This window comes from Lissotriton helveticus, chromosome 10 (assembly GCF_964261635.1).
Source record: "Lissotriton helveticus chromosome 10, aLisHel1.1, whole genome shotgun sequence".
In the NCBI taxonomy this organism is placed as follows: Eukaryota; Metazoa; Chordata; class Amphibia; order Caudata; family Salamandridae; genus Lissotriton; species Lissotriton helveticus.
This window is the reverse complement of record NC_136071.1, coordinates 1,021,391,130-1,021,535,308: the sequence shown is the minus strand read 5'-3', so window position 1 is coordinate 1,021,535,308 and position 144,179 is coordinate 1,021,391,130.

Below are 144,179 nucleotides of genomic sequence, written 5' to 3'. Positions count from 1 at the left end.
TTGTTTGTTTTACTTTTACCCTCAAACTATCAACCTATTTTCCATACAAGTTAATGGGCTTCTCTCTTGGATGTACCCAAACATTAGTGTGGATGAGTGTGCACACTGCACGTGTCCTCTCTAGTGAGCACACAGCTTTATCTAATGGTGTCAGCCAGCGAGGCACCCACCTATTGCCTCTGAGGAGTCATAATGTACCCCTCAGAAGCACGTGGGAGTGTGGATGCAAGATGCGGCCTACATCCAAAGTCACCACAGCGACTCCCCAACGGCTCACAGAACTAAAATCAAAAACAGTTTTAGAAACGTATTTCGCTGCTCCGTGTTTCAGTGACCTCTGTGCACATATCACCTCAGAGTCACCCTCCCTATGTATGCAGTGGGGCCCACAACACTACACAGGGGCTTGGGCACGTGGCAGAACGTTTCACAACACCCGATCTAGATTACAAAAAACGGCATTCACACGGTACATGCACGCAGACTTTTTACACGCACGCACACACCCGAATGAAATTGAGCATTGCTACACCAGCCACATATTCACGTATTGTGCTCGAAATGCTATGTATCTCAATTGAAACTTCTCACTGCCCTTATTTTAAACGCTTAATTATGTGGATGGATTCTAGGAAAGTTGGCTGTCCCTCGAAAGAAGTTGAAGCTTAAAAAAACTGAAATGCACAATGCGAATTTTGCTATTTTCTTGAATCCGGAGAGAAACTAATTACATTTTATACGTGAAAAACAATCCGCAGAGTGAACGATACCACGATGGAATAATGAAACTCAAAGTGATAAAAACAACACATTTGAGACGCGGGGTAAAAAACAATAGTTTCAAATGTCCTGAAAAGAACACAGGCCGTGCAACGAAAATGACAATTCGTGGGGAATGTGCCTCGCGGTGCATTTGAACTCGCGCGCCAAGCGCCGTCTCCCAAAAGCAGCCGGACTCATTCATTGCTGCCTGCAGTTGCCTCAAGTTGTGGTCGCCGTTGAACATGTTTACTTAATACCGATCTGCCCTGCCCGCTTGTTGTTGGTACACGCGGCCTGGAGAGGATGCTCTCGGGTGTGCGCGCTCAAGAGCTGGACGGGGGCCACAGCTCACCTGCCATCACAACAAACAGGAGCAACAACCAAAGCAGTGTGACTTAAAAAAAAACACCCGGGCGAGCGGTCCGCGGCGGCTGGCTGTGAGCGGATCTGTCAGCGGCCGGCGGGGACGCAGATCGTTATCCGGCGGGACGGGGTGAGCCGCGTCCCTCCTCCGTGCGCCTTGAGCGGGACGCCTGGGGCGTGCGGTGTGACGTGTCCCGTCCTCCAGGAACGCACCTTTGACACAGGGAGGAGAAATGCCACAGCACCGGGTGCGCTGCAGGGCCGAGGCTTAGAAGCGGCTCGGTGATTAACGACGCCAAGTTTGGTATTTCCCAGCTCATCTTTTCAACAACCGACTGACATTTTATCAGCCTCTTTTCCAAAAGGTCATTCTCTTGTTGGAAATACCAACCGATCAGTAAGAAATGGCTTATTATCGAGCAAGGTTAAGGCGCAATGTTTTGGACACTGGGCTGTTGATTTACATTTTAGAAAAGAAATAACAGTTATTGGCTCATTAAAAGTCCAAAACTCACACATATACCAGCAGATTGGTCGGCTAGGGCTCATCTCTAACGGGTGAGCTGGATTTACCATCAGTGTTTATTTCCCTTCAATGGTAATTTGTAGTCTGTTTTGGTAGTTTAGGCGTATCGGCTGATCATTTCAGCTTTCGTTTGATCTGACCTAAACTCAAATATTCTACATTGTTTCAGCAGTATTGGCACTTACGGAACTCGTATTTGAAAGCGCGCAGTCTGTGTTCGGTTTCACAATATGTTTGTTGTTAACTGCACACCCTACGTAAATAGGAGGCCAGCGGAGGATCCACATGCAGAAGTATGGTTAGGTTTGAATTCTGAATGAATTTGGAAATTTCTAAAAATGTTTATCTGGTACTAATCCTCGTGCTCATCTTCAAAGGAAAAACTTCCCGCCGAAATTTGACCAATATTTTTGAGCACTGAGAGGACGTAATTGCAACACAACCATAGTGAGCGGCACATTTTTACATCCCACCCCCCAAATTTTGACGTGAGTTCGGTTATGGATTTGCTATAAAAGCCTGAAATGCTCATGTCTTTCCCACGAGCTCCCCTTAGCGGACATACATAGCAATGCAACTTCGCACAGATTTTTTTTATATGTAGCCAAGCATTTGTTCACAAAGTTTCTATAAAGGGGGGTTTAGGGCGTAATCCAACCAGGGAGCGTTATTTATCAGGTATAGAAACCTGCCATGTTTCATACTGAAACTTATATATCACACACTGAAAAATATGAACCACACGGAGAAAAACGTTATGTCAAGCATCAGAAGAACACCCAGAAATGCAGTCAAGCAAATAGCCTTGGCACTTCAGAGCTTATGAGTCATGCTACAAATATGTCGAGTTGCTGGAAGGCAGCCACGTATTCCCATGCTTTGTATAATTTTCCAGAACGTTGTTTCCTCTCCCCGTTATATAATAGCGGCTAATTCTTAGAAATAATTGGAAGGACAGGGAATTTTCTACCTGGGTGGTAAGAGGTGGCACATTCACGTTTTTACACTTTTTTTGTGTTACTAGTAGCAAACCTGGATTTAGACAGACACTTTCACCATTGAACTGCTTTTATAACTACTATAATGTTCTGACGTGAAGGAAAAGAGTGAGACCCTGTCAACAATATTAACTAATAAATTAAAAGTGTTGAGGCACAGGATTGGGTTATGTGATTCTCACTATATGGAGACCCTATGCCAATAAAGAAAACCTTCATATGACACAATTCAAAGTCAAAACCGTAAACAGTTATGAACATTTAAGAATCATTACAAGAGGCAAAACATAGCTAGTTAATAAAATTCAAAGTAGCATAAAAATGCATCAAGTAATTCCAACTGCAAGATGTAGCGACATATGGTTGACCTCCAAAGCAAGTAAATTTCAAGAACCAAAATATAGTTCAACGTTGGAATAGCATAAACTTGCTCAGTTCAAAAGTCAAGTTAAGTCTAAATACAAACTGCTCAGTTCGTAAGGCAAGAAAAGTCTAAGTATAAATAAACCAGATAGACTGACATGGAGTCTGAAGAGTTAAAAAGGTGAGAAAAATCTGGCACTTCTCCCGAAAAGGGTACATTTGATAGGTTTCAGACAGGGAATTGCACACTGCCAACGTAGTGACATCTGACATCGTAGGGTTGCACTAATAATTTTCATTCACATAAGTCAAAGGTAATGGTAGTATTTAAAGTACTGCTTAAGTCACGGCTGCTGTGAGGACTTGCTAGCGCCTTTTCTAATCCCTAATTGCCGTTGCTGCAGGAGCAGCCTTCCTGAGCCACACCAGCTGGAGACCCTGTGAGAGGAGACGCGAGGCCGCAGCGGAGACGAGAGGCGCGGCCCGGGGACTGCGAGGGACAGCGTCAGTAACATCAGCTGTTCCCTCTTCCCGCGTGAGCCGCGCCCCCTCCCAGTGCCCCGCCCCCTACAGGCTGTTTAAAAGCTCTCGCGGCCCCCGCTCCACGGGTGCCGCTTGCCAGAGAGACTTTGCTGCTGTGAGGACTTGCTAGCGCCTTTTCTAATCCCCAATTGCCGTTGCTGCAGGAGCAGCCTTCCTGAGCCATACCAGCTGGAGACCCTGTGAGAGGAGACGCGAGGCCGCAGCGGAGACGAGAGGCGCGGCCCGGGGACTGCGAGGGACAGCGTCAGTAACATCAGCTGTTCCCTCTTCCCGCGTGAGCCGCGCCCCCTCCCAGTGCCCCGCCCCCTACAGGCTGTTTAAAAGCTCTCGCGGCCCCCGCTCCACGGGTGCCGCTTGCCAGAGAGACTTTGCTGCTGTGAGGACTTGCTAGCGCCTTTTCTAATCCCCAATTGCCGTTGCTGCAGGAGCAGCCTTCCTGAGCCATACCAGCTGGAGACCCTGTGAGAGGAGACGCGAGGCCGCAGCGGAGACGAGAGGCGCGGCCCGGGGACTGCGAGGGACAGCGTCAGTAACATCAGCTGTTCCCTCTTCCCGCGTGAGCCGCGCCCCCTCCCAGTGCCCCGCCCCTTCCCCACACCCCACTTACTTATACAGGGCCTACCACGCGCATCGCGGGACGCGCGCGGGCGAAGCCCGGGCCAAGGGCGGGCCCGTTGTTGCCCGTTAGTGCCCGATAGAGACCGGACCGGGCCATCCCTCTTTCATAGACGACCCAGCAACAAACAAACAAGCATGCCAGCAAAAACTAGAGGTGCTTCCAAACCCAAATCTAAACATGCACAGGAGGTAGCACAAGTAACTGGCCCTATCGACCTTTTTATATCACGGGTCAACGAAACAATAAATCAAAGCATAGCTTTAATGGAAAAGAGAGTCTCAATGGATCTTATGACCGCAAACGCCAAGCGCTCATCACTTGGTGCTATAGCGAACGCTGTATCCCCAATTAACCTGACCTCCCAAAACAGTTCACTTCCAGTGCCTCTCCCAGTCACAGATCTTAACACCGTCCCTTCAGTAGTCGACCTGTCAGTCACGCACTCTGAGTCGGATCCCTCAATAACATCAGAAGACTTGGAAGCAACCCCCGACCTAGCTGGATGCCAAACCCACGGAGATACCCAAACAACTGACAACCCGCCCCAGCATGGCGAGAGGGTAAGGGCAACATTGGAGACTCGACTATCACTCAGTGAAAAAACACAAAGCTCACTTATGACCCATTCAAACTCCCCATGCTCCAATAGCATACTGCACATTCCTGACTCCATTCTTCCACATAAGGCAATTTCCAATAATAACACATCCGAGCAATGTAAGACCTGCAGAATCACATCACAAGTGCTCACTACCACCAAAGATTTACTCTACCAATACCTAAAGCCTATCCAGTTGAGCATCAGAAATCTTGAAGCTCAACTGACAATAATATCGGCCACTCTTCTAGATACAAACACTAGGATAGACGTAAAAGGCCAGCGAAACACCTCACACCCACCAAAAAAGCAAAACCAAATACACATACAGAAAACACTCAATCTTTCAAACGCAACATTCGCAGCACAGAAGAATCTAAATCCACCGTCTACCATACCCAAACCAAAAGCAAACACGCCTCATCCCCAGCAGGAGAAACCACTACAACAAAAAGCACAGCAGGCAACTACCAAAGGCAAGATCACGACACACACCCCATGCTCAGCACAAAACCCAGATTCCAGTAGAATCCCCATAGAGAAACCCGATTCCCAGCCCACGAATCCATTACTTCCCCAAAAAACATCCAAGAACACATCGGAAATCACCCCGAAAAAACTCCCCACAGTTAGACGCCCAGCCCATTTGCCCCCTGAAGCTACTCCCTACACAATAGTTTTAACAGGAGTACCCGAGTTAGCAGAAGACACCCCAGAAACTGCATGGTCACTTAAAAATAAGGCCATGCAGTGGCTCAGCATAAATAGACCTCTCGAACCACACCTATCAGGAGGGATTACGTCAGCACGTAGGGTAGCCTGGATAGGCAAAACCAAGAAAACAATACGCGGTGACTGCATCATTGTAACATGCAAAGATCCCGCAACGGTAGACTACATCTGTGCCTGGCCACAACTCGAGAAAAAAGGGGGAATAGACGCCCACCGCCTTTCTCTTTTTTACCCCCCAGCGAAACAACATCATATCCTACCACCCTGGGAATGGCACCATCATCCCAAAGACCCACGAAACCAGGACCCATGGCGTCAAACACCATGGAGTCGGAGGGACTACCCATGTGAGTACCTAGACAGGGGGGGGCCAAGAGAAAGATACGTCGATGGCCAAGCTCAATATTGGCAGGATAGACCCTACCCAGCATATGAAGGTTGGCAGGGCTTCCCGACCCAAAATCGATACGAGTGCCTTGATATGGTCGATTGACCATCTATGGTCGATCTTAGCCAACACACAGTTGCCGTCTTATATCACCCAGTCTCTGACAAACACCCGACAGCCCCATCAAAACTGCCTGACACATCAGAGGCACCAACGATCCAACTAAACAACCCTTCGACCCACACCTCCCCCAAAAAACCGGACATGAGCGAAAGATCATCCACTGACCAAGTTTTAGCCGCTGAAACCCCTACCAACCACAAAACAGTACCCGCCACCTCGACAGACAACGAGGCCATGAACATAGGCATAGCTTTCTGGAACGTCGCAGGTCTAACCGGAAAAATAACATGCCCTCAATGGCTGGAAATAGCAGGAAGCCACCAAATCTTGTGTCTACAAGAGACTTGGCGTACATCCCCCCTCCACCTAGCGGGATATAAGACATTTTTTACCAAAGCAACGCCTAGCACAATGGGAAGACCAAAAGGCGGACTCATGATCTATTTCTCCAACACCATAGCAGTCACGGTAAAACTAACGAAAGAAACACCTACCTTTCAAATCATCCAAATTACCCACCAGACTACCGCATCGAGGAATATATACATACTCATAAATTATTATAATAACGCAGGTACTCTGGACTGTTGTACAAATCTAGACGAAATGGTGGCTTACATATCTATACTACAAAGCGCGAACCAAAGCGCGACAATAAAATACATCTGGGGAGGCGACTTCAATCACCCATTATGCCCAAACCACAAAATCGGAATTTGTGGCCTACTATCTGAATCCGGCAATCCCATCCCTCACTTCGCACACACTGAAAGCGGAAACAAGTTAAATGAAATCCTATTCACTATGGACCTAGACTTTGTAAATGAACTAGTTGACCCGGCCCAGGAATTTCTACCCACCTTCCATGGGCGAGGCTGTATGTCCACCATTGATTTTATCTTAGCCTCTAATACGTGTAAAAGATCGCTAAAAAACTACAAAGTAGGGTCCAGTCCGATCAGTGATCACTATCCCCTCAGCGTGGAGCTCACAATGGAGAAAGCGGGCCCCTCCGCAACTAAAACCAGTTCTCTTGACCAACAATCAATAACAATAAAGAAGAAGAACGGGTACGCCATCAAATGGGCGAAAGTCGACCCTGAAGTGACCTCGCAAAGGATACTTGAAAAAGCGCACCCCTGGTTAAGGGACTGTTTGTCCGCAGAGGCCTCCCCCGAACTAATCATCACCTCTTTCCATAGTATTCAAGGGGCAATAAGAGACGAGTTACTCAAACACACGGCAAACAAACCCAAACCCCAAACTAAAAGATGGTTTAACTCAGACTGCAGAAAGGCCCTCATGTTCTTAAAAGAAGCCCTCCGGCAGAAACCAAGAGATGCCCAACTAATTTCACTCCGGAGGAAAACATATAACGAAGCTAGGAAAAACCGAAGGCGGCAGATAAAGAGAGACCTTTGGTGCCAACTACATGAAAGCGCACTAAAAAAGGACAGCATCACATTTTGGCAGACCATCAGATCACCTTTTTTAGATAACAACACTGATCCATACCACCTTGACGTAGCAGTAACCGAGAACGACTGGGTTCACCACTTTACAAAAATCTTCGGCTCGCCATCTGACACACCTCAAATAGAACGCGAGGACGAAGCAGAGAAAAATTTTCTTCCCATTGATTTACGCTTCACCATCACTGAGGTCAGAAAGGCAATCAAAGCGTCAAAAACTGGCAAGGCTCCCGGCCCAGACGGGGTACCTATGGACTTGTTTTTACACAATAGTGACTATTGGTCGCTAGTAATAACCCGGGTAATGACTGCAGTCGCTGAAATCGGTCTCCTTCCATCATGGTCATCATCCACCCTCTTGCCAATATTCAAAAAAGGGGACCGCAACGACCCCGCGTGCTACCGGCCGATCTCCCTTCTGGATTCCACGGGCAAAATTGCAGGCCGACTACTCCTGGACCGATTACAATCTTGGGCCCAGGTAAATAACATCTTCACAGACCTGCAATATGGCTTCCAGAAGGGGCTCGGATCGGTGGAGCAGGCCCTAAACCTGACCCTCCTGGCCGGAAAATATGCTCACGCAAAAGAAGGAAAAATCTACCTGGTCTACGTAGACCTGAGCACGGCTTTTGACTGCGTTCAGCACGCAAAGCTGTGGGAAATTATGTCCAATCTTGGAGTAGACCCACCGATACTGGCTTTCCTTAGGGGTCTATATACCAACGCAGAAGGCCGAGTGCGTTATGGCATCGGCGGCGAACTGTCACGTCCCTTTAAAATCACACGAGGAGTAAGGCAAGGGTGTGTACTGGCTCCCTTCTTATTCAATCTATACACCAACGGGATCGAAAAAGCTATGTTGGCAGGGAGCCAGGACCTCCCACAGATAGCACGCCGCCCTATACCCATCCTTCTTTACGCCGACGACTCGGTCATCCTGGCCCGTACAGCTAATCAACTCCAACGACAGTTGAACAAATATGTGACGTTTATGGACTCTCTGGGTCTAAAAGTAAATACAAAGAAAACATTTACAATGACCATAGGACCCAAACACGGAGCTTCAAAATCCATGCACATAAATAATACCAAGCTGGAAAAAACAACAGTATACCCCTATTTGGGTATACTCGTGGATGATTCAATGACCTGGCGTAAAGCCATTGAAGCCAGAAACCTCAACTTCCGTCGAGCAACATCAGCACTTTGCGCCTTTTCCAGGAAACTTGGCAAACCAGCTCCTTCCGAACTGCTAACGCTATACTACGCAAAGTGCCACAGCGTGGCTAGTTACGGAGCAGGCATCTGGGGATACGGAAGCATTAACCAACTACAGGTAACGGAGAACGCCTTTATTAAGTACGTTCTGGCCCTTCCCCACAGCTCTCCGATTTTAGCATCACATCGAGAGCTAGGGATGGAATTTGTGACAGACACCATACGCTGCCAGCCTCTCATTCTATGGCATCGCATATGGTGCAACCCAGAAAGCCATATAACACGCTCCCTCATCGCCGATTGCCTTAGCCTAGCTCACTGGAGGAAAATTCCCTGGCTCAACTACATTTTTAAATTTTTTCAAGATCTAGATCGGGAGCAATATTTTCTTGATCCACCTTCAATAGAAGACATTTCAAAGAAACAGCTTAAAGAACTATGTATGGGCCACTTAAGAGAACTCCGCAATCAGGCTGAGATTGTAAAAACACAAAACGGAAAAATCTGCCTATTGCAACCAGAGAAACTGATACAGCCCTACCTGACGTTCTTTCTTTCAAACTACGAAAAGTTTCTATTGACAAGACTCCGGTTCGATCTTTTCTTCCGCTTGGTCTCATTTCCGGAACAGAACAACTGGTCTCGGAATCTGTGTTGTTGTCCGTGTGACGGGGCCTCTAAGCAATCAACGGTCCATGTCACACTGTTCTGCAAATATCACAGCGTAGCCAGAAAAAAATGGATTTTTCCCCTTCTTCGTTCAAGCGGTCTTAGAAGCACATATCCAGCGCTTGTTTATCTCCAGTCACCGGTAAACCCGCACGAAGCCAAAATGATATCGACCTTTTTAAAAAAAGTAATGAAAACCCGTCAGAGCATTGTTTTATAAACTATAACATGTGAATTTCAGTATAAAACCGATGATTTTTATAAATTGTACTTTTTATGATTATGCAAATTTTTATAATCGAATAAAAGTTTATGAAATGAAGTACTAATTTCATCCTATCTTCAACTGGATACCTAATTAAATACAAACTCAGTTTTGTTCAGATGCAGGCATTTCGTTCTGAAGAGAGTTCTCAAATGTGGGCATAAACAAAAACAAAAAATATAATTCTAAGAGAATTCTGAAGGGACACTTATGCAAAATGTAAACATCAAAACATTCATGTCTTAAATATTCTTCAAAATGTCGGTTTAATTGGTCCAACAGACAAATATTAAATGTCGATCTTCACTTTCAGTTCATGCCAATTCATGGATGTTCTTCAAACATAAATCAATAGCCTATCAGATCAATCTATCAAGTTCAAGTTTCAAGGCTTTATTCGACAGCATTGTCATAAAAGCATTTTCACCCTACTCTATACATAATAAATACTATTCTAGTTTACAACAATTAAAATACACATTAAACATAGAGTGCTGTCGGAAACATATTTAAAATGTACAACCACTTAAAAATAGAAACCTGATGCAAAAAATGAGTAGAAAATCATCTAGAAATGTTCTGCTAATTTTAAACACAATTCATTTAGATAAAGTGCTGGTGCGTATAATCCATGCCCAGCCCAAGTATTTGGCTAGTGCAATGGCGAGACAAGGGGAGCAATTTGTTCTTAGAATTCTAAGCGCTTCTTGATGTATTCTAGTCCCTAAATTTCTACATGCAGGTTTTAACCATCTTTGCCTTTGAGCCACATAAAGGGGGCAGGCGAACAGAAAATGTGGAATGTCCTCAACAAGATCCTTGCAGTGAGCACAAATGTTAACGTTACCAGGGGACCATTTTAATGTAAATGCATTAAGCGGTAGGCAACCCACCCTGAACTGAAAATACAGCTTTCTGTCCAATGGTTTTGTGATCAAGTCCCAATAATGTTCACAGGTTGGGACTAGTTTATGTTCCAAATACTGGGATGTTAACACCGAGGGCTGATTAGATGACAGAACCGAGCTGAGTATCATGTCCCAGTACATTTTCTTTAACAAATCCTTGGAGGGAAAAGTTGCAGGGTCAGTAATAGTCCATAAGTGGTCAAGATGCAGCTTGTTTAATAGATTCCTGATTTCTTTTAACCACGTAATTTTATGGAACCGATCAGAGTTGACAATATCCATGAGTGCAGCAGCGTAGTGGCCCAGTTCAGGCGTAGTCTTTATGCGCCTCCAAAATAGTAGTGGGCGCAGCCGAGCCTGGTCCTCAATTTTTTTCCTCCCTAAATCATAGAGGAGAGGAATAAATGGGGTACTCTGCGGGACGCCAATCAGCCTGCGTAAAAATGTATTCTCTGCAACTGTCAACCCATTGATGTTAGCGAACCCCCATAGTTCTGCTCCATAAAGACATGCACCAAGAACTTTCATGCTATAAATCTCCAAAACAGGTTGGATAGGTTTTGTCAATGAAGATTTATGTTTCTGAACTATGGCCCCGACAGCTGATGGAACTTTAAAACCGCGTAATCAATATGCGATTTCCACTGCATATTCCCCTGCAGATTAATACCCAAATATGTAAAGGCATCCACCTCTTCTAGAATGGCCCCATTAAAATACATTGCCCCCTTAAACAACTTTGCAGGGTTCATATTCATGAACTTGGTTTTTGCAGTATTTAATTCCAAGCCCCGAGTCCTACAGAAGTCCCCAAAGGCGTTAATTGTCTTTTGTAGCCCACTAGGCGTTCGCGATATCAGCAGGGTATCATCCGCGAACATGAGTACCGGGACCCGCACCCCATCTAGGATAGGGGCATCAGTTGGTGATTTCCTAAGATGGTCCACTACTCCATTGATATAAAGAGAGAATAAGGTGGGGGCCAGGACACATCCCTGTCTCACCCCACGCTCTACGGGGAAAGAATCAGTGACTTCGCCCTGTGTCCCCCATCTAATCTTGGCGTAGTTGCCCTCATGCATACGCACTAGTAATGACAATTGTTCAGGGCTAATTCCAAGTTCGCCTAGCACATTCCATAGTTTTTGCTGCGGAACTAGGTCAAATGCCTGTTTTAAGTCTACAAAAACAGCAAACAATGGACCGTCTTCTAGGGTAACATTTTTCCAATACAGGGTTAGAAAGTGGAAAACCTGATCAATGGAGCTGGTTAGGGGGCGAAATCCAGCTTGGTATGGCGAGAGGACTCCATTGTCATCTATCCAGTCTTGTATTTTATTTTGAATCATTCTACCCATCAATTTTTGCGCTGAATCGATAAGGCTGATGGGTCTGTAATTAGATGGTAAGGCCTTATCTCCTTTTTTGAAGACTGGAATGATCTCTGCGCCTTTCCACGAGGCAGGTATTGCTCCTTGTGCTATAGAATTTGCGAGCCAGGCAAAGTACAGGCACCAATTATCCCGGTCCGATAAAAATACATCGGCCGGTATGCCATCAATGCCCGGTGCCCTCCCTCTTGTCACCCCGTCCAGTGCTACACTACCGGCTGTTCTGCTCTACCGCCGCCGTGGGTAGGGTAGGTTCTGACCCGCCGCAGCCTAGAGCAATCCAGGGGTCTCCCCGCCGCTCAGGCTTTCCCAGGGACAGTCGGTGGTGCCCGACCATCAAAAGGGTTTTAGGGCAAGGACCAACGCAGTAGCACTTGCTGCCTTGATACACAGGTTGTATATGGAAGTTTCTTCGATTTGGGGGATACTTCACATTAATTGATGAGCAACCATAGGTCCTGAAGAATTGCCATAACTGGCGTGAAACATGTCGACCACATCATAGGCGAGGGTTGAACGAAGCCGCATCACCCTTACTGTTGTGCTTCGCTACCCCTCCCTTTACCAATTTTAATTAAGCAGTGAGCCACCCTATTAAAAATGTTCTAATGGACTCTACTGACTTATTTTTAACTTTCACTCACGCTCACAATTGCACTTTTTAGGTCCCTCACACGCATGCACCCATTGGCCAGGAATAAAAGAACTCCACTAAAAGAGTAGCACTACGTGTTACCCGGCAGGCATTGCACCGCCAGCTTGTCGTTGGAGCAGGAGGCCAATGATGACACGATACGGTTACTTGGACGGACGGCTATTGTTGTCCAACCTTCTAATTGTGTGAGGCATCCATATTCCGTTATAAGTATAACAGCGTCAGGGTAACACACTAAATGATTTAATGGCACATTTTACTGTTAATGCAACATTTGAGGCAGAACCTTACCTTGGACGGGTCATCACTTATCCACATAGGAATTTTCTCACGTATTTTCAGAACAATTCTGCTCATTTCTTGGTTGCCTATCCAGAACAAGGTTTCAATAACAATAAGCTTTGTTCCCACCCACGTGAATCTGTCTTGACACAATCTACTCTGCATTGTTTGTTTTTTGTAAATGTTAAAGTCTCTAGAGAAAGCGCTTCCTGAAAACTATTTTGAGATCTGCCCATTTTTGACAGTGCAGACCTGCTTTGTTTTTCCTACAGCATTAATAATCAGTTCTCATCTGTTTTGCTGTACCACATTTTATTCATCAGTCTTTTAAACTTAAGGGCCCTTTACAATGAGGGGTCATTCTCTTTGCTAAGTGTGTCATTGTTTAAATGTATATATCACAATCAGAGCTTTTGTTTCCTCATTCTATAATTGCACTTTTTGTTATCGCTTGATTGCTATTGCTGGTGTACATTGTCAATTCAAATGTGTCTGAACTACTTTTATTCTTAAGTCATTTATTATTTACATGCTTATTCATTTGCAATTGATGTCATGTATTTAACTTGTCTATTGTATATCTATGGTTTTTTTATCAATCAAATAAAGAATATAAGTAATGACATATTCAAGGGCCAGATGTACATCCATTTTGCATGCACAAAATCGGTTGCAAATTGATTTGCGCATGAAAAATAACCATATGCTATGAACGGAATGCACTCACAATATCAAAATTAGCGCTGCGATTGGAATAGCGAGTTGCATAAAAAGCGAACGAAATTAGAGTTACCAAATTAGCAACTCGCAAAATCAAATGTACGGAGCACTCGCAAATTGCAACTATGCGCAAAACGGGTCATTTGTGCATGCAATTTACCACTAACCTGGTACAAGTGGTAACCAGTCCCAAACTTTAAAAACAGGCCCAAAATGCACCAGAAACTCCCCAAAATGGCTGCCCTGTACATGATAGTGAGGAGGATGCGTATACGAGCTGCCCTACAGAGGAGGCGGAGACAGGAGAGGATTTTTAGAGTCAGGCTGCCATTGTTTGAGAAGACTGAGGAAGAGATATATGAACAGTACAAGCTGAGTAGCACAGTCATCCTAGACCTCATAAACACCCTGAAGCCACATTTGGAAAGCAGAAGGTAGTTTAGCAATGCAATCCCAACACAAGTGTTGGTGTTGTGCTCCCTCCACCTATTGGCCATTACTTTTTGCCTTATAATAGACGTTTTATTGCTAACTCTAACGTAATTTTACAAAACAAAACAAAACATTTTTTTTTATATAATGGATGTGTTTTTATCTATTAAATTGTTATGATTTTAATTAACTGAACAATAAAGTTTAAATTTCAAATATTGGCCATTAGTAGCTTTCAAGACGTAATTGCTGTGGCTGGAGGTGTGTCACAGAGTGCGCTTTCGCGTTTCTTCGGCAATTTCCTAGATTCCCTGCTACACCACATACATGAACACATCTATCTGCCAGGGAATAATCAGGAACTTGACAATACCAAAATACAGTTCTATAGAATAGGAAGATTCCCACAGTTCATAGGGTACATAGATGGGACCCATGTGCCCGTATGTCCACCATCACGCATAGAATACATATTCTGCAATAGGAAAAGCACAAATTCATTGAACATCCAAGTTGTCTGTGATACAAACAACATAACCACAGACATTGTTGCCAAATTTTCAGGAAGCACACATGAATCATACATCTTTAGACACAGTGGCGTATACCAGAAATTAGAAAGAGGTGATTTTGATGAAGGATATGTACTAGGTACTGAATCCCCACACCCACAGTGAGATGTATTTGCTCATAAATGTTTGTATGCATGTTGTCTCTAATTCTTACATTCCTTTGCAGGTGACAGTGCGTAAGCCCTGCGTCCCTGGATCCTCACACCCTACCTGTCTCCCTCCTCCGCATATGAAAGGCGATACAACAGGGCACATAGATGCACCAGGACAGTCATTGAGTGCACTTTTAGCATAATAAAATCAAGATTCAGGTGACTACACAAGAGTGGCGGTGCCTTGCAGTACATCCCTGAGAAAGCCTGCAAAATCATGGTAAGCTGTGCAATACTCCACAACATTGCATGCAGGCGTGGCTTGTCCATGGAATTGTCAGATACAGACTCGGATGACGAAGAGCCTGGAACACCAGCCCACCAACCAAGTGAGGGAAGCGCAGCAGCAGAGGGGAGAAGGCGCAGGGACCACATAGCCAAACAGTATTTTTCAAGGTACGTCATAATCATTCACAAATATGCACAAGAAACTAAACAAGAGAGAGTCTAACTGTGTTTTGCAATATGACTTTAATTTAAGGTCAGAGTGACTGAGTTCATGGGACAACGTGTCCATCTCAGATAACTGTTGCTACACATATTACATATGCAAAGTGATTACTTCACCACAACAGAAAGTGAAAAGACATTTACTCGGCGGGGTCTTGAGTCCTAAAATGTCCATGGCCTCGACAAATCTCGCTCCGGTGCCTACTCGATTCACGGGTTCACACTCTGCGACTCTGGGCAATAGCTTGCTTAATCTCCACAACGGCCCCTCGCGGCGGGATGCCTGGCTTTCACCTTGCGGATACCCTGCCGGGGTTATCTCACAGGGGAATACCAGGACGGGTTCCCTAAGCAAGCGCTTAGAAACCGCTCGGTGATTTGCGCTATATAAATTCCTGTACATTTACATTTACATTTAAGTTTGTGCAGCCTCTTCTTGCCATCTTTCTCAGATGTCTGGTTGGCAATCTTGCCGTGCTGTTCTCTCTGTGTATCAGTGTTCAACTGAGCTGCTGCACCTTGCCCTGTGCTTGTAATTCTGGTCAAGAATCTCCACGGACACCACCTCCTGGTTTGTGGTCCTTCAGATCAACTAGGAAGTGTTCTTTTCAAATTATATTCAAACTTGCTATTTGCACATGCAAAATGCAAGCTTTCTACTGCGTATGCTATTTGCGCATGCAAAATGCAAGCTTTCTACTGCGTACGCTAATCGCGCGTGCAAAATGCATGTTTTCTACCACGGAGGCTATCTGTGATCGTTTAGCGTATTGCAATTACGACTCGCAATTTTGCGTTGTGAGACACTTGTGAGTCGCTATTTGCGTGTACATTCAATTTAGTATGTCACAATTTGCGAGTCGCAATTTTGTGCGAATTGCAACTCGCTAAAACCTTCGGTTGTACATCTTACCCCCAAATCTTTTTTGTTTTGATAACAACCTGTTTTTCCCCAACTTTGACTTTCATGATCTGACACCTCACTGTGCAATTCCTTCCACTTGTCAACTGTTTGCAATCTTTGAATTGATATTGAAAAAAGCTGTTTATTTTAATTTTCAATGTTCCAGAATTTTCATTTAATTCTAATGTCCCAGACACAAGAGCACATCACTTTGCACATGTATCTGCAATGTTCTTGCCCTAGTGATCATGTCATCTCCACTCTTGTTTGAGGCACATTTTACAATAGTAATTTTCTTAAGCATTTGCAAGGCAACAAGTAAATCTAGAATTCACTGTTCATTGTTAATGGGAGTTCCAGATGCAGTCACAAAACCCATTATTGGCCATAACTGTTCAAAGTCATGGACCATTCCAGAACGACATTGGCTAACCATGTAGATTGTAACTCTCAATTTGTTGGCCACGCAGCATGCTCTTGTCATTGCTATCAGTGCTGCTGCTTATGCTAAAGTTACGTTACACAAGTATGATGCCTCCACAATACGTGTCACTGTGCAGACTACAAATGCTGCTCAAAGTGTTCCATGATGGTGTCTCTGACAAGAACTATCAATAAATAAAATTAAATCAGCCAACTCGAGAGGTAGATTTGGAATGCATGGGCTTGGGTTTGTGTACAATTCTGTCACATCAATATTATCATCGCCCGATACCCCTTTGACAAAGGCAAGCATGTGTCAGGATTATCTGCTCAATCTTAGTCAAGCGACTATATGTGAGATACTGAGTACGGGCGGTGTGAGTCGGCGTTATCTTTACTGAACGTTGAACAAAATTAGAGTGTGTGCCCCATCTCAATTGCTTCACCCTGAACATATTTTTTATGCAACCAGGCAGAGTGGTGGTTATTGGATCCAGTGTTGCAGAAACATATGCCATGGGCCACTTTGTTGCTGAGTAAAAGCAGAAAGTGTGCACCATTCTCTTTCATGACAGAATAAATAAATATCTTTCTCGTATTTTGGCACTCGAAAAGAAGATCCGCTACACAAACTGTGTCTGAGCTGCAGGAAGGCTTGCATGCATTCTTCATCACCGGTCCCTGGGTCCTCACAGCATTGTGAGTCAACCTCTGCAGAGGTTTTGCAAACCAGGAAAAGTCTGGAATCCAATTAAGCCATAGCCATCCATTACGAAAAACATTCTCCCTTCTCTCTCTGAAATTGTTGAGATTATTCTCAAAACATAGAAATCCATTCTCTGCACACCTTTCTAATGCCCTTTTCAATTTGGTGTCCCAATAAGTGATTTCTTTTTGACACTATTGTAACTTGGTAGTGGGCACTCTATGCCTCTTTTTAGACAAATGATTGAAAAGAACAGTGCTTCCCAAATGTCTGAGAACAACGACCCACTTTTTAGAATGAGAACATTTCTTTACCCACCTGGCTTAAATGGACATGGGGAGGGTGATTTTTTTAAACAGAGTTAGAGCATTGTGGGGTAGTGCATTGTCATTTGCAGACAACACATTTCCCTTTGAAATGGCCACTAAACTTGCATAGACATACAGCTTTACAGATAAAACTTTATTGCACACAAATGATAATGTGTGGAAATCAGGTATCAGTGAATATGTATTATTGGTGGATCACCAAGTAAAGTGTTTTGATTTGTTCTGATCCTATTAAAATCTGTTTCCATCACACGTAAAAATGACTAAACAATTAGATTAATTATTGCTTTCCTTACTACTGATCGTGTACAGTTCATATGCAGGTTTTTACATTTTGTTGTGTGTTATATAAAAATATGTCACCATACAGCCTTTCATTTCACACTCAATGTACCCCAGCAAGATTGTCACATAGTTCACTTTACTTTCCTTTCTCTGCCTGCAAAGTGGGAGGAGTTTTAAGGAGCTGCTGGACCGTACTGTAGGCCTGAGCCAGCGGGCAGCGCTGCCCTACAGACATGTGGCGTTGGCTTTTAGGGCACTGTAGTGAGCTGATTACTAAGTGTACATGCACACAGGCTTGCGCCACTGCATTAAACGCGCACATTACGCTTCTATTATGCGCTCTGTTCCTTTGTATGTTAACCTTTGCAATAACATATTATTATTTAAACTTGTGTATTCTCATGCACTCCAACTCCTCTCTGAACCATGATTACCACTAACAGTTGGTAGATCGTACTTCAAGAAGGAAGGATGCACTCAACTGGTGTTCTCTATTAAGCTTCAAATAAACCTTAATTTACCTCCAGACATTTCCACCATTAGATTTTTTCTCCATTTTGAGAAACTGAACTGGTTATGCCAAAATGGGCGGAGTGGGTGCTCACCCCGTGATGATGCCCTGGGCATTCTGACGCCTTCCATCGTGGTATCAAGGCACCGTCCACAATGTGAGACCTGCTGTGCCACCCTGAGAGGCACCCCAGACTTTGTGCTTGCACTGGGATGTCGTTGGACACACTGGTAGTGGCAGGTGAGCAGTGAAGCCTCGGTACACAGGAGCTGAAATTGAGCACAGAGCTGGGGAAGGGCCTGGGGTACAGCAGCCTGGGTGCACAGGTGCAGGCAACCGATGTTGCCATAGATAATAATGTAATCTCTGGCCTCATTCATATGTTTCATTTTAAGGACTTGCTGGACCTCACTCTTTCTCGTGGACCCCAGCGTCCCAGACACAAGGGTGATGGGAGGTGAACAGTGAGGGCTGGGTGCAGTAGGCCAACACTCTGTCTCCTCTTCCCTCTGTTCATTTGACTCTCCCTCTTTTCCCTGCCAACCACTCCCTCTCTGCCCCATTCTCACTTTCTTCCTTTCATTCTGATGACCTTTCTTTTTCTCTTGGACATGACACACATACTTATGTTTCTTTTTTGTCTTGTAGGTTTTGTACGCTGCTTCCGGAGGAGTCCCACCCACTTATTTCATGTTATACTATTGTTTGTTGTAATGAAGTTGCGTTTCCATTTATTTGTGTTGTTTTAATAAAGGTTATTTTTTTCCAATATTTAAATGAGTGTATACGTCTTCTTTTTCTAACAACACTTGTCTGTAGTTTATTGTAAAAATCGTCTGTTTATAGGCAGTTATAAGGGAAAACATTTGTAATTTTGCGGTGCACCTACCAAAAATAAACCAACAGACTATTACATAAATGAAGCCTGAGTAATTCCACACCTGCAAGGGTTCTGCAAGTGTATCAATTTATAACACCATGAGTACTGCCAATGTGAGTACAGAACCAATAAGGCACTGCCTAGGACCACCGAGGCTTCAGGGACTGGAGAGGCCCACCCTGCATATTTAAATAAAGCCCAGGAAGGTGGCGATCCTATGGCCACGAAGCCCCCAAACAATTAATAAACAATACCTGAGGAGGTGGCGATCCCCTAGGCTGCGTAACGTCTCTATGCCCTCCTGTGCCCAATTTACATGTGAGATTAAGGTCCCCAGTCCTGCAGAGACCCCGCAATATTATAATAGGATTGGCCCCGAAACATTACCCACCAGGGGGCTCATTGAAATGTACGAGTGGGACCCCGCTTCATTTTTTTTTCTCCATTTTTACCATCCGTATCAGCTCTATTAAAGCAATACAAGGTTTTCCTCCTCTCGCTTCAATGAGGCAAACAAGGATTTGCTATCAAAGGGTGGAAGCCATGCACCTGCCCTCTAAGAGCAAACACAAATGTCCCGCAGATGCACACCCCGGGACATTGTATGAGCTGTGCCTAGGAGGTGGCGCTCCCTAGGACCATGATGCATTGGTTACTGCATAACTACAGAATAAGTATAAACGCATACTAACACTACTTGCACAAGTGTAGTACAGCGACCAGAGTGTACTGAAGAGGCAGAGGAAGCTCAAAATTTAAAAATATAAATCCTACCAGAGGTCGGATGACATAGTTCAATGAGCCGATGACCCTGGGATGAGTAAAAATAGCTTCACAAAGACAATGGGTCTTCAGCACAATGCAAGCAAGCTCGAAATATTGGTGAGTGCTGCCTTATTTTTACCTTCTACCGCTCGTCGCCAAATTTATGTACTGAAGAGGCAGACAGCAGTGGATCCAATAAGTAGATTTATTGCAGGAAAACTAGACAGCTTAAACAGCCACCAACAGGAGCAGACAGCAAGGTAACCGTCTTCTCCAGCACAGTGAACAAACTCCCTAAGGTTCCCCTTGTGACAGCCCCACATTCTAACATTACATACTAACATTTTACTATGACATACATTGGAATTCTACACAAAGCACATGACTTTACAGCAATGAGCTCATGGTTTCATCCACAAGTCTTGAGACCGGTAGAGGTGAGTAGTTCGCTTCCCACTCCCTGTATTGTATAAACACAAACTAACACTTCTTCCACAGGTATGCTACAATGCCCAGAGCACATCACTTTACAACAATGGGCTCATGGTATAATCCCCGAGTCTTCAGATCAGTAGGGATGAGTAATTTGCTTCGCACTCCCTGTATAGTATAAACACATACCAACACCACTTACACAGTTATACTACAGCGCCCACAGCCCATCACTTTACAGCAATCAGCTCGGTTTGATCCCCAAGTCTTCACACCGGTATGTTTATGTTTATGTTTATTAAATTTGTATTGCGCACAAATACCCGAGGGTGTCTCGGCGCAGAGGATTTATACAATTAACAGAAAGGAGAAGTAAATTTATTGATCAAAGAGCCACGTTTTCAACTGTTTTTGGAAAATTAACAGGGTTGGACTGGTTTTGATACAGAGAGGGAGGGAGTTCCATAGCCTTGCCGTAGCTACAAGGAAGCGTCTGTCTCCCCAAGCAACAGTTCTGGTGCGAGGAAGAGGAAGAAGAAAGTTAGATGCCGAACGGAGAGACCTGCTGGGGGTGTAAATCCTGAAGGCATTTATAAAAAATTGAGGACCTGAGTTATGAATGGCCTTATATGCAATGCAGAGGGCCTTACATTTTATGTGGCTTCTGACTCTGAGCCAGTGCAGTTGACGTATGGCCGCTGAAACAGATTGGTATTTAGGGATGGAAAGAAGTACCCTAGCCGCCGCATTTTGGACTAATTGCAGTTTATCCACAACCTGCTATTGGGCATTTAGCAGGAGGGCATTGCAATAGTCCAATTTTGAAAATATTAAGGTGGTTATCAATGTCATTCCTGCAGCTGAAGGTAAGAAGGGAAGTAGTTTTTTGATTTTCCTGAGGATGAAGAAAGAGGCTGAGGTCACAGTATTGACATGATGGATAAAAGTTAATTTGGTGTCGAACATGACCCCCAGGTTCCTGACCTTGGCAACCGGTACTGGTGGGGGGCCGAATTCAGTGGGCCACCAGATGTCAGACCATACCGGGGACAGGTTGCCAAAGGTCATCACCTCAGTCTTGTTCGAATTTAGTTTTAGGCAGTTCCCCAACATCCAGGAGCCTATGGCTAATAGAGCCTCCTGAAATCTTGATGCAACTGCCAATCGGGATGTTGCTCAATGAAATCGGACAGTTGGTGGTTCATGAGTGCTTCACAGATTTTTGCTGGGAAGGGAAGACAGGCTATGGGTCTATAGCTGGCTAGTTCTAAAGCATCCAGTGAGTTTTTTTTAGCAGAGGTTTGATTATAGTTTTCTTCCAAATCTTAGGGTACTCACCCGTAAGGAACATAGAATTACAAATCTCGGTGAGAGGGGGTGTGATAAGTTCACTGAGTAGATTAAGTACCGATGGAGGGCACGGGTCAAGCGGGGAACCTGAGGTAATGGTAGCTGTATATTTATTAATTGTCTCAACAAGAACAGGATAAAACAGAGAAAAAGTAGGACCAGTCGCAGGAATAGAAATGAGTTGAGAGTCAGAGCCTTCGGAATGGGCTAATGAGGTAAAGGTGGCATAGATGCTGGTAACTTTGCTGGAAAAATAATCAGCTAGGGAGTTGCAAAAGTCTTGGGATAGCTCAATTGCAGGGACAGAAGGAGGGGTGGATAAAAGATTAACTATTTGAAACAGTTTTCTAGAGGAATTTTGTGCGGACTCTATCTGAGTTAGATAGTACGCCCTTTTATGAGAGATTATGGCACGCTTGTAAATGGCTAAGGCAGCTTTATAACTTTGTTTGTCGTGCAGATTATAGTGTCTTCGCCAATTTCTCTCAAGGTTCCTGCAGTGCTGACTCTGCAGTCTAAGTTCCTCAGAGAACCAACCGGCAGATTTGGTAGAACGGTTTGGAAAAATTACTTTAGTGGGGACCGCCAAATTGAGTGCGTTCCAGAGCCAGTCATGAAATTTGATAGATGCCTGATTAGGGTCAGCGGGAGTCTCAAAAGGGGGAGTAGTAAGTAATTGGGTAGACAGGGAGAGGTCTAAGTTTTTCCAATCACGGATACTCAGCGAAGATTGTGATTTCAATTGTGCTGGATTCGGGCTATGTACTTTGATACTAAAAATGACCGCATAGTGGTCTGACCAAGTCAGAGGTAACACCTTAGTTAGTGAAATAGCCGAGTTATTAGTAAACAACCCGTCCAAGGTGTGGCCGGCTTGATGGGTCGGGACTGTGACTAGTTGGTGTAGTCCTAGTGCTTCTAGATCGGCAATGAGTTGGATGGTATCTCTGTCCACGGGAGATTCAAGGTGGAAATTAAAATCTCCCAGGACTGTGTAGTTTGACGAATCTATGCACGGTTGTACTATCTCGCCAAGATTGGAGAGAAAATGAGTACGAGGGCCTGGTGGTCGGTAAAGAAGACTGCCCCTAAAGACTTGGTTGGTATTAAGTGTGATGGAAAACTTAAGAATCTCACTGCTCGAAGTTGGTAAAGGTTCGGTTTTTAGGTGAAACTTAGCTTTATGGACTATGGCAAGTCCCCCGCCCCTACCTAAGGGTCTGTCAAGTTTGGATACTAGAAAGCCCTTGGGAGTGGCTGAGCAAAAGTCTGGTCCAGAAGCGGCATCACCCCAGGTTTTTGTAACAAACAGAATATCTAGGTCTAAATTGGTAATTAATTCCCGAATTTCTAAGTTGTGCCTAGTTAAAGATCGAGCATTAATGAGGGCAGCTGTGTAGGGGGGCCTTAGTTCTAAACGAGAGGGCTGAGTAGGTGGGCAGAGATCACGAAGTGAAAAGAGACTTGTAGGGAAGGAGTGCTAGAAAGCGTAGATAGTGACACACAAGACGTAGGAGAGCAATGGTGAGGAAAGACACTTACATTTATTTCTTTCAACTGATCAGCAGTGTACTGGATACGAGGGGATCGGTTTGAAAAGGTGTTTCGCACAGGGGGAGTAGCCCTAGGCCCGGTCCCGGCGCGGACGGGCGCGGACGGGCGCAGACGGGCTTGCCTTAAGCGCGCCTTTGGCGCGCTCTCGGCGTGCCCGCTGCGCTTCCGTAGGGGCATGAAGTTTAAATAGGCGAGGAGGCGAGCAGCTAGACTGCTAACCTCTCAGCCCGGGAGTCTGATGTAGCCCTTCCCAGTATGGCGGTCTATCCCTCCACAACAAGCCGAATGATCGGTGGTGGAACGGGGATCGCGCCTCTGGAAGACCTACACTCGTACACATTCAATTTAGTAATCAAATTAAAGTGTAAACATAATTATAGTGCATAAAGGCGTGAGTACTTCGCTTCCCACTTCTGCAATAGTTTAAACACACAGTAGGGGTCAGTAGTTCGCTTCCCACTCCCTGTATAGTATAAACGCCTACAAAAACTACTTGCACACGTATGCTACAAAGACCAGGGCACACTCAGTTTGATCCCTGAGTCTTCACACCGATAGGCGTGAGTTCTTTGCTTCCAACTTCCATTATAGTGTAAATGCACGGTAGGGGTCAGTAGTTCGCTTAACACTCTAAGTATTGTGTAAACGCCTACCAACACTACTTGCATACGTATGCTACGAAGACCAGAGCCCACTCGGTTTGATCCTCGAGTCTTCACACTGATAGGCGTGAGTTCTTCGCTTCCCACTTCCTGTATAGTGTAAACGCACGGTAGGGGTCAGTAGTTCGCTTCCCACTCCCTGTATTGTATAAACACCTACTAACACTACTTCCCCAGACATGATACAAAGACGAGAGCACATCACTTTACAGCAATGAGCTCACGGTTTAGGCTCTTGGTTTCATACCCGAGTGTAGCAGCATCTCATCTCAACACCATGTCACTCTGAGCAACAACGCACTTTTAGACTGGTAGGTGTGACTCTTTTGCTTCACACTCCCCCACAGAGGTTACAGTGCTCCTATCCTCCTCTTTCCTCCTCTTTTTGCCCTTTTTTCCCTTACTCGCTTCAATGGAATCACAAAATGGCGGCCAACACTTCCTAGTTGCAACCGCTCGCACCGTCGCAGCCAATAAGCAGCAAGCTCGTGCTTGTAACGCCCCAACCAATCAGATGGCAGAATTCCCAAATATCGATATCTGTAAATTTCAATATTTCTCCAAAACTACTGGCTGCACAGGTGTGAACAAGCGATGTTGCCATGCGTAATAATGTGATCTCTGACCTCATTCAGTCGCATCTCTGTCTCATTTTAACAACCTGCTGGACCGTACTGTAGGCCTGATCCAGTGGGCAGTGCTGCCCTACAGACACGTGTTGAACGCAGTGCTGCGGGAGGGGTGGAGTGCATCAGCCTGGGTGCGCAGCTGCAAACAAGCGATGTTGCCGTGCGTAATGATGTCATCTCTGACCTCATTCAGTCACATCTCTGTCTCATTTTAAGGACCTGCTGGACCATACTTTAGGCCTGAGCCAGCGGGCAGCGGTGCCCTACAGACACGTGTTGAGCGAAGTGCTGTGGGAGGGGTGCATCAGCCTGTGTGCCCAGGTGGGAATAACCGATGTTGCCGTGCATAATGATGCGATCTGTGACCTCATTCAGTTACATCTCTGTCTCATTTTAAGGACCTGTTGGACCGTACTGTAGGCCTGAGCCAGCAGGCAACGCTGCCCTACAGACATGTGGCGTTGGCTTTTGGGGCACTGTAGTGAGCTGATTACTAAGTGTACATGCACACAGGCTTGCGCCAGTGCATTAAACGCGCACATTATGCTTCTATTATGCGCTCTGTTCCTTTGTATGTTAACCTTTGCAATAACATATTATTATTTAAACTTGTGTATTCTCATGCACTCCAACTTCTCTTTGAACCATGATTACCACTAACAGTGGGTAGATCGTACTTCAAAAAGGAAGGATGCACTCAACTTCTCTATTAATCTTCAAATAAACCTTAATTTACCTCCAGACATTTCCAACATTAGATTTTTTCTCCATTTTGAGAAACTGAACTGGTTATGCCAAAATGGACGGAGTGGGTGTTCACCCCATGATGATGCCCTGGGCATTCTGACGCCTTCCATCTTGGTATCAATGCACCGTCCACAATGTGAGACCTGCTGTGCCACCCTGAGAGGCACCTCAGACTTGGAGCTTGCACTGGGATGTCGTTGGACACACTGGTAGTGGCAGGTGAGCAGTGAAGCCTCGGCACACAGGACTGCAATTGAGCACAGAGCTGGGGAAGGGCCTGGGGTGCAGCAGCCTGGGTGCACAGGTGCAGGCAACTGATGTTGCCGTAGATAATAATGTAATCTCTGGCCTCATTCATATGTTTCATTTTAAGTACTTGCTGGACCTCACTCTTTCTCGTGGACCCCAGCGTCCCAGACACAAGGGTGATGGGAGGTGAACAGCCGACACTCTGTCTCCTCCTTCCTCTGTTTTTTTGACTCTCCCTCTTTTCCCTACCAACCACTTGCTCTCTGTCCCATTCTCACTTTCTTCCTTTCATTCTGACAACCTTTCTTTTTCTCTTGGACATGACACACATACTTATGTTTCTTTTTTGTCTTGTAGGTTTTGTACGCTGCTTCAGGAGGAGTCCCACCCACTTATTTCATGTTATACTATTGTTTGTTGTAATAAAGTTGTGTTTCCATTTATTTGTGTTGTTTTAATAAAGGTTATTTTTTTCCAATATATAAATGAGTGTATACGTCTTCTTTTTCTAACAACACTTGTCTGTAGTTTATTGTAAAAATCGTCTGTTTATAGGAGGTTATAAGGGAAAACATTTGTAATTTTGTGGTGCACCTACCAAAAATAAACCAACAGACTATTACATAAATGAAGCCTGAGTAATTCTACAACTGCAAGGGTTCTATGAATGTATCAATTTATAACACCATGAGTACTGCCAGTGTGTGTACAGAACCAATAAGGCACTGCCTAGGGCCACCGAGGCTTCAGGGACTGGCAAGGCCCACCCTGCATATTTAAATAAAGCCCAGGAAGGTGGCGATCCCATGGCCACAAAGCCCCCAAACAATTAATAAACAATACCTGAGGAGGTGAACAAAAACCAAATGCACACCAATATACAGTACAGAAAAGGATGTCTCAATGGGCATAAGTTAGTACAGGTAACAAAGTTCGGAACAAAAAGGGGAAGCGAAGTAGTGCGGTTCCTCTTTAATTGTATGGATGGCCAGCCGACACGTGTTTCGTCGTCAAGCGGTAACAATGCTTGCACGACTCATCAGGGCTGGGGAAGATACAAAGTACATGATGGAATACGTTGTCCACACAACATGAATTAAAAATGATTTGACACAAATTTGTGATCGTGTCCAGTTTTTTGTGCGCGTGAAAGTGCAGGTGGAGGTCGTGGCAGTAATGAATTCGTTTAAATAAAACAGATTGCGTCGTGAAAGCACACAGTGCCAAACAAAGTGAAGGTAAAAAACGTTACATCGGGCGAAGGAAGTGATTGAGTGCTGGTGCGTGAGAGAGTGCGGGTGCATGGGATACTTGTCGTGGAGTACGTCGGTGGCTGGGTTCACCTTTAATGGCAGAAGACGGATGAAAGTGAGTGTTCTGTGATCATAAAGTGGTAAGTGGTATCAACTGTGGTAGTTTCAGAAACAAATGAGAATTGGTAGTCCTCTGATGGTATTGCGAGAACATGCAGACACGAGACGCGAGTAGGTTCAAAAAGTAAAAAAGTGCACGCGCACATAATCTATTGGGGAAGTGAGACAAAACGGCTAGGCGCTTCCTACCTGTAGCGCGAAGGATTTGGACCATAGGTCTATGGAATGGAAAAATGAAGGAGGAAACAAAAGGGCAAGAAAAAGTATCAGGACCAATTAAAAGTTATGGCATGGAACACTGTACTCACATCTTTAAGTCTCATGGGCGGACATTGTCGCTGACGAGAAGAGTGATTAGGAAACAGAAATAAAAAGACTCACCGCTAAGCCGGTGATACTTCCAACCCGGCCCCTGCTCGAGACCAGGTAAACGCTCGTCGGTGGTTGTGGCTCCAGAATCCAATGGTCATGTATATTGAGCAATGCTGATGGGAAATACAATAATAGTATTGTATTTGTAACACCCCAAAGTTGTGTGCTAATAAAATTATACATTGCCCCACAGGGAAGAGCGGAGCGCGAGTCAGATAACGGGATCACTCCAATGAATGTATCCCAAAGTATAAGTAAAGGGTCTCACCTTAATGTTTAAGGAAACAGTGCTCCAGGCGATTCTGGTGTGTGGATGCCACAAATGAAATAAAATAAAGCCTCTGCTTTCGTGGTGCTGAGGTAACTGAGTCACATAATCCGTAGTGATTGTTGAGGTTCTTGTAATCACACAATATGTGTGTTCTGTAAGGGACGAGAAAAGGAAAGGCGAGCGTGTGTCAGCTCGTTAACTGAAGACCTGATAATGCGGTCTTGTTTTTAGGAGACGTGAGGATCGGACTTGAGTTTTCTTAAGTGGGAGCACGAGGAAAGGTCAAATAACTTACCAGTAGTTGAGGCAAGATGTTGTAGGCAAGACATGCGAGATGAGTACCTTCTCGCAGCGGTTCCGGGTGCGGACACGTGATTCCGACCCGGAAGTGATTTTATAAGGATTCAGAGACGGGGCCCGTATGAGGACAGCTAGAGCGCTACCGCCTCTGGTACGGTCGTTGTGTTTATGGCAGCGTTGGGCACTAAAATGGGAGGTGCGCAGAATAGGCAAAGCGTGTCAATCCGTCCGATGGTAGGGTTGGCATGCGTCAGAACTGACAAGACCGTGTTGCCTTATAACATATGATTTGCGACGGAATTCCAAAAAGCTTGTCAATTCACAATAAATATGTCAATCGACTGAAAAGTCGGCCGACCGTAGATGTCAATAAAAATGACAAAAATAAATATGTAGAAAAATCTCGCGAAATGACATTGAAAAATGTCAGAAAAGAGTGGGATGATTTAAAAACAGTAAACAACAACCATCATGCAAAAAGGTGGTCATGCATCCGATCCACGACGTGTAAAGGTGGTCAGTGATACATTAACATGGACGGAAAAGGAAAAATGATACATCACAATGGTCATCTCACATCAAATGGAACGACATGTACGGGCAAAGAGGTAGTTGATAAACATATCTCATCCCAATTCGCCTGGAAGGGTATGCAGGAAATCCAGATTAAGCATAGAGGTTCATAATAACAAAAATTGTACCTGCAAATTGATAGTATTCCGTATCTGATATGACACGAAATGAGTGACATGGGTAATACAGTATCATTTGTGGCATGAGATTAACATTCCTGTGTTATAATGGTGCATGGAGAAACAATAATGTCACAACCAATAGTAACCCCATGGACACCTCATTGCGAGAGGCCGCCGCAAGGGTAGTAGCGGAGGACAGTACAATGAGGTCTGGTGCAATATTCACTACAGAAATGACAAGATTATAGCATGTAGAGCTATGCAAGCAGGAAATGTATAAAGGGGTTCAGTCCCCTAGAAAGAATTGCATCTCCTGGTCGTAGTTGAGCCCCTGAGACACGGTACGAAGGCGGAGAATCCATGTGGCCTCCAGGCGTCTTAGCTTGAGTTCTCTGTTACCGCCTCGTGCACCAATAGGGACAGTGTCAATCCCATAAAACGAAACTTGTTTGTCCAAAGATTGATCACCACACGCAGCCGCGTGTAGGGCAACTGGATATCTAGGATCCTGTTTATGTAGTGCCCTGATGTGTTCCGCTATCCTCTCTTTCAACGGGCGGATGGTGCTCCCCACGTAGATTTTTTTGCATCTGCATTCAATTATATATACCACATAGCGTGTGGTACAGTTGATGTTAGTCCTGATGATATATGTTTCTCCCTTGGTGTCCTGAAATTCTGTAGTTCTGTGTTTGGCCCACCGGCACATGGAGCAGAACCCACATTTGTAGAAGCCAGTGTTACGTTTGGTCAACCAATTGTCTTCTGTGTTGCTTCTAGAGATTGTGGGACTTAGTCTGTTCCTCAAGGTTCTGCCTCTCCTGTAGGTGATCTGAGGGTGCTCTCCTATGTAGTTTGAGATGTTCTTGTCCTTCTTAAGGATGTTCCAGTGTTTGCTGAAGGTCCTGCGTAGTGCCTGGTGGTGGTTGCTGAAGTCGGTGATCATGCGGATAGTACCAAGGTCGTCTGTCTTCTTGTTGGGTTTTTCTTTCAGAGTGTCTTGTCTTTGGATTCTCATGATCCTAGATGTCGCTTTTTTTAGCAGGTTGTCTGAGTAGCCTCTTCTCTTAAAACGTTCCTGCATGCTTTCCAATGTTTTCTTGAAATCTTGATCGTTACTGCAGTTTCTGCGAGCTCTTAGGAATTCTCCAAAGGGTATGCTGCTGATCTGATGGGATGGGTGAGCGCTGTTGGCGTGCAGAATCGCATTACAGGCAGTGTCCTTCCTAAAGAGTCTGCTGTTCAGTTTATCGTCCAGGATATAAATCTCCAGGTCCAGAAACTCAATCCTATCAAGGCTCGCCACCATGGTGAACCTCATATCCCACGTGTTGTGGTTGAGATGTCTGTAAAAATCCATCAGGTGTTCATGTGTGCCAGACCAAATCAGAAAACAGTCATCTATGTAGCGCCCCCAGTATACTATTGAGTCAACGAAGGTCGCTCCTTTGGTGCCCCAAATAAGATCGTTTTCAAGTGCGCCCATGAATAGATTGGCAAACGAGGGGGAAAATTTCGAGCCCATGGCGACTCCTTTGGTTTGTCTGTACCATGCATTGTTAAACATGAATGAGTTGTTATTCAATATAAGGTCCATCATGGAAATGAGCATGTTGGTATGTTGCCACATGGTGGCTGGACGCTTCTGTAGAATTTTGGTGACGACTTTGAGTCCAAGATCTGGTTTGATGCTGGTGTACAGGGCTACCACATCCATAGTGACCAGAAAATTGCCAGATTGCCATTGAAGATCAGAGAGAATACTCAATATGTGTTTGGTGTCCTGTATAAAGGATGGTAGGTTGCGTACCAGGGGCCCCAGGAACAGGTCGACGTATTCCGCAATTCTTTCTGTGGGGCCCCCAATCCCGGAAATGATGGGACGTCCGGGCGGGAAAGGGTGATTTTTGTGTACCTTAGGAAGGGTGTACAGCCAAGGGTATGAGGGTTTGATCACTTTCATATAAAGATATTCATCCTCATTAATCTGACCACTTTCTTTCCAGGTCATGAGCGATCTATTGATATGTGTCGTGAGTGGTGCGTGGGGTTGTGGTCAAGAAGTAGGTAGCACGTGTTGTCTTGTAACTGGCTAAGGATTTCTTGATCATAATCCTTTTTGTTCATGATAACAACATTCCCTCCCTTGTCCGCTTCCCTTATGATGATCTCATGGTCCTTGATGAGGCTGTTCATAGCTGCTCGTTCTCCTGTAGTGAGGTTGTCTTTGTATCTGAAGGTTCGTTTAGTGTCTTTCAGTTCTAGTTTATCAATGTCCTCCAAGACTCTTTTGTGAAAGTTGTCTATGGAGTTACCTCCCGGTAATGTGGGAATCCATTTAGATTTAGATTTGAGCCCACTGACAATGCTGAAATCTGATTCGATATTAAGTTCCTCTAGTAGGGTATCCATGTCTTGAGGAGTTTGTTCTACATCCGTAAGAGAGAGAAGGAGGTGTGTGGCTTGGATATCATTGATAGTTAAAACATCAGGTTCAAACTCAGTAGGGATATTTGTAGAGTTTTTATTAGACATGATTTTATTTGAAAAATGTTTTTTCAATTTCAGTTTTCTAGTGAACTTAAACAAGTCAATTTTAAGTCTACATACATCAGTATTTGAGAAGGGATTGAAGTTTAGGCCTTTGCTCAGAAGGGAGATCATGTTAGGGGTGAGGATTTTGGATGAAAGATTAATAACCTGTACCTCCCCCTCATGTGTATCGGTTACTGTTGCTGGTTCCCGGATCTGAGTTTCTTCCGGTAATCTTCTACCCCTCCCCTTCCTGCCCCTACGGGTTTTGGTTCTAGTGTACGGATACCCCTTCTTATCCGCTGGATCTCGCATAAAAAAGGATTTGTTTCGCTGTCAGTGCGGTTTGACTCATCTTCACTGATGCTAATAGTGCTCAGCGAAGTACTGCTGGACGAGATAGAGCTGGCATCAGTAAGATTCGCTCCGTCTCTGCTTTTGGGCGTAGGTTTGTTAATCATGTAGTCGTATTTTCTGTCGTATGTGAAAATTCTGCCGTCAGTGTAGTCAGCCTCATCCCTTTTCAACTGTCTGGCTTTGCGGCTTTTTATCTCGTTCTGATGTTTGAGAAGAATCTCGTCTAGTGTTGTGTAATTCTTAACAGTGGATTCAGGACGATTAAGATCTTTGATCTCCTGCTCTAGAATGGCAATCTCGGCTTGAAATTTCGCGACCTTACGGTCAGAGCTCTCAATGAGAATATCCATGAGGATATTGGAGTTGTTAGTCAAAGCGTCTTCCCATTTGCTTAAAAGATCAGGGTCTAGATTATCGTAAGTGGGGAAGATCTGTGCTCTCAAACCTCTCGGTATGCGCTTGAGTCTAACATACTGTTTCAAAGTGATGCCATCCCACCACTTTGAATTTTCTAATTTTTTGAGTTTTTCAAGTCTCACAAATTTGTCCCTCAGACCTTCTTCCTTGGTACTGTTAGGGGCATTGATGGTAGTAGCTCTATGTGTGGACATTCCTTTGGCAAGATTATCAAAAAGCTCTTCGGCAGCTTTGTCGCGATTCATGATGAGGAATAGAGAGTGCTATCCTCAAAGAAGAAACAGTAACAGTACGTTGCGGCTGCCCCCCTGTACAGTTAGATATAGGCTAGGGAAAACTCGGGTTTTTTAGAGGTTCAGGGAAATACTGGGCGCACAGCACACGTTAGTGTAGGAAATGATTGGGTCTGGGTGCAAGTAGGTGAGGGGAAAAGGCCCTAAACCCCTCTAAGGGTGTGCAGAGCACACGCTCAACAATGCATGAACAAAAACCAAATGCACACCAATATACAGTACAGAAAAGGATGTCTCAATGGGCATAAGTTAGTACAGGTAACAAAGTTCGGAACAAAAAGGGGAAGCGAAGTAGTGCGGTTCCTCTTTAATTGTATGGATGGCCAGCCGACACGTGTTTCGTCGTCAAGCGGTAACAATGCTTGCACGACTCATCAGGGCTGGGGAAGATACAAAGTACATGATGGAATACGTTGTCCACACAACATGAATTAAAAATGATTTGACACAAATTTGTGATCGTGTCCAGTTTTTTGTGCGCGTGAAAGTGCAGGTGGAGGTCGTGGCAGTAATGAATTCGTTTAAATAAAACAGATTGCGTTGTGAAAGCACACAGTGCCAAACAAAGTGAAGGTAAAAAACGTTACATCGGGCGAAGGAAGTGATTGAGTGCTGGTGCGTGAGAGAGTGCGGGTGCATGGGATACTTGTCGTGGAGTACGTCGGTGGCTGGGTTCACCTTTAATGGCAGAAGACGGATGAAAGTGAGTGTTCTGTGATCATAAAGTGGTAAGTGGTATCAACTGTGGTAGTTTCAGAAACAAATGAGAATTGGTAGTCCTCTGATGGTATTGCGAGAACATGCAGACACGAGACGCGAGTAGGTTCAAAAAGTAAAAAAGTGCACGCGCACATAATCTATTGGGGAAGTGAGACAAAACGGCTAGGCGCTTCCTACCTGTAGCGCGAAGGATTTGGACCATAGGTCTATGGAATGGAAAAATGAAGGAGGAAACAAAAGGGCAAGAAAAAGTATCAGGACCAATTAAAAGTTATGGCATGGAACACTGTACTCACATCTTTAAGTCTCATGGGCGGACATTGTCGCTGACGAGAAGAGTGATTAGGAAACAGAAATAAAAAGACTCACCGCTAAGCCGGTGATACTTCCAACCCGGCCCCTGCTCGAGACCAGGTAAACGCTCGTCGGTGGTTGTGGCTCCAGAATCCAATCGTCATGTATATTGAGCGATGCTGATGGGAAATACAATAATAGTATTGTATTTGTAACACCCCAAAGTTGTGTGCTAATAAAATTATACATTGCCCCACAGGGAAGAGCGGAGCGCGAGTCAGATAACGGGATCACTCCAATGAATGTATCCCAAAGTATAAGTAAAGGGTCTCACCTTAATGTTTAAGGAAACAGTGCTCCAGGCGATTCTGGTGTGTGGATGCCACAAATGAAATAAAATAAAGCCTCTGCTTTCGTGGTGCTGAGGTAACTGAGTCACATAATCCGTAGTGATTGTTGAGGTTCTTGTAATCACACAATATGTGTGTTCTGTAAGGGACGAGAAAAGGAAAGGCGAGCGTGTGTCAGCTCGTTAACTGAAGACCTGATAATGCGGTCTTGTTTTTAGGAGACGTGAGGATCGGACTTGAGTTTTCTTAAGTGGGAGCACGAGGAAAGGTCAAATAACTTACCAGTAGTTGAGGCAAGATGTTGTAGGCAAGACATGCGAGATGAGTACCTTCTCGCAGCGGTTCCGGGTGCGGACACGTGATTCCGACCCGGAAGTGATTTTATAAGGATTCAGAGACGGGGCCCGTATGAGGACAGCTAGAGCGCTACCGCCTCTGGTACGGTCGTTGTGTTTATGGCAGCGTTGGGCACTAAAATGGGAGGTGCGCAGAATAGGCAAAGCGTGTCAATCCGTCCGATGGTAGGGTTGGCATGCGTCAGAACTGACAAGACCGTGTTGCCTTATAACATATGATTTGCGACGGAATTCCAAAAAGCTTGTCAATTCACAATAAATATGTCAATCGACTGAAAAGTCGGCCGACCGTAGATGTCAATAAAAATGACAAAAATAAATATGTAGAAAAATCTCGCGAAATGACATTGAAAAATGTCAGAAAAGAGTGGGATGATTTAAAAACAGTAAACAACAACCATCATGCAAAAAGGTGGTCATGCATCCGATCCACGACGTGTAAAGGTGGTCAGTGATACATTAACATGGACGGAAAAGGAAAAATGATACATCACAATGGTCATCTCACATCAAATGGAACGACATGTACGGGCAAAGAGGTAGTTGATAAACATATCTCATCCCAATTCGCCTGGAAGGGTATGCAGGAAATCCAGATTAAGCATAGAGGTTCATAATAACAAAAATTGTACCTGCAAATTGATAGTATTCCGTATCTGATATGACACGAAATGAGTGACATGGGTAATACAGTATCATTTGTGGCATGAGATTAACATTCCTGTGTTATAATGGTGCATGGAGAAACAATAATGTCACAACCAATAGTAACCCCATGGACACCTCATTGCGAGAGGCCGCCGCAAGGGTAGTAGCGGAGGACAGTACAATGAGGTCTGGTGCAATATTCACTACAGAAATGACAAGATTATAGCATGTAGAGCTATGCAAGCAGGAAATGTATAAAGGGGTTCAGTCCCCTAGAAAGAATTGCATCTCCTGGTCGTAGTTGAGCCCCTGAGACACGGTACGAAGGCGGAGAATCCATGTGGGCTCCAGGCGTCTTAGCTTGAGTTCTCTGTTACCGCCTCGTGCACCAATAGGGACAGTGTCAATCCCATAAAACGAAACTTGTTTGTCCAAAGATTGATCACCACACGCAGCCGCGTGTAGGGCAACTGGATATCTAGGATCCTGTTTATGTAGTGCCCTGATGTGTTCCGCTATCCTCTCTTTCAACGGGCGGATGGTGCTCCCCACGTAGATTTTTTTGCATCTGCATTCAATTATATATACCACATAGCGTGTGGTACAGTTGATGTTAGTCCTGATGATATATGTTCCTCCCTTGGTGTCCTGAAATTCTGTAGTTCTGTGTTTGGCCCACCGGCACATGGAGCAGAACCCACATTTGTAGAAGCCAGTGTTACGTTTGGTCAACCAATTGTCTTCTGTGTTGCTTCTAGGGATTGTGGGACTTAGTCTGTTCCTCAAGGTTCTGCCTCTCCTGTAGGTGATCTGAGGGTGCTCTCCTATGTAGTTTGAGATGTTCTTGTCCTTCTTAAGGATGTTCCAGTGTTTGCTGAAGGTCCTGCGTAGTGCCTGGTGGTGGTTGCTGAAGTCGGTGATCATGCGGATAGTACCAAGGTCGTCTGTCTTCTTGTTGGGTTTTTCTTTCAGAGTGTCTTGTCTTTGGATTCTCATGATCCTAGATGTCGCTTTTTTTAGCAGGTTGTCTGAGTAGCCTCTTCTCTTAAAACGTTCCTGCATGCTTTCCAATGTTTTCTTGAAATCTTGATCGTTACTGCAGTTTCTGCGAGCTCTTAGGAATTCTCCAAAGGGTATGCTGCTGATCTGATGGGATGGGTGAGCGCTGTTGGCGTGCAGAATCGCATTACAGGCAGTGTCCTTCCTAAAGAGTCTGCTGTTCAGTTTATCGTCCAGGATATAAATCTCCAGGTCCAGAAACTCAATCCTATCAAGGCTCGCCACCATGGTGAACCTCATATCCCACGTGTTGTGGTTGAGATGTCTGTAAAAATCCATCAGGTGTTCATGTGTGCCAGACCAAATCAGAAAACAGTCATCTATGTAGCGCCCCCAGTATACTATTGAGTCAATGAAGGTCGCTCCTTTGGTGCCCCAAATAAGATCGTTTTAAAGTGCGCCCATGAATAGATTGGCAAACGAGGGGGAAAATTTCGAGCCCATGGCGACTCCTTTGGTTTGTCTGTACCATGCATTGTTAAACATGAATGAGTTGTTATTCAATATAAGGTCCATCATGGAAATGAGCATGTTGGTATGTTGCCACATGGTGGCTGGACGGTTGGTGTGCATTTGGTTTTTGTTCATGCATTGTTGAGCGTGTGCTCTGCACACCCTTAGAGGGGTTTAGGGCCTTTTCCCCTCACCTACTTGCACCCAGACCCAATCATTTCCTACACTAACGTGTGCTGTGCGCCCAGTATTTCCCTGAACCTCTAAAAAACCCGAGTTTTCCCTAGCCTATATCTAACTGTACAGGGGGGCAGCCGCAACGTACTGTTACTGTTTCTTCTTTGAGGATAGCACTCTCTATTCCTCATCATGAATCGCGACAAAGCTGCCGAAGAGCTTTTTGATAATCTTGCCAAAGGAATGTCCACACATAGAGCTACTACCATCAATGCCCCTAACAGTACCAAGGAAGAAGGTCTGAGGGACAAATTTGTGAGACTTGAAAAACTCAAAAAATTAGAAAATTCAAAGTGGTGGGATGGCATCACTTTGAAACAGTATGTTAGACTCAAGCGCATACCGAGAGGTTTGAGAGCACAGATCTTCCCCACTTACGATAATCTAGACCCTGATCTTTTAAGCAAATGGGAAGACGCTTTGACTAACAACTCCAATATCCTCATGGATATTCTCATTGAGAGCTCTGACCGTAAGGTCGCGAAATTTCAAGCCGAGATTGCCATTCTAGAGCAGGAGATCAAAGATCTTAATCGTCCTGAATCCACTGTTAAGAATTACACAACACTAGACGAGATTCTTCTCAAACATCAGAACGAGATAAAAAGCCGCAAAGCCAGACAGTTGAAAAGGGATGAGGCTGACTACACTGACGGCAGAATTTTCACATACGACAGAAAATACGACTACATGATTAACAAACCTACGCCCAAAAGCAGAGACGGAGCGAATCTTACTGATGCCAGCTCTATCTCGTCCAGCAGTACTTCGCTGAGCACTATTAGCATCAGTGAAGATGAGTCAAACCGCACTGACAGCGAAACAAATCCTTTTTTATGCGAGATCCAGCGGATAAGAAGGGGTATCCGTACACTAGAACCAAAACCCGTAGGGGCAGGAAGGGGAGGGGTAGAAGATTACCGGAAGAAACTCAGATCCGGGAACCAGCAACAGTAACCGATACACATGAGGGGGAGGTACAGGTTATTAATCTTTCATCCAAAATCCTCACCCCTAACATGATCTCCCTTCTGAGCAAAGGCCTAAACTTCAATCCCTTCTCAAATACTGATGTATGTAGACTTAAAATTGACTTGTTTAAGTTCACTAGAAAACTGAAATTGAAAAAACATTTTTCAAATAAAATCATGTCTAATAAAAACTCTACAAATATCCCTACTGAGTTTGAACCTGATGTTTTAACTATCAATGATATCCAAGCCACACACCTCCTTCTCTCTCTTACGGATGTAGAACAAACTCCTCAAGACATGGATACCCTACTAGAGGAACTTAATATTGAATCAGATTTCAGCATTGTCAGTGGGCTCAAATCTAAATCTAAATGGATTCCCACATTACCGGGAGGTAACTCCATAGACAACTTTCACAAAAGAGTCTTGGAGGACATTGATAAACTAGAACTGAAAGACACTAAACGAACCTTCAGATACAAAGACAACCTCACTACAGGAGAACGAGCAGCTATGAACAGCCTCATCAAGGACCATGAGATCATCATAAGGGAAGCGGACAAGGGAGGGAATGTTGTTATCATGAACAAAAAGGATTATGATCAAGAAATCCTTAGCCAGTTACAAGACAACACGTGCTACCTACTTCTTGACCACAACCCCACCGCACCACTCACGACACATATCAATAGATCGCTCATGACCTGGAAAGAAAGTGGTCTGATTAATGAGGATGAATATCTTTATATGAAAGTGATCAAACCCTCATACCCTTGGCTGTACACCCTTCCTAAGGTACACAAAAATCACCCTTTCCCGCCCGGACGTCCCATCATTTCCGGGATTGGGGGCCCCACAGAAAGAATTGCGGAATACGTCGACCTGTTCCTGGGGCCCCTGGTACGCAACCTACCATCCTTTATACAGGACACCAAACACATATTGAGTATTCTCTCTGATCTTCAATGGCAATCTGGCAATTTTCTGGTCACTATGGATGTGGTAGCCCTGTACACCAGCATCAAACCAGATCTTGGACTCAAAGTCGTCACCAAACTTCTACAGAAGCGTCCAGCCACCATGTGGCAACATACCAACATGCTCATTTCCATGATGGACCTTATATTGAATAACAACTCATTCATGTTTAACAATGCATGGTACAGACAAACCAAAGGAGTCGCCATGGGCTCGAAATTTTCCCCCTCGTTTGCCAATCTATTCATGGGCGCACTTGAAAACGATCTTATTTGGGGCACCAAAGGAGCGACCTTCATTGACTCAATAGTATACTGGGGGCGCTACATAGATGACTGTTTTCTGATTTGGTCTGGCACACATGAACACCTGATGGATTTTTACAGACATCTCAACCACAACACGTGGGATATGAGGTTCACCATGGTGGCGAGCCTTGATAGGATTGAGTTTCTGGACCTGGAGATTTATATCCTGGACGATAAACTGAACAGCAGACTCTTTAGGAAGGACACTGCCTGTAATGCGATTCTGCACGCCAACAGCGCTCACCCATCCCATCAGATCAGCAGCATACCCTTTGGAGAATTCCTAAGAGCTCGCAGAAACTGCAGTAACGATCAAGATTTCAAGAAAACATTGGAAAGCATGCAGGAACGTTTTAAGAGAAGAGGCTACTCAGACAACCTGCTAAAAAAAGCGACATCTAGGATCATGAGAATCCAAAGACAAGACACTCTGAAAGAAAAACCCAACAAGAAGACAGACGACCTTGGTACTATCCGCATGATCACCGACTTCAGCAACCACCACCAGGCACTACGCAGGACCTTCAGCAAACACTGGAACATCCTTAAGAAGGACAAGAACATCTCAAACTACATAGGAGAGCACCCTCAGATCACCTACAGGAGAGGCAGAACCTTGAGGAACAGACTAAGTCCCACAATCCCTAGAAGCAACACAGAAGACAATTGGTTGACCAAACGTAACACTGGCTTCTACAAATGTGGGTTCTGCTCCATGTGCCGGTGGGCCAAACACAGAACTACAGAATTTCAGGACACCAAGGGAGAAACATATATCATCAGGACTAACATCAACTGTACCACACGCTATGTGGTATATATAATTGAATGCAGATGCAAAAAAATCTACGTGGGGAGCACCATCCGCCCGTTGAAAGAGAGGATAGCGGAACACATCAGGGCACTACATAAACAGGATCCTAGATATCCAGTTGCCCTACACGCGGCTGCGTGTGGTGATCAATCTTTGGACAAACAAGTTTCGTTTTATGGGATTGACACTGTCCCTATTGGTGCACGAGGCGGTAACAGAGAACTCAAGCTAAGACGCCTGGAGGCCACATGGATTCTCCGCCTTCGTACCGTGTCTCAGGGGCTCAACTACGACCAGGAGATGCAATTCTTTCTAGGGGACTGAACCCCTTTATACATTTCCTGCTTGCATAGCTCTACATGCTATAATCTTGTCATTTCTGTAGTGAATATTGCACCAGACCTCATTGTACTGTCCTCCGCTACTACCCTTGCGGCGGCCTCTCGCAATGAGGTGTCCATGGGGTTACTATTGGTTGTGACATTATTGTTTCTCCATGCACCATTATAACACAGGAATGTTAATCTCATGCCACAAATGATACTGTATTACCCATGTCACTCATTTCGTGTCATATCAGATACGGAATACTATCAATTTGCAGGTACAATTTTTGTTATTATGAACCTCTATGCTTAATCTGGATTTCCTGCATACCCTTCCAGGCGAATTGGGATGAGATATGTTTATCAACTACCTCTTTGCCCGTACATGTCGTTCCATTTGATGTGAGATGACCATTGTGATGTATCATTTTTCCTTTTCCGTCCATGTTAATGTATCACTGACCACCTTTACACGTCGTGGATCGGATGCATGACCACCTTTTTGCATGATGGTTGTTGTTTACTGTTTTTAAATCATCCCACTCTTTTCTGACATTTTTCAATGTCATTTCGCGAGATTTTTCTACATATTTATTTTTGTCATTTTTATTGACATCTACGGTCGGCCGACTTTTCAGTCGATTGACATATTTATTGTGAATTGACAAGCTTTTTGGAATTCCGTCGCAAATCATATGTTATAAGGCAACACGGTCTTGTCAGTTCTGACGCATGCCAACCCTACCATCGGACGGATTGACACGCTTTGCCTATTCTGCGCACCTCCCATTTTAGTGCCCAACGCTGCCATAAACACAACGACCATACCAGAGGCGGTAGCGCTCTAGCTGTCCTCATACGGGCCCCGTCTCTGAATCCTTATAAAATCACTTCCGGGTCGGAATCACGTGTCCGCACCCGGAACCGCTGCGAGAAGGTACTCATCTCGCATGTCTTGCCTACAACTTCTTGCCTCAACTACTGGTAAGTTATTTGACCTTTCCTCGTGCTCCCACTTAAGAAAACTCAAGTCCGATCCTCACGTCTCCTAAAAACAAGACCGCATTATCAGGTCTTCAGTTAACGAGCTGACACACGCTCGCCTTTCCTTTTCTCGTCCCTTACAGAACACACATATTGTGTGATTACAAGAACCTCAACAATCACTACGGATTATGTGACTCAGTTACCTCAGCACCACGAAAGCAGAGGCTTTATTTTATTTCATTTGTGGCATCCACACACCAGAATCGCCTGGAGCACTGTTTCCTTAAACATTAAGGTGAGACCCTTTACTTATACTTTGGGATACATTCATTGGAGTGATCCCGTTATCTGACTCGCGCTCCGCTCTTCCCTGTGGGGCAATGTATAATTTTATTAGCACACAACTTTGGGGTGTTACAAATACAATACTATTATTGTATTTCCCATCAGCATCGCTCAATATACATGACCATTGGATTCTGGAGCCACAACCACCGACGAGCGTTTACCTGGTCTCGAGCAGGGGCCGGGTTGGAAGTATCACCGGCTTAGCGGTGAGTCTTTTTATTTCTGTTTCCTAATCACTCTTCTCATCAGCGACAATGTCCGCCCATGAGACTTAAAGATGTGAGTACAGTGTTCCATGCCATAACTTTTAATTGGTCCTGATACTTTTTCTTGCCCTTTTGTTTCCTCCTTCATTTTTCCATTCCATAGACCTATGGTCCAAATCCTTCGCGCTACAGGTAGGAAGCGCCTAGCCGTTTTGTCTCACTTCCCCAATAGATTATGTGCGCGTGCACTTTTTTACTTTTTGAACCTACTCGCGTCTCGTGTCTGCATGTTCTCGCAATACCATCAGAGGACTACCAATTCTCATTTGTTTCTGAAACTACCACAGTTGATACCACTTACCACTTTATGATCACAGAACACTCACTTTCATCCGTCTTCTGCCAATAAAGGTGAACCCAGCCACCGACGTACTCCACGACAAGTATCCCATGCACCCGCACTCTCTCACGCACCAGCACTCAATCACTTCCTTCGCCCGATGTAACGTTTTTTACCTTCACTTTGTTTGGCACTGTGTGCTTTCACGACGCAATCTGTTTTATTTAAACGAATTCATTACTGCCACGACCTCCACCTGCACTTTCACGCGCACAAAAAACTGGACACGATCACAAATTTGTGTCAAATCATTTTTAATTCATGTTGTGTGGACAACGTATTCCATCATGTACTTTGTATCTTCCCCAGCCCTGATGAGTCGTGCAAGCATTGTTACCGCTTGACGACGAAACACGTGTCGGCTGGCCATCCATACAATTAAAGAGGAACCGCACTACTTCGCTTCCCCTTTTTGTTCCGAACTTTGTTACCTGTACTAACTTATGCCCATTGAGACATCCTTTTCTGTACTGTATATTGGTGTGCATTTGGTTTTTGTTCATGCATTGTTGAGCGTGTGCTCTGCACACCCTTAGAGGGGTTTAGGGCCTTTTCCCCCTCACCTACTTGCACCCAGACCCAATCATTTCCTACACTAACGTGTGCTGTGCGCCCAGTATTTCCCTGAACCTCAAAAAAACCCGAGTTTTCCCTAGCCTATAAATACCTGAGGAGGTGGCGATCCTCTAGGCTGCGAAACGTCTCTGTGCCCTCCTGCGCCCAATTTACATGTGAGATTAAGGTCCCCAGTCCTGCAGAGACCCCGCAATATAATAATAGGCTTGGCCCCAGAACATTACCCACCAGGGGGCTCATTGAAATGAACGAGTGTGTGGTATAATGTTATTGTTTGGAATGACGCGCGTGTATGCACGCGCGTCATCCACAAACTACGTGTGTGCTGTTGTGATTCAAATGTGTGTATGTCGCGTGTTGTGTTTCGCGTGCTGTGTGTGTGTAGATCTGGTGTCTCGTGTACCTGTTGTGCTTTGAATGAGGGCGGCATGTATAAATGCAAAGACGGACAGTTTACAGTTATTCTAACTGGTACTTTGCTGGAGTTACTTGCCGAATAAAGCTCCTCTTACTTTACCAAAAGGATTCTGCTTTTTCTTCCTCTGGAAGTTACCAAACTTCTTTTGCAACACTGGCGACGATCGGGAACACGTTTCCATGCGTGTTTAAAACGGATTTTCGAGGGAATTACTGGATTTTGTTTACAAATCGTTTTCATTGGTCATTGACATCGGAGATTTCTCTTTTGGCTCTTCCTATTGGATGTTAATTACTCTTTCCATTGGATAATAGCAAAGACAGATTTAAAACGGTCTTTCTTATTGGATGTTGATCGGCAGTATTGCATTTCTGTGGAAACAATTTCAGTTAACCTGACCAAGAATTGTAGATAACTCGAATATATCTACAGTGAGAATATTTACAAGGAGAAAACACTAATAATCTTCAGTGCCACGATACAATGAACAGTAAGTGACTTCTGTGATTTGCACACAAAATTGCGAGTCCCATTTTTCTCTTATTTTAAAGGGGAAAGAAACTGTGAAATAACTCATTTACATTTATTTGTTTATATTAATTTGTTATTAACATCTATACAACTATGACGGGGATTCAACCTCCCCCATCCTTTTTAACCATTAAAGGTGATCCTCCAATTGAATGGGACATTTGGGAACCTATGTTTTTAGCTTATTTTGAGGTTCTAGAAGAAGACGATTGTGGAGCAGAAAGGAAGTTAGCTCTATTGAAGCATTGTCTTGGAGGGATTGCTCTTAAAGAATTCAAAAGTTTACCTCCTTTAAATGATACTTCTAATTTGAATGTATATCAAATTGCAGCTAAACAACTTTCCATTAGATATGGAAAGAAAATTAACATGGTCATGGAAAGATTTAAATTCTACTCTAGGAAACAACAAAAAGATGAGTCTATTGACAACTATGTTTCTGCATTGAGAGCATTAGCGGTTACATGTGACTTTGAACATATTAACTATGATCAAGTACTAAGAGATCAAACTCTCATGTGTACCAACAATAAAAAGATACAACAGAGGTTATCGACAACTTCTGACATGACTTTGAATGCTGCAATTGAGATAGCTAAGTCAATAGAGCACTCTGAGAAATTTGTAGATGAAATTCGATCACAAAACAGCAATAAACCAGATGTGTTAATTCTTAATAAAGAAAATGACAAACTTAAGGACTCAGACAAATATAGGAAGACTATTAATTCAAGGAATGATAACCAGTATAAGAGTGAAAATAGAAATAGATGGCAAAAACCTGATCAGAGAATGAATAGTTGGCAAAGATCGGATCAAAGGATGAATACGTGGCAAAGACCAGACTCAAGAGTGTACAATATATATTGCTTTAGATGTGGTAGTGGTTACCATTTAGGAAACTCGAAGTCATGTCCAGCTTTAGATAAAATATGTTCAGGATGTGAGAAAAAGGGACATTTTTCAAAAGTCTGTAGATCTGCACCAAGGAAAGTCAGTTTAGTTCAAGACCAAGAGCAAGAAGGTTCAAGTGATTGTGAATATGATGTTAATAATATAATGTGCATAACTAAGGAACCTAAAAAAAAAAAAATTCCCTCATGTGATATCGTCATTGATGGAATATCAACTAAAGTATTTGTAGACTCGTGCTCATTGTACACTATTCTACCTGACACTCTATTTAAATCCAATTGGCCTAAGGTTAATCTAATGCAGCCAGATATTACACCTAGTGGCTATACAGGCCATAGACTGCAACTCATTGGTTACTTCATAGCTGAACTTAAATTCAAGAGTCGCTCTACATATGGAAAAGTGTATATTACAAAATCTGGTGATTCACTGTTAGGTTGGCCACACCAAGAACAACTTGGAATGAAACTTGATCCAAATGCCGATCCTCCTGTTTACTCCATTGATTCTGAGCCAAGTAATTCTGTGCCAAGCAAAGGGAAAGAAGATATGCTGATTTCTGAAATTGAAGGAAAATTCCCTAAATTGTTCTGCAATGATTTAGGGAGATATAAAGGATTTGAACATCAGATAAAAGTACATGCAAATGCTTTGCCTGTCCGTCATAAAGTCAGGAATGTTCCTCTTTCATATAGGCAAAAACTAAAAGAAATTCTCAATGATATGTGTGAGAAGAAGATAATAGAACCTATTGAATCATCTCCTTGGGTTTCACCTATTGTGATTTCAATCAAATCGGGGGGAGATCTTCGTGTATGCATAGATTTACGCAGTTTGAACAATGCTATTTGTGTGGATTCACATCCTTTACCTAACCTGCATGAAATGGTTTCCACTTTGGACAATGCTAAAGTATTCTCTTGTTTGGACTTAGCAAGTGCGTATCTTCAGGTGGTCCTACATGAAGACTCAAGAGACTTAACTGCTTTTATTACACCTGAGGGCTTATATAGATTTTGCAGGATGCCTTTTGGGTTAGCGAGTGCAGCTGCGGTATTTCAAAGGTTGATGAAAGAGACTTTAGTTGGTTTAACTGGGGCAATTGCATTTCAAGATGACATTTCAGTTTTTGCGAAAGATGCGGTTGAACACGACAAAAATCTATTTAAAGGGTTAAATGCTCTGTCAGATAAAGGTCTAACACTTCGTGCTTCCAAGTGTAAATTCAAGAGAGAGGAAGTAGAATATCTCGAGCACTGCATTAGTGGAAATGGCATTAGACCTAAAGCTTCACATTTGGAAAACATTAGCAAAGCACCTATTCCTCAAAACAACGAACAGTTGGTGGCTTTTTTAGGACTTGTAGAATTTTATGCTAAATTTATTCAGAACTATGCAAGTATAATTGAACCGTTTAGAATACCTTTGAAGAAAAATGCCAAATTTGAGTGGACAGATTTTATGACGGCAACTTTCAATGCTGTAAAGTCAATGATTGTTAGGCCACCTTGTCTCATACCATTTATGATTGGGAAGAAATGTATTGTGATGGTTGATGCAAGTAATTGTGGATTGGGTACTGTGTTGATTCAAGAGGAATGGGGTAAAGAATGGATTGTAGCATATGCTTCAAGGACGTTAAGAGAGTCGGAACGACATTATTCTGTAATTGAAAGAGAACTTTTAGCATGTGTTTGTGGAGCGGAACATTTTCGACCTTTCTTGTGGGGAACAAAATTTACCATTAAATCAGACCACAAACCTTTGGTGCATATATTATCACCGGGTGGAGGACGTACACTTTCTTCTAGATTAGCGAGGCTATCTTCTAGGTTACAAAATTTTCAATATTCCTTAGAAAATATCCCTGGGAAGTCTAATGTCCATGCTGATTGCATGTCAAGACTTCCATTGGCGTGTAGAGAATCTGATGTGGTTGATAAAAATGAGTGTGAAGTTGCACATGTTTTCAGTGATGTCAATTTAGTGTTTGGAGAAAATTCTGTAGTACAAGAAGAAACATGGAATGAAGAAATGAACAAGGATTCAGAACTTAAAGAAGTGAAAGAATATGTATTGAAGGGTTGGCCTGAAGGAGGAAATGTTACCGAAGGCTTAATGAGCTATCATAAAATTAAAGATGAACTGGCCATAGAAAATGGCATTTTATTAAGAGGTGATAAATTCATACCACCTTTTGGTCTTAGGAAGAAGTTTCTGGATTTAGCTCATGTAGGGCATTTCGGCATATCAAACACTAGAAGGCGATTAAAAAACAATTTTTGGTGGCCTGGTATTGATTATTTTGTAGAACAACAGGTGAAATTATGTGAATTGTGTGCTAAGAGCGATAAAACAGCTAAGGTTTTACCCAGTGTACCACAACCTGTTGAATTACCTGTATCACCTTGGAACAAACTTGGTATTGATATTATTGGACCGTTTGGTGTTTTGCCACAACAGCATTCTTTTGGCATAGTGCTGATAGATTACTTTTCAAAATGGCCAGAAATACAGATGGTCAGGGAGGTTACCAGTGATGCCATTATACAATTTATGGATGACATTTTCTGTAAAGAGGGTATTCCTCAAGAGGTGGTAACGGACAATGGTCCACAATTTGTTAGTAAGCAAATGGAGAGTTATTTTAGTAGGTGCGGTATTTCTCATAGAAGAATAGCAGTATTCCATCCAGAGGCCAACGGTCATATAGAGAGATTCAATAGAGTAGTCAAGGAAGCCATTCAATTAGCTGTCAAAGGTGGTTTATGCTGGAATAAGGCGTTACAGTCCATATTATTGTCTTATAGAACTGCTCCTAATTCTGTTACCTTGTTATCTCCCTTTGAGTTGCTGAGAGGGCGGAAACCCAGTACTAATCTTGTTCCTTGGTGGTTAAAGAACAAGGATAGTGGTCGCATTGATTTTGCAGAAGTTGATTTTGGAGAAATTCGCAAGAAAGTTGATGCTTATAAAGAGAAAATGAAGAATGATTTGTCAAAAATGGGGACAAGAAGTTGTGTTCCCATTCGAGTGGGAGATTTTGTGAGAATAAAAAAAGGAAGTTATGTACATAAGGGATTAGCAAAGTGGTCTGATCCAATTGAGGTAATTGAAGTATTTAAGAATGCTGTAAGAGTACTAGATGGAAGTGTTTGGCATTTTAGTAGACTTTCAAAGTTCAATAATGGCAAGCACTTTTCTGAAGATGACTCATCTAATGTGGTTTTGGATGAAGATGATTCATCCAATGTGTTTTTGGATGTCACTGCAGATAGTTCAGGGTTATCTGAATCAGCAGCTGTTTCTGCCAATTGTGATGCTAATGCACAAGAATTGCTGAGGGGTTCAAGAAGTCGCAGGGCTCCAATATGGTTCAGAGATTTTGTTCTTACATACAAAAAAAGAAAAAAAAGAAAAGGAGAGAGGTGTGTGGTATGATGTTATAGTTTGGAATGACGCACGTCATCCACAAACTACGTGTGTGCTGTTGTGATTCAAATGTGTATATCTCGCGTGTTGTGTTTCGCGTGCTGTGTGTGTGTAGATCTGGTGTCTCGTGTGCGTGTTGTGCTTTGAATGAGGGCGGCATGTATAAATGCAAAGTCGGACAGTTTACAGTTATTCTAACTGGTACTTTGCTGGAGTTACTTGCCGAATAAATCTCCTCTTACTTTACCAAAAGGATTCTGCTCTTTCTTCCTATGGAAGTTACCAAACTTCTTTTGCAACACAGTGGGACCCCGCGTAATTTTTTTTTCTCCATTTTTACCATCCGGGTCAGCTCTATTATAGCAATACGAGGTTTTCCTCCTCTCGCTTCAATGAGGCAAACAAGGATTTGCTATCAAAGGGTGGAAGCCATGCACCCGCCCTCTAAGAGCAAACACAAATGTCCCGCAGATGCACCCCCCGGGACATTGTATGAGCTGTGCCTAGGAGGTGGCGCTCCCTAGGACCATGATGCATTGGTTACTGCATAACTACAGAATAAGTATAAACGCATACTAACACTACTTGCACAAGTGTAGTACAGCGACCAGAGTGTACTGAAGAGGCAGAGGAAGCTCAAAATGTAAAAATATAAATCCTACCAGAGGTCGGATGACATAGTTCAATGAGCGGATGACCCTGGGATGAGTAAAAACAGCTTCACGAAGACAATGGGTCTTCAGCACAACGCAAGCAAGCTCGAAATATTGGTGAGTGCTGCCTTATTTTTACCTTCTACCGCTCGTCGCCAAATTGCGATTCTCCTATTAACATGACCAGAGGATCTGGATTTCATTAAAGATACGGAGGCTAGCATTATGCTCATATCTTTTAATTGCAGACCAAGCAGCCGCATATGTCACAAAGTAAAAGTTCCATACTAGAACATTACAGACCAAACAATAGCAGTAATCACTAGGCAATCAGCCTCTTTTAAATGTGGAGCAAAGGAGGAAGGAAATGTCCAAGGAGCATCCACGAAGTATAACAGATTTTCACAACTTGAATGAAGATAGAGAAACCAAAGAACTTCAATATTTGAACAACAGGAATCAACTTCAAAGATTGTAGAGCAGGAGCAACAAAAGGAACTCATGAGAGGTTATCTGAAAAGAAAAAGGTATAAATGAAACCAGAAATACGAACAATAAAGATAAATCTTGCAGTGGAACATAGGAGCATAGGAGTATGTGCAATCAAATGAACATAACATAAGAATAAAATAGAAGTACATCAAATAGAAAATCAAATACAACCACCCAAGGGATGGGTGGGAGGGATAATGCTAGCCTCCGTGTCTTTAATGAAATCCAGATTCTCTGGTCATGTTAATAGGAGAATCGCAATTTCATTACAAGACCGGAGGCTACCATTATGCTTGTTGGTAGTCATGTAGAACAACATCAGACGTATGAGTAATACGTTTACAATAATGATGAGCAAAAGTTCTAGAATTGGACCAATCAGCAGCTTTAAGAATATCTTCCAACTTACCACCTGACCAGAAAGACTTACTGGCCATAGCACCTCTGATGGAATGTGGTTTAAAAAGATCCAGATTGACACCAGCAAGGCCCATAACAATTTTAACCCATCTTGCCATAGAGCTGGAAGAAATACCTTTGTGAGGTTTAACAAAGGAGATAAGTAATTGATCAACACCCTGAGGACGAAGAGAATCCATTCTCAGATCATATTCTTTCATGCAGTGGACAACACAAAGTTTATTACACATGTCAAAGCGTGGGTAAAAAATAGTATTGGACATAGTTTTGGTTCTTCTATGTAAATCAAATTTGACCCCAAACATATCATAGGACCTGTTGGACCTGGGGTCTCCAAGTCACATAAGGTAGCTTGGCACTAAATAGGAAGGCCTAACTCCAAAGTACATGTGTTAAGTTTGCGTCTTACCCATCCAGTAACTCAGTGCACATCCATCCAAAAATGACACTGCACCTTATTTTTTTTATAAAAATAGAAAAGCTTTATCCTTTCTTGAATTAGTTTTATAGTTGCACACAATTTTCAAGTCAACATCTAGATTGTAATACCTGTACGTGTAATCATTCATGAAGGCATTGGCACACAATTCAAAAACAATTCTCCCCTGGCACTTTTAGATTGACAAGACAGAAAATTCTTCATAAACTCGTTACATTTACTAGTAGAAGGTAAATAGCTCTGGGGTCACTCCTGCATTGGTAATTTGAGGAAGGTTTCAAACAACTGACAGCCTAGCAAGTTAATTGCAAAACAACATGAATCCTCCAACTCTTTCCTTACATTCAGCTCACATTTGTTGTTCAGTACACAGTTCAGGATCCTCCTGTGAATAGGTTTTGATCCAATAGGAAGGCTTACTCTTTCTATGACGGCAGGTTCTTAAGTTTACCCAATCATTTAAGAAGAAAGGCGCTGTACAATCAAGATTCCTTGCCTCCTATCTAAAATAGCACAGTCTGCATTTCTTTTAGGTTATCCTCCTTAACTCCACCCTCAGACTGGCCCAAGTCCGGATAGAATGGCACCTGAGCAAATAAACCTTCCCCACTCGCTTGTGCCAGCTCACAGTACAGTTGGATTTCCACCTGGAGCTCTTCCTGCTGACTGAGCCCAAATTACCTCAGGTGACCGAAGGCTTTTTAAGTTTGTCCAGCCTCCCCCTTCCCACTTACTTTGCACTCGGTTGGGGAATCAGTGGGTTTGGGGCCTTGGGCAGTCGGGGAATACAGTCCCCGCCTTGCGCTGCCTTCTCCGGTCACAAAGTGGCCCTTAGCGGTTGAATCCCGGAAAGAGGGAGATCTCCGCCCACTCCGGCCGGTGCTTTCTCCTCCCACCGGCTGACTCACCCACAGGACCTGCGCAGAGAGGAGACGCCGCCGCGTCTCTGTCAGGCGTTTCCTCGAAAGCCGCCCACTTGCTGGGACACTTCTGTGTAAAGCCGCGCTTCCGGCCCTGCGCAGGAGACAGACGCCGCCTCTCACCTCCGGCGAGTCGTTTCAGGCCGTTCCTCCTCCCAGTCACCCCTCTCCGGCACTGCGCCACTGAGCCTGCGCGGGGGACAGACGCGGCTTTCCTCTCTCCACCCAGCAGCCGATCCGGCAATGTCACCACACCAGGACTTTCCTCGGACCCCAACGCCACTCAGCCAGACGGGGGGACCTCGCGGCTCACCAGAACTCGCGCTACCACCACTCTGGGCAGCAGACAAGCAGCTGTTGAGCCGTGCACACAGCACAGGTGAGGAAACCACCTATAGCAACCGCCGGTCTGGTATCCATGAAGGGGGTAATGAGACAGGGAGAAAACCCAGCAACTTGCTGCTCCTTTCTTCCGGGAGTCTCCGAGCAGCAATCAGTTATAGGGGGTCTAAGCAGGGTCAGATCCACACGCAGGGGAAGTATCAACAGTAGGGGATAGCAACCCCAAGGGACTATCAACCCGCCTTCAGCGCACTGTTCTCCCTGGCTAGTGGTCTGGACTCCTAGCTGCACTCTCTGGGTTCTTCGACTTCTAAAATGGCTGCCCTGGCGTTGACCCTTTTATAGGCTAGCCCCAGGCTTCCAGACCCAGCTGGAAGGTTCTGGAGTGTCCCTATATTGTCCTATGGGTCTATCCTCTGAGGAAAACAGTTATGGCAGTTAATGGCCACCATTTTGCGTGTCACCTAGTTTTTAGTCAGGAAAGGCACCTAGGCCTCAGGAAAAAAAGACTATGAGGCAAAAGAGCATCTTACCCCTAGGTCAACACCTCATAAAAAATTAAAATCCAATGGACATAAAAAAAATGAAAGGTTATGAGGGGCAAAAAGGGGACAAAATAAATAATTAAATAGGAGGGACTACCCAAAGGCAGACAGGTCTAACACGCGTCCCCCCCAGCTGAAAGTGGGGAGAGCTACCCAACCCCTTGGGAGTCCTCATCACTAAGGCGGAAATACCTAGAGAGACCGTCTGCATTGGCGTGGTCCACTCCAGGCCGATGTTCCACCCGGAAGTCCATTCCCTGTAGGGAGATGGACCACCTCAACAACTTGGGATTTTCCCCCTTAATTTGCATCAGCCAACGGAGGGGTCGGTGGTCGGTCTGAACCAGGAAGTGCGAGCCAAACAGGTATGGCCGCAACTTCTTCAGAGCCCACACCACCGCAAAAGCTTCCCGCTCAATTGCACTCCACTTCTGTTCCCGGGGAAGCATTCTCCTGGACAGGAAGACTACAGGCTGATCCAGACCCTCTTCATTGAGTTGCGATAACACTGCCCCAATGCCGTGCTCGGATGCGTCTGTCTGGACGATAAACTCCTTGGAGAAGTCTGGGGCCCTCAGGACCGGTGCTGCACACATTGCCTGTTTCAATTTCACAAAGGCTTGCTGACAAGCCTCTGTTCAGACTACCCGTCGAGGTTGTTTCTTGGATGTAAGTTCTGTGAGGGGCGCTACAATAGTGCCATACCCCTTCACAAAGTGACGGTAGTAACCTGTGAGGCCCAGGAAAGCTCGGACCTCAGTCTGGGTTTCGGGGGGTTCCCAGGCCATGATTGCCTCAATCTTTGCCTGGAGGGGCTGCACTGTTCCCCTACCCACCAAGTGGCCTAGGTACACAACCGACCCCTGCCCAATCTGACATTTGCTGGCCTTGATTGTCAAGCCAGCCTGTTTCAGGGCTTGGAGAACAGCTTGCAGGTGATGCAAAAGGTCCTCCCAACTTCTGCTGAAGACGGCAATGTCATCCAGGTAAGCAGCGGAGAAAGCCTCCATTCCAGAAAGGACCTGGTTCACCAGCCGCTGAAAAGTGGCAGGGGCGTTCTTGAGCCCAGAGGGCATCACACAGAACTGGTAGTGTCCCTCAGGTGTGGAGAAAGCTGACCTTTCCTTTGCTCCATCTGTAAGGGAAATCTGCCAGTACCCTGAAGTAAAGTCAAAGGTACTCAGGTATTGGGCAGCTCCCAGCCGGTCAATCAATTAATGCGCCCTAGGGATCGGATGAGCATCAGTCTTGGTTACTGAGTTCAGTCCCCGGTAATCCACACAGAACCTCAGTTCTGGAGTGGTGCCTGGTGGGGCAGCTTTTGGTACTAAAACCACCGGACTGGACCAGGGGCTACTGGAAGGTTCAATAACTCCTAGCTCCAGCATCTTGGTGACCTCACCGTGGATGCTGGCCTTCACCTTGTCTGACAGCCGGTAGGTCTTTTACTTCACTGGTGGGCTGTCTCCTGTGTCCACATCATGGGTACACAGGTGGGTCCTTCCCGGGACAAAGGAGAAAGACGAAGAGTACTGCTCCAATATCTGGCGGCAGTCCTCCCGCTGCTCAGGAGTGAGGGATGGGGAGAGAATCACTCCCTCCACCGACCCATCCTTTTCCTGAGACGAAAAAAGGTCAGGGAGAGGCTCGCTTTCCGCTTCCTCTCCTCCATCAGTCACCATCATCAAGATGACCTCGGGCCTCTCATGGTGGGGTTTGAGGCGATTAGCATGCAGCACCCGGAGGGTCTGTCAAGGGGTCTTAAGATCCACCAAGTAGGTGGCCTTACCCTTCTTCTCTAACACCTCAAAGGGGCCTGTCCAGCGATCCTGAAGAGCGCTTAACTCTCCAGGTTCCATCACCCACACTTTCTGGCCAGGCTCCAACTCCACAGAGTGAGCGTTGTGGTCATACCACTCTTTCATCACTGCTTGGCTGGCTTCCAAGTTGTCAGAAGCTTGCTTCCACAACTTTGCCATTTGGCTCCGGAAGGCCAGCATATAACTCACCACATCCCGGGCGGAGGTTTTCTGGGAGACTTTTCCCATCCGTCCTTCACCAGGCTGAGAGGTCCACGCACAGGGTGCCCCTACAGAAGCTCGAAGGGGCTGAAGCCCACTCCTTTCTGTGGCACTTCCCTCTAGGAAAATAGCAAACAGGGTAGGAGGACATCCCATTTCCTCCGTAGGCTCTCAGGCAGACTTCTTATCATGCCTTTCAAGGTCTTGTTGAACCTTTCACCAGACCATTGGCCTGGGGGTGATAAGGAGTGGTAAACCGGTAGGTAACTCCACACTCCTTCCACATAGCCCGCATATATGCTGACATAAAGTTGGTCCCCCTGTCAGACACAACTTCCTTGGGGAAACCCACTCGGGTGAAGATCCCCATCAGGGCCCTTGTCACCATAGGTGCAGTGACAGTCCTCAGAGGAATTGCCTCTGGGTACCGTGTGGCGCGATCCACCAGAACCAGGATAAACCTGTGACCAGCTGTAGTTGGTGGATCCAATGGCCCCACAATGTCGATGCCCACCGTTTCAAAGGGGGTGCTAACGACAGGAAGTGGTTCCAGGGGAGCTTTTAGCTTCACCCCTGTTTTCCCACTTGCTTGGAAGGATACACACGTCCGACAATATGTGTCAGATGCCACTTTCATCTGAGGCCAGTAAAAGTGGGGGACAAGCCGGGCAAAGGTCTTGTCCTGACCTAAGTTTCTGCCAAGGGAATCTCATGAGCCAATTCTAGGAGAAAGGCTCGGTGTCGTTGAGGGACTACCAAGGCCCGTGATGAACCGGGCAAAGGTACCTTGGGTTCACTGTAGAGGAGTCCGTCCTCCCAGTAAATGTGGTAGTGCCCTGCAACGTTCCCTACTGCCTGGGCTTCGGCCTGTCGCCTCAGTCCCTCAAGGGTAGGGCACTCCTTCTGGCCCTTACAAAACTCCTCCCTGGTAGGCCCTCCCTCCACATCCCACTCAGCAGGGATGGGTAGGTCCTCCAGGGAGACTACTTCCCCCTCCACGAACTCCTGGCCCACCACCGCAGGTGGCCGATCTGTCTCATGGGGCGTGGAAGCCGAAGCAGGCTTCTCCTGTCTTCGGGTCTTTCCCTTTTTGGCAGCGGGCTGGGCCATTGTTCCAGGCTCCAGCCCAGGCAAACTCCCTCTCTGGGCAGTCACAGACCTTGTGCTTGCACAGGCCCAGTCAGGTGTACCCAGCATCTCTGAATGAGTCCGGTATTCCACCTCCTTCCAGACATTGTGCTCCATGTCATTTCCCAGCAGACAATCGACTGGCACGGCAGGGCTTACGGCAACTCGAAGTGAACCTGCAACCCCTTCCCACTCAAATGGAACCTCGGCCACAGGATAGTAGCCCAATCTGCCATCAGCCATCACGGCGGGGTGGAGTACATGTGGAATCACCTGCTCTGGAGACACCAGTTGACTCCTTACCATAGTCATACTGGCTCCTGTGTTTCTCAGAGCCTCCCCTCTTTGGCCATTGATGGTGACCCATTGCCCATACTTTACAGTATTTGAGGGCACCTGGATCTTAGGAACCATCTCCCGATCTCCCAGGGACACTAAGGTGACACCCGCCCACTCACCCCCCTTATTTAAGGGCAACTCCTCCCCGAGCACTACACTAGCTACTCCTGGGGCTTTTCCTCCAGTGGGAGGGGGTGGTCTCTTTGGGCACTTGACATCTCCCTTATAATGTCCAACACCACCACACTCAAAGCAGTGGACAACCCTTGGCTTCTGATTTTGGCCAGGATGAGGGTTTCTGGGCAGGTTAGCCTTAGGGGTGAATCCTGTTCCCTTACTCTGGAAACTGTTTTGGGGACCTTTAGAGAACTCCCGCTTTTTATCTCCCCCCTCCTTCTTCTGGGGGGCGCCCTGTCCGGCCCTTTGGGAATCCCCTCCAGTCCCCTATGAGGCCACCCGGGTACTTGCCCAGATGTCCGCCTCCTCTGCAAGCTTTCTGGGGTTGGTCAGCTTGCTGTCCACCAGGTGTTGACGCAGCTCGGGAAAACATTTCTCGAGTAGGTGCTCTTTGAGAAATAGGTCGTACAACCCCTCATAGTCCTTCACCTCGCTGCCTTGTATCCAACCCTCTAGTGCCTTCCCTGCATAGTCCAGGAAATCCACCCAATTTTGTGTGCCTAATTTGTGACTTCCCCTGAACTTTTGCCTGTACTTCTCTGGGGTCAGTCCAAACTTTTTGATCAGCGCCACTTTCATGGTGGGGTAGTGGGTCTGCTCATCCTGCTCTAGGGCCAATAGGGTATCCCGTCCAGTAGGAGGCATGTATTTGTATAAACCACCCCCCCAGTGTTTTTCCTGGATCCCATGGGCTCTTAAGGAGACCTCATAGGCAGCCAGCCACTTGGCGATGTCATCCCCTGAGCTGTAACTGGCAACTATATCTTTAGGTAGGTAGGGTCTGGATTCCCTGGTCAGTTCTTTGGTTTCGCTGCCACCATTTGGAGAATTAGAGGGTCCTATCTGTAGGGCCTTGAGTTCTAGCTCCTCAGTTTAAACTCGTGAGCCATCCTCTGTTCCTCTTTCTCCTTTTCCATCTTGGCTAACTCCCACTTCAACTGTCTCTCCTCCCTCCTATCTGCTAGTTCGGCTTCAGTCAAGCTTCTCGCGGAGACACTGCTGCCCTCTCTTGAGAGTGTTCTGGGACCTGTCAACAAGTTTCCCCTCTCAGATTGATACAACTCATCTATCCCGATGACCGCGTCCCGCTCCCCCTCTTCTCCTCCTTCCCCTCTGGGTGCGCTGCCACCCATGCTCTCAAACTGGTTTGGAGTTCCCCCTTCTTGGCACCACACTTAAAAAAAACTCCCATCTTCTGACAAAAGTCTCTAAGCTGGGCTGTAGTATAGGTCTCCAGTTCCTCCAGAGCAAATTCCATTTTGCTTATGAGATATGTAGGGACAACCACTCGGGAAGAATTGGTTCAAAAGGGACAAATTGAAGCTACCTCCACCCACCACCAGGAGTAAATTTAGAAAAAGCAAAAGAAGTAATTGGGAAGTCCGCCAGGAGAAAACTCCAGGTGTAGGCCTGTGGAGTACACTTAGTTACTGCAGAGTAGACGCAAACACAGTTCTCATCCCACCGCTAGACACCAATTATGTTGGACCTGGGGTCTCCAAATCACATAAGGTAGCTTGGCACTAAATAGGAAGGCCTAACTCCAAAGTACATGTGTTAAGTTTGCGTCTTACCCATCCAGTAACTCAGTGCACATCCATCCAAAAATGACACTACACCTTATTTTTTTTATAAAAGTAGAAAAGCTTTATCCTTTCTTGAATTAATTTTATAGTTGCACACAATTTTTCAAGTCAACATCTAGATTGTTTCTCTGTAATACCTGTACGTGTAATCATTCATGAAGGCATTGGCACACAATTCAAAAACAATTCTCCCCTGGCACTTTTAGATTGACAAGACAGAAAATTCTTCATAAACTCGTGACATTTACTAGTAGAAGGTAAATAGCTCTGGGGTCACTCCTGCATTGGTAATTTGAGGAAGGTTTCAAACAACTGACAGCCTAGCAAGTTAATTGCAAAACAACATGAATCCTCCAACTCTTTCCTTACATTCAGCTCACATTTGTTGTTCAGTACACAGTTCAGGATCCTCCTGTGAATAGGTTTTGATCCAATAGGAAGGCTTACTCTTTCTATGAGGGCAGGTTCTTAAGTTTACCCAATCATTTAAGAAGAAAGGCGCTGTACAATCAAGATTCCTTGCCTCCTATCTAAAATAGCACAGTCTGCATTTCTTTTAGGTTATCCACCTTAACTCCACCCTCAGACTGGCCCAAGTCCGGATAGAATGGCACCTGAGCAAATAAACCTTCCCCACTCGCTTGTGCCAGCTCACAGTACAGTTGGATTTCCACCTGGAGCTCTTCCTGCTGACTGAGCTCAAATTACCTCAGGTGACCGAAGGCTTTTTAAGTTTGTCCAGCCTCCCCCTTCCCACTTACTTTGCACTCGGTTGGGGAATCAGTGGGTGTGGGGCCTTGGGCAGTCGGGGAATACAGTCCCCGCCTTGCGCTGCCTTCTCCGGTCACAAAGGGGCCCTTAGCGGTTGAATCCCGGAAAGAGGGAGATCTCCGCCCACTCCGGCCGGTGCTTTCTCCTCCCGCCGGCTGACTCACCCACAGGACCTGCGCAGAGAGGAGACGCCGCCGCGTCTCTGTCAGGCGTTTCCTCGAAAGCCGCCCACTTGCTGGGACACTTCTGTGTAAAGCCGCGCTTCCGGCCCTGCGCAGGAGACGGACGCCGCCTCTCACCTCCGGCGAGTCGTTTCAGGCCGCTCCTCCTCCGAGTCACCCCTCTCCAGCACTGCGCCACTGAGCCTGCACGGGAGACAGACGCGGCTTTCCTCTCTCCACCCAGCAGCAGGTCCGGCAATGTCACCACACCAGGACTTTCCTCGGACCCCGACGCCACTCAGCCAGACAGGGGGACCTCGCGGCTCACCAGAACTCGCGCTACTACCACTCTGGGCAGCAGACAACCAGCTGTTGAGCCGTGCACACAGCACAGGTGAGGAAACCACCTACAGCAACCGCCGGTCTGGTATCCACGAAGGGGGTATTGAGACAGGGAGAAAACCCAGCAACTTGCTGCTCCTTTCTTCCGGGAGTCTCCGAGCAGCAATCAGTTATAGGGGGTCTAAGCAGGGTCAGATCCACACGCAGGGGAAGTATCAACAGTAGGGGATAGCAGCCCCAAGGGACCATCAACCCGCCTTCAGCTCACTGTTCTCCCTGGCTAGTGGTCTGGACTCCTAGCTGGACTCTCTGGGTTCTTCCATTTCTAAAATGGCTGCCCTGGCGTTGACCCTTTTATAGGCTAGCCCCAGGCTTCCAGAACCAGCTGGAAGGTTCTGGAGCGTTCCTATATTGTCCTATGGGTCTATCCTCTGAGGAAAACAGTTATGGCAGTTAATGGTCACCATTTTGTGTGTCCCCTAGTTTTTAGTCAGGAAAGGCACCCAGGCCTCAGGAAAAAAAAGACTATGAGGCAAAAGAGCATCTAACCCCTAGGTCAACACCTCATAAAAAAATAAAATCCAATGGACATAAAAAAAATGAAAGGTTATGAGGGGCAAAAAGGGGACAAAATAAATAATTAAATAGGAGGGACTACCCAAAGGCAGACAGGTCTAACAGGACCTATATGAAATATCCAGAGATTTAACATCAGAAACTCTTCGACATGAGATTAAGCAAAGAATAGTTGCCAATTTTAAAGAAAGGTTATTTCTATTCATAAGAGTTCTCAGGCCAGGAACAGAAAAGGTCAAGAACCAATTTAACATCCCAAAGGCATTGATATCTAGGCTTGGGAGGTCTCCTGATCCTTACACTCTTAAGAATTCTACATATAATAGGATTCTTACCTACCGTCTTATTGTTGACAAGGGAATGACCAGCAGAAATAGCAGACCTATAACAGTTGATAGATCTGTAACTCAGACCTCTATCAAATTGTTCTCCAAGAAAATTAACTATATCAACAATAGGTGCTTCCACAGGATCCAGGTCCCTCTCCAATAACCAACATAACCATATCTTCCAAATGTTGTTGTACCGGTAATGTGTGCCGGGGGCCCATGATTCTCCGAGGAGAGTGGAAGCTGTTGACGAGAGTCTTGCAAGATTGTTGGATCTCCTGACTTACGGAGAGCTACTGTTGTTTCAGGACATGTCTTATCTCTTTCCTGATTTTGGAAATCTTCTTTGGAGGAAGAAGGAGAAGGCAATTTGTGGTGTCTACCGTGAAACCCAGGAACTGCATAGCTTTTGATGGGGACATTATTGATTTTTCCTTGTTTATGATAAAACCCAGACTTTCCAAAAGCTCTACAACAGTTTTGAGATCTTGAATGATCTGAGTGTAATCTTGAGACATTATAAGGTTGTCGTCCAGATAAATGATAAAACAAATACCTTTTTCTCTTAGAGATGAGGCGACTGCCCTCATCACCTTGGTGAAACTCCAAGGGGCTGAGGAGAGTCCGAAGGGAAGAGCTTTGAATTGGAAAAGACGGTTCTTCCAAATGAACTGAAGAAAGGGTTGGTGTTCCTCGGCCATAGGGATGGTAAAGTAGGCATCTTTCAGATCCAATTTGACTAACCAATCCCCTTCTAGTAAGAGGTCTCTGAGAAGATGGATGCCCTCCATTTTGAAATGTCTATAAACAAGGTATTTGTTGAGTTACCTCAGATTTATGACGGGTCTCCAAACTTTGTCTTTCTTTTCTACAAGAGAGAGAGTGCTTATAAATCTCAGAAATTCCATAGGGACCTCTACAATTGCACCTTTTTGGAGCATGGAGGAACATTCTTCCTCTATTATCTTCTCCTGATCCAAAGTAAGGGGGATTGCAATGGGAAGTGACTTCTGAAATGGAGTTTGAGTGAAATCTATAGAAAAACCGAGTAAGGTATTTAGTACCCAAGGATCTTGAGTGATAAGTTTCCAGTTGTGGTAAAAGAACTTCAGTCTCCCTCCCACTTTTGGATTCGAAGAAAGGGTAGGCGGAGGAATACTCACTTTGAGGGTTGGTGTCGGCGGGATCTCCTCTCGGCCTGAATCCTCTTGAAAGAAAGCCTCTTACTCTCGGGGGATAGAATTGAGGCTGGCTTGGGGGTTGGAATCCTCTTCCACCATAACCTCTTGATCTCGAATAGGGCCGTCGATTGAAGCGGCCGGAAGATTGGCCCCTTCTTCCTGCCCTTCCAAAAATGTTATTTGAATTAAATACTTTCTTCATGTTTTGCTGTGCCTTATCCAGGGCAGTGAAAGTAGAGATGTACTTGCCCAAGCTCTTAATTAAATCTTCCCCAAAAAGTAGTCCTCTAGGGTTAATAGAAGTTTCTTTGTTGGCCAAGTCAGTCAATTTAGGGCTAATTTTAGTCAAGACAACCTTTCTTCTCTCTGAGTTGAGACCGGCATTAGCGTTTCCTAACAATACAAGAGCTCTCTGACTCCAACCCTGAATGGAGCAAGTGTCCAGAGGGGGAGTCATTGAGGTAGCTCTCTTCTGCAGCATCAATTATTTTAGTCAAGGGACCCAGGATGTCTAAAACTTTGTCTTGGCAGATCTTCAAGGACCTTTCTAGTCCTTTTCGGGGATCTCTACCAAGTTTAAAAAGGTGGGTAATTAATTCTGGATCGAAGTTTGCGGTCTGGCACACCTTACCCTCGATGGAAGGCCTTGAGCATTCGGCTCTCAAGAGATTCTGCTTCTCCCTCTAAAGGATTCCTAAGCCACTTGGTAATGAATTTAGACACATGCTCATGGGGGGTCCATCCAGAGCTCCTAGGGTGTTGAATGTTAAAGGCAGAGAACATCTCCTCACCCAAAGGGTCCAGGACGCTATCCTTAGAAGAAGGAGGAGTATTGTCATTAAAGAAGAGAGAGTCAAAATCTCGGTTCTCATCAAGATCAAGGATGTATTCATCCGGGAAATCAGAGGCATCATCATTCTCATTGGGAATAGAATCAAGATCGTTTATATTGTCTGGAGCACTTTGATATTTCGTGCCGCGAGGGACACCCATTAAAGTCGTGCTGCTGAGGACACCTCTTGATCTTGTGTCGCTAGGGACACCTGTGGCAAACGAGGTGATAAGACCTCCTCCAAAGTTTGAGGTGCTAGGACCTCCCGTGCTCTCTGGGGTAAACTCAGTATTATTTCTTTTTTTTGTGCCTCTTACCCCTTAATTCATCAAGATTGTTCTCATATGTAAAGTCTGCCTCGGGAATGACATCCTCCTCAGAGGGGAATGATCTTTTAGAGGACATGACTTGAGAAAGCGTCGAACATACACGATCTCATCTCCTTGTGAATAAGGTTTCTGATGGTTTCATTATTAAAATCAGATTCAGCCGCATTTGCTTGTTCTGAATCTGAGTCAGACATGGTTAAAAAGTATGATATTCCCTGATGCCTGATATATATATTTAAACCCCCTTTTTTTTTATATATATATAATTTTTTCATTTTTATTATTATTTATATTTCAAATAGACCTGAGATAATAACGCAGATACATTTATAAAAGTTGGCAACTTATTATTCCAGAGTTAAGCTAAATGGGCTAAAACTCTAATAATAAAGAGTGAATGTGCAAGGCTCGTTGGGCGGAAGAAGGGAAACAACTGATTGGTTGAAGGAGCTCGATCGCGACCATCTGTTGCCGAAATAACGGGTATTATTAGCTCGAGGACAGAGGAAAGGCCCCCAGCAGCAACACGGCGCTGCGCGCTCGTGTTGCCGACGGCCTTTCCTCTAATCCTGAAGACAAAGGAAAGAAAGGAAATTGGTGAATTACAACGCGGCCGGCTAGCTCGGTGAAGACACCGAAAAACGGGCCAGCCGGTCGCGGACACGTAAGGCAGAAGAAGTGGAGGCAGCCGACCACAAGTGAGTGTAGGTCGAAGCGCCGGCTCCGTTTGTCTCAAAAGTGCGCAAGAGCGCAAAACAATACAAAGGCATAAATAAACATAACGGGAATAGGGTGGGAGCTGACCTCCGTAAATTGGAGGTCGGGAGCCCAAAACGAGGGGGGAATAAGGGCGGTTAGCCGCAAATAAAGTAAAAAAAGGCATAATAACCCTGCAGGGGAAAAAGAGTTATTAAGGCAGACATAATATCAATCATAGCAATATATCCATGAACATAATGAATCAATTAACGATAAAGGAAAAGTAAGGGGTAAGGAATGTTTCAGGAGGCAACAAGAAGTTGACTTATCTGCTTGGAGCCGCATTTAAAAGAGGCTGATTGCCTAGTGATTTCTGCTATTGTTTGGTCTGTAATGTTCTAGTATGGAACCTTTACTTTGTGACATATGCGGCTGCTTGGTCTGCAATTAAAAGATATGAGCATAATGGTAGCCTCCGGTCTTGTAATGAAATGTATGTACTGAAGAGGCAGACAGCAGTGGATCCGATAAGTAGATTTATTGCAGAAAAACAAGACAGCTTAAACAGCCACCAACAGGAGCAGACAGCAAGGCAACCGTCTTCTCCAGCACAGTGTACAAACTCCCTAAGGTTCCCCTTGTGACAGCCCCACATTCTAACATTACATACTAACATTTTACTATGACATACATTGGAATTCGACACAAAGCACATGACTTTACAGCAATGAGCTCATGGTTTCATCCACAAGTCTTGAGACCGGTAGGGGTGAGTAGTTCGCTTCCCACTCTCTGTATTGTATAAACGCAAACTAACACTTCTTCCACAGGTATGCTACAATGCCCAGAGCCCATCACTTTACAGCAATGGGCTCATGGTATAATCCCGAGCCTTCTGATCAGTAGGGATGAGTAATTCGCTTCGCACTCCCTGTATTGTATAAACACATACTAACACCACTTACACAGTTATACTACAGCGCCCACAGCCCATCACTTTACAGCAATCAGCTCGGTTTGATCCCCAAGTCTTCACACCGGTAGGCGTGAGTACTTCGCTTCCCACTTCTGCAATAGTGTAAACGCACAGTAGAGGTCAGTAGTTCGCTTCCCACTCCCCGTATGGTATAAACGCCTACAAAAACTACTTGCACACGTATGCTACAAAGACCAGAGCACACTCAGTTTGATCCCCGAGTCTTCACACCGATAGGCGTGAGTTCTTTGCTTCCAACTTTTGTTATAGTGTAAATGCACGGTAGGGGTCAGTAGTTCGCTTAACACTCTAAGTATGGTAAAAACGCCTACTAACACTACTTGCATACGTATGCTAGGAAGACCAGAGCCCACTCGGTTTGATCCTCGAGTCTTCACACTGATAGGCGTGAGTTCTTCGCTTCCCACTTCCTGTATAGTGTAAACACACGGTAGGGGTCAGTAGTTCGCTTCCCACTCCCTGTATGGTATAAACACCTACTAACACTACTTCCCCAGACATGATACAAAGACCAGAGCACATCACTTTACAGCAATGAGCTCACGGTTTAGGCTCTTGGTTTCATACCCGAGTGTAGCAGCATCTCATCTCAACACCATGTCACTCTGAGCAACAACGCACTTTTAGACTGGTAGGTGTGACTCTTTTGCTTCACACTCCCCCACAGAGGTTAGAGTGCTCCTATCCTCCTCTTTTTGCCCTTTTTTCCCTTACTCGCTTCAATGGAATCACAAAATGGCGGCCAACACTTCCTAGTTGCAACCGCTCGCACCGTCGCAACCAATAAGCAGCAAGCTCGTGCTCGTAACGCCCCAACCAATCAGATGGCAGAATTCCCAAATATAGATATCTGTAAATTTCAATATTTCTCCAACACTACTGAACGAATTTACACCAAATAAACAAAAGCGTGCTTTCTAGACCAAGACCCTTCTCCCTGCCAGATCTGAGGTAATTCTGTTCTCCCGTTCGACCTGTAGCATTGTCTAAAGTTTCCTATGGAAATTAACACAGAGAAAACATGTTTTGGGACGCCCCTTTTATCTCGGCCCCCCTTGATGAATCACCACCAAACTCTCAACATAGGAGCTGATATGAACATAGATTACTTTCGAAAATTACATGAAGATTCATTAAACGCAGCCAAAGTTATAAGCAACACAAAAAATGCTCTAACTATGGCAACTTGGTCATAACTATAACTACCTACTGGCGACCGCCAGTAGGTAATATACATATGTATATATATATTTAGATCAACTGATAAACAAACTGATCTATTGATGCGCACAAAATGTTGTAAGCAATGGACGGATTATATATTATATATAGATGTATGATGCCCCTTCACGTGTTCTAAACTGACACTTGGGATGGTTTTCCTCCTACAGGAGGTTATGTCCACTAACCAGGACCTCGATCCAGAATCTCAAGCATCGCACTATTGCGAATTTTTGCAAACTATGAGACACGTTAACAAACTGGCCTCAGTCCACTAATCAGGACTCATCCAGGTGACGGTTTTCACTTTCGAGGCAATCATCACGAATCATGTTGCCTTGACACTGGGACGCTCTTCCTTGCCCAATCAGTGACGGTTCATTAACCGGATCCTTTCCGTCCCTCTGACGCTTTGGGCCACCGTGCACAGTTATTTATATGTAACCATACCTTTGTGTCAGTAATAGGACACGAAGACACTACAATCATGTTACTAATAATCATACATCAATAATATGAGCGATTGTTTTAATATATCAGTAACTATTCAACTGTGATATGGATGTTGATTTAATGAAACGTTACCACTTTGGTTAAAGTTGTACATGAATATCATGAAATAATTACAGTTTTACAACGTTACAAAATGGCGATATATTCACTCATGTATAACATTGAACTGATAAGTATAGTCCATCGTCTGTTATAACTTAGGCGTAAACATAAATGATGTCCTACAGCGAGTGCAACTTGTGTGATCAAGCACTCTGTGGAGTGCGAAATGCGTCACGGTGATTTATGAATTGAATAAATCAACTCTGCTGGACTTCAAAGTGGATTGTGGTCTGTTTACTGGCACCTGAGTGCTTGTGAGGTACGCCGTTGTTTGAAGGATATTAATTCCGGCTGCTCCGCCGGTCCGAGCCACCCCAGCCAAAGTCGAGGGGTTGCCAGCAGGAGCGCTTTTGTGGAAACATATATTTATATATATATATTTATTCACTGAAAAAACCATGGGTTTAGGGCGTTATAGTCAGCTGGACATTTCACTCATACAAAACCATTGAAATTCCCCCGTTATAGTTAGTTCAGCTAACTATGACTTGCGCCCCTGCAATGCATTGCTGATGATGTCACATATTACATCACTCATGACATGGTCAGTGACATCACTCATGACATCACTGATGACATCTCAAATGACATCACTGATGACTTCACTGATGACATCATCCAGTGAATGTGTGTTTTTCTGAAAATTAAATATGTTTTATATATGTATATCTCAAGGTCTATGGAAAAATAAATGGGTAAATAAGTGTCTAAATTGATTATTTTTTTGTTGAAAAATTGATTGTATAACTGACTGATTACGTGTATCTTAGTGAATACATGGGTTAGTTAGTAATGTTTAAATATATAAATATCTGTATCAGTCTCTCTGTGTATACTTGGCTGCATGGGTTCGTGAGTAGCTACATGAGTGTCTATATAGGTTATTAGTTGTTTTTTTCAGTATCAGTATGAGTGTCTGAGTGTCTGTATGGTTCGGTGGGGGGTATTATGTAGTGCATAGATGCATTAATGAGTGACTCACTGTTTGTATGTGTTAAATACAGTATGTATGCAGGACTGTATGGGTAGATGAGTGTGTGTATGGGTGTGTTAGTGAATGAATGACTGTCTCATTAGTGTCTTTATGAGAATTGGTGTATATAAGTGAGTATATGTGAGAGTGAGAGATTGGAAGAATTCCTGTATAAATTAGTCTGTGTTACTATAAGTGATTGCTTAAAAGAGTAAGTATGTGTATGTTTCTGTAGCAGTAAGTGTGGTGGTGTGTGTATAACTGCATATGCAATTTATTGGATGTTTGATACTTTGCATGTGTGACTATGTGTGTGAGTAACACTATGGATGAGTGTCATTGTGTAACAGGATGTATAGGTGTATAGGTACATATGATGAGTGAGTACATGTATGAGTGACTGTATAGGACTGTTGGTGAATGCGCCTCACTAACCATTTCTTGAGCACGAAACATTAAGCAGAGGATATGAAATGGGTTGTATTGGAGCAACCATTTATCCCGCCTCATGTAAGTGATGTGACTAAATATCTCTTTGTGAAAGAACAAAAATGGATCTTTAAGCTCAAATGTGACAGCGAGGGTTTGAACGATGATATTCCGTGGGTTACAATATGAGTGCATGCGATTTCTGGTGTATATGCCACTCTATAAGTATGCGGTTCTGGGATAGATATTCCTGATGATTCAGTATCGACATTGTCCCTTTTTTCGCAATAGAGCGGCACATATATATATACATTTTGTCTTTCCCGCTTGTGTATATGTCCCTTAAGTGGTGACTACTCTGCATCTTTTATTCCAGATTGCTCAAATGTCATCATAGTAACACTATTGCCAGGGTTTAATGCAGTTGGTGGTGACCTTTGTATTAACTCTCTTCTATTACTATTGCCGCATCTGGGGCATATGCATGGCTGTAAATAGGAGAGGAGAATTATCACACTACCAGTTGTTGATCTCCATATGCTGGGTACCAACTCGCTACTTTCCAACTATTAACTTTAAGGGTAGTTAATATGCCAATATGCGGATATTTATGATGTCTGCTATTAAGTTCACACATACGTACTGCAGAACCACATTACTTGTTGCGAGTTATTTTCGATTATGCAGATCGCTTAAGCACCATGTTGGCTGACTGCTGGTGCATAGTGATGCCAGTGATTAACTCCCTCTATTTACCTTATTTATAATATTTTCTTAGTTGACTACAGGGTCCGCGCATGGCCATATGCAGCAATAATGATTACATCATACTATCGGAGATAGGTTTTTTGGACGCGGGCGGCTTCGATGTTCCGGATTTCGAAGCTTATTACCAATGTGCGCAGGCACATTATGCATACCACTGGCTGGTCCCCACGCCCTTCATGCCGCACTGGCGGTGGAGGACTGGATTGTGCATCCCATTCCGCTTAACGGCCTGCTCCATTGCCCGGAATCAACAATTCAGACACCAAACACTTCTATCTCCTGCACCTTGGATGCATGGCGCCGAATAGCTAGGAGAATGTCCTGCGGTTTACCGTACTCTCCAAAGCTGCCGTTGACGTTTCACCCTAGCCTTGCCTTACTACAAGAACAAGGCTTTCGTTTACTCTGTGAGCGGCTGCATATAGCTCACTGGGGTGACCTGTTCGCGAACGGAAAATGTAAATCCGCGGACCTGTCCTTTGCTTCCCATGATCGCACTCCGCTCGATGTCTTTTACTACTTGCGCCTGCGTCAGGGAATGAAGGACATTCTGCCTGCGTTCCCAGTTGAGCCTGAAATCCTTCTCCCGCTCCACTATTTGCTATGCTCGCAGGACGGGGCGCATTTGGTCTCTGGCCTTTATCGCCAGCTCCGGTCGGTCACTGCGATGCCGGTTACGGGGGCTCGAGCATGTTGGAACGCCGACCTGGCTGCCGAACTCACTGACGAGCAATGGCAATATTGCTGTGCCCTCACGGCTCGTATATATCAGCAAGTAGCAGGCTCAAGATAATACACTACAAATTCTTGCAGCAGTTATGTTACACCCCAGTAAAAAAACACAGATTTCACTCAGCTGACAGTGACAGATGTGAACGCTGCCATGCCGAGCACGCGGGCTTCCTGCATTTAGCTTGGGAATGTCCTCAGGTACATTCCTACTGGCAACAGATAACCGATGCTATCGCTGCAATGACAAAGGTACCCATATCAGTCGAGCCGCTACTCACACTACTCGGGCACACGCCACACATTCCCAAATCCTGCAGGAAATTCATGGATACTGCATTGCTATTGGCGAAGCGACAAGTTGCATGTCGTTGGGGTCGAGGCAGGGCACCTAAATTCAAAGAGTGGATGGCTGACATGACATACTGCCAGGAACAACACATCACCTTCACTGAGTTGTTACCAGTCTCTGCCCGACCTCAGGATATTTGGGGCCCTCTGGTCGACTATTTACACGCCCAGACAGAGGATAGTATTGGCTCGGAGGAGGGACACGTTAGCGATTAGCTACATAACTCAGACTCAGCAGCGTGCAACACCGCCGGCTGGCACCTACACAGTCCATTCCTAGCCGCCCTGGCATGGCACCTCTTGGGCCACATTCTGTATTACCATCCCACCTGGGCACCCCCCACACATTGTCCAATAGGAGCCATATACGCGGTCTTTGCCGCGGAACCCTTGTTCACCACGCAGGGCCCACTGATACACTGCACCCCTGCACCAACTTCACCGTGCCCGACTTCTCCTGAGGTGAGAAGCATAGCCCTTACCTGCCAGACTATTGCATTTCCCTATCACCGCTGTAGTACTCCTGTGTAACAATGACAGTCCATTTGATATATGTAATACGCCACTGACCCGGAACTCCACTCCTCAGTGTGTCTACCTAATCTCCCAGTTTTGTTTAATGTTTGGAATTGACAAACAAATGAAAAATTTGTTCTACTGTAGAGTATTTGCTGACGTGTGTGTTGCGTTGGATACAGGACACTTACCGACTGCTGCTATTCTACGCCACCGGGCCTCCGGGATGCCGGTTAAAAGGCTGTGTAATATTGACTGACCCCATCTTCTTGAACTGCCCTTACCGCTGCCGGCCTCAGGGTTGAAGGCGCAAACAGCAGTGTACTGTATAAACTATGCAATAAAACAGTTTGAACACCAAAAAAAAAAAAAAAAAAGAGATAGGTTTTTTGGACACTATCCATCATTTAGGTCTATAAACATTTAATGTTTTTACTCACACCTTTCCAGGTTTTTCTGGTCGGCCAATACGGCGAGACATGATAATGCTAACACAAGGTTCACACATGCGCATTATGCTATTGTGCTATTGTGCCCTCTCTGGTCCGCCATCAATCTGCGCATGTATCTACTATTAGTTTCCTGGTTTCGGTATTAAACACATGTTCCCTCTCCGGTCCACAGATTATGCGCATGCGTGTGTTTTGCCGGAAATTACATTACCGGAAATAAACTCACCAGTTTAGAGGTGCCCTCCCTGGTCCGCCCTATCAATTATGAGCATGCGTGTGTTTTGCCGGAAATTACTTTACCGGAAATAAACTCACCGTCTTACAGGTGCCCTCCCTGGTCCGCTCTATTAATTACACCATAGGTCCGCCCTACCAATCATGCCATAGGTATAAGAAGGCCCATCTTGTCCGGTCGAGTACATCCCCTTCCGCTTAGGTTAAGCCAGAGGTACCGACGGACAGGTGGGTTTGGCGTTCACAGACTGGGGTTTTCTTTAGCGTGCAAAGACTTCTGCGGCGGCTGAGCATGAATGCTACTCTTTTTGCTTTTTTCTCTTAATGAGACACGTATGACTATTGAAGCACAGAGCTATGCGTTTATAATGAGAATATAGGGCTGTGTGTAGGTGTAGATGACTAACTATTTAGTAGTTGAAGGATATTGCCACTGTGACTTTGTATTACAGTTTTTAATATTTCAAGCTTCTACATATGCCACAGCAGCACGAATATTCAAATTATACACAACATATTTCAAATGTACATTATTTATGCACCTAATACTATGAGTTTAGGTTAATCTATTTCAAAAGTGGGGAGTTGACAGTACAAGCATCAACAAGTTAAGCCTAAATTAAGCTGTTGTCTTTCTTTGTAGATTAAGTAACAAGGTTGTGAGCTCTTTTTCTTTGAGCTAGTGAGAAGTGAGGCAGGGCTACTCATGCAGACCTCTGCCTTTTCTAGCCACACACAGAGCGGGGCCTCATCACCTGAGCAGTTGCCAGGAGACGTGAGGATTACTCCCATGATATAATGGGTGAGTTTACCAATCTCTTTTAAAAATACTGTTAGCTCATCGCTTTTTGACTATTGCAAATTTAATGAAAATGTAAGGGTCTAACTAGGCATGATCATTAGAATCATAGATATTGCACTGTTATCTGTTTCTCTTTGGAAATTTTTAAGAAAGAACACTTGTTTCCTGTGAAAACCATCCTACATTTCAGAGTCACAGAATATGGCAGGATGTATCACACCAACCATTTTATTTAACTATTTTTCACCACACAGTTTTTTGCATCGTATTTTGCAGTAGTGTAATCTGAAGTCCTGAAGAAAGCCAGTGGTTAATATTACCTAGAATGGCTAAAACATGTAGACCAGTTTAACCACCTGAAGATAGTTATTATGTCAAACTATTCACACTCTGTTTTTAACCTTGATACTGTGGTAAGCACATAATAAAAGTTGTCTTTGTTACCATGGTAATCAATTTTAATAGCACTTTCTAGTTTCGTTATACCCTTAATCACTGCAATATTTGTTTTTCAGCACCACAGTTTTCTAAAACATCTATGGCTTGATCCATCACTGGTATTATGAAATGGTACAGCTCTTGATTTTGCAAGGAGAGCTGTCCTACTGAGTACCAAACTTACCAATCCCAGATGATGAAGCTCTGCCATTTGGTGGGCTGATGGGATTCTTTTCAAACTAATAACAGTCCAGGGTGACGTTATAGATTCTAACTGTGCCTTATCTCACCTTTTCTTACAGACCAGTAGTTCACTTTTTTGTGATTGTATACTGTAGGGTGGGGACAAGATACTACTTGGTCTATAAAAAGTGTTCCCTTGGACCCCCTTCTTAACTGGGTTGTATTGTATTGCTTATGGGAGGTACCTGGTGGGCTAGTTGGCCCGAGGGGACCTCAGGATTGAAGAGGAATTAATTCCACAACTTAAAACGTGCAACCAGGCGTGTTTGCACACATGTCACCTCAGGTCCCTTCCCTCCCTTTACCACTGTGCAAACGCGCCCCATGGCGTGTTTTAAATTGGGGGATTAAGTCCCCTTGAATCCTAAGGATCCCTGGGGTGGAACTAGCCCACCAGGTACCTCCATTAAGCACCACAGAGCTGCTTTGCAGAGTGGTGTAAAACGGGGCATGGCCTCTGAACATCTTTCTGCAACGCAGCTCCCTGGTGCATACTGGAGGTTCCTGGTGGGCTAGTTGGCCCCCAGGGACCCCCAGTATTCAAGGGGAGTTACTTCCCCATCTGCAAATGTGCTAGGGGGTGCGTTTGCAGAGTGCTGCAGGGAGGGGGCGGGTCCTCCGGTGCAATGTCGATCTTTTTTTCCCTTTTTTTTTTAAGAAGGTGGGCTGTAAAGCCCCCCTTCTTTTCCTAATTTATTGGCCCTGGGGACACCATCCCCCAGGGCCTGTTCCCTAATTTCTTTTTTTTTTAAATAGACTTGGAAGGGGGCCGTGTCACCCCCCTCCAGAGGTCATAATCGGCCCCGGGGACCCCATCCCCCGGGGCTTGGCCTTTTTTGAAGGAACTTAATTGGAGGGGGGGTGCGTGGCCCCCCTCCTCTGGCTATTTATGGCCCCGGGGACCCCATCCCTTGGGGCCATCGTTTCTCTTAAAAAAATGAATATTTATTTATAATTGGGGAGGGGGCTGAGTGGCCCCACTCCCGGGCCACTTCTGGCCCCAGGGACCCCATCCCCCGGGGCCTGGCCATTGTTTTATTTTTAATTTTTATGGAGGGGGGCCGTGTGGCCCCCCTCCTCAGGCCTATTATGGCCCAGGGGCATATATTCAATGGAATTAGACAAATTGTGTAAGTGGATATTTATATAATGCTTTTCTTTCCTTTTCATTTATGAGCAGTGTCTTTTTTTATAACTAGTACATAAATAAAAAATTGACAAATGTACATTATACCATGTCTGTGCCTACTCCAACACTATAATATAGCTGCTTCTGTTTAGCGCTCAAAAGCTCTGTAAGCTATGTTGAGCAGGACTCATCCAATATACAATTAAAATATGAGAGACTGGAGAGACTGTATAAGAAGAACTATCCAAGTGGAGGGAAGCAGTCTCTTTGCAAAAATACATTGACTGTGTGAGGGTCCCTCCGGGCCTTGGAATTTTTACCATACCCATGTATGTTGACCCAGACATGTTAGAGTGGGCAGTACCTCAAAAAATTGTTCCATTGTAATGATGCATACACTGGTTAAATATGCATGGAAGGTCAGAACCAAAAATGGCAGAGGAAGAAATTATGGTTAAGAAACAACAAAAGATTTTGAAAGATTATAAGGATTACCAAAGAGGAAGTCTAACAACATTTAATAAGAAATAAGACCACATGAGCAAAGGAAAACAACAAACCCTAACACTAATGAAACAGGATGAATTGACCATTAACCAGAGTAATGAGTAACCAGTGGAAAGTGACTCAGATAGCAACATCTCCTACACATTAGACGCATCCACAAGCAAAGAGGAGCCACTACTGGACAGGAGCAACATTTTAAGAATTTTGACTCTTGAGCAGGGGAAGGGCAGAATTCTGAACAAAAGAAAGTTATAAAAGAGGAAGAGGCAGAGGAAAAAAGAGTTACAAATGAACAAAAAAAAGAAGAAAGAAAAGACAACAAAAACGCTGTGGGATTTATAGCAAGGGGAAAAATACAGGCATGACAAATCTGCCTCAAGATGAATGTGGTAACACGTTTGGAACATATTTTGAACAAAAATGAAACTGAACTGTTGACTTTGGGACTTTCCTTTAGCCCTATGTCTAATATGGACTATGATCAGAGTAGAATTGATTTGTTTAATTTCACACACAAATTGATACTACAGAAATGGTTTCATTTCAAGCCTAATGCAATGATGACTAATACAGTATCTCAACCACCAATTAGTAATTTAGTCCTTAGTCATATTGACACAATACACCCACTTACAGCAATTGACAGTGATCATGCTCACAGCGAGGATCCCATTTTGAAGTTTGCCAACGCAGGCTCGAGGCGAATCTTTAAGTTTTTCCAGTTCAGAGAAGCGGTTGGCGGGATTGGCAGGCATTTAGCGATAGATGGTGGCACCGGGAGCGCTCGAGGTGGATCTTTAAGGCAGCGTGCATCGCAGTGGTATCATACGGGAGCGCTCACCTGCTGCGGGATTCTGCAAGGTTTCGCTTTTGTTTTGTTGTGGCAGCGGGGGGGAAGTAAGTGTGTGAGTATACTTGGCAGCGTTTCGGTGAATAAGAGGAACGCTCACCATGCTGCGGTCTTCAGCGAGGTTCCGCTTTGTTTTGTTGTGCGGGTCTTGACTCTACAATTAGATATTGCATTTTAGGCACCCGCACAGTGTGTACCGCTACATTCAACAGCGCACTGTCTTTTGGGTTGGTAAAAAAATGCGCAAAAAGTAAACGCTTTTTCTGTCTGCACTGGTGAGCGCATGTCACACACTACGGGTACTGGGAGGCTCGTACCCTTGAAGTTAGGTGGGCATTTTTGGGCTGTTTTCGCCAGCATCCAGTAGAACCGCGCTACGGAATTGATTACGCTGTGTGTGTACAGTGGTATACTGTAGTCTGCTGCCCACAGGAGTTTGGTCAGCCGAAGTAGGGTTGGCAGTGGGCTGCAAATTGTACTAAGACCATCATTTTTAATACTGGAGCATTATCCCAGCACAAAGAGGCACATCAGTCGCTCTGAAAAGAGTGGGGAGTGAGTCATGCCTGATTAATACTGCTTGGGATTTTTAGGCATTTGTTGGCACCGGGCAGTTTGTGTGTCACACCTGGGTTGGTGTAGAACACAGGGGGGGATTTCACTTGATCTGTTGTTGTCGTCTGTTACAGTGAACACACACCAGGAGTCCCATCAACCAGTACAAGAATTTTAAGGAGTCTGTTTTTCATTGGAGCAACACACAAGAGATTCCCAAGGGGGGCACAGACAGGCCTGCACTCCACCACTTCTGTGAGCCGCACGGGCTGAGATTACTCGCCTAACCCACCGGATTAGCCGGTGTGGCGTGGCTCTGGTTACGTGGGTGCTTACGGCCGGTCGTGTACCCCAGCATTATAAGGTAAGGGCCTGGACAGTGTACCAGGCCTGGAAGTGCTGTGGGGTATTTTTTGTGTACACTGTTGTTGTAACCAGCACTTTTAAAGTAACCCTGCAATTGATTGGAAGCAATGGGCAGTAAGGTAAAGCGTGGAGAAAGGGCTCTCGCATGGAATCATTGTTGGAGACAATGATGCGCGAGATGGTTACTATGGATAGGAGATGGAAGAAGGTTGATACATTAGGGCAGAGCCTTGCAGATCTCAGGGAGAGGGTAGAGGGTCAAGGTGATGCTTTATAGAGGCCTAGGCGAACCATAGTGCCCCCCAAGACCACGGGGGAATTAGCCCCCCTTCCCAAGCGGGCTGCGCCCAAGAAAGGGGTTACAAAAGAAAAGAGTTTGCCAGGAGCACCCGTGCCAGTCTCTCCGTCCGGGGGTGAAGGGGAGGTGCCCGGTCCATTAGATACGGTTCCTCTGGGAGGTGTTCCTTTGGGTGCCCCGGTCCCGGTGGTTCCTGCTGGGGGGGGGTGTCCCTCAGGAAGATGTTCCATCAGGTGCCCCGGCCATGATTATTCCTGCAGGGGTGGTTCCTGCAGGTAGCGGCACACAGGATCCAGTGTGGGACCCAAAAGATGTTCCTGTGAGCTCTAACCGGGTTTCACAGGACTTCGTGGCACAGTCAGCCGCAGTTCTTCCTTGGTTAGGCAAGGCAGGGATGTTGTCAACATTTGTGGGGGAAAAAGAAATTGGGGTCGACCCATTGGCAGAAGCTAGGAGGATGGTGTCCCAGTTTGTTGCAAAACCTGGGGGTTCGTCAGGTGGGGGGCTGGGTACACCTTCCCTTCCCCATCCAACCAGTGGGGTTCCTCAACTAGAAACTAACAAGGAAGTGCCAGTGAACAGCCTGGCGAAGGAGAAGTTGACGGAGCCAGCTGGAGCGGCTTCAGTAGGTAAGCAGGTGACATTGCCACTGTTGGGTGTGGGTGAATCCTGTACCGGGAGGGAACATTTGACTAGACATGTAACACAAGAGGTGAAAGAAATTATATGGTCAGGTAGTCATTTTAGTATGTTCTCTTTGCTCCTTGATGAAAGAGAAAGGGAGGAAGCAAAGATAAAGAACGACTGGATGCTCCCAGAGAATGGGCAAGTGAATTGTTGAAATTCAGGATTGAGGAGAATTTGAATAACTGGATCAGAAGTTTCTCAGTATTCATGGTAGTGATGGCAGAATGTTTTCCTAACATATAGGCAGAGATAGCATGTTACTAGAGTCGGATTACTATGGCTCATGACAAGTATGGGGACATAGGTCGGAAGGGGTACGATAAAGACTTCAGGAAGGCTAAGGCATCTAACCCATCCCTTTCCTGGGACCGCGTTGACACAATCTCATGATTAGATCAGTTTTGCCCAGCGCAGTCCACTAACAGGGGCAGGCATTCCAACCCTTTCAGCCCTTTTGGCCACCCCAAACCACAGGCCCTACCACTAGTCCAGGTAGCGGGGAGGACGGAAAGGGACATGTTGGGACTTTATAGGTGGACATGCACCAGGACCCCAGGCACGTGCAAGTTCAGCCACACATGCTCTATCTGTGCTAACCCATCTCACCCAGAGTCCAAATGTCTCAAGAAATCAAGAGATAAGGGAAGGAGGAAACAGGAGTGAGGTGAGGACACAACATAGGGCACACTCGCCTATTAACATAATGGCTATGACCCCTTTGGCTGAACAGGTATCCTTATCATTCCACGGCTAGGACATCGCAAGAAGGTTTCATGTATGGTTTTAGGATCCCTGCACCTGACTACGTGGGGGCACCTGAATGCAGAAATCAACTTTCTGTTAGGACCAATCCAGGAGTGGCAGCAACAAAGATTGAAAAGGAACTATGCTTGGGCAGAGTAGTTCGGCTTTTTGATTGCATCCCTGTACCCAATTTTGTCTGCTCACCCTTGGGAGTGGTCCCCAAAAAAGAGGGTAGTGAGTTCAGGTTGATTCATAATCTGTCATCACCTAACGGCAACTCATTGAATGACACCATCAGTGATGAGATTTGTAGTGTGAAATATGCTTCCGTTGACCAGGTGGTGGAGATACTTAAGGGCCTGGGCCCTGGTGCCCTGCTGGCAAAATCTGATATTGAGTCTGCTTTTCATTTGTTCCCCAGTTCACCCATTGGATTTCCACCTCCTGGGTTTTAAGTTTCAGGGCAAATTCTACATGGATATGTGCATGCCCATGGGGTGTTTTGTCCCCTGCACTTACTTTGAGAAATTCAGTTCATTTTTGGAATGGGTTTTTAGACAGGCGACAGGGCATCAGCTTGTCATGCAATATCTGGACGACTTTCTTATCTTGGGGTCAGCGGGCTCCCGGGAGTGTGCGTGGGCACTGCAGGAATCTTGCGCGCTCAAGCGGGCTTTTGGGGTTCCCTTGGCACCAGGAAAGACTGTGGGATCAAAAACTACGATAGAATTCCTAGGCATTGAATTAGACTCAGTCCAAGGATGTTTTCAGTTACCAGCAGACAAGATTAAGAAATTCAGGCCAGAATTGCAGCAATGCCTGGCAAAAGATAAGATGACCTTGTATCAGTTACAAAGGTGGTAGGGCAGTTGAATTTTGTTCTGAGAGTCATAACGATGGCACAACCATTCTCCCGCTCCATCTCCCAGGCCATGGCAGGTCTACAAGAGAAACACCACCACAGCAGACTGTCGGCTGATGTTAGGCAGGACATGCGGATTTGGATGGCATTCCTGCAGGACTTCAATGGCAGAGTAGTCTGGCCCGGTCCACCCACTACGCTGCGGGTAGTGTGGGATTCGGGGCCATACTCGGTAATGAGTGGGTGGCTCAGCATTGGCCATCTTGGTGGGTGGAGAAGGGGGTGACAGCTAACATTGGTTTCTTGGAACTATTTCCCGTCTGGGTGGCATTAACAGTTTGGCCTGAACGTCTGCGTAATCAATTAGTGGTGTTCTGGTCAGATAACATGACTGCAGGTGAATGCATCAACCAACAGGCAGCACACTGTAAAATGATTCTCCACCAGTTGAAAGAGATAGTGTTGTTATGTATGAAATTGAATATGCAATTCAGAGCTAAACATGTGCCATGGGTATTGAATTATGCTGCTGATGCACTCTCTCGCTTCAAGATGCAGGTTTTCAGGGCTCACCTCCCCTCTGCAGAAGCGACTTCAACATCCTTCCCAGAAGTTCTTTGGCAGATTGGTGCCCCCAACTACCGAACCTCGTGGCAGCTAGCTTAGCCTTCAGGACCAGGAAAGCTTATGAAAGGGCGTTTTGGGCATATTTTACATTCTTGGGAAGGGAGTGGATGGAGAAGTGGCATGTTACAGGGTCACTCCTGCGTTACTTGAGTGCTTTGAACGAAGAGGGGTGCTCAGCGGCAGCAGCCAGGTGGCATGTGGCAGCAATCTCTTTCTTCGCGCAAATTAGAGTCAGGGGAGATCCCACCTACAGCTTCACAGTGAGGAAAGCCTTAAAAGGGTGACAACGCATCCAGGGGTCAGCACTAGACACAAGATGACCAATAGGGGTGGAGTTGCTAACATTTTTACTAGGGGCTCTTGATATTATTTGTAGCACCCCAGGGGAAGCTCTGCTTTTCAGGGCAGCCTTTTCATTTGCTTTTTATGGTGCTTTTAGGGTAGGGGAATTGGTTGCCCAGAGTAAACAGGAAGTAAAAGGAGGTCTCCAGTTAGAACATGCAAAGATACAAGGCAATGCCTTATTGATATCCATTAGGAAATCCAAAACAGATCAAGAGGCCCGGGGTGAAGGGGTAGTACTACATCGGGCAAATGGTAACCCTTGCTGCCCCGTAACACAGACAGAGGCATTCTTACGGTATAGACCTAGTATAAGAGGGGAACATTGTTAATCCATGCTGATGGTACCCCGGTCACAAGGTTTCAGTTCAAAAGAGTCATGGATATGGCTGTACAGAAGGCAGGTTTGGATCCAAGTTGCTTTTGGACTCCATTCTTTCAGAATAGGGGCTGCCACTGAGGCAACAGCGAGAGGTTTTCATAGTAGCAATGTAAAAAAGGATTGGAAGGTGGTCCTCCAATTGTTATAAACTCTACGTGCAGCTGCACATGTTGTGAATAGGACATTTGCCATGTGCTGATGCATGGTCCTTTTCTGCTTATACTTACAGTTTCTCAAGCCTGTCACGCAGGGGGGAAACTGGCAGTGGCACAACAGCAGCGGCTATCAACACAAGGACGTGCACACCCACAGAAAGCAGGACCACTAGTGATGCAACAGGACTGCCTTAATCACGATAGGTCGGGGGTCCTGAGTGTGACCCGGAAGTGATTAGAATCACTTCAGGGCCACGCTTGTGGACAACGCCAGGCTGGTTAGAACTGGCCTGGCTGAAAATATTCCATAAAAGGCTGGGGAGCGGAGGAATCTTCCTCTTTGCTCCTCGCGCTCCCCAGCTTACAAGACCAGAGTCGCTAGGAGGCTGCAATTTTATTTCCCCACCCACCGTCCCTAAAGCAAAGGTTTGTAGAATATGTTTTGTTTCGTGTCTTATGTTATGTTCAGGTGAGGTGTTTTTCTTCTACAGGTCAGCTATCATCGTATTTAGTGCTATTCCTTGGTCAGGCTGTAAGGTCATGATTGGTGAGCAGTAAATTTAAGGTTCTTAGAAGACGGCGCCATTCTTAAATGGGGTCGCCCAAGGGGGAGGGACAAGTGGTCTCTCATAGAACTCAAGAGGCAGTTACAGCTGGTTGGCTGGATGGGTGCAGGGGAGTTACGCTTTACCTAAGCTGGTTGGCCACCCCGCACGTGCACAATGACACCAGTAAAGGGCGCAGAACTGCAAGGGCCCCTTATGGAGACAGTATACAGAGCGTACAGGGTTAACCGGAGGTGGGGAGTACCCTCACGGTGAACAGGCCCTCTGCGCATTCACCCACCGGTGGGAGGGCGGGTTAAATTTGATAAGGATCTGACACCAGTTATTGACCTTGCCGTAGGCTCAAATAGGGATACGCAGAAAAGTAACTGCTATTATGACTATTGATGATGATATGTTTAGATTCGGATAGGAATACATTGCATCAGAGTTATGTTAAGGTTAGCCATCTGACATCTGTACTTATCCATGTAATCAATGTCAATTGTTATGTTTTTCTGCGTATAGTTTGCTAATATTGTAAAAATTAAGTTTTTTAATTTTATGTTAATAAATACGGCCAGGGGTTTATCTACGACCCCCTTATCCAAAGAAACTCTTGTTATTGATACTATGTGGGTCTTGACAAGGGAGGAGGGGGTGTATTGTTAGTACTAGGCCATACTACCTCTTTGCCAAATTTGGGGTAATTCCGTTCAGCAGTTCGGGCTGTAGCAGTGTCTAAACTTTCCTATGGAAAATTACATGGGGAAAACATGTTTTGGGACCCCTCTTTTTTTTCGACCCCCATTTGAAGAATCACTCCGAAACTTTCAGGACAGGAGCGGACCGGAGCGGGCCATGAGTTTTGAAAATTTCGCGACGATTTGTCAACCAGTGCCAAAGTTATTGGGAATAGAATGTTGCGATTTTCCTATGGAAAATAATTCCTAACTATAACTACCTACTGGCGACTGCCAGTAGGTAATATGCATATGTATATGTATATATATAAACATATTTATGTAATTGGGTTTATGGATGTTATGGTATATACATACATAGACATGCACACTTGAATACATTTATACGCGCACATTGATATATAAATAAGTTATAATTTATAAATATATACTTATACATATTTTAAAATTGTAATTTGCATATTTATTATTTTATTTATTTATATATCAATGTATGAATATAAATGCATTTCTGATCGTATATATGCAGCTGTATATCATAACATACAAACAATTAAAAAAAAATTATATATACATTAGTATGACCCCCTAATAACAAGAACCAGAGACTTTAAAAGAAATTACTCTCCAGTCTTGAGGGGTCAACCATGGAGTTGCGAATGATGCCACATTGTTAAGGATAATGTGCACATCTTCTGATGTCCACATTCATGATATACATATATATGTGTTCAAATGGGTGGAGCTTTTATATGTTTATTTATGAACCAATACTGGCATTTTCATTGCTCTCTGGGGCTTGATGTCATAGGTCTATTTGTCTAAACATTGATTTGTATTAGGTATTTTCGAAGCATGGTTAACTTCATGACATTCTTGTATTGGACATTTTTAAATGGCTTTATATGTGATGATCATGGTAAGGACATTTAGCTTCATCATATATATCAGCAGTAAACAAATATATTCAATGGAATTGGACAAATTGTGTAAGTGGATATTTATATTTTATGGTTTTCTTTCCTTTTCATTTATGAGCAGTGTCTATTTTTATAATTAGTACAAAGATAAAAAATGGACAAATGTACATTACACCTTGTCTGTGCCTACTCCAACACTATAATATAGCTGCTTCTGTTTAGCGCTCAAAAGCTCTGTAAGCTATGTTGAGCAGGACTCATCCAATATACAATTAAAATATGAGAGACTGGAGAGACTGTATAAAAATAACTATCCAAGTGGTGGGAAGCAGTCTCTTTGCAAAATACATTGCCTGTGTGAGGGTCCCTCCGGGCCTTGGAATTTTTACCATACCCATGTATGTTGACCCGGACATGTTAGAGAGGGCAGTAACTCAAAAAATTGTTCTATTGTAATGATGATACCCTGGTTAAATATGCATGGAAGGTCAGAACCAAAAATGGCAGAAGAAGAAATTAAGGTTAAGAAACAACAAAAGATTTTGAGAGATTATAAGGATTACCAATGACGAAGTGTAACAACATTTAATAAGAAATAAGACCACATGAGCCAAGAAAAACATCAAACCCTAACATTAATGAAACAGGATGAATACACCATTAACCAGAGTAATGAGTAACCAGTGGAAAGTGACTTAGATAGCAACATCTCCTACATATTAGACTCATCCATAAGCAAAGAGGAGCCCCTACTGGACAGAAGCAATGTTTTAAGAATAATTTTGACTCTTGAGCAGGGGAAGGGCAGAATTCTGAACATAAGAAAGTTATAAAAGAGAAAGAGGCAGAGAAAAAAGAGTTACAAATAAACTAAAGAAAGAAGAAAGAAACAACAAAAAAATGCTGTGGGATTGATAGCAAGGGGAAAAATACAGGCATGACAAATCTGCCTCAAGATGAATGTGGTAACACGTTTGGAACATATTTTGAACAAAAATGAAACTGAACTGATGACTTTGGGACTTTCCTTTGGCCCTACGTCTAATATGGACTATGCTCAGAGTAGAATTGATTTGTTTAATTTCACACACAAATTGATACTAAAGAAATGGTTTCATATCAAGCCTAATGCAATAATGACTAATACAATGTCTCAACCACCAATTAGTAATTTAGTCCTTAGTGATATTGACACAATACACCCACTTACAGCAATTGACAGTGATCATGCTCACAGCGAGTATCCCATTTTGAAGTTTGACAGCGCAGACTATGCTTTTGCTATGTATTGTCATAGTGATTTTATGCCTAAGTAGGTGTTTTTGCTATCTCGCCCACAGGATGCTATTGATACATTTTTAAAAAGTGTTATAAAAAGTCTTAAACACGATATATATATCAGGCAAAGTATAGTATAAATTGTCCCATGGGTACACTAGGCCCAGTTAAGAAACGCCATTTTACATGTTCACATTCTTAAGTTGCATTCTCTCCCTAAACACGATGACATATGACACAAATTTAGTTGCGTGCACATGCAGGATAATAATCTTTGAACTTGGTTTGCTTCTGCTACCACTTTGTAGAAACTCTATCAAAACACATTGCACATTCTGTAAAATGGCTAAGTTCATCACACAAGATGTTATTGTTTTAGCTGCTCGGAGACAGAGCTATCACAATGGAAGAAACATAGAGGATGTCATTATATATATATATATATATATATATATATATATATATATATATATATATATATATATATACAAGATGACGCTCACATTAGTTAGTGAGCGCTGGTCCTTTCCTTATTTTAATTGTTGCAAGACTGTTGAAAAACATGGCGTTTCCGATGTGCCGGTAATATCGAAAAAGGCACTTCCACCTAAACGCGTCTGTTGTGAGGTCACAAAATAAATGTGTTGAAATATCCCCGGGAGTGCGGTATCTTTTTTATGCAAAAATGAAGTTGTGGAGCGATATAACTATATATATATATATATACATATATATATATATATATATATATATATATATATATATATATATATATATATATATATGTATATATATATATATATGTAAATAAAAAAAAAAATATATATATATATATATATATATATATATATATATATATATATATATATATATTACCTACTGGCGGTCGCCAGTAGGTATATATAGTTAGGATTTTTTCTCTATGGGTTTTTTGAAAATTCTATGTCTAATAACTTTGGCGTTTGTGGACGGAATTGGCTGAAATTTTCAGGAAAATGGCACATTTTGTTCCTGAGCAGCCCCATAAAATTGGGGGGGGGTTCGTCCAGGGGGGGTCGAGAAAAAAGGGGGGTCCCAAAACGTGTTTTTAACATTGAGTTTTCCATAGGGCGGTTGGCCTCACTTTTAGCCCGAACGGCTGAATGGATTTGCACGAAACTTGGCAAAATTGTAGGGACTGGTAGCCCGATGTGCCTTTTGTAGGTCTCAATATATGTGCTACAGTGGATTTTGAGAAATTAACATTTAAAAAAAGATATATATCTGTAACAGCGGACCGGGCAGCGCTCCAGGACGCGTACTTTTCGCGCAACGGAGCTTTGTGAAGCGAAGCTGATTGGTTCTCCGGCGTCTGTCAACATTCCAAACAGTCCGTAGCGGCCGCCATCTTGTCTCTCGGTAGGATCGAGAGACAAGAGGAGGCCAAAGCGAAGGGGCAAATGACCATAAGGGGGAATAGTAGATCCTCGCTGACCCCCTAGGTTTGATGTGGAGGTTTTAAAAGGGCCCCGCGGGGCAAAAAAAAATAATAATAATAATAATCGAACGGCTGAATGGATTTGCACGAAACTTGGCAAAATTGTAGGGACTGGTAGCCCGATGTGCCTTTGCTAGGTCTCAATATATGTGCTTCCGTGGATTTTGAGAAATTAACGTTAAAAAAAAGATATATATCTGTAACAGCGCACCGCTTCGCGTACTTTTCGCGTTACGGAGCTTTGCGAAGCGAAGCTGATTGGCTCTCCGGTGTCTGTAAACATTCCAAACAGTACGTAGCGGCCGCCATCTTGTCTCTCGGTAGGATCGAGAGACAAGAGGAGGCCAAAGCGAAGGGGCAAATGACCATAAGGGGGCATAGTAGATCCTCGCTGACCCCCTAGGTTTGATGTGGAGGTTTTAAAAGGGCCCCGCGGGGCAAAAAAAAAAATAATAATAATAATCGAACGGCTGAATGGATTTGCACGAAACTTGGTAAAATATTAGGGACTGGTAGCCCGATGTGCCTTTGCTAGGTCTCAATATATGTGCTTCAGTGCATTTTGAGAAATTAACGTTCAAAAACAAGATATATATCTGTAACAGCGCTCCGCTTCGCGGAGATAAAATTATATCTGTATTACCTAGCTGTTGCTAACACCAGTTAGCGACGGCTAGTAGGAGATAGCGACCATCTTGGGCCCCACTTTGCATGTGAGTGATATTTATCACTAATGACATGCAAAGTGGGCATGCCAAGATGTTAGCGACTGGAAACAGTCGCTAACATCGCTATCTCCTATTATCAACTTTTGGAAATATTCGAGATAAGCGCGAATATCTCCAAAAAGTAACAGCTGCCCTGAGCAGTTCTTAGCCATGTTATCCAATGGGAGGTGGATAACATGGCTAAGAGCATTAGCTCGGTAATGCATGAATATCGCTGAGTTTTCAGCGATATTAATGCATTGCGGTCGTTTTTTATCGTATTTGCGATAAACCTTGATAATAGCAAGGTTTATCTGCGATAATTTCTGACGGTAAAAAAATCTTTGCAATGCATCGTTAGGGATAAATATCGCTTAACTTTGGTAATATGCCCCAACGTCTGTTAACGTTCGATTCGAAGGAAATCAGGAAGTGTTGAAAAACATTGTCTGCGCCATCTTGTCTTTTTTCAAATGCCACACTTTTGTCGTGCACGGCAGCCATTTTAGATGCCTTGACCAGACCCACTCTGTGCACGCTGTCGATCCTTAGCATGGCTCCCCACCCTCGCAAGCATCTCACCCAGGCAGTGGTCACCCCCGCTCTCTGTCTTATGCATGGGTAATAAACCTCCCCCCATCTGCGCTGCTCTTCCCTGAGAATCACACCCTGTGCCCGCCCGACACCTCCCTTTCGCCCTATTCACTACCGCACCCTCTGACACTCCTTTTCCTCTGTGTCCGATTGTCCAGGCCGGTCCTAGGCTATCAGCTAGCCCTGCAGATGTAGTTTATGGCCACAGCTGTAAAGAATCACCCCTCTTCAAAGGAGTTATAGTAGATCAAGGCCCACACTCGATGAGATCCGTCACAGCAGAAGCGTTGCTATTATCTGAAAACCATCCTGTATTGTGATTGGGGAGGGGACCGAGCGTGAAGCGGAAGATTCCAGGGATGACTCTTTGTACATCAAAGTTTTTACAATTATGTGTCACATTAAAAATATATAGCACTCCGACAAAGTAGTAAGATTATAAAACTTTAATAATTTATAAATATATACAAGAAAACAAAAATAGTAATAACATATAAACATTTTTAGGGAAAAACAACGAAGTAGCGGTCGGCTGTGCGAATAGTCCCAACGCAGCACAACGTCCAGATTTCCGGCGTGGGGCGTCGCGGGGAGTGGGTCATCAGTAGCAAACTGTTGTGCGAATAGTTCCAAGGCAGCAGAACGTGCCGAAATCTAGATGACACGAAAGTGATGTCTAGTAAGTTGCCACCCAGCAAATAATGGCGTGGGGCGTCGCGGGGGGTGGGTCATCAGTAGCAAACTGTTGTGCGAATAGTTCCAAGGCAGCAGAACGATGGCACCAAGGTGATGTCCAGTAAGTTGCCGCACTGGTTTTGGTATCCTACAATGCTGCTCCGAATAACGGCGTGGGGCGCCCCGGGGGAGGCGGCGTGAACGGGCCTCTCCAGGTGGAGTGTCATCTGTTGTAGTGGGGCGCCCCTTTACCGTTTCAGTTGCCATTCCGTCCGTTTTTGGTCCACTGTGTCAAAAGCCGCAATTCAGCTGAGTTGCGCCCACTCTTGCGGTGCAGCGATAGGCGGCTGTCACAGGACTCTCAAAATGGCGGCAGGCTCTTTCCTTTTTGGGCCTGGTCCACTGAAATGGCCCTGGGACACCTTGGAAATCGGACGCTTGTCTGCTAGGTCTTGGACCCCATTCTCGAAAGCGTCCCCTCCGCCTTGAGAATTCATCAAAAGTTTTGGGGGCCCCGACTCCTGCAGGCTTCTGGTGGGGAGCGGCTGCCATGATTGCTCGCGGAATGACCACGACGGAGCTACGAGATGGTGGTGCTCTCATGCTGACGCCAGTTTAGTCTGAAACATCCAGAAACAAGGTGGGGCTTTCATCGTTTGGGAAAAAAAAAAGTTTTCATCCAATGAAAAGTGTTGTTTTTAGGTCATATGATCAAGCCTTCCATCATTAGGAAACCAAAAGTAAAATGAACCAATGAAAAGTTTTATAAACAAGTCACATGACCTGTTATGCGGCATAGGGTATAATATGAGGAGAAAATACGTTGGCACGTGAGGCGGCGTCAGTAGCGGACCGATGTGCGAATAGGCCGAAGGCAATACAACGCGCCAAGATCCGGATGGCACCGAGGTGGTGTCCAGCAAGTTGCAGCATTGGTGTGGCCATCCTACAATGCTGAAAGTCGGCGTTGGCCTGTGAGTTTGCGTCAGTAGCGGACCGATGTGCGAATAGGCCGAAGGCAGCACAACGCGCCAAGATCCGGATGGCACCGAGGTGGTGTCTAGTAAGTTGCCGCACTGGTGTGGCCATCCAACAATGCTGAAAGTCGGCGTGGGGCGCCCCGTTGGCCTGTGAGATGGCGTCAGTAGCGGACCGATGTGCGAATAGGCCGAAGGCAGCACAACGCGCCAAGATCCGGATGGCACCGAGGTGGTGTCTAGTAAGGTGCACTGGTGTGGCCATCCTACAATGCTGAAAGTCGGCGTGGGGCGCCCCGTTGGCCTGTGAGTTTGCGTCAGTAGCGGACCGATGTGCGAATAGGCCGAAGGCAGCACAACGCGCCAAGATCCGGATGGCACCGAGGTGGTGTCTAGTAAGTTGTCGCACTTCTGTGGCCATCCTACAATGTTGAAAGTCGGCGTGGGGCGCCCCGTTGGCCTGTGAGATGGCGTCAGTAGCGGACCGATGTGCGAATGGGGCCAAAGGCAGCGCAACAATATTTTCTGACTGACACCACAAGGCGCTGAGATGCCAAGATCCGGATGGCACCGAGGTGATGTCTAAGTTGCGGACTGATGTGCGAATGGGGCCAAAGGCAGCGTAACAATATTTTTTGTATGGAAGATACCACTAGGCGTTGAGATGCCAAGATTCGGATGGCACCGAGGTGATGTCTAGCAAGTTGCTGTACTGGTGTGGTCATCCTACAATGCTGAAACTCGGCGTGGGTCGCCCCATTAGCCTGTGAGATGGCGTCAGTAGCGGACCGATGTGCGAATAGGCCGAAGGCAGCACAACGCGCCAAGATCCGGATGTCACCGTGGTGGTTTCATAGTTGAGAGGCACTTCATCTGCAGTGGGGCGCCGAGATCCGGATGGCACCGAGGTGATGTCTAGCAAGTTGCTGTACTGGTGTGGTCATTCTACAATGCTGAAAGTCGGCGTGGGGCGCCCCATTAGCCTGTGAGATGGCGTCAGTAGCGGACTGATGTGCGAATGGGGCCAAAGGCAGCGCAACAATATTTTCTGAAGAGAAGACACCAAAAGGTGCTGACATTCCAAGATCCGGATGGCACCGAGGTGGTGTCTAGCAAGCTATGCAGTTGAGTTGTGTGCGCACTTGCGGCGAATAGGTCGAAGGCAGCATAACAATGTTTTTTGAATAGAAGACACCACAAGGCGTTGAGATTCGGTTACCACCGAGGTGATGTCTAGCAAGTTGCCGCACTGGTGTGGCCATCCTACAATACTGCTCCGAATAACGGCGTGGGGTGCCCGAAGGGGGGGGGAGCCGGCGTGAATGGGCCTTCCTAGGTGGAGGCTCGTCTGCTGTAGTGGGGCGCCCCTTTACCGTTTCAGTTGCCATTCAGCTGAGTTTCGGCTGCTCTTGATGCTACAGCGACAGGCGGCTGCAAGAGGACTCTCAAAATGGCGGCCTGTTCTTTGGATTTGGGCCTGGTCCACTAAAATGGCCCTGGGACACCTTAGAACTCGGACGCTCGATTTTTTTTTCCTTTCCTGTACATGCAAAAAAAGGTAAATGCCCGGTACGTTACACGCTTCATCTGCCACGATGAACTCTCCAGAGGAACCGAAAAAAAATATAGTTGTGGTAACTATACCATGCATCGTCATATGGAGAGGTGGCACCAATTAATTATAGTGCTGCATAAAAGAGAGATTTGGAGGAGAACCCCTGACCTGCTAGTACATTCATCAAAGAAGTGGCACTGAGAGCTTCAGAGGCAAGGGAAACGGTCCCAAATATTTAGAAGAACTTTGAAAAATTTAAAATGACATGTTTAGATTGTGGCAAATTAATTTCATGTGGACAGATGAGTGTTACTCTAATAAATACAGCATATGAACATCATCATAGTCGATGGTTGGTAGAGACATTTTGACTATATCCTGGACCTGCCCGTCCTCGCCCAAAATGGCGCCGGAATAAATGGGACTCGTAACTCCTTGTTGTGTACTGGTTGCAGAACCTTGAAATCACGAGATACGTATGCAGTTTTGAAGCACATGGCGGGCGGGGACGAGAATTGATTGAATATTTCGACATCCCTATTGATATTAAGTTCTGATGTGTTATTGATTACTGTACTGTTGAAAGTTCGAATTAACGTCACCCATGGTACTTGCCCGCAAATGTATATCTAGATAATTTTATTGTAACTGGCCCTGTCGTATTTTAATTATAAAATGTACGTCCACCGATTCCGTAACTGTTAGACACCTTAGTTCTTGCAACCTAATGGCCCGCCCGTTACGTTCCTCTACAGTGTAAATGTCTATTCATCATATACGATTACAGTTTGCTCTGTGGCAGGCCCACGTGGTTATAGGCTCGTATTTGTATAATGAAATTTTCACAATAAAGGTTTTTAAAAGAAAACATGGTAGTAGTATATACATTGGTAAAGTTTTTAATAATAGTGACTGTTTTAGAATCATTAAAAGGCAAGTGAAATAAAGCAGACCAATTACATGAAGGGTAAAAGGTATAATACGAAGGAACGCAGTAAAGATAAATGGTCAAGGGCTGTTGTGTTTTCTATTCCTGCAACATAAAGTGATCGATAAGAATCTCATATTCAGGCGTATCGGCGACTAAGACAGCAGGTCGACCCTCTTTTGCTCAACGGCTCCGTCATGGGACGAAGAAACGCTCTTTTTCTCGAAAAAAGAATATATTTTACTTGCAGGACAGTTGTAAAATTTCCGGGAAAGTACATTAGCCTGGAACATTATAACATATATTTAAGAAAAAATAATGTTCGGAAGTAATGAAAAGCGTAATTTTTAGGTCATATGACCAAGCCTTTCATCATTACAATAAGAAAAGTAAAATGAACCAATGAAAAGTTTTATTAACAAGTCACATGACTTGTTATGCTTACGTTACGCGCTGCGCGCCCCGGATGACTTCCGGATGCGCTAACGCGGCGTGTCATATGACGCATTACGCGACAACGCAGGTACAGAATATAGTCAAAATGTCTCCACCAACCAGCGGTCGGAACACAACCCCTTTCAGCAGGCTAAATAGTTCTGTTAAATGACAACAGAAGGGACAAGCAACAAGAACCATCAGTCAAAGAGGGGAGGGCTAGTTCTTCTCTACCGGGTTACATTGGGGCGCTACCGGAACTGATCGAATTGGTAGTCTACAGTGTTTCTGGATGTTTCAGACTGAAGCTGGGGTTAGCATGAGAGCAGCACCATTTCGTAGCTCCGTCGTGGTCATTCCGCAACCAATCATGGCAGCCGTTCTTTATCGTTATTTTGGGCGGGGTGGGTGGCGGAGCCGAGCTGTTTTGCAGCTATCATTGTGTGGAGTTCAGTTCATCTCACTAGTTTTGTATTTGTCATGAGGGGTTGTTCCTAATGTTTCTATTTTAGCGAGGTCAAAAAGAGATCCCATTAGTGGCCTACTGATTTTGCTCGATTCCTTTTCTTTTTTTTACACGATTTTTCGTTATCTGCAAAGACTAAACAGAGTATTGCGACTCTGTGTTTGTTTGTAAATAGAGAATGAACCAAAGAGAACTAATTCTAAAACAGTAAATACTTGGATAACAATCAATCAAATGGAGAGAGAAGCAGGCACGACGGATTACAACGGGGGCAAAGGCCTGCGGTAACTACCTTTCACTATCTGCAAAGAGAGAGTACTCCTAATAGAAATGAGGGGGGGGGCACCATTCAAAGCAGATCAGTGTGCATAAACACGAAAATGTTTTCACTTACCACGTACTTGACATTCGACAGCTTATGATATTTGCTATTAAAAAACCATTGAAATTCACTGAAAAAACCATAGGTTATAGACCATATATAGTTAGGAATTAGCATTTACAAAACCTTGAAAATTCACTGAAAAAACCATAGGTTATAGACCATATATAGTTAGGAATTAGCATTTAAAAAACCTTATTTTACTCACACAAAACCATTGAAATTCCATATATAGTTAGTTGCACTAACTATATATCGCGCACCCGCAATCCACTGCTGATCATGTCACATATTACATCATTCATGACATGGTCAGTGACATCACTGATGACATCACTGATGACATCTCAAATGACATCACTGATGACATCACTGATGACAACATCCAGTGACTGTATGTTTCTGTAAAGTTAAAATATGTCTTACATATTGAAGAATGAGTGGATGTATAAGTGTCTGGATGAAGGATTTAGTAGGTGCGTGACTGACTGTATGAGTGAGTGATTAAATGTGTCTCACTGAATGCATGGGTTAGTGACTAAACTGTCTTAATTTGTGCATCATTATGTCTGTTGTGATGTAAACTGCTGCATGTGTTGATCATTAGCTATACGAGAGGCTATATGTGTTATTGATTGGTTGCCCAAGTATTTGTATGGGAGATTGAGTTTGTGTACGGGTGGCTGGGAGGTGTGTGACTCTGTGCATAGATGTGTGAGCAGTTGATTCACTAGGTGTATGAGTTCAAGAGTGCATGTGGAAACAGCTACATGGGCAGTTGACTGTGTGCATGAGTGTATTGATGAGTGAATGGATATCTCAATGCTACATGTCATAGTAAGTACATATGTAAAACACAGTACATGTGAGAGTTGGCATATATAAATAACTGTGCATGAGAGCCACTGAATGTGTGAGTGGTTGTATGGATAATTGTGAACTTGTATCAGGGATTGTATAAGAGAGTAAATATGTGGTCAGTGACATCACTGATGACATCACTGATGACATCTCAAATGACATCACTGATGACATCACTGATGACATCTCATTTGACATCATTCTTGTGCTAATACGATAAACCTCTTCAGACTCTAATATAACCTTAGATACACTCAGTGTATACAGACACTCACACACTGCCACTCATCCATGGAGTTACTCACACACCCAGTCAGTCATACAAAGAAACAATCTCACCTCCATTTCTTCAACTATACAGTTAAACACACCTTACTTATTGAAACATATACTAACACATATTTACTCTCTTATACAATCCCTGATACAAGTTCACAATGATCGATACAACCACTCACTCATTCAGTGGCTCTCATGCACAGTTATTTATATATGCCAACTCTCACATGTACTGTGTTTTACATATGTACTTACTATGACATGTAGCATTGAGATATCCATTCACTCATCAATACACTCATGCACACAGTCAACTGTCCATGTAGCTGTTTCCACATGCACTCTTGAACTCATACACCTAGTGAATAAACTGCTCACACATCTATGCATAGAGTCACACACCTTCCAGCCACCCCCACACAAACTCAATCTCCCATAGAAATACTTGGGCAACCAATTAATAACACATATAGCCTCTCGTATAGCTAATGATCAACACATGCAGCAGTTTACAGAACAACAGACATAATGATGCACAAATTAAGACAGTTTAGTCACTAACCCATGCATTCAGTGAGACACATTTAATCACTCACTCATACAGTCAGTCACGCACCTACTAAATCCTTCATCCAGACACTTATACATCCACTCATTCTTCAATATGTAAGACATATTTTAACTTTACAGAAACATACAGTCACTGGATGTTGTCATCAGTGATGTCATCAGTGATGTCATTTGAGATGTCATCAGTGATGTCATCAGTGATGTCACTGACCATGTCATGAATGATGTAATATGTGACATGATCAGCAGTGGATTGCGGGTGCGCGATATATAGTTAGTGCAACTAACTATATATGGAATTTCAATGGTTTTGTGTGAGTAAAATAAGGTTTTTTAAATGCTAATTCCTAACTATATATGGTCTATAACCTATGGTTTTTTCAGTGAATTTTCAAGGTTTTGTAAATGCTAATTCCTAACTATATATGGTCTATAACCTATGGTTTTTTCAGTGAATATATATATATATATATATCATATCTTCAATCAGCACATGCTCCTGCAAAGAAGACACGGACCCCAGGCTGCAGTAAGGGAGATTTTATTCAACCTCTCAGGCGACGCGTTTCGAGCAACTAGTGCTCTTGATCACACACCATACACCTGGTCAGCATGCATTTAAATACATTTTTTTACATTGCAGTGCTCCACCCCCTAAGTGAATCACATGGTGCACAGACATAGACAAAACATTTCTCTATGCTATTAATCACGGCACCCACCATCACTGCACTTAAATTAAAAGGCAAGGAAAAACAATATAACTGCATGAATGCAAAAACCCACGTTGATCTCATATATCACTCCTAGTCTCAATTGTCATATGCCAAAATGTGTTGACGTCTCATTGTAATTATAACACAAAAATAATAATAATTTTTGAAACAATGTATATACAAATAGAAAAATATATATATATAGATTTCCTATGTACATGTATTTACATATGATGTATCCCTATACAACTATATACAACAATTATAAATATGACAGTCCACATTTCCTGACATGTATACCTGAATATTCAAAACTGTAAATGAAAACAAGTTTTTAGAATATATATACACGAGATCAAAAATTCATGGTTTTGATATATTAACATTTCCCCCAATGCCCATCCTCATACCCTTAGTGGCAACCAATAATGAGTGATACTAAATAATTAAATAAACCTACAAAGTGCCTATAATAAAACCTTTGCGATTGCAAGTAACTAAAAAGTGAATATTCTATAAAAAATTTTTACATGATCATTCGATGAGAGTTTTGACTATTACTTAGCTCGTTAACAGTTTCATTTTCAAAATAGATGTAATTTCACAACTAGTTCCCCCATGGTGCCACTTGATGCAGTTAATGTTCCTGTTTATCATATGTAGTTTGTAAATCCGGAAAACCCTTAGAAAATAAGACATAAAAAACACAAAAATCCACATGAGGATTCAATTCATGTTTCTTAAAGTTTTTTTCTGTATTGCACACAACATAGCGTAAAATATGTGAAAGATTATAACATATGATGTAAGTCTTCAGTCGTATTGAGTCCGTTTGGGTATTTGCTGTCCAGTTCTATTATATATTCAGTTTTTCTTCTCCTTAAGAGTCCCTCTCTGTCACCACCCCGTATTAGGGGAGCCACCGCATCTATGACAAAATATGTCAACTGCGACAAATCATTGTTGTGAGTTGATTTGAAGTGGCGTGCTACCGGGTAAGTGTTATCATTATTTACTATTGCCCGTAGGTGTTGCAGTATTCTGACATGCACCTGCAACTTGGTGCTGCCCACATAACGCAGGCCGCAGGTGCATGTCAGGACATATATTGCAAACTCACTATGACAATTGTAATTGCCACGAATAGTCTTTCTAGTAGGGCAAAAAGGCGTGCTATAGTGGGTGGTGTTTACACCAAACTTGCACGCCCTACAGGAGGAGCACTTAAAAAAACCTTTATATTTGAGCCAAGTACTGCCCCTACTTGACTCCGGACTAGTTTTGACTAGACTGTTGTGCATGCTGAAAGATTTTTTGTAGGTTATAGTAGGAGAACCATGAAGTATCTCACTATAAAAACCATCTGTCATCAAAACAGGCCAGTGTTTTCTCACAATAGACCTGATTTGTTTTTCTTGTTTGCTATAAGTCAGAATCAGGCGGGGATTGTTGTTCTCTGGTGTTGATTCTAGTGCTTCAGACCCGAATAGTGATTCCCTGGTTTTTTCACGACAGCGTCTCAGAGCACTGTTCAAAATCTTATCACTATACCCTCTGGCTTTAAGTCTATCAATTGTATTTTGAGCTTCTTGTTCAAATATCTCAGGGGTACTGCTTATTCGTTTTACCCGCACCAGTTCTCCATATGGGACATTATTGATAACATGTTGCGGATGGTTACTACTGGCATGGAGTATACTGTTGCCAGCAGTCGGTTTACGAAAGAGTGATGTGGTTACAACGTTGTTTTCAATATTTAGATGCACATCTAGAAAATCTGCATGTACCTTACTGATGTTGGAGGTGAAGAAAAGATTCTCTTTGTTATTGTTAAGTGCATCAACAAATACCTGGGCACTTGCCTCATCACCCTCCCATATGCAAAAGACATCATCTATAAACCGTTTCCAATATCGCACATGCTGAAATCCTGGTGTGCCAACGAGACCGCGCTCCTCCCACCAGCCCACGTGAAGACACGCGTAGCTGGGGGAGAAGTACGATATATATATATATATATATCCAAACTTAGTTCGCCCGAAGGAAAAGAGGGAGCCCATGAGCAAGGTGAGAAATTCAGCTTTTTATTCTTTGAAGGAGCGCAGCTTGCGAAATGGATCCAAAAAACAGCAAACAGTGAGAGTCAGCCTGACGCGTTTCGTAGTTCATACTTCATCAGAGGCAATGACTGGGCTTCAAAGGCAGACACTTATTTAGGCCAATTGACATCACTGGTACCCGGCCAGGTGGGCGTGGCCGCTCGCAGGGCTTCGTGGTACCTGAAGTCCAAAGTCCTGTCCTTCTCTAGTGAGTGGCCTGCCTCGAAGCACAATGTTCAAAATTATATAAACCACAGTGGGGTATGCAGTATTCCATCAACACCGCAGCTGTCTATGATGCCCCGACAAACGCTCCTCGCTCCCAACTCGGTGGCCTTATTAGACGTCTCCGTGGGGGGCTTGGACAGCCCCAGGGCTAACCTCTGCGGCACAGGCACGCCGCTACCAAATCCAAACTTAGTTCGCCCGAAGGAAAAGAGGGAGCCTATGAGCAAGGTGAGAAATTTAGCTTTTTATTCTTTGAAGGAGCGCAGCTTGCGAAATGGATCCAAAAAACAGCAAACAGTGAGAGTCAGCCTGACACGTTTCGTAGTTCATACTTCATCAGAGGCAATGACTGGGCTTCAAAGGCAGACACTTATTTAGGCCAATTGACATCACTGGTACCCGGCAAGGTGGGCGTGGCCGCTCGCAGGGCTTCGTGGTACCTGAAGTCCAAAGTCCTGTCCTTCTCCAGTGAGTGGCCTGCCTCGAAGCACAATGTTCAAAATTATATAAACCACAGTGGGGTATGCAGTATTCCATCAACACCGCAGCTGTCTATGATGCCCCAACAAACGCTCCTCGCTCCCAACTCGGTGGCGTTATTAGACGTCTCCGTGGGGGGCTTGGACAGCCCCAGGGCTAACCTCTGCGGCACAGGCACGCCGCTGCCAAATCCAAGCTTAGTTCGCCCGAAGGAAAAGAGGGAGCCCATGAGCAAGGTGAGAAATTCAGCTTTTTATTCTTTGAAGGAGCGCAGCTTGCGAAATGGATCCAAAAAACAGCAAACAGTGAGAGTCAGCCTGACGCGTTTCGTAGTTCATACTTCATCGGAGGCAATGACTGGGCTTCAAAGGCAGACACTTATTTAGGCCAATTGACATCACTGGTACCCGGCCAGGTGGGCGTGGCCGCTCGCAGGGCTTCGTGGTACCTGAAGTCCAAAGTCCTGTCCTTCTCCAGTGAGTGGCCTGCCTCGAAGCACAATGTTCAAAATTATATAAACCACAGTGGGGTATGCAGTATTCCATCAACACCGCAGCTGTCTATGATGCCCCAACAAACGCTCCTCGCTCCCAACTCGGTGGACTTTGCACTTCAGGTACCACGAAGCCCTGCGAGCGGCAACGCCCACCTGGGAGGGTACCAGTGATGTCAATTGGCCTAAATAAGTGTCTGCCTTTGATGCCCAGTCAATGCCTCTGATGAAGTATGAACTACGAAACGCGTCAGGCTGACTCTCACTGTTTGCTGTTTTTTGGATCCATTTCGCAAGCTGCGCTCCTTCAAAGAATAAAAAGCTGAATTTCTCACCTTGCTCATGGGCTCCCTCTTTTCCTTCGGGCGAACTAAGTTTGGATATATATATATATATATATATTTATATTTATTTATTTTTTCTTTATTGTTCTTAGGAGGAGAAAGAAAAGAACATTGGAAAACATCTGACATGCCGATCTGAATATTGTGTATACATTCTGGTATGCCCTTGTCCTAAAAAATAAGTTGGGATTACAATGTTCCCGGCCAAAATACGGGTCCTTCAACATATGAGGGCTATCCAGAATAAAGATCAGACTTCACCTGTGGCTCGTCATTTTGAGGAGTATCACAATAGTAATCGTGATCTCCTCAGATTTTTTGTCATTGACAAACTACCACCAATGCCAAGGGGAGGGGACAAAATCCGTAAATTGAGACAGTTGGAAAACAGGTATATCATCAATTTAGATACCTGATCCCTGGCGGCCTCAATTCCGAAGAGGAAATGATATGGCATCTGGGTGACACGTAGACTATGTATGACCATGCAGGATATTTTCAGTGTCTGTCTGTATATATTTCTTTACTGAAGTGTGTCTTTTGTATATAATGTAAATCTACTCACCCGAGTCTCCTGCAAGAACTTGTTTTTAATCATCAATTAATTGGTTTATTGTTTTTCACATGTTTAATTCATTTTGGCAATTAATAGGGCACTGTTAGAAAGTCATTCTAAGTCATCAGTATAGATGTTAAAAAAAAGGATATTAGCATTGACAGGCAAAATTTGCTTTGTCTTTTCCCCTTTTCCTGCAGAGGGCTGCGGGGGAGTTTGATTGCTGAGAGACATTCTTAAAGCTTTGTTAATTTGGACATTGGCCGTGATACCTTCCCACTGGGGTAACAGGATGTTCTCTCCTTTACTTCTTCTTGTTTACTTACGTGTTTTTTCTCCTTTCCCTAAATCTACAAATTTAGAGTTGATGATTTGCTTTGTTACCTTAATCCACTTGGAATTTAATTGATCTACAAATATTTTACGCACTGGCGCTATGTAAAGTGGTTCCAAATGTTGGGCATTTCAATGGACAAACTAATCTTACAATGGACTTTAATTTTGAACACTGTGAGCAACCCGACTAATTCATGTATTAATGCATTAATTTCATGTATTAATTTCCAATCTATATTGACATTGTCTCTCATGAATTTCAGGTCCTGCATGGAATAGGGTGCAATTACTTAATATATTTGAAATATTATATCTCTGTTCTCAGGACACCCCCTCGCCGCACGGCCACCAGCTGCTGTGTGTGCCCCCGCCTCGCTGCTGCCTCGCTGCTGCCTCGCTGCTGCCTCGTAGAGCTTGCCTCGTATTTGCGTGCAGTGCTGTAACCTTTTTTTCCCTTCTGTTTATCCAGCTTTCTGCTAATCTTTTTGGTTCCCTTTTGTATTTGTAGCATTTGTTTTCTCTGGGCTGTGTTGTATTGTCTGTGCCCCCCTGTGCCTACCCGCCCGCTCCCCGCTTCCCGCCGCCGTGCTAGCAGCCACGCCCCCTTTTCGTTCTGTACCCTCCCCGCTTCCGCCACCCAGCTGCTCCTCCCTCCCTCCCACTTGGCCATAAATGGCGACCGCGCGGCGCAGGTGAGTGTGACCTGTTCTCAGGACACCCCCGCGCCGCACGGCCACCAGCTGCTGTGTGTGCCCCCGCCTCGCTGCTGCCTCGTAGAGCCTGCCTCGTATTTGCGTGTAGTGCTGTAACCTTTTTTTCCCTTCTGTTTATCCAGCTTTCTGCTAATCTTTTTGGTTCCCTTTTGTATTTGTAGCATTTGTTTTCTCTGGGCTGTGTTGTATTGTCTGTGCCCCCTGTGCCTACCCACCCCGCTCCCCGCTTCCCGCCGCCGTGCTAGCGGCCACGCCCCCTTTTCGTTCTGTACCCTCCCCGCTCCCGCCTCCCAGCTGCTCCTCCCTCCCTCCCACTTCGCCATAAATGGCGACCGTGCGGACGCGCAGCAGGTGCACCGATTGTGTGCCGAAGGCGTGCCAAAGGCAAGCCCGTCTGCGCCAGGACGCGCCAGGACCGCGCCCAGCGCCAGGACCCCTGGCCCCCACCGACGCAAGACGACCCGACAGACCTACGACGCCTCTACCCTCATCGCACTCAACGCCGGCCAGAACCCCGCCTGCTGCCGAGCCGCCCCGAAACGCTTCCACGGACCCTTCACCTGCACAACCTGCAAGTTCACCTGCCTCCGAACATGCACCGCGCCTGCCAAGCCAGACCCCAGCAGCGACCTCAAGTGCATCCTGCTCAACACCCGCTCCGTCCACAGACACGCCATCGAACTCTGGAACCTGCTTGACACAACATCACCAGACGTCGCGTTCCTCACTGAAACATGGATGAACGCCTCCTCAGCCCCCGACATCGCCATCGCCATCCCGGATGAATACAAGATCATCAGGAGGGACTGCGTCAACCAAACTGGGGGAGGCATCGCCATCGTCCACAAGACCACCATCCGCATCACGACCGACGCTGATGACACCTACACCGCCGCCGAACATCTCCACTTCCAGATTCACACCGACCCAAAGACGACCCTCAGAGGCACCCTCATATACAGACCCCCGGGACCACGCACACAATTCAGCGAAGACATCACGGACTTCATCAGCCCACACGCCCTCCCCTCCGCCGACTACATCCTCCTAGGGGACCTCAACTTCCACCTGGAGAACAACAAGGACCGCAACACCGTCACCCTGCTGGACAACCTCGTCAACCTCGGACTCAAGCAACTGGTCAACACCCCCACCCACTACGCCGGCCACACGCTTGACCCCGTCTTCTCAGCCAGCAAGCACATTGCCTTTAGCCACTCCACCGAACTTCACTGGACCGACCACAGCTGCGTCCACTTCAGCTTCAGAAAAACCACTACCCACCACCACCCGCAACAGGTTCCTCACAGAAGCTGGAGCAAGATCACCGCCGACCAGCTCACCACCTCCCTCAGCCAGAACCCTCCTGCCAGCACACCGGACCCCAACGAAGCAGCCCGCAACTTCACGCAGTGGCTGACCGCCTGCGCCGACGACCTCGCACCACTGAAGAACCCTCCCAGCAAACCCAGAAGCAAGAAGGCCCCCTGGTTCACCGACAAACTCAAGGACTCCAAGAAGACCTGCCGCACCCTCGAGAAAGCCTGGCTCCTCGACCACACCACGGACAACATGACCGTCCTCAAACACGCGACCCGCAAGCACCACCAGCTCATCCGCACCACCAAGAAGAAATCACTGAAGGATCGACTGGACACGACAGCAAGGAACTCTTCAGCATCGTCAAGGAGTTCTCCAAACCCAGCACCGGCAACAACGGCATCACCCCGTCACAAGATCTCTGCGACTCCCTCGCCTCATTCTTCCACCGCAAGATTGCCGACATCCACAACAGCTTCGGTGCACCTTCCTCGCACCCAACCGTTGAACCAACGCACCCCACCGCCACCCTCCGCACCTAAACCGCAGTGACCACCGAAGACACAGCCCGCACGATAAACACCATCCACTCCGGATCTCCGACTGACCCCTGCCCCCACCACGTCTTCAACAAGGCCGACTCCACCATCGCACCCCAACTCCGAGACGTCATCAACACCTCCTTCGACACTGCCACCTTCCCGGAGAGCTGGAAGCACGCCGAGCTCAGCGCCCTACTGAAGAAACCAACAGCGGACCCCACCGACCTCAAAAACGTCCGCCCCATCTCGCTCCTCCTTTTTCCTGCCAAAGTAATCGAGAAGATCGCCAACAGACAGCTTGCCGCCTTCCTCGAGACGAATGGATCCCTCGACCCCTCGCAGTCCGGCTTCAGAGCCAACCACAGCACCGAGACCGCCCTCATCGCAGCCACCGACGACATCCGAGCCCTTCTCGACAAAGGGGAAACAGCGGCACTCATCCTCCTGGACCTCTCCGCCGCGTTCGACACTGTCTGCCACCGCACCCTAGTCCAGCACCTCAGCAACACCGGCATCCAAGAGAAGGCATTGAAGTGGATCATCTCATTCCTCGCTGGAAGAACACAGAGAGTCCGCCTCCACCCGTTTCGTTCCGAGGCCACCGAAGTCATCTGCGGCGTCCCCCAAGGATCATCACTCAGCCCCACCCTCTTCAACGTCTACATGAGACCTCTCACAGCCATCGCACGCCAACACAACCTCAACATCATCTCCTACGCCGACGACACCCAGCCGATCCTCTCCCTCACCAGAGACCCCCACACCGCCAGAACAAGCCTCCACGAAGGGATGAAAAACGTCGCCGATTGGATGAAGAACAGCCGCTTGAAACTGAACTCAGACAAGACGGAAGTCCTCATCCTTGGACCATCACCCTCCGCCTGGGACGACTCCTGGTGGCCCCCAGCCCTGGGCACCGCCCCCAAGCCGACAGACCATGCACGCAACCTGGGCTTCATCCTGGACTCCTCCCTCTCGATGACCAAACAAGTCAACGCCGTCTCCTCTTCATGCTTTCACACCCTCCGCATGCTCCGCAAGATCTTCCGATGGATCCCGATCGACACAAGGAAGACGGTCACCCAGGCCCTCGTCACCAGCCGACTGGACTACGGAAATACCCTCTACGCCGGAACCACAGCCAAGCTACAGAAAAGACTACAACGCATCCAGAACGCCTCCGCCCGACTCATCCTGGACATTCCTCGACGCAGCCACATCTCCGGCCACCTGAGGAACCTGCACTGGCTCCCCGTCAACAAGAGGATCACGTTCAGGCTCCTCACCCACGCACACAAGTCTCTCCACAACCTGGGCCCGAGGAACCTCAACAACCGCCTGACCTTCCACACGCCCACCCGCCACCTACGGTCCGCTAGCCTCGCCCTCGCCGCCGTACCACGCATCCGAAGAGCCACCGCCGGAGGCAGATCCTTCTCCTTCCTGGCGGCCAAGACATGGAGCTCCTTCGGCTGACCCAGGACCACCTCGCATTCAGGAGACAACTCAAGACCTGGCTGTTTGAGCAGTAGCGGCCCCCTTCCCCCAAGCGCCTTGAGACCCTTCCGGGTGAGTAGCGCGCTATACAAGTGTTATGATTGATTGATTGATTGAGTATAGTTGATAGTTTCTTCTATATGTGTTTTACAACATTTTGCTATGCCCAAACACCACTATAAGATGGCCACTGCAATTTGACTTTTTGTCCTTTGTTTATGTTATCACGTGCACTTTGTGTTTTTTGAAACTTTATTTTTACATGTTTAAGAACATTACTCAACTACCCGTGATCAAGGCGACTGGTTCGCTGAAACGAGTTGGGCTGTTCATGTATCTGTGTTTGGAACCGATGTAAAATAAATATCAACTTTACGAGTACACCCGACTGTTCGAGTTATTGACGTGCTACCTGAGTGGAGTGCATCGGCACAGTTTTCACTGTGCTTTATGAACTATAATATATATATATTACCTACTGGCGGTCGCCAGTAGGTATATATAGTTAGGATTTTTTCTCTATGGGATTTTTGAAAATTCTATGTCTAATAACTTTGGCGTTTGTGGACGGAATTGGCTGACATTTTCAGGAAAATGGCACATTTTGTTTCTGAGCAGCCCCTGAAAATTGGGGGGGGGGTTCATCCAGGGGGGGTCGAGAAAAAAGGGGGGTCCCAAAACGTGTTTTTAACATTGAGTTTTCCATAGGGCGGTTGGCCTCACTTTTAGCCCGAACGGCTGAATGGATTTGCACGAAACTTGGCAAAATTGTAGGGACTGGTAGCCCGATGTGCCTTTTGTAGGTCTCAATATATGTGCTCCAGTGGATTTTAAGAAATTAACGTTTAAAAAAAGATATATATCTGTAACAGCGGACCGGGCAGCGCTCCGGTTCGCGTACTTTTCGCGCAACGGAGCTTTGTGAAGCGAAGCTGATTGGTTCTCCGGCGTCTGTAAACATTCCAAACAGTCCGTAGCGGCCGCCATCTTGTCTCTCGGTAGGATCGAGAGACAAGAGGAGGCCAAAGCGAAGGGGCAAATGACCATAAGGGGGCCTAGTAGATTCTCGCTGACCCCCTAGGTTTGATGTGGAGGTTTTAAAAGGGCCCAGCGGGGCAAAAAAAAAAAATAATAATAATCGAACGGCTGAATGGATTTGCACGAAACTTGGCAAAATTGTAGGGACTGGTAGCCCGATGTGCCTTTGCTAGGTCTCAATATATGTGCTCCAGTGGATTTTGAGAAATTAACGTTCAAAAAAAGATATATATCTGTAACAGCGCTCCGCTTCGCGTACTTTTCGCGTTACGGAGGTTTGCGAAGCTGATTGGTTCTTCGGCGTCTGTAAACATTCCAAACAGTCCGTAGCGGCCGCCATCTTGTCTCTCGGTAGGATCGAGAGACAAGAGGAGGCCAAAGCGAAGGGGCAAATGACCATAAGGGGGCATAGTAGATCGTCCCTGACCCCCTAGGTTTGATGTGGAGGCTTTAAAAGGGTCTCGCAGGGCAAAAAAAAAATATACCGTTTTTTTAGTTTTTTTGCGTGGAGTGCGCCCGGTTCGCGAACCGGGAAGCGTTCTGGGGAGCGTACTTTCTTGAAAATTAGTGAAAAAAGTTAGAGTAAAATAATAATTGTGAGTGATCAGATGTAGGGTAGCTCTGAGAAGAGCTTTTGGGTTTATGGTACATTTAGGTACTTATAAGTAGGTACCAATGCACAGTCTTAAAGTCAGAGTGAAAATTCTGTTGCCCTCATCTGAGAAGTGAACTCCATCTCCTCTGTAGATATCTTGCATGTAGTAACGCAAGTTATTGTTGTACAGGGAGCCCATTCCATGGTCTCTCATGTAAGCTGAAACAGATTTGTTTACATGTTTCCTTGATTTCTCAATTTGTGGACAAAATTGGTTCGACCACCTCCATTTTTGTCTTTGGCATATATTTGAATATACCAAGGCAGTCTGAGGAAAAAGTGCCATCAATTGCTCAAAGGTGTCCTTTAAAAGCATTTCCAGACCTACCCCAGTCAAAGTGCCCAAATCATTACCTCCACAGTGCACAATTAATAGGTCAGGTTTTGGCAAATGCATAAAGGTTTTCACCAATAGTATCAATTGGTGACATTTTAATCCTCTGTGGCCAAACCACTTAATTTCCACATCTTGTAAATTGAGGTTAGGTAAATTCCTGTTTTCAGCGTACCTCTGAGCCCAATAGATGTAACTATGTCCAACAATCCAGACAGAAAACATGGCGAGAGAAGGTTTTCCTGCAGTCAGATGAAGTGTGGCAATGAAATGGCAGTTGAAAAAATGAGAGTGTAAAATGAAAAAAACTGAGGAGTTTCTGTGTTAATGAAGCAGTAAGAGTGATTGGTGGATTTTGATTGCTGAAAACAGAAAGTTAGGGTGCATGGATGAGTTCGTTGAAAGATGTATTTTGAGTGGCGAAGAAAAAATCATTAAATGAAAGATTGCACTGGATATGCAGGTGCACTGAGAGTTCAGAGTTCAATTGCAACTTTGTTGTGTGAACTTGGAAACACCAGAGGTCTTGCAAGAGGTGGTTGCTATGCAGAAAAAGCAGAGAGGGGGCAGAGGGGGGAAGGGTTTTGCTTTGAAAAAAAGTGAGGGAAGAGTTTTGATTGGGTGACATGAGAGATATGTGTGAGGAATTACAGCATTTCTGTGCTTTTGATAGCTGCAGACTCTGGAGTGCATACCTTTTGCTCTGCTGAAGACAAATTGGTGTGTTTCTGAGACTGTTTTGAAACTCAAAGTATTTGCTAAGGTGAGAAAAGATTTCTTTAATTTAGATAGAAAATAGTGTGCTTTAAGGAGAAAATTATGAAGAAAGTTGTGATTTTCAGATGTTGCTTTGTCTCATGTGTTTTACAAATATATTTTGTTTCTTTGAGAAAAAGCAATGGTTTTAATATTGATGAGAAGGACATAATGGTGTCTGCTTCTTTATAAGGTAATTGAGAGTCTCTGATGTTATTTTTCCCATTTCAATGTAAGAAGTTTGTCTGTGGAGCAAATTGCTTGTAAATATGCTCCCACCTGTGCATGGCAAATTTAGATTTTGAATGTTTGCGTTACATAGGCATGTTAAAGGTGACTGAAACATGCTGCAAAGGCAATCAAAAAACGCTTTTATGTGTCTTAAGGACATTTTAAGTCATTTCCCCATGTGCAGTGTTTTCAAATTATGAGTTGAAAATCGTTTTTGAGGTAAAGGAATGTTTTCAAAATGTATGTGCGCCATATGCCCCCAAATTTCTTTTTCAGGGGTGCAGCAGGGTGTTCTTGAGACACTCCTGCACCCTCGGAAAAATTCGTAATTTGCGATGAGGTAATTGCTAATCGCAAATTGCACCTTCATTCCTATGGGCCTCCTGCTGCATGGAAATGAATGGGTAATTTGTAATTAGCAAATAGCTCATCGCAAACTAGGAATGGTAAAGAATCGCTATTTATTCCTTAAAGTTCGCTATTTAGGAAATGCAAAAAACTTTGATGATACATATGGCGGTTCATCTCTAACAATATAAGAAGCATAGGGATAGATTTATGATGACTGGCGCATCACCAGGGATGTGTTAGTCATTCTGTGCCGCTGTTCCGTCACCTATGGTGTGCTGCATTTACAATGCGGCGCATCATGGGGCAAAAACAGCACAGATGCGTGACGTATCTGTGCCGTAAAGGTGGCGCATTGCTGGAGTTGTATCGCAAGTGTGATGAAGCTCCAGCAAGGCTCAGGGGTGCCCCTGTCGCAGGGTTTCTGTTCTCACACAGAACTGTGGACAGAGGATTGGAACCTCGGCGAATTAGGGTGCCCCAAAACTCCCCTTAGTAATCAAAAACCCCTTAGCAAGCTAGGTACAGTGTCACATTGGATATAACAAACTCTCAATGTTTAGACAATCCAGAATATGAACTTATAGTACCTCAGGATACGTGGAACTCATGAACAGTCGGTCGTTATATATTTCTTAGAAACCAGAACATGGAGTTAAGAAGAACACATGTGTATTTGAAATGTTTATTTACTAATGCCGTCTTCTCAGGCGTAGTATCTTAGATAATACAAGTACACATATTATCAGTAGCAAAATTACCAGCATAGTTACTAGTACATAAAAAGCGAATGGTGACAGTATGTTAACATGCTGTAAATGAATAAGAGTTAGCAACACTTATAAGCAGCCGCGGGCCGTGGAGGGAGTTACGGTGGGGCAGGGAGGCGGGGAGGGGGAGGGGCAGGGTGGAGAGGGCTCCACCCTGCCCCTCCCCCTCCCCGCCTCCCTGCCCCACCGTAACTCCCTCCACGGCCCGCGGCTGCTTATATCTCACCCTCCCTAATACACATATTATATTATTTGCTAAGAAGGTCTCTTTGTGTTGGTTTAGGGTGTGCCCATACTTTAGTGTCTTAGATTTGAAGGAATCACATCAGCATACACCAGCTCTCTCTTCATGTGAACCGCATCAAGTGTTGTGTATGTGTGTTCGGCAAAGCAATATAAAACCCGCCTCATGCCCAGAATTGGCAGAAGCTGCACTTATGTTATGAGTATGAAGTCGTGGAGATCAGACCTCATAACAATTCTGTATCGTGTTGTTCTTGAAACTTCAGCACTCGCTGTACAGATATAGTTTAACAAGTAAAGCAGATAGTAGAGCAATAACATATTATTCTCATGTAAATCACGATGAACTATTAGGTTGAAAGCTAAAGCAACAACTAAGTGTCGTGTGCAGAAGTTGCAAAAAAGGAAAAATGGCGTTTAAACCGGTAATGAGTCCATGCTAACTTAACACGGTGTAAAGATATATAGGATCTACATGACACCTCCCCATGATCCGGAAACGAACTGAATAAGATAATAGAAGTGCCATCTCATGAGAGCAGATTGCAACTTTATATGTGGACGGTCCGCAAGGTAAAACATTAAAAACTAGGAAAATTTAATGCTAAAGAAAAATAAAACAGCCAAGTACTTTATCGAGGCTTAAGCCAATAGGCAAGCTAAATAATAAAAACTTGACAAATAAGTCAATGAATTGTCAATGAAATGCTAGTACTCAGCATATCAAACATGAAAAAGGTCTATGACATAACTGTGTATGCAAAATAAGCTGCAACAGCCTCTAATAGGAAGTCACCGTCTTCATCCGAAAAGAGTTCAGCCATCCAATTTAAAAGCGGAAAAGAACATACGTGCTCTCCCAGCACCGGATCCTCTATCACCATCAGAGGACAGCTCGGTGGGTTTTCAAGAAAGCTCTGTTCCAAGAAAGACTGTGTTGCCGCCAGTAAATTCCAGGGACCAATTAGTCCATGGATCAATGCCACAGCCATAATCCTTTCGCCAGGACAAACCAACTCGTGAGTAATGATAGGACTCATCAGCTGATTAAAGTCGACGTCAGGAGAAAACGGTCCGCAGAGACACAAATCAATGGCCCAATCGAAATCACAGGTCAGGCAGTGAAATACAGCTGGACACAGGTGAAGTAGGAGAATCGAAAAGATAATCCATATGCCGTGCTTAATATCGCCAACGGCATTGTGCCATAATATTCAAGCATGCGATTGCGGAACAGCGTGAGCAGCTGCAGGGCGGGAGCTTGCACAGGAGGGACATCCATATTTAAAAATGTAAAAAAGCACAAGAGCGTCCGCTGGTAATGCAAGTAAAAATGGGAATCCACCAAGCACAGTGGAAAAAATAGAATGAAAGAAAGCAGAGATGATTCCAAAGATTTTCTCAAATGAAGTCACGAGACCACTGGTAACAACTTTAAAAAAGTGCGCCAGGCCCTTTGTAGAGGACGCGTTAGAGATAGTCCGAACCATCTTGCTGAAATGGAAAGGCGAATCTGTATTTAAAAGGGTCTGCACCTCTGTACGGGTGTTCGCTATGTGAAGCACGAAAGTTTCACGGGCCGAAGTCAAGGCCACCTCTCTCTGAGACAAAAGAGCTCTTATTCTTGCCATGCCGTTGAAATGTGCTCCCAAGGTTGGTATTTGTGGCCAGATTGAAAACTCCCTATGTTCATGTGTGGGAGGAAATAGAACATTTCTGCAGCAAATAACCCGTTCACTTACTGTTACGATAAAAGGAATACTTTTAATTAACCCAGAACAATCTTCATTATTGAGCATCAAATAACTACCATTTTCCAACAACTTGAACGTGGGGATGATAGCAGGAACTGGCGTGCCTTGCAACACGCAAGCCATATTTGGTCGGTGTTTGTTGCATGAACCGTGTAACTGTATGTGCCTACACATTAGTGAATGATCTGGTGTCTCAGTGCATTCCTCTCCATTCAGATAAACTTCTTGATCATCTTTGAAAATCTGTATGTGTATGGAAGCGACCAGACCTCATGAAGAAAACCACTACCTAAAGGTTAATAACGACCTATTGGTATATATTTCATACAATTTGAAAACTTATATAAAGCAAAAGGCAGCGTTATTAAACCGTGGATAAGGCACGTTGCCAAAGCAGTCAACCTTTTGGATTTATACTGGAAATGTTAAAGGAAGAATTACGGAGTAGGGCCTGTAAATCTTTAATGGACAACGAGTAAAATTACTCCAAGCATCATATTCCTGTAACTCCGGGATAGTAGGGGTGTTTAATTTTTTAGAAGTAGCCAATCCAAAGCATTTGGTCTGGGAAATTGTTTCATTCACAAACAACATATGATTTGGGATGAGACATGCACGGTGCTTTAGCTTTCAGCCTACCTGCGTCAAGATCTATGCCTGCTTCAAGCAGGCGCAGGGTTTTGATGTAGCTTTGTCCTATCTGATTGTAAATGCGGCACACCGTGGGTGGCAGAGCAGCGGTGCATGTTAACTGGTGCATCCCTGGGGATGTGCTAGTTAATATAAATCTGCCCCTTTACATTTAATTATGTGCAGGGGACACAGAGTCGGTGAGGTTTATCCAAGGTTAAGAAGAGATGAGTCCTGTTCAGTGAAAAATTGGAGATAGGCTTCACCTCCTCTGCTCCTCAGCATCGTTGGACATGGTTAAATAATAGCTGCAAAATGTTACTCTTGTTAAACAATTTTACTATTATAATCTCTGAGATTTGTCTCTTACTGTGCAACATCTCATTGTTGTTATCTTTCTTTAAAGATAAAGACAACATCAACATGAGCGACAATCAGCAATCAGTTGATTTCGACCTCATCATTGAACTCGTAATTGAAACATCAGTGGATGTTGATCCCTTGGATGATTTCAATCCTGAGGATGAAGAAGAACGTGATGAGGATGCAGATTTGTCAGAATTGTAATACATAGGATGGGAAGCTGACTTGCTTGAGCCTATGGAACTATAAACATTTATTTTATAAATTTATAATAAATAAAAAGTAAATATGTAAACCGTTTAATTTAAAAATAAAGACACCTTCAAAAACAGGTTATGTGTAGTGTCTTCAATAAAATATTAAAATATGGTCATAAAATTAGATCAGATTCATATATAAAACAGGACAGGTAAAATGAATATAAATTCCATTTCTTTTCTGCTATTTCTGTATTCTAAATTTGCCATGTACAAAAAATTCTTCTATGTACAAATGTTAAGTAGTGTGTTAAGTTTTTGATGACTGTTATTAATTTACTGTTGGGTAATAGTGGTTAATATCATTTTTTATTATATTTTACCACAGATTCAACTGCAGATTATTTCAAGATTTTAGGATGCCAAGCAAAGAAAGAGTGAGAAAGGCTGCAAAACGTCAAAGACAGTAGGTGAATGAAAAAAAGCAGCAGTCCTCTAACAAAAAGATTTGTCAAGTCACCAAGAAAGCACCGGGTAAGAGTACAAAAACATTCATAAGAAATATCTCTAGTAAAAAAATATTACTACAGAAAATGTTTCAGTCCAGAAAAGGAGAAGCAATTCAAACGGTAAGGAAAGGCTAATGAGAAATGTTACTGCTAGAGTAAGAGATAACTCTATGCATGAAAGTAGAAGGAAACAACAGTTTAGGGACATTCGTAAACGAATGTTCCGCAACAGGATAATTGGCAATTTGTTAAAAAATATTAAGAAAGGTCAACAGAAAGTGGTTTTTTATAAGAGAAAAAAAATAGTTGAGAAAGTTATTGATCAGGCATTTGAAATTAAACGTAAGTTATTTATTTTGACAATCAATAGAATTAGGAAGCTAAACAAGGCAATTTATTATTTCAAAAGAAATAGTAGATGGAAGAGAATAGTTAATCGTAGTAATTTTTGTGAAGTTTTTTCTGGAGAATGGATGCATAGTTCAAGCTCTGAGGCATTTTTTAATGAGGAGAGTTATTTCCAGGATAATGATTTGGTGCATGCAGTTGACACCAGTGGTCGAGGTTATGAAGTGAAAGATGGTTTTCCAGTTGAAAAAGAAAAACTTGTGACAACAGAGATAGAAGAGGTGTTAGGTAATGAGGTTTTAGGGAGACGTCCTAAGGGTCCTGTGTACACCTGGAAGTGTAGTAGTATTTGCAGTGTACGACAGGATTCCATCAATTTGCTTTGTGATTTTATACGGTCATTTAATAAGAAAAGTTTGAAGCAGAAAATGAAGTTGTTGCAAGAATTAGATCCTTGCAGAGTGAGAGAAGTGATAGGTTTGCATGGTCATTCACTGGCTTGTCTTTCCAGGAGAGTATGCCAGAGTGTTTTTCATCATTTCAGGATGCTAGCAGTGCATCATAATAAAGTGAGGAAATTAGTTAGAATGTTGTATTATGCTAAGAGTCCAGCAATTATGCTTAAACAATTATGCGCTGCTCTTTTGCATGGTTCTGAAATAGATGTGAAGAATATATGTGAAGAAATTGAGTTTTGTTACTTTGGAAGTAAAGAGGAGAATGTTGAAATTGACCAAGAAGATGAAGGTAATGTGGAAGATAGTGTACAGGTTTCCAGTACAGATAATTTCCAGAGGGAAATTGCGACGTTTGAGGTGAAATCAAGTGAGAGGCCAAATTTCACTTGTGTGTGTTGTCGACGCACTTATTATAAGAATCAGACTAAGTTAGTGGATTTATATGCAAAAAGTGAAAGGGAAAATAATAGTGAATGGAAGGATTTTACAACATACTTGATGGTATAAAATTGTTTTGATTTGGGATTGGATCAACGTGTGTGTACTTATTGTTGTAACAAATTAAATCAAAACCAGATGCCTGCTAGAGCAGTTCATAATAATCTGGAATTGGTTGAGATTCCTTCTGAATTGAAGGATTTAAATACTTATGAATCTATTTTGATTCAAAGTATCCATCCCTTTCAGGCTATTGTAAGAATGGAGCCAAAGACAGGGAAATTGCCTCCATCAGATTTACAGAGAGGATTAAAGGGAAGAGTTGTTTATTTGCCTCTAGATTTGAAGAAAAACATTAACACAATTGGAGTAGAAAAAGTGGAAGAGGAACCTCTTGTTATCTTAGTTAATGGGGTTCCGACAAAGAATAAGAAAATATGGCAAGATTTAGTAGATGTTAGGAAAGTCAAAAGGGCAACATTGTATTTGAAAAAATATAATAAATACTATAAAAATGTATATGTTGCAGAAGAGGAAGTAAGTGAGGAAGAGGATAGCGATTTGTGTGCTGGTCAAATTGAGAAAGTAGAACCCTGTACTAGTGAAGAAATATATGAACATTATAGTGTTCATCCTTTGCATTCCAAGGAAGTCATGGGGAATGCTATTGAGTTGTTTCAAATGAAACAAGCGAAAGGGAGTCCCATTAGTGTTTGGGAGGAAAGTTTGGAAGCTCGGTGTTTCCCACAGCTTTTTCCAACAGGTCAGGGAGGAAGATATGATGAGCGACCTCATCAAATTCCTGCTTCTGAATACCGGACTTTGCGATTGTATGCAGGAGATCCTAGGTTTCGACAATGCATTCCTTATTTGTTTCATCTCCTGTTTGAAAGCGATCTGTCTGGACTGTCATATGCAGTGAACCACCTCTTGAAAAGTGGTATACACATGCAAAACATCTCGGCAAGTGACTTTATGGATAAAGTCAATGTCCAAGACAGTATTTTGGATTCTCACCTGATTAATCGCATGGCGTGTCAGCGTGGTACTAATGAGTACTGGTACCGTCGTCATGGTGATTTAAAATGTATGCTGAGGAACTTAGGAACTCCCACATGGTTCCTCACTTTGAGCTGTGCTGAGTATGGCTGGGAAGACTTACTTGAATTTCTACGAGAGGCAAATGCTAACGTAGAAAACATCGAATTCAAGACACCCGGAGAACTGTGCTCTTTGGATCCAGTCAATGTATGTAGGTACTTCAATCATAGATTTGAAGGTATGATGTCTTTCATCATGAATAAGAAGAATCCAACTCTTGGAGAGGTGTTGGATTTCTTCTGGAGGAAGGAGTACCAAGCAAGAGGTGCTCCTCATATACATATGTTGCTGTGGATCAAGGATGCACCTAAATTTGGAACGGATGCAGAAGACTCAGTGATGAGTTTCATAGAACAGTATTCTACGTGTGCTGTTCCAAACGCAAAGGAGAAAAAAAGCCTAAGAGAAAAAGTTCTACGTTTCCAAAGCCATCGATGTGGAAAGTACTGTCGTCGTAAATTCCGGAACAAAGACAAGTTCTACACCAAATGTCGTTTCGGCTTTCCACGACCGGTGATTTCTAAAGGAAGAGTGAACAGTTTGATGTCTTCGCTGCGACATAATGTGATGAAGAAATCACCTAAAAACACATACAATTTGAAGAGGAACGAAGAGTCTAAGTACATCAACGACTACAACCCGGTGATTTTGTCCATGTGGAATGCTAACATGGATATACAGTTTGTGGCTGATAACTGTATGGCTGTGGCTCGGTATGTGACATCTTACATCACCAAAAAAGAGAAGACAGAATTGAAGGATATGTGGGAGGACATTTCCCATGAAAAGAGCCTCAGCAAGAAGTTGTACAGTTTCAGTCTGAAGATGTTGTCGCATCGAGAAATCGGAGCTTACGAATGTTCTGACCGGTTGTCTTCAGCAAGTCTCTACGCCAAGTCCAGGAGTATCGTTTGGGCGAGTGTTGGTCTTGCTACAACGCGTAATCGAGTTCTGAAACCTGTGCGGGAAATTGAGTATTTGGCGGAAAAGGAGCCAAACAGTACCGACATTTTGAAGAGCAAAATGTTGGATACATATTATCCAAATCGAAGCAGTCACCTCGAGAATGTTTGTCTGTATGAGGTTCTGCAAAATTACATATTCAAGAGGAACATCAAAGAAGATACTGAGAAAGGAGTGTATGCTGTAATAGGAAGTGAGGGATGTCTGGTCAAGCAAAGAAAATGCCACTTGATAAACCATCGAAAATTGAGTGGCGAATCTCCTGAAAAAAAGGAGTTTTTCTATTTAGCACTTTTGCAACTTTTTAAGCCTTGGCGTGCAGAAGAGGAACTGCTTGGAGATTTCCTTTGTTATGAAGACTCATTCAATGCTGCCAAGGAGACCATAGAATGTCCTGCTTTTCCCAAATATGTAGAAATGTTGAATGTGGAAATTGAGCAGGAAGCAACGATTGCAGCCGAGATTGCCAGAGACAGTTCTCAGGACAGTCAGAGTTCTGCTTCATTGAGTCAGGATCCACTAGGAGGACCTCTTATCGAAAATGAAGCTGCCACTGCTATGAATGAAGTGGAAAGAGCCATGGCACATGCTCAGGAGGATGCGGTTAACTTAGAAGAGTTGGAAAGACAACTCAACGTTGAGCAGAGGAAAATATATGACGAGATTACCATGCAAATTGATCATGGATTAAGTCATGACAAGAAAGAGTGCTCATGTACGTCGTTGAAGCCTGTCCGACTGTACGTGAGTGGAGAAGCGGGAACTGGAAAAAGTTTCCTTATTAAAGCAATTTCATGTTATTTGCAGGAAAGGACAGAGTCATCGCTGTCTTGTGTTGTCACCGCTCCAACTGGACTGGCAGCACATAACATTAAAGGGATTACTTTACATCGTTTACTGATGCTGCCAGTGGAGCATGACAACAAATTAGAATATCACAAGCTATCTGGAGATGCTTGTTTTGAAGTTTCAAGAGTCTTGAGGAAAATGAAACTTCTTATCATTGACGAAGTAAGCATGGTTTCCAATGTCATGCTTGCCTTTGTGCATTTGAGAATGCAAGAAGTTCTCAAAACAGAGTATGATGTGTTATTTGGTGGCAAACACATCATTGTTTTCGGAGATCTTCTGCAGCTGACACCAGTGAAAGGGCAACCTGTGTTCAAAATGCTCACGCATGAAGATACCAGGAAGTGCTTAGGGAGCATTGGCAACGTCAATATATGGTTAAACTTCAATTATGCTGAACTGCATGAAAATATGCGTCAGGCAAAGGATGAAGTTTACAAGACTATTCTACAAGATGTTAGAATTGGAAAAGTGACCGAGCATGGGAAAGAAGCTTTACATGCACGATTACTGACAAATTTATATCCAGACGAAGATGTTGTGCCTGAGAATATTTTTCAGAAAGTTACTGAGAAAAAATCTGGAATATGTTTGATGCCAACTCTTGCAGAATGTGCCAAATTCAATAACAAAATGTTGCATTTAGAAAAGCAAGAGATTGTGAAACTGGAAGCTATTGACAGAGTAGAGCATATGGGATCAACAATTATTTTGTCTGAGAATCTGAAAACAAAATTGGATTCATTAGAGAAGAGTATATCTAAAACTGCGGGTTTTGAAAAGACTCTGAATGTGTGCTTGAACTGCCGTATAATTTTAAGAAGGAATTTACATGTTGAAAGAGGTCTGGTAAATGGATCAATGGGTAATGTTGTTGATTTTGTGAAATACAGAAATAGAGATGGAATTGAATTTTTAAAAATTAAATTTGATGGCATTGAGGAAGTACAGCTAATTGGTCGTTGTTCTGCTAGATTTTTGCTTGTGAAAGACTTATATGTTCGTCGTAAGCAGTTTCCTGTTTGCTTGGCATATGCGGTGACAATCCATAAATCGCAAGGTTTAAGTGTAGACTGTGCATTGGTGAATATTGGCAGTTCTGTGTTCAAGGAGGGTATGGCATATGTGGCATTGTCACGAGTTAGAACTTTATCGGGATTGTACTTGATTGAGTGTGATGTCACAAACATTTGTGCGAATCTAGATTGTGTTAAGGAATACAATAGGTTAAGAAGAGAGTATGCGTCACATTTGCCTCAGTATCCTTTGTTTGAGAAACGTGTGGTAGGCCGGAAACGAAGAAATGTGACCAATACTGGGGAGGTTGTAGCAAAAAGACGAAAAGTTGATGAACCTGAAATTATAAGCAGAAACAAAAAGGATTCTGTTGAAGATGTTGTTGGTTTTCAATTTGAAAACAGTTCTGGTGTCAACTGCTATGCTAATGTAGTGGTTAATGTTTTGTTTTCTCTAGAAAATGTAAAAGAAGAGATTGTGGTCAATTCTGATCAAAGATTTTGCAGTTTGTTAAATTCTGTGTTAGAGAAATGTAGCACTGATAGAACAAACATAGAAAGTGTGTCTGAAATTCGAAATCTGTTAGACAGATGTTCAGGCCAAACACAATTCTCTCAAAATAGTCAGCAAGATTGTCAGGAGTTTTTAATGTATATGCTTGATGTATTGCATGATGAAGGTGTAGATGTAGATCACCTGTTTGGGCTTTCTTATCAATGGCAGCATGACTGCGAGAACTGTAGGGTATCAAGTACTACTAGTGTAGACTCAGAAAGATTTATATATTTAACTTTGCCAGACAGTAAATCAGTCTCTTTTAATAAGCTAGTAAAAGCAGCTGATCACAACATGGAGTGTAGCCAATGTAAATCTGAAATGATGTCCACATTATTTATACGAACATATGGCCAGTATGTCATTTTAATGTTCCAACGATGTAGGCCTGATGGAACAAAATTGACAACTTTAATTAAAAATTTTGTGGCTTCACAGTTGTCAATATATGGAAGGACTTTTGTAACTGTAGCAATTATATATCATGATGGTCCTTCAATAACATCAGGACATTATACAGCTTATTTAAAGTGTAGAAATGGCTGGTCATTCTGCAATGATTCTGTTTTAATTTTCAAAAAAAAATTGCCGTATGACCTTAAAAACTCTTACCTGGTGTTTTTAAAACCAAAATTTTAGGGAAAGAATCTCGGGATGTGCTCTGAGGAATTTCAAGAAGTTCTAATGGCTCCTACACGATTTGGCCTTGAGGATAAGTGTAGTATAGAGACATAACTTCTTATCATAACACTGGACGTCATGGAGAAATACGTGCACTTTGAATGAGTTCAGAAAAACTGTTTCTTTTTATAAGCTAATTGAAGCAGCCAATCAAAACATGGAGTAGAGGGAATGTAAGTCTGCAATGCTGTCTACTGTTTTACATTGCTTTGTGATTAAAAGTGATGTAGAGAGTTAAATAATTGTACTAGTCATAAAGGTAGTGTAAGTCTGCTTCATAGTAAGCAGTATCAGTGTGATAGGAAATGTAGAACATGATTGAGCAAGAAGGGGAAGATATTACTAGTCCAGGATTGTGAAAATGATCTTCAACATTTTAATTGTGAAAGTTGCGGAAATACAACATGACGGGATTGGTTTAAAAGAATTCTAAGAGTTATAAATGGCTCAGACACGATTTGGCCTTGTGGAAACGTGTGGTAGAGAGCGAGAAGTCATTTATTGTATGTAACATGTTTTTGAAAACGATGGAGGTTTTCTTTCAGAAAGTGGCGGGTTGAAAGTAATCACAGCACAACAGAGTGTAAGCTGTTCATAGGACATCCTTGGCCGTCATGGAAAGTAAGTTAACTTTAAGGAGTTCTGAATTCTGATTTGTTATGTTGTATGGGTTTTTTAAACACAATCATTTTGATTGTGTTTTTTTTTCCCCGCTGTTATATGATGAATACCTTCAAGTCACTGTTTTAGTGAAATTTGATACATTCTGAGAACAGCAAAAATAAACCATTTAACATGTATAATTAATTCTGTTCTGTTTGCATTTATGATGTACATGTAGAACTGTGTAGGAGGCATGGAGAAGGTGAGGCTTCTGTAAGTGTCAAAGTTGTTGCATACAGTGCTTATATTGTACGTAGTCTTTCATATTTCATTACTTTCACTGTTTCTGACTGATCTAAACATTTTTTTTAAAAAGAACAGTAAGTATAAGGGAAGGAAACAGACAGTTATGTTAAAAGAAACACAGCTATAGGGAATAAACTAGGGATACTGTTACCTGCAATCCTCTGCTGATGATGTCATTGAGCATGTCATGAATGATGTAATATGTGACATCATCAGCAGTGGTTTACGGGTAATAGTATCTCTAGTTTACTCCCCTATAGCTGTCTTTCTTTTAACATAACTGTCTGTTTCCTTCCCTTATACTTACTGTTCTTTTTAAAAAAAAAAATTTTTGGGTTCGCTTCCGGTTCGCGTACCGGGGAGCGAACTGGGAAGCGAACTAAGAGAAATAGAGGTTGGCACAGTTCCAAATATTGTTCCAATTTTTTAATAACGGGGAGGTAGTTCTGAAAAGAACTTTTTTTTTATTGTTTTTGTTGTTTTATATTTTTTTATTATTTTTCTGAACATTTTTTTACTTTTTTTGAATTTTTCTGAACAGTTTTATATTTTTTTGGGGTTTTTTTCGGAGGGGGCAACGAAAACGATTCATTGTAAAGGGCTCAACAGGAGCAACAAAACAAAAAAAAAGAATTTATTATTTGGGGCGTTTGTACAAACTTGCATATGATAGTCAATAGCTCTGTTGATCAGAGTGATGCTTCTTTCTCCGTAGCAAATGAATCCACTGCAATGTACGCAGACTTGTTTTACTTCACGAAATCTTGTTTGTATATTTGGCACCATCTCCCTGCCCTCTGGTCCAGTTACTTCCGGTACAACAGATCTTCTGGCCATAATAGGGAGATTATCTAGGTCGTTACGAAACTGTGCAGCACTGTAGTTGTTAGGATGCCACCTAGTCATATGGCGATGCATTGTGTAGTTTCCGAAACTGTATTTTTTGTCGGTCCCTCTGGACAGTCTATCTTGACATATAAGGCAAGTTACGTATCTTGCATTTACTTTTTTCTGACCTTTGGGAATTTTAAAAAATTGCCAAATGAAGTTTTCTTTCCGGTGAGACGTCCTGGGCTCCTCAGGCAAAAAGTGCCTCTGTTCGTGCTCGTCGTCCTGTTCCTCTTCTTCCTCTTCTTGCTGAATTATAACTTGAGCAGGTGGTCCACTCTTCCTTGGATGTGGTGGAGGTGGTGGGGAAGCACCAGCTGAAGCTACTAAAGAAGCCATTGCTCACTGGTAACAAAGGGTCTTTCTCTCACAATGATGAAAGTCAGAGTGAGGAAAGAAGGAGGGATTTTCATCATTTGGGAAAAACAATAGTTCTCAACCAATGAAAAGTGTTCATTTTATATTATATGACCTAGTCTTACATCATTAGGAAACCAAAAGTGAAATGAACCAATGAAAAGTGTTATTACCAAGTCACATGACCTGCTGTGTTTACGTTACGCGCTTTGCAGGGCCTCCCGGTTTGCTTCCAGAAACCTGTGCTTTGCGACTCGGTAAGCGTACCAGTTCGCTAACGTAGCACGTCATATGACGTATCACGCGACAACGCGAAACGTCATGCGGACGGGAGGCGTGATGATGTTGTTTTCCAACGCGGCAGTTGCGGTAAAGAAACGTTTACCGGCTCGCGGTCTATTTCGCGGCATCAAGGTCAGCTAACGGGAAGCTTCTACAAGCGGATCCCCGTCCTCACCTATACATAAATCAAGCTGCTGCTCGTGTGCTACTCAAAGGTGGACAACCTTGGAGCGACACTTTATACGCGGCCATCCAGCCGCGGAGTATGCACCACCCCGTTATCCTTAGGGGTCACGGAAGTGAAACAGCAGCCGTACACGGGATCGAGGACGGGCCCACTTGCGGTTTCCATACAGGACTTGATTATGTGCTTTTCGCACCACACTTCCCATAATACACAGTCTTATCTGAGCCTTCCATTGGTGGGTGTGTTATATAGAAAATGGAGAAGTGCGTTAACGGTTGCGCACACCGCTTCCGTTAAAGCCTCTGAAGAGAAGCATATGGAGCTTCGAAACGCGTCAGGCAGATCCATTACGGAGCGGCATCTACAAGCGGACCCCCGTCCTCACCTATACATAAATCAAGCTGCTGCTCGTGTGCTACTCAAAGGTGGACAACCTTGGAGCGACAATATATATACATATATACATATATATGTATATGATATCAAGCCTTTGTTTAGACAGTGGAGCATTGGAGCATTTCGTTGTCACTGAGATATTATCCATGTCTGAATTACAGCTCAGCCTATCACTGTTTACCTCATGTGAGGGATGTTGTCCAGCTCTACACCAAGATGGGCGGTTTGATTACACTAACCCACAGGTAACAAGGAGTTAGATCATCGTAAAGAGATTTGGCAGATTCAATCACCCAAGACATGATATGTTAGAATGCGATAGGTAGTAGTGCAATATATTACAGTACTTATATGCAAGTATATATACTCAGCAATAAGCAGAATGGTTGAACTGTTTTTTTTTCAACATTCTCTGAATGCAAATCACATTATTCTGTTTCCTTCTATTGATTATTGCAGCACAAGCATTTTACTCAAGTATCACAATGCTTCAATAAATATTGATACACTTTACTGTGTCTCTCTTGTGTATCTCTTTGGGAATGAATATGTAACTAACCAAAAAGGTTCTAGATCTGTTGCCATATTTTCCTACAGGGATCAGGGTTGTCATGTTCTGAAGTTGCACATCCATTTGTTACACTGTAAGGTTAGGGGTACAGATGGTGCACTGTGAGCTAGCAGGACTTCGGCCAACATATCTGGATGGTGTGTATGGAGTCAGTCTCGCACCGTTCTGATGGTTTTGTTGTCCAACAAATGCAGTTTTACTTGGGAAAGTATAAGCCCTATGACAAAATAATTTTCCACATGATTATTACCAAGCTTTTAAGGAACTAGAATCGGACCAGAGCATTGTCATTTGCATATCAGATAATGGTGTCACTGTTGTAGTTCTGTCCCAACTGAAGTATTTATTTGAAGGTCTGAGGCAATTGAATGACCATAGGTTCAATGAAAGGGTGACTCCAATGGAAGGAATCCAAGTCAACACACTTTATGAAAAGTTGTTAACTGACTGGAAGGACAAGGGTCTTTTAGAACAGGAAGAGTGCATGTTCTTTAACTGTGACCACTCTAACAGCCCTTACTTTACACACATATTCATTTGCACAAGGATGGAAAAACCCTCCTGGGAGACCTCCTGTATTTTCAGCAGCATCACTCTTGGAGGACACTTTGAAATATATAGATCATTACCTTAGACCTTTTGCAGCCTCTTTACCTTCTTACATAAAAGACAGCAGGGACTTCCTCACCGTTATTGATGGTATCTGTTGGGAGGAGTTTTAGCACCTTGCTAACAATGAATGTCAATGATCTATATAATTGCACTTGACACGATCTATGGAATAATGACTTCCGGTATTTCATGAAAGTCATGCATTGGTTTTTCTTATGCACACTGAAAGGATGCTGGGCATGATTGCATTTTATCTGAACAACAATATCTATTTTCAATAATCAATTTTCCAGACAGACCCAAGGCAGTGCTATGGGTATCAGCTTTGCCCCCAGCTAATCAAATCTTTGTATATACTGGTAAGAGCAGGTAACCAGTAACATTGATCTTTACAATGTTCATGTAGGGCTCTTGGTTAGGTATATCAATGAAGTGTTTGTAATTTAGAAAGGATCTAAACTCTCTGCGAATGAATTCATAGACAGCTTGAATGATAATGAATTGAATCTGAAGTTCACAGGTAATGCCAGTAAGAAAATGATTGATTTTCTGTCCTACGGACCATAATATGTGGATGACAAACTGGTGACAAAATTGTTTCAAAAAGCAACAGTCTTTAGCACACTTCTAGTGCGCACCTGACAAATTCAATTGATAGCAATCTGTGTGGTGATCTACTGCTTGCAAAAAAGAAATGCAATACCGATCATGACTTTCAAACAGAAAGTAAAATTATGAACAAATGCGTTTTGGAGACGGGATACAGTCAGAGAATTATCAAGAAATCAGTTGATAAGGTACAAGAGTTTCAGAGACCAGACCTGGTACAGTCTACAGATAAGAAATACCCAACATCCTCATCAGATATGGGGAATAGTGCAAGATTTATCACTACTTGTTTTAACAAAACTACCCAAATTAAGGGTCATTCTCCATAAACGCTGGCATAATCTTAACACTGATAAAATCTTTACTAAATATGTGGGTAGTCATCCTAAAATCACCTTTTGGAAAAATAAATCCCTCTTGTATAGCTTAAGTAAGACCTTGATATATGACAGCTGTACCAGTGTGGGTTTATCCATGGAGGGTAGTTTTGTTTGTTGTAGGAAATTCGTAAGAACGTAAGAACAGTATCAACAGGTCCAGTTTGAAATTCCAAATACAAGTACGGAACTTGTGATAAAAACGATTTTGACATTCAATTCAAAGTACTGTGTAACTGACCTTTTATGACCTTATATGAAGATGAATATAGTAAATGCATTCTATTTGGTAAGGGAATGGGTACTGAAACATATAGGAGTAATTAAACACAGGGATAAACAGCTCCCAGTTGCACTGCATTTCTTTGAGCTATAAATAGTGACTTGCTGCAGTTCTTTCCTTTTGATAGGATTGGCCCCAACATAAGAGTCGGTAATAGAGTGTGTGACCCTCAAAGATTAGCATCGAAGGACCTCCTTGATTTTGAAACTCTTATACAATCAATAAATCAGGTCTCAGGCGCTGGGGGTGGGTGGATTTGAGGGTGTAGCTCCGGGTCAGCCGAACAGCCAGGTCTTGAGGCTCTTCCTGAAAGTGTGCAGGGTAGTGGAGCGTCTGATGGTGGCTGGGAACTCATTCTAGGCTTTGGCTGTGATGTAGGAGAAAGCTCTTCCTCCAGTTCTGGTTCTGCAGATGCGTGGGGTAGCTGCCAGGGTGAGGTCGGCGGAGTGGAGGTTTCTTTTGGGTGCGTGGAAAGAGATTCTGTTGTTAAGGTATTTGGGTCCAATGCTGTGGAGGGATTTGTAGGTGTGGGTAAGTAGTTTGAAAGTTACTCTCTTCTCGACGGGAAGCCAGTGGAGATCTCGTAGGTGTTTGGTCTTGTGCTCATGTCGAGGGGTGCTGAGGACTAGTCTGGTTGAGGAGTTCTGGATGGTGAAGTTTGTATAGCAGGGATTTGTTGATTCCCCCATAGAGGTCGTTTCTGCAATCCTGTCTGCTGGTAATGAGGGCATGGGTGACGGTCTTTCTGGCCATGGGGGGATCGACTTAAAGGTCTTGCGGTGGACCTGTAGGGAGTTGAAACAGGTGGAGGTGACAGCATTGACCAGGCCAGTCATGGTGAGGGAGGAGTCAAGAATGATGCTGAGGTTCCGGGCGTGGTCTGTCGGGGTGGGAAAGTTTATGAGGGCGAGGGCCACCAGTAGCTATCCCAAGAGGTGAGGGAGGGTCTGAGTACGAGGACCTCAGCGTTCTCCGAGCTAAGTTTTAGGCAGCTGTTGCTCATCCAGGCTGTGAAGTCTTTCATTCCTTCCTGGAAGCTGAGTTTGGTATCTTCGGGGTTATTCGTGAGGGAGAGGATGAGTTGGGTGTCATCGGATTAGGACACTATGCTGGGCCCGTGCTGTCTGACGATGGCAGAGAGGGGGTCCATGTAGATGTTGAAGAGCGTAGGGCTGAGCAATGATCCTTGGGGTACACCGCAGCTGATCTCTGTGGGTTCAGAGAGGAAGGGTGGAAATCTGAACCTGTGGGTGTTGCTGGCGAGAAACGAGCAGATTCAGTCGAGGGCTGATCCCCATATTCCATCGTCATGGAGTCTGGATGAAAGAGTGCGATGGGAGACAGAGACAGAATGATCTTAATCCAGATGACTAAATGGTGGTACATTTATGCTAATTTGCAATTTGTTTCACAGCAGCTTTATTTATCCCCCAGAACCTCTAGAATGATGTGGTTTAATTTTTGCTCAGTTTAATTGTATTTTATCTGGTTTTATACAGGCCCGCCAGGAGGAATGTACTTCTTCTAATCATTAAGCTATTGTTTATATGACTAACCTCATACATTTTGGGCATGAATTGATTAACGTGCCTTGCTCATTATCAAACTGTACAATTGGGAGACTATGAGCCAGTTTTCAATGGATACAAATTTGTTATTTTCATTATAACTTTTTCTTATTATGTTTGATTTATGCTACATTATATTTGATTAGCTTGGTATACTGATATGATCCCCTGAAAACAAGAACCAGAGACTTTTTTCTAATCACCCTCAAATTTTGAGGGGTCAATCATGAAATTGTGAGTGATGCCACCTTGTTTAGAATAATCTGATGATATCTATACCAAGTGCAAAAATAACAGTTGATGGACAGAATGCAGAACAATGTCATACATTCACCCCAGTACAGAGCTCTGGGCCTAAATCCATCCTTTTTTTGCCCTTCACACCACCCCAGTTCAGACATGGTCATATGCAAATCAGCCTTGACCCTGTGCCTCATGGGAACAGTCCAGCCCGAACTGCCAATCCATGTCTTTCCTGGACCGGAATCAAGCATCCTGGACCGGTTTCTGGCTATCAGCAGTCCTCAGCCAGGATAGCTTGACTCCAGTGGTGTGGAGAGCATGGGACTCACGTCTGAGCATACCCATCTCACTTCGGGTGACAAATGCAAAAATAACAGTTGATGGACAAAATGCAGATCAATGTCATCCATTCACCCCAGTACAGAGATCTGGGCCTAAATCCATCGTTTTTTTGCACTCCACACCACCCCAGTTCAGACATGGCCATATGTAAATCAGCCTTGACCCTGTGCCTCATGGGAACAGTCCAGCCCGAACTGCCAAGCCATGTCTTTCCTGGACCGGAATCAAGCATCCTAGGATCGGTTTCTGGCTATCAGCCATCCTCAGCCAGGATAGCTTGACTCCAGTGGTGTGGAGAGCATGGGACTCACGTCTGAGCAGCATACCCATCCCACTCGGAGTGACAAATGCAAAAATAACAGTTGATGGACAGAATGCAGAACAATGTCATACATTCACCCCAGTACAGAGATCTGGGCCTAAATCCATCGTTCTTTTGCACTCCACACCACCCCAGTTCAGACATGGCCATATGCAAATCAGCCTTGACCCTGTGCCTCATGGGAAAAGTCCAGCCTGAACTGCCAAGCCATGTCTTTCCTGGACCGGAATCGCATCCTAGGACCGGTTTCTGGCTATCAGCCGTCCTCTGCCAGGATAGCTTGACTCCAGTGGTGTGGAGAGCATGGGGCTCACGTTTGAGCATACCCATCCCACTCGGGGTGACAAATGCAAAAATAACAGTTGATGGACAGAATGCAGAACAATGTCATACATTCACCCCAGTACAGAGATCTGGGCCTAAATCCATAGTTTTTTTTGCAATCCACACCAACCCAGTTCAGACATGGCCATATGCAAATCAGCCTTGACCCTGTGCCTCATGGGAACAGTCCAGCCCGAACTGCCAAGCCATGTCTTTCCTGGACCGGAATCAAGCCTCCTAGGAGAGGTTTCTGGCTATCAGCCGTCCTCAGCCAGGATAGCTTGACTCCAGTGGTGTGGAGAGCATGAGACTCACGTCTGAGCATACCCATCCCACTCGGGGTGACAAATGCAAAAATTACATTTGATGGACAGAATGCAGAACAATGTCATACATTCACCCAAGTACAGAGATCTGGGCCTAAATCCATCGTTTGTTTGCACTCCACACCACCCCAGTTCAGACATGGCCATATGCAAATCAGTCTTGACCCTGTGCCTCATGGGAACAGTCCAGCCCGAACTGCCAAGCCATGTCTTTCCTGGACCGGAATCAAGCCTCCTAGGACCGGTTTCTGGCTATCAGCCGTCCTCAGCCAGGATAGCTTGACTCCAGTGGTGTGAAGAGCATGGGACTCACGTCTGAGCAGACCCATCACACTCGGGGTGACAAATGCAAAAATAACAGTTGATGGACAGAATGCAGAACAATGTCATACATTCACCCCAGTACAGAGATCTGGGCCTAAATCCATCCTTTTATTGCACTCCACACCACCCCAGTTCAGACTTGGCCATATGCAAATCAGCCTTGACCCTGTGCTTCATGGGAACAGTCCAGCCCGAACTGCCAAGCCATGTCTTTCCTGGACCGGAATCAAGCATCCTAGGACCGGTTTCTGGCTATCAGCCATCCTCAGCCAGGATAGCTTGACTCCAGTGGTGTGGAGAGCATGGGACTCACGTCTGAGCATACCCATCCCACTCGGGGTGACAAATGCAAAAATAACAGTTGATGTACAGAATGCAGAACAATGTCATACATTCAGCCCAGTACAAAGATCTGGTCCTAAATCCATCATGTTTTTGCACTCCACACCACACCAGTTCAGACATGGCCATATGCAAAACAGCATCAGATGCCCACATTAGTCATATACATATATAAGTGTTCAATTGAGTGCGCTTTTATCTGTTTTAATTATAAACCAATACTGTCCATTCGCAAGAACCCTGATTTATATTAAGTGTTTGCGATACATAGTTAACTTCATGATATTCTAGTATTGGACATTTTTATTGGATTTTATTTGTGAGGATCACAGTATAGCATTTAACTTCATTATATTTATTAGCAGTAATTATGCATACATTTAATGGCAATACCTCTCTCTGTTGGTTCTCCAGGCAGAAAGATGGCAAAATGTTTCTAAGCCCCATATTTTGATGTTTGGTGATAGGAGGAGTACACTTTAACACTAGCCAAGGGTTCAGGATGAGGATGAGACCACTGGGGAATTAGGGCTCACTTTAACCAGGCCAGTTGCAGGGTCCACGGCAGCTCCAGTTGGAACTGGTCAGATGGGCAATTGAAGGGAGAGAGGCCCAAGGAAGACTGCTGGTAGCCCAAACAGGAGGTCAGCCAACTAACCCTTGGAGTCAATTATTTGGTACCGGGTTCATGGCAAGCAGGTACATTCTTCCTTCAGGTTCTCCTGACAGAAGGGCAGTCCCTTTGAGTCCTCACATGCTCACAAGTGTTCTGAGCAGAGCTTTGTGGGGATCAAATGTTTATGCCTAATGCCAGCCTGTGGGTGGAGAGCAAGCCTTTGTGCACCTCCTAAACTAGTTCCTCTACTTCCACTGGGTTTGGTGCCAGTCTAACTAGATAGACAAAAAGGGAGGCAGGCCTAGGTGTGAGCCTCATCTGTCAGTGACAAGGTAGCATCCTTTAAACCAGAGAAAAGGGTTTGGGTACAGTCCCGGGCCACCTTGTGAAAGGAGAAATCCCCATCCCCACACCCAAAGCTCTTTGTCCACTCTCTGGGACAAATACACATCTCACCACAGGGGAGCCATCAGGGATCAGGTGACGGCTGGCCACTGGCAGGGAACTATTTTGGTTTTAGACAGGAAAATGGTAACTTTCTAAAATTGTTATTTCCACAATAGTAATGTACAATTTGACTTGGCCAGTACGTTGGTCTTTAAATTACTATTAAATAAGTCCTTGAATCATTCTTGTAACTACCCCTAAACTGGATTTAGCAATTATGGAATGCACTTGTGTAAACCATTTTTGGGAGAGTCAGCCTTGTCGCAATGAAAAACAACTTTGGAGGTTCTCCACTGCCAGGACGTGGAAAACATGATATATACATGTCCTTCTTTTTTTTAAATACCAGGTACCCTGCCCAGTGGGCTTTTAGGACTTACTTTACGGGTAACTTATAAATATTAAAAAGGAAGGTTTAGGCTGGCAAAATGTTTATTTTCTTAGGTCAAAAAGGCAGAATAAAACTGCACACCCAGGCTGAAGTGGCAAGCCTTGAGGCATGCTTTACGTTCTTCTTTAGAGGGCGGTACAATGGGTGTTGCAGTCCACTAGTAGCATATAATTTAAAGGCTCAGGGTACATGTAGTACATATACTAGGGACTTGTAGTCAATTAACTCTGTTACTGTTAGTAAGTGAACTAGGTGCCCAATATAAATACATTTCCCCATTTGAAATGTGTTGAAATGCCCCTTTTTTACGTGGCCTTCCTCAAATGTGTGCCTTCAGTTGCTAAACTAATTTTTGTTGGCCATAGATTTCTGTTCACTTTTCCTCTGCTGACTAGAATTAAAGTGCTCTCTTTTTTGACTAGGGCAAAATTCGATGACACATGAAACGTGTGTTTCCAGTGTCACACATTAAATCATCTTTTGCCATTTTTATAAATACAAATATATTTTTGATTACAGTGGTGGTCATGGAATAATTCAAACCACACATTGCTACTGCATTATGAGTTACATGGCTCTGTGTCAGATCACTGACACAATATTGTGGTAAATAGTATCATTGATAAAAATATTGTTTAGCACAATATTATGCTCCTATACTCATAATGCAAAAATATCAGAAAAAAATATAACTGACACTAATACCATCCAAAATTAGTCACAAATATATTTATTTTTAATATAGAGTTTAAAGTAGTAAATGTTAAATATTTTAATATAGAAATGTAATATAAGGATGTAATGTAATAGAAGGAGCCCCACAGAGATGTAAGGAACTGGCAGAATTTTTTAACAATAAAATTCTTAACATATACAACCAGTTCCAACCTCCTCAGCAAAAGAATACACCAACCTCCAAACAGGTCAATGGACCGGAGAAACCATATTATTTGGAGGACATCCCAATCATGGACTTAAATACCCTTGACAAACTTTTTGCGATAGTCAAATCAGGATCCACATGCGACCCAGTGCCTGCGCACATTCTGGGGAAAGTCAAGGAAACAATCCTCCCAGTGCTCCTGGAAATGTTCAATCTATCCCTTACCACCTCAACAGTACCGGTAAGATGGAAACATGTGATGGTGAAAGCACTGATAAAAAAAAAACAATGTGAAACCAGAAAACTGGGGGAACTATCGGCCAGTATCAACACTCCCATTAGTCAGTAAAATACTGGAAAAACACGTAAACATGTCACTGTCCAACTACCTGGAATCACATGAAATCCTTCATAGCTCATGGATTGGCTTCCGACCTAACCATGGAACAGAAACCGCACTCCTAACAGTAATGGAGGAACCCAGGAAAGGGCTCGATCTCGGAGGGACAGTGGCAGTTATTCTGCTGGACCTAACAGCCGCTTTTGATACGGTAAACCACGGCATCTTATTAGACAGACTTAAAGAGGTAGGAGTAGTAGGAAATGCCCTCTCGTGGCTTAAATCTTTCTTGACAGATAGTGTTCGAAGACAGGCAAGAGAGATACCACTTACTTGTAGGGTTTCGCAGGGATCATCGTTAAGCCCCACTCTTTTTAATGTGTACCTCAGACCACTGTCCGAGCTCGTACTGCCTTTTGGAGCGAGTATAGTCACATATGCGGATGACACCCAACTGGTGATAGCCCTCAATCACCCAAAAAAAAGCTCTTGACCTAGAATCCTGCCTGGAGCAGGTGGCCACCTGGATGGACCAATCATACCTCAGGCTAAACGGGGATAAAACGGAGCTAATGATTCTCAGAAATAAAGCAGAGGCACATTCAAATATAAGTTGGCCAAACTGTCTTGGCCCCACCCCCCTATGCCCAAAGATAGGATCAAAAGCCTAGGAATCTGGCTCGACAGATCTCTCAAACTTGACCACCAAGCGGTACAAGTAGCAGCCACCTGCTTTGGCATCCTAAGGCAACTAAGAAAGATACTGCCATTACTTCCTGATACCGCGCGCAGAACCATGGTACAATCACTGGTCCTCCCCTGGCTGCATTATTGTAACTCTCTATACTTAGGAACTCCTAACACCACGATTAGAAAGCTCCAAGTGGTGCAGAACTCCGCGGCCAGACTACTACACAAAATCCCGGGAAAACAATCGGCGAAACCAGCAGTAAAAGCACTTCACTGGCTGCCCATAGCAGAACGCATAAAGTTTAAATCCCTCTGTATTGCGCACAAGACGCTATGGGGCAAAGGCCCAAAAATGAATCATGCCCTTTTAACATTCCACCGACCGTGCATAATCTAAGATCTGCCAACCTCTTCCAATCCAGTGTACCTAAAACAAGGAGAGTGCGACCAGGTGGGCACATGTTTTCCTACAATGCCTCCATCCTATTGAACTCCCTCCCGCCCAAGCTTTGATCCACAACAGATCACCTTACATTTAGGAAACAGCTAAAAACATGGTTATTCCAGAACCTGCTGTAAAGACTCTAGGTTTTGTCCGTTGCTGCGTAAGCGCTGGGATGCCTACAGGTAGCCATGTGTTCAACAAGAATTAATTAATTAATAATAATAATAATAATATTAAAATTGTTAATTAAATACATTACCTTAATATTTAATACTATATATAAATATATATTTTTATAAATACACAAACAGTTATGTTTGTATTTATTTAAATATAGATATATGTAATGTAACATATTTAATACAAATTTTATTTTACATTGTAATATTTTTTATATATTAAATTAAATATTTCTTTATTTCGTTCATAGGTACAACGATAAAAGCACTGACTCATTAAAACATTCGAAAAACATTACGAATACATTTAAAGCATAGGAGAACTTCACAATTCAAAAAATTCAAATCCTAAAAGCTGATATTGTTCGGCAATGTGCAAAATGCAAACAATATAATCGAAAAAACATGTATCGCTATGGAAATCAAGTCAACTACAACAAGGTGTTTGCCTGGCATAATTCATAAAAGAAACCACACCTAGACATACTTCCAGAGTGGAAAGCGTCTGCAAAAATAGAAGTGCAGGTTTATGTCTAGTGGTAAAAGCACCATTAAGGATTGGAATTTAATACCTTTTGGTAAAACCTACAGAAAAAAAAAGAAATGTGCCAGAGTTTGCAAGGAGTGCTCTTTGCAGGGACAAACTAAAATAGAATTATGGTCATACTGGCCCAAAGGAAGTGAGATCTGACATCTGATCTGTTCCAGTCTAAATCTTGTGAATAGCACCTGATTCCAAATTTTGTGCACCAACTCCAAATGTGGTTCAAGCCCTAATGTAGTTTGGGCCAGCAATTACTCTCGATTGGCAAGCTTCTTTAGTTCAAGCAATTCTCTTCCCCCTTCTTGAGTCCCTGTTGCTGGATTTAATCTAGTTTTTATCCCTCATAGAGTTATTTGCTGGCTGAAGGAAAATATCTGATCTGTCTAGCTTGTTACGGATGTTGTTTAGGGATAAAAGAGCACCTGTCACATGAGAGGCAGTCCGATATTATATTCTTGTTCAAAGAAGCTTCAGGATTGTGCCAAATAGAGCACAAAGGCATAAACTGTGCCATATTGATGTCATCAGCTACTTACAATAATCCCAATTCCTCATGAATGGAGTATATTGGCGATCCATGGTGATATACCAAGAATATGTCTGCATCTTCGGCTCTCCTCATCCTATAAAGATTGTACTGCTTTATAACACCACCAACCAGAGACGGAGGTTAGGACAGGTATGCACTTAATTTTGTAAATCTCAACTATGGGGGAAGAGGACTTGCTTATTTTGGAGAAAAAGCCAAAAAGGGCACTAATTGAATTACAAAACTCAAAATTTCTCTGTTTCAAACATGGGCTCCAAAACCCTTGGGACCAAATGTGATTCCCAAGTAAGAAAAAAAGAGATCTTACAATAGGAACTCATCGAAGCGTAAGAGTTTGCAGATATTTGATATTTTTGATATTTTATAATTTATATAGCGCCCGAATAACCCCGTCTGGTCACGGCGGGTCTTCCTCTGGTTCAGTCGTGGCCTGGTAGGTGTGGATAGGTGGACTAGTCAGATTGAGTCACAGCTAAAAGAGAAATTAAAAACTGGGTTGCTGGGGATTTAATTTCTCTTTTAGCTGTGACTCAATCTGACTAGTCCACCTATCAACACCTACCAAGCCACGACTGATCCGGCCTCCCAAGAGTGAGTAATGTAGCCGTGACATTTGTAATGCATCTCACAAGAGCACACATGCAACCTCTCTCATACACTCCTCCATTCATTTTTAGGCTGTAACCCCGTCTCCCATCCCCACTCCTGTCCTGAGGATGACCCGCCGTGACCACCCACTGGGGCACTACTAGGGTTGAAACGTCGACGCACATCTGTAGGTTCAGAACTACCAGGATTCCACAGAACCAAGGATAGGAATTACTGGAGGAACTAGCTCTCTGGCCTTCCAATTTGTACATAGCCAAATATGATCCCACTGTATATATTGTTCACCAGTTGAGCACTACAAGCACAATTGTCTCTATTTTCACTCTTCACCCATGTAAATATTTCTTGTTGACAACATTTGCCTTTGTTTGTTTACTTTGGATATTATTGAATGAAGTAATTCTGATAAAAGCAACAACACAAAGTGATTTTTCGTAGTCATTTTTCTTGAGATATTTGGTGCCTCAAGGACCTGTTGGAGAGGTTGCTTCGGACCATTATCGCTACAAATTTGAGCGTTTTCTACTAAGATAGTTCTTACCCGACAGAAGCACTTTTGTTTATACAAATCTGATGGTGCCATAAAAAGTCTGTGTGGAGGACTCTTAGAAAGGATACCAGGTCAGGATCGAACCCCTTTGACTCCAGTACCTTCCATAGTTTGGACCAGACCAAACTATCAAAAGCACAGGCAAGGTCCATAAAGAGACATGCCACTTTTCGCTACGCTATATTTATTACTTAACAGATGAAGGTTAAGGCACTGTTCTTGTGTGCCCAGTCCTGATCTAAAGCCATACTGAACATCAGAAATAATAAAACTATCAGTTGACCAGGACATGATGCTGTTGAGGACTACCCTGCTAATAACTTTTACCATGGAGTTTATAACAGAAATGGGTCTATAGCAATTAGGTGAGGCCCTTTCACCTTTCTTGAAAATGAGCACAATTATAGCTAAGCTCCATAACTCCGGAATGCCACTTATTGCCATAATTAGCATCGCAGGGGCCGCAGATTCACCTCTAATTATAAAAAGCCATAGGGACCCAGTCTGGCACCGGAGCTTTATACTTAAGACTTTTGTGGATCGCCTCCGTGACTTCATCTACAGTAAATTCTATATCTAAAGGCTATGTAGGAAAATTAGTGTGAAAGTCCTCACTATCCATATTGGCTGAGTGATACACTTGAATGAACTGTTCAACCCAACTATCTGTGCTAATATTGGTGCAAACCAAGTAATTATATATGTGCTAAAGTGTATTGTTGATTACTGTATTCCAAAACAGTTATTGAAGAAGAAAAGGCAACAGACGTACAAATGTCACACATCCCCATCTTCAGAGAATTATAGTAAAAGACAACTGTGGTGCTCTAAATGCTGCTATAACATCTGTTGTCTTAAAGTGTCCCAGCTAGACCCCCAAGGATGTTGATCAACTCACAAACCACTTCTTGGTAAATTTAATAGGGAACACTCCAAGTGTGTACGTATCGTTCAATTTTTGTTGCAAGCCCCCTAACTAACATAACGTGTATTTGTACAGCACACGTTCACCCAGAAGGGAATCTTGGTGCTGAATATCAGATGCTTATTGTTACCCAACTCAATGGTACTCATTTTATCGACCTCAGAAGAGTGAAGGGCTGAGTAGACCCACCAGAATTAGAACCTGGGACAATGAGGTCAAACTCAGGTTCCTACATTGGGTGCATTAGTTCACTAAGCCACCAAAGCAAGCAATTAGAGGTGATAGAATTAATTTCATATGGAACATTATTTTCCCATTATACAATATTTAGACAGAATATCATCCAAAAACTTTGTTTTACTTCTTCTCATTACTCACTATAGATGTTACGATGATGATCTTTCATAAACACTTCAGCCGACATGTGCTTCGTCCCAAACATAGGCCTTTCTCAAGGCTGATATAGTAGAACATACAAAAGAAGAAAACACAAATCAATAACATTTATTAAATCAAATTACTTATAAAAGTTAAAAAGTAAATTGTATATAACAAATCGCCTGTTACACATAACCACACCATGTGCAAATTAAGAGAAAAGTACAAATAAAATTCAATCAAGTTTCACCAAAGCATCACCGCAATAAAATGTCGTATGTTGCACCAAAAAGCAGGGAGAGAACCTGCAACCGCCACCACCACAGAGCTGATCGGACTGTGATATCCATGCAAGAACACAAACACAAAAGTAATACTAGATCGTAATGCAACGGCAACCATAACTCATTTAAGTGGAACTCAATAATCATAAGTATGTGGGATACAGAAACACAAACAATGATTACCTGCATCTATATATCTCAAAAATAGATAGATGAAGGATGGGCCAATTAGTTTCCTTCCTATTAGCCTATCAAAATGTACTATTCCCAATTCATTCTCTCCTACAGTAGGGAGAGCATTGGATTTCAGAGGGGTGAATGTTACTATTCGCATTCCAGTTAGACCAACATTAGGGAAAGTGATGAACTGTGAAGAGTTTAATTTTACTATTCCTATTGCTTTCCAAGCAAGAGTAGGGAAAATACTTCACTTCAAATACATTACATATGTGAGCAACTCCATGAATATAGACAAAAATATAAAACAATTAATAAAAATAAATATTGAACATAAGAACATATATGTGTGTTTAAAAAACTGAAAACAATTACTCAATTTACATAATTACTATAAATGAAATAAAATCAATTATTAAATAGTTTCTATTCAATTAATAATTAAATAACTTCCTATCTTGAGCACCTACAAACCTATTAGTCCACACCTAAAATGTATAACTTAAAAAAACACTATTCCAGATGTAAAATACGTTGAGTAATAAATTATCAATTAATAATTAATTGTTAATTAGTTATTATTTGATTAACTTCCCACCCTAGACTCCTAGAAACCTAGCATCCCACAACTAATATATAAGTAAAATAAATCAGTATTCCATATTTTAAATTAATACCAATCAATAAAATAATTAATCAAGAATGAATAATAAATTGCAATTTAATTGTCACCTAATTAACTTCCCACCCTACACCCTACAAACTCACTATCCTGAATCAAAAATATAGATATAATAACTAAATACCAAGTTACCATTGGCAAGCCGCACGTGAGAAAATAAAGTGGTTGGCAAGATTTAGCCAGAATTTCGTGTTACAAGCATAACGCAGAGTGGCTAAAATTCCACCAACTCCGCCAGCTGAGCAAAATTTATCATTCATCCATAGTTTTTAGGGGTTGCCTTTTAGGGTGAGGGGTCTGCCTGTTGTGGAATGAGAGAATGGTAAGGGCAATTGGGGAATGGGGGCATAGTTAAACTTGTTTATGATTTTTTTGGGGTGAGGAGGTGGGCCCACTGTTGGAGGAGAGGGTGAGAGTTTATTTTTGTTTCCTAGTAAATGGTTTATTTTTTTTCTTGAATATCTGTCTTTGCATTACTAGTTAGTGCGACTAGGCATGGGCTTAAAATTCTGCACCCCATGCCGGGTTTGCAGAATTCGGCAACTCTGCATTCCTACAGAGAACGCAGATTTACCAATAAACTCTGCACTCGACAATGAAGCAGATTCTTTTTTCACGTTGATGCTCTCATCATGTAATTTCATGCACATGGGGAGGGCAACAAGACTTGACAGGCACTCGTGAGCAGCTGGGCAACCCCCAGCAGCCAAGGGAACTTCATTCCCCAACCAGCAGTGCACTAGTTGACCATTTTGCAGAGTGGTTGAGAAAGGGAGTGGGGCCTCTGACGGGCGTCTCAGCAATCTCACTGTGGGAGACTTACATGTGGCAACATTCGGGGTTCTTGGCCCCCAAAGTTCCTCAGCAGCCAATGGGACTTCATCCACCAACCAGTAGTGTATCGGTAGGTCCCTTTGCAGAGTGGTTGAGAAAAAAAAAAGTTCCTCGGATGATGTTTCACCAATCCGGCTTTGGGAGACTTATTTGTGGCAACAATAGTGGTTCTTGGCCTCCAACGACCCCCAGAAGTGAAGGGGGCTTCATCCCCCAACTAGTAGTGTGCCAGGAGGCCCATTTACAGAGTGGTTGAGAAAGAGGGAGGGGCCTCCGAAGATGCCTCAGCAATCCGGCTGTGGGGGACTTACTTGTTGCAACAATAGGGCTTCCTGGCCCCCAATGACCCTCAGCAACCAATGGGACTTCATCCCCCAACCAATAATGCACCAAGAGGCCCCTTTGCAGAATGGTTGCGAAAGGGGTGGGGACTCTGACGACATCTCAGCGGTCCAGCTGTGGGGGACTTATCGGTCAAACAAAAGGGAATCTTGGCCCACAACGACCCTCAGCAGCTAAGGCGACTTCATCTCCCAACCAGTAGTGCACCAGGAGGCCTCTTTGCAGAGTGGTTGAGAAAGGACCGGGGCCTACGACAACGTCTCAGCAATCCTCCTTTTGGGGGACTTACTTGTGGCAACAAGAGAGATTCTAGCTCTCAGCAGTCAAAGGGACTTCATTAGGGGTGGACCGAGCAATACTCCGCCCACTCACGCAACTCAGTTAAACTCTGTGTGCTCCACGCTGGCCTAAGTGTTACGCCACCATTAATTATAAAGGAAGCTCAACCAATATACTGCGCATCACTAAGTAATTGTCTCAACGGGCCTGGTTCACAAAGGTAAACGTACACTATTGTTCAAGTGATCCAGAGACCAGCGATTGGATTAGACTCATAAAGACCCGCTCCTGCACCTTAAGAAAACTCTTTTTCAACCAACAAAGACTTAGTAAATGCTGAACAGTCTCTTTTTTCAAACATTTGCAACTCATTGTACCATTTTTGTATAGATTTATCGTCCATCCTTTGAATTTTCTTTTATCGATTTTAACTGCTTTTTTGTATAACTCATGATTGTGAAATTCTTCCTGTATTTTTTTTTTATATAAAGTGTTATTGCAAAGATTTTTATTAATCATGCAATAAAGGAAAGTATTTATTATTATTTATTATTACTATTGTGCAAGTGTATGATTTTCTACAATTCAGCAAAGAATTTTATGAGTTGGATCTTTTCTACTGCGGAGTCTCCGGACTCGTGGCAGAGACTCCACACATAAAAAGATAGGTATTCGTAACGATACTGCTTGTAAAATTAATTTGTGAATTGCAAAAAATCATAAACTTACACAAAAAATGTACATTTACTTTTGTGAATCAGGCCCACAGTGCACATCAGAAAACATAAAACTTATTATGACCACACAAAGCTTCCATCCTTTATGACTTGATCATGCTTCTCTTCACTCATCCTCCGATCTGTAATGGTTGTATTTTACTTACATACTGCCCTTGCCCTACCCTCTCTTACTAATAACCTCTAATGGGGTCTGTCAACATACACTAGAAAAACAACTCCTCCTTCCAGAGGATTTATTTTCTTACCTGAATAGATTAATCAATGTCTCCTTCCTCTTCCAGTTGGCCCATACCTCACTCCAGGATTTTCCATAGGACCTTCTTAATGCTGGTGGTATGGTTTAGATTTAAAGGAACACACATATTAAAAACAAGGTTCTTCTTATTCCGAAGGATGCTGGTGAGGTGAACTAGCCAAAAGATTCTGATTAAGCATCACAGACAACTAGACTAAAATAAAAAACAGAGTTGACAATCCAACTAGCAGTATTGGGCCTGATTCACTAGCTGCACTTTGTAGAACATTACTACAAAATATAAGCTTTACCTATAATTGTGTGTCTGGTGTTCTTTGGCAGCATGCACAGTCTCTCGCACATTTTAATAGTATATGCAGGAAGGACACAGGGTAGTGGGCAGGAAAGGGACAGATTTACTCCTAAAGAGGATAGGATGAGGCAAGAGTAAGAGTGGTTTGGGGCAGCCAGGGAGGGTTTAAGAAAGAGTAAACCAAATGCTTTACGCTAGGGGTCAAGACATGTAACTTGCACCTTTGTAATAAGTGTACACTCGGAGTTTGTGGATAATGAAAGTAGTAAATTTACTCCAATGTGCAAACCTATTCAAAAGCGTTTTACATTTGTAAAAATCGATATAGTAAGGCTTATCTCCTGAATGTCCCTTTCATGCCTGGGTAGGGAGTGGTGTGGGTAAATATACACATTTTGGTCACTTCCTGTAACAGTTGGTGTCTCTTTAAACACATCCACATCGCCAAGTGTGAGATCTGTTGATGGTGGAAACCATCACATATCTCAACTGATCCCACAACCTGGGGAAGAGGTTTAGGGGTTTCATGGATAGATGGGAAGGAGAAATTTGAGTAAGGTAAGAGATAGGCAAACGCACATTCATCAAGATGATAAGCTCATCATATCTGTTATGGAAGGAATATGGCAATTCAGTTACCAAATAGAAACAAACCTTTAGCCTCAAGACTCACAAGATATCTAATTCATTGTTACCTAGGGCTGAAAAATACAAAATAGGGAGTACCTACTCAGTTCAAAAAATAGTTATAGTTAGGAAAATAAACATTATACTGTATACAAATGAATAGTACATCTGCATTCTTCTGAAATTGTCTATCTAGGGTGCAGAGACAAACTGCATAGCAAGAGCACTATGGAGCATTCTTGCAGAAGAGAAGGCCAGTGGAGTGCAACAATACAATATCAATATTGGAGTGCTCAGGTAAGGATCATCATGCAGGAGGAGCAAGAGGGCAGACAATAGGCAGGTGCAGTGGTGTGCCATTAGCAAAGAAGTGAGAAGAACCAATCTCATACCACCAATCACAGACAACTAGCTGCATAAACCTAGTTGATCACTCTAACAATAACAAGATTTACCGGCTGTATTAGTCAGGAAAGTAGAGTCTGTACTCAACTCAGGGGGATCCTCTGCAGGATAATCCCTCACCACGCTTGTAAAGTCAGACCAATTACCCTCATCGTCATCATTTGTTTCAGTCGCATTATTTTCTTTTGGTATGAAGTGTTTCTTCATTTTAATGTTCATCAATCTCACCTCATTTTGAGGTAAGAGACTGGTCCTTTTAACTGTGGCAATTGCACCAGCAGCATTCATCAAATGCTCCAAAGGTACACTGGCTACCAGGCATGTGAGATATTCTATTGCCATCCTGCTTAGCTCTGGCCACTGTGCCCTCTTCTCATAGTAATAGGTCAAGGGTGCTTGTGTTGCCTAAATCTCTGCACTTGAATTAAGCTCTGCAGAAGGAAACCAACCCATTGGAGAGGTTGGCAGTGAATCTTGATTCTGTTGTTGCCGTGGGCTTAGCAGCTGGTTGTAATGGTGTTGGTTGCTGCTGCAGAGACAGTAAGTCAACAGCGTTGCCCTCTTGGTGGTTAAATGCTGCACTTCAGAACGTCTGCCCTAGGTTCAAACTTGCACTCATCATTCTTCTTGGTCACTTGCTTTACAGATCATCTAAGTCTTGTAAACTAAGGCATCAGTTTCTGTAAAAGGAATGAAAGTGGCAAGTGCTTTTATGTATTATGGCTTCAGTATTATGGCACTGATGTACTTTTTTTGCCAGCTTTGATTAGTGCTCAAGTGAAGGATTAAGCTATCTACCAAAGAAGTGGCTTCTTACTGACATTGGTAAACATTTGTGCCACGTTTTTACAAATGATCCTAAAGCAGATGCAATAGGGTTGCTTGGCTCATGGTACTATCATCCTTCCTGATTTTGTGTGTCATAATCTTGGTAGAAAGTTCCATCTGTATTATGCAATTCACTAGCCACCATTTGTCCACCTCCATTAACATGGTTTTGGCAGTTACAACCCCTCTCTTTTGAATTAAATTATTGTTGTTAGACTTGTACTGTTCAAATAGAATTTGCAGCGTGTTGTAGGTTGAGTTCCACCATGTTGGCACCTTCTGTATGAGGGCTTTTACAGGTAGTTTATTAGCATGCTGAATTATCCTCAACTGATTCTGGGCTTTGAATGAGTGACTAAAAGGAGTGCATATTCTTTGGCAGTGTGTTGCTGCCTACGTCTTCTTATTTCTTTTAAAAGTCCTGCAAATTAGGTTCATGCAATGTATTAAGCACAGGACTCTGAAATATCCCCTGTCAGCCATGGTGTTGACTATGTTACAGCCATTATGAGTGACAGCATATCAAATTCTGAAACTTTGGTAATAAACTTGCTGAAAATGTTGCAAGCTGCTTGCGATTTATCCATGGTGAACATTGAAATTGTTGCATGCGGCCGAATTCCCAGAAAAGCATCATCATTGGGAGGTCAGCAACTAAACTTTGCTTAACTCTCTGAAAAGAGATCCAGTGTGCAGTCATGCACATGTATTATGTTGCTTGACAACAGGTCCTCATGTCGGTATGAGGTGGATGGACTGAACAGCGTTCTCTTTCAAATCATTACCAGCCTGTTACAGCACTTCACAATGCAGCATTTCCACAGCAACAGTGACAAAATAGGTCTGGCTGGGAACTTTACATTTTGGAAAAATTCTAGAAAGCCCACTTTTTCCACAAAATAAAAAGAGAGGAGGTCAAGCGCTAACCTTTTAGCCAGCTTCCCATTGTAGAAATGGGTTTGTTCATGGTTTCAGTGGTGTGGTGACTCATTGATAAACATAATCTTTATAGTAGGGTGCTTTTTGTGTGCCCTAGAGCCACAAGAGACATACAAATGCCAGCAGTAGGTAGACTGCATGGGTGCTTTGGGGTGGAAGTCACTCCATCCCACTGACCTTGTGCCAGGCTGAAGTTGCTGTGGGGGGAAAGACTGCACACTGTGGGAGATGCTTACGGGGTTGCTTTGCTGAATGATGATGCTGGCATCCTCTTCTTCTTCATCATCACTTTTTTCAATCATTACTCTTCGTGTGTCTCACCACCATAAGCTATTTTTTAAGGTGCTCTGCCCACATGATTGTGAGTTGTTTTTAAAATTGAGACAGTTGACCTCCAGTGCCGTAGTAACCATCTGGCTTACCATGACAAACTTTCTTATGGCAAACGGAGCATACTGCAATGTCATCCTCATGATGATTAAGCATAAAAAGTCCCAAACTGGGGAGGAGAGCTTTCTTATTGTGCCAAAGCCTGTGGTGTAGCTAGGTGGTTGTGTTGTTTCCATCTCTGTAATCCATGCTGCAACTGTTGTAGGGGTGGTGGTGGTGATTGCAGATTTTTGGGATCTGGTAAATATGGGAGACAATGGAGTTGGTGAAACCACATGCTTCAGAGCAGGATGAATAGAGGTGAGCCGTACTACCTCTGTGACATTCTCCACACTGATGATCACTGGCTCATCATCATCATCACCTCCCGCACTTGCAAGGCTTCAGGAACCTTCCTTTTCCATTGTCTCTTATAGCATGCTCCAGACTTGGCTGGGGCCCAATCCATGTCATGATCATAATAAGGGGGGCTTGGACAAAATAGGGGTGTACGTTTTCCTTACTGGAGATTGTAAAGCTAAGAGGGGGAGAGCAGTCTTCTCAACATTTTGCTCAGCAGGAACCACAACCTCCTTTTCTGCTCCTACTTCTGGAAGACCGGTTGCCGACTCGGATCCTGCTTATGACTTTCCTGTGACAATTCATTTTGCAGCTGAGACAACTGAATTTTAGATTTACTGTTCTCCTTGACTGCAGTCACTGCACCACTGATAGATATGAGCTTAGGGTTTGGAGATGGGGGCGCGGTTGATGGAGGAATGATCCTTCAGGCCTCTACCTTGTCCAAAGGAGGGAGTAGCAGTTACATTACATTTCATGAAAAAGGATGAGGGCTTGAGGACAGAAGTGGCAACAGGATTCTTCTTCCCAGTGACACCTCTCTTGGCAGTAACCTCCTTCTTTGAGGGCCATCATCTTTTCACTATCAGTTGTCACTTAGCTTGAGCAGAATCACTTAGCAGGGAAGAACTCAGATGTCACTGTCGGCTATTACACAGACTACTCTCTGCATCAGTACTGTGCGTGGTGTGATGTCTTATATACCTGCAAGCAAACAAAAACAACAAAAAACAGGAAGTCAGTGAAACGTGGTTAATCTGAATCGATTCAATGCAACACAAGTGAAGTCAGCATCATAATGATTACAAATGCTTAACAATAGTATACCCAAACCATATGTTAACTGAATATTTTTCTTATGACAACATTATATAGGACAATGTTAGTTTGTGCTCTTTTAGTGCCATGGGATCCCTGTGGGAGGGAGGGGGCGCAGGGGAAAAGTCATAAATGAAATAAATAATTGCTGGTGTCCCTCCAGGGCTTTGGGACTGCTATGGGAGACAGGAAAGCAGGGACAAATTGAACAAATGAATGACATAATTGCTGGTCTCCATCTATGGCCGTGGGATACCTACGGCAGACAGTGGGTGCATGGAAAAAACTAATGATAAAATGAATTATGCAATCGCTGGAGTCCATTCAGGGCCATGGGATCCCCATGGGAGGCAGTGGGTGCACGGAAAAATTGACTTAATCAAATCAATATGGGAGACGGGGAGTGCAAGGAAACAAATCTGATATAATAATTAAATAATTGCTGATGTCCATCCAGGGCCACTGGGCTCCTATGAAAGGTGGGGAGCAGTTAAAATACAATAAATTAATGAATAAAGAAATAGCTCTGTACAACAATCAGGCACAAGCACAAACAAATATATCAGAAAAAATGAACAAAAAATGTTATTGGCTAACTTCTATCAATGGTCCTAGAGAATGGTTTTTAAAAGCTGAAGGAAAGGATTGAAACACAAAGTGGCTGCACAAAATGGTCGCATGAATCTCATCCGCCATATGGCCACTAAAGAAGCACACATGGATAACAAAGACATAATGGGCACCAAATATACAAACTCACTGGCTCCACAAAATATTGGTTACTGACCCCATGGCTAGGCATGGCATGGCTAGGAAGGCATGGCTTAGCAGTTCAGGTTGGACTGTTCCCATGAGGCACAGGGTCAGACTGATTTGCATACAGCCATATCTGAACTGGGGTGGCAGAGTGGGCTAAAGAACGGTGATGGATTAAACCCAGATCTTTTGACTGGGTGTGAGTGTTTGATTGGTTCAGATGCTCCGTCCATCACCACCCCCTATTGTACCGCTTTTGGCCGCCATAAGTGTGGCAGGGTATGCTCAGACGTGAGTCCATTGCTCACTTTGCCACTGGATTGAAGCAAGCCGGGCTGAAGACGGCTGTAATGCCAGAAACCGGTCATCGGAAGCTTGTTTCTGGTCCAGGGAAGGCATAGCTTGGCAGTTCGGGCTGGACTGTTCCCATGAGGCACAGGGTCAGACTGATTTGCATATAGCCATGTCTGAACTGGGGTGGCAGAGTGGGCTAAAGAACGATGATGGATTAGACCCAGATCTTTTGATTGGGTGTGATTGTTTGATTGGTTCAGATGCTCCGTCCATCACCACCCCCTTTTGTACCGCTTTTGGCCGCCATAAGTGTGGCAGGGTATGCTCAGACGTGAGTCCCTTGCTCACTTTGCCACTGGATTCAAGCAAGCCTGGCTGAAGACGTCTGTAATGCCTGAAACCGGTCCTCGGAAGCTTGTTTCCGGTTCAGGGAAGGCATGGCTTGCCAGTTCGGGCTGGACTGTTCCCATGAGGCACAGGGTCAGACTGATTTGCATATAGCCATGTCTGAACTGGGGTAGCAGAGTGGGCTAAAGAACGGTGATGGATTAAACCCAGATCTTTTGACTGGGTGTAACTGTTTGGTTCAGATGCTCCGTCCATCACCACCCCCTTTTGTACCGCTTTTGGCCGCCATAAGTGTGGCAGGGTATGCTCAGTTATGAGTCCCTTGCTCACTTTGCCGCTGGATTCAAGCAAGCCGGGCTGAAGACGGCTGTAATGCCAGAAACCAATCCTCGGAAGCTTGTTTCCGGTCCAGGAAGGCATGGCTTGGCAGTTCGGGCTGGACTGTTCCCATGAGGCACAGGGTCAGACTGATTTGCATATAGCCATGTCTGAACTGGGGTGGCAGAGTGGGCTAAAGAACGGTGATGGATTAAACCCAGATCTTTTGACTGGGTGTGACTGTTTGATTGGTTCAGTTGCTCCGTCCATCACCACCCCCTTATGTACCGCTTTTGGCCGCCATAAGTGTGGCAGGGTATGCTCAGATATGAGTCCCTCGCTCACTTTGCCACTAGATTCAAGCAAGCCGGGCTGAAGACGGCTGTAATGCCAGAAACCGGTTCTCGGTAGCTTGTTTCCGGTCCAGGGAAGGCATGGCTTGGCAGTTCGGGCTGGACTGTTCCCATGAGGCACAGGGTCAGACTGATTTGCATATAGCCATGTCTGAACTGGGGTGGCAGAGTGGGCTAAAGAAGGGTGATGGATTAAACCCAGATCTTTTGACTGGGTGTGAGTGTTTGATTGGTTCAGATGCTCCGTCCATCACCACCCCCTTTTGTACTGCTTTTGGCCGCCATAAGTGTTGAAGGGTATGCTCAGACGTGAGTCCCTTGCTCACTTTGCCATTGGATTAAAGCAAGCCGGGCTGAAGACGGCTGTAATGCCAGAAACCGGTCCTCTGAAGCTTGTTTCCGGTCCAGGGAAGGCATGGCTTGGCAGTTCGGGCTGGACTGTTCCCATGAGGCACAGGGTCAGACTGATTTGCATATAGCCATGTCTGAACTATGGTGGCAGAGTGGGCTAAAGAACGGTGATGAATTAAACCCAGATCTTTTGACTGGGTGTGACTGTTTGATTGGTTCAGATGCTCCGTCCATCACCACCCCCTTTTGTACCGCTTTTGGCCGCCATAAGTGTGGCAGGGTATGCTCAGACGTGAGTCCCTTGCTCACTTTGCCACTGGATTCAAGCAAGCCGGGCTGAAGACGGCTGTAATGACAGAAACCGGTCCTCGGAAGCTTGTTTCCGGTCCAGGAAAGGCATGGCTTGGCAGTTCGGGCTGGACTGTTCCCATGAGGCACAGGGTCAGACTGACTTGCATATAGCCATGTCTGAACTGGGGTGGCAGAGTGGGCTAAAGAACGGTGATGGATTAAACCCAGATCTTTTGACTGGGTGTGAGTGTTTGATTGGTTCAGATGCTCCGTCCATCACCACCCCCTTTTATACCGCCCATGGCTAGCAAAGACTGAGGCATAGAAGACAAAGAGAAAATGGTAGACAATGACAAACGCAATAGACACTGACTGCAAAACAAATGGCTGCTGCTGCATGACCAGCAAAGAAGAAGGTATGGAGAAAAAAGAAAATATAGCACACTGACTACACAAAATGGACACAGCCACATGGCTAGCCAAGAAGGAGGCATGGAGAACAAAGACAAGATGGTCACCACACAGTCACTGGCTACACAAAGCAGCCACCGTTGCATGGCTAGCAAAGAAGGAGACAAGGATAAGAAAGACCACATGATTGTGTATGGCAGACACACACACTGGCTACCCAAAATGGCCACTGACGCATGGCCAGCAAAAAAGGAGATATGGAGAATAAAGAACACAGTTATCTTGTCCTGAATGTAGCACCCCTCCCCCCGAAACACACCTTGTAGCATTGCAGGGAAAGGATTGTGAAGATATTATTTACCCAATGTGTTTGGGCCCGCAAATACAACTACTCACCATCAGTAAATCATCAGGACCAAAATTGAAAATTTAATTAAGTTTAACAATTCTCCAACCACAATAAATCAACCCTGTCACACATACAAAAACTCCCAAAAATGGTGGGCAAGCACATGGGGGAGAGGAAGGAAGCTCAGAACAAAGGAAGGTGTCTGGCTACATGGACCTGAACTCTAGGAGCCACCAGCAGAAACATGCAGGCAAAAAATAACCTATGTTTAGGATTTAATCAAAGGCGATCGATGACCTCCATGTGTATTTAGAGAATATGCAGCAGATCAGCATTGAGAATGTAAAAAATTGATCAAAAATACCCCTGGGGCTAGTGCAGGATAGACTAGGCCTCAAACAGTAAAGGCAAGTCATAGTAAAATGATAAAGAAGGACAAAATTCTGTGCAAAATTAACAAAGGTGACATAAGAAAATTGTGAAAAAGTATGTTTTACTTTAGGCCTCCACCATCAGAACAAGTGTAAACATTTTATCATCAAAAAAAGTTCATTCCCACATGAGGTCCGACAGTCCAAACTCCAGACCACCCACCAAAAAAGCTACAAAATGAAAAAAAAGGAACAC